Source organism: Punica granatum, chromosome 6 (assembly GCF_007655135.1).
Source record: "Punica granatum isolate Tunisia-2019 chromosome 6, ASM765513v2, whole genome shotgun sequence".
Taxonomy (NCBI): Eukaryota; Viridiplantae; Streptophyta; class Magnoliopsida; order Myrtales; family Lythraceae; genus Punica; species Punica granatum.
The window spans coordinates 15,470,268-15,592,163 of NC_045132.1; the positions used below are offsets into that span (position 1 = coordinate 15,470,268).

General features: G+C 38.5%; 12 protein-coding genes across 20 annotated transcripts; 5 read left to right on the forward strand and 7 right to left on the reverse strand.

Annotated features, from left to right (window-relative positions):
* Positions 1–8,549: 8,549 nt before the first annotated feature.
* LOC116209854 lies at positions 8,550–11,422 on the reverse strand. The gene is made up of 4 exons (XM_031543585.1): positions 10,942–11,422; positions 10,122–10,247; positions 9,197–9,732; positions 8,550–9,080 (listed from the first exon to the last, which is right to left on the reverse strand). Exons 1-3 carry the CDS (start codon positions 11,320–11,322, stop codon positions 9,682–9,684), a joined length of 558 nt encoding a protein of 185 aa, XP_031399445.1. The 5' UTR covers positions 11,323–11,422; the 3' UTR covers positions 8,550–9,080; positions 9,197–9,681.
* A 4,945-nt stretch (positions 11,423–16,367) lies between these two features.
* On the reverse strand, positions 16,368–21,493 carry LOC116211910 (E3 ubiquitin-protein ligase SP1). 2 transcript variants are annotated; one of them, XR_004157776.1, is made up of 11 exons: positions 21,144–21,493; positions 20,987–21,039; positions 20,073–20,197; positions 19,888–19,983; positions 19,552–19,689; positions 19,371–19,436; positions 18,757–18,869; positions 18,561–18,671; positions 17,148–17,232; positions 16,948–17,050; positions 16,368–16,736 (listed from the first exon to the last, which is right to left on the reverse strand). XR_004157776.1 is itself a non-coding variant. In XM_031546449.1 (11 exons), the coding sequence occupies exons 1-11, from the start codon at positions 21,215–21,217 to the stop codon at positions 16,634–16,636; spliced, it is 1,026 nt and encodes a 341-aa protein (XP_031402309.1). In that variant the 5' UTR covers positions 21,218–21,489; the 3' UTR covers positions 16,368–16,633. The 2 variants fall into 2 exon arrangements, 1 of the variants encoding a protein (XP_031402309.1); XM_031546449.1 differs by having other exon boundaries at positions 17,148–17,191; positions 21,144–21,489.
* An 11,486-nt stretch (positions 21,494–32,979) lies between these two features.
* On the forward strand, positions 32,980–35,787 carry LOC116209971 (outer envelope pore protein 16-4, chloroplastic). The gene is made up of 6 exons (XM_031543744.1): positions 32,980–33,143; positions 33,235–33,286; positions 33,385–33,416; positions 33,512–33,545; positions 34,305–34,372; positions 35,389–35,787. Exons 1-6 carry the CDS (start codon positions 33,075–33,077, stop codon positions 35,521–35,523), a joined length of 390 nt encoding a protein of 129 aa, XP_031399604.1. The 5' UTR covers positions 32,980–33,074; the 3' UTR covers positions 35,524–35,787.
* A 6,230-nt stretch (positions 35,788–42,017) lies between these two features.
* On the forward strand, positions 42,018–48,025 carry LOC116211862 (caffeoylshikimate esterase). Of its 2 annotated transcripts, none has more exons than XM_031546385.1 (8): positions 42,018–42,289; positions 42,488–42,614; positions 42,799–42,831; positions 46,089–46,244; positions 46,363–46,493; positions 46,675–46,812; positions 46,915–47,013; positions 47,404–48,025. In XM_031546385.1, the coding sequence occupies exons 1-8, from the start codon at positions 42,260–42,262 to the stop codon at positions 47,797–47,799; spliced, it is 1,110 nt and encodes a 369-aa protein (XP_031402245.1). In that variant the 5' UTR covers positions 42,018–42,259; the 3' UTR covers positions 47,800–48,025. The 2 variants fall into 2 exon arrangements, with proteins under 2 accessions (XP_031402245.1, XP_031402246.1); XM_031546386.1 differs by having other exon boundaries at positions 46,098–46,244.
* An 850-nt stretch (positions 48,026–48,875) lies between these two features.
* On the reverse strand, positions 48,876–53,403 carry LOC116210806 (UDP-glucuronic acid decarboxylase 2). The gene is made up of 7 exons (XM_031544863.1): positions 52,625–53,403; positions 52,361–52,508; positions 51,634–51,713; positions 51,264–51,347; positions 50,982–51,056; positions 49,704–49,796; positions 48,876–49,588 (listed from the first exon to the last, which is right to left on the reverse strand). Exons 1-7 carry the CDS (start codon positions 53,240–53,242, stop codon positions 49,364–49,366), a joined length of 1,323 nt encoding a protein of 440 aa, XP_031400723.1. The 5' UTR covers positions 53,243–53,403; the 3' UTR covers positions 48,876–49,363.
* A 19,014-nt stretch (positions 53,404–72,417) lies between these two features.
* On the forward strand, positions 72,418–74,750 carry LOC116211651 (transcription factor AS1-like). Of its 4 annotated transcripts, none has more exons than XM_031546115.1 (3): positions 72,418–72,843; positions 72,928–72,994; positions 73,512–74,750. In XM_031546115.1, the coding sequence occupies exon 3, from the start codon at positions 73,787–73,789 to the stop codon at positions 74,426–74,428; it is 642 nt and encodes a 213-aa protein (XP_031401975.1). In that variant the 5' UTR covers positions 72,418–72,843; positions 72,928–72,994; positions 73,512–73,786; the 3' UTR covers positions 74,429–74,750. The 4 variants fall into 4 exon arrangements, with proteins under 4 accessions (XP_031401975.1, XP_031401974.1, XP_031401976.1 ...); XM_031546114.1 differs by having other exon boundaries at positions 72,418–72,735; XM_031546116.1 differs by having other exon boundaries at positions 72,418–72,662.
* Positions 74,751–76,789: 2,039 nt separating this feature from the next.
* Positions 76,790–78,840, reverse strand: LOC116212395 (pectinesterase inhibitor 6). The gene has a single exon (XM_031546986.1). It carries the CDS (start codon positions 77,663–77,665, stop codon positions 77,075–77,077), a length of 591 nt encoding a protein of 196 aa, XP_031402846.1. The 5' UTR covers positions 77,666–78,840; the 3' UTR covers positions 76,790–77,074.
* A 149-nt stretch (positions 78,841–78,989) lies between these two features.
* LOC116212396 (mitochondrial zinc maintenance protein 1, mitochondrial) lies at positions 78,990–81,386 on the reverse strand. The gene is made up of 2 exons (XM_031546988.1): positions 81,094–81,386; positions 78,990–79,396 (listed from the first exon to the last, which is right to left on the reverse strand). The coding sequence occupies exons 1-2, from the start codon at positions 81,332–81,334 to the stop codon at positions 79,326–79,328; spliced, it is 312 nt and encodes a 103-aa protein (XP_031402848.1). The 5' UTR covers positions 81,335–81,386; the 3' UTR covers positions 78,990–79,325.
* Positions 81,387–100,310: 18,924 nt separating this feature from the next.
* LOC116210465 (phytochrome A-associated F-box protein) lies at positions 100,311–102,250 on the forward strand. Its single transcript, XM_031544341.1, has 2 exons — positions 100,311–101,523; positions 102,117–102,250. Exon 1 carries the CDS (start codon positions 100,513–100,515, stop codon positions 101,491–101,493), a length of 981 nt encoding a protein of 326 aa, XP_031400201.1. The 5' UTR covers positions 100,311–100,512; the 3' UTR covers positions 101,494–101,523; positions 102,117–102,250.
* On the reverse strand, positions 102,011–104,115 carry LOC116210464 (cytochrome P450 89A2-like). Of its 2 annotated transcripts, none has more exons than XM_031544340.1 (2): positions 103,147–104,115; positions 102,011–102,942 (listed from the first exon to the last, which is right to left on the reverse strand). In XM_031544340.1, the coding sequence occupies exons 1-2, from the start codon at positions 103,917–103,919 to the stop codon at positions 102,180–102,182; spliced, it is 1,536 nt and encodes a 511-aa protein (XP_031400200.1). In that variant the 5' UTR covers positions 103,920–104,115; the 3' UTR covers positions 102,011–102,179. The 2 variants fall into 2 exon arrangements, with proteins under 2 accessions (XP_031400200.1, XP_031400199.1); XM_031544339.1 differs by having other exon boundaries at positions 102,011–102,945.
* Positions 104,116–105,101: 986 nt separating this feature from the next.
* LOC116210462 (cytochrome P450 89A2-like) lies at positions 105,102–107,197 on the reverse strand. The gene is made up of 2 exons (XM_031544337.1): positions 106,292–107,197; positions 105,102–106,161 (listed from the first exon to the last, which is right to left on the reverse strand). Exons 1-2 carry the CDS (start codon positions 107,068–107,070, stop codon positions 105,390–105,392), a joined length of 1,551 nt encoding a protein of 516 aa, XP_031400197.1. The 5' UTR covers positions 107,071–107,197; the 3' UTR covers positions 105,102–105,389.
* An 8,925-nt stretch (positions 107,198–116,122) lies between these two features.
* On the forward strand, positions 116,123–120,337 carry LOC116212537 (serine/threonine-protein kinase rio2-like). 3 transcript variants are annotated; one of them, XM_031547200.1, is made up of 14 exons: positions 116,123–116,316; positions 116,717–116,847; positions 117,033–117,079; positions 117,169–117,239; positions 117,323–117,436; positions 117,529–117,704; positions 117,783–117,871; positions 118,409–118,526; positions 118,857–118,930; positions 119,026–119,073; positions 119,158–119,326; positions 119,435–119,545; positions 119,648–119,752; positions 119,838–120,337. In XM_031547200.1, exons 2-14 carry the CDS (start codon positions 116,764–116,766, stop codon positions 120,021–120,023), a joined length of 1,392 nt encoding a protein of 463 aa, XP_031403060.1. In that variant the 5' UTR covers positions 116,123–116,316; positions 116,717–116,763; the 3' UTR covers positions 120,024–120,337. The 3 variants fall into 3 exon arrangements, with proteins under 3 accessions (XP_031403060.1, XP_031403061.1, XP_031403062.1); XM_031547201.1 differs by having other exon boundaries at positions 119,651–119,752; XM_031547202.1 differs by having other exon boundaries at positions 116,124–116,316; positions 117,169–117,247.
* Positions 120,338–121,896: the final 1,559 nt, after the last annotated feature.

Below are 121,896 nucleotides of genomic sequence, written 5' to 3' on the forward strand. Positions count from 1 at the left end.
TTGAACGATTCGGTTTTGGGAGTTTCAAGGGTTGACTTGTTGAAACTTAGAATAGACTCGCTTCAGAGATACTGCAAACACTATAACCTTGTGAAAATATCTCTTCCAAGCTCCTTACAGTCATTTCGATTGTTGAGGTCATGAAAAATCGGATCTCAATCACGTGCAAACCACGAGACTCGAGCTTCTACGAACACCACACGAACAACTTGCAAAAGGGGAGATCAAGAGGGAATCTCGATTTTCTTCTTAGATGCTTAAATGAGAGTGTACGAGAAAGAATAGAGAATTAAACTTAGAGTTTAAGAGTAGCTGAAGTGCTATTTATAGAGATGTATGAAATATTAATATCGAGATATTGTAAAATGTATCAAATATTCAATTGCATAAGCAAGTAGATATACTTGCCAAATATAAAGTTAGAGATAGGATAATATCTCATAAATATATTGATAGAATATTCTGCAGATATATCAAGCATATCGATAGATGTACAAGAGATATAAGTAGAGAAATATCCTTAATAGGATTTAATTATCAATTTGGGTGTATCAAAGTGGGTCCATAATAATAAGTCAAATCATACGGGTCGGGTCAATCTTTTAATCCCTAACATAGCCCCCCACTCTTGTGAGCTCGAGAGGTCTTGGGAAGTGGATCAATCCATAACTGTCATTATGGCATCGTAAGCAATGTCTTGGCGCAAAAGTAGATTTTGTATCACCCGTTCAATCTGTGAAAAGAAAACCCGCCCTTGGTTATCGGATGTTATCGCTTCCACAAATGAAAGCCTCGCTCTTGGTATCGAGCATTGTTACTTCAGCGAAGAAAGGCTCCGCTCTTGGTTATCGAGCGTTTTTGCTTCCGAGGGAAGACTCCGCTCTTGGTTATCGGGCGTTGTTGTTCCCTTGGTTATCAGACTCATTTCAATTTAGCCTTTGGTTACCAGGCGTCGCTCCATCCTTGGTTATCGGATGTTATTCATCCCTTGGTTATTGGGATATAGTCCTTGGTTATCAAATTCAATCTAGATACTTGGTTATCGGGTTTGGACCTTGGTTATCGGGCACGATGGAGACCCTTAGTTATCAAGTTTCCCTTGGTTATTGAGCATAATCATTATCAGAAGCGTAACACCCCAACGAAAGGAGATGTTCAAATGCGTCGCTTTTCTGTCAATAAAAGGTTAGCAAAGCACAATGACAATTTCATAAACCAAATATATATTATCAATCAAAATGTCATAAAAACATTCATTCCAAATTATCCGTAACAACCAAAAGGGAGAAAAGACAATAAACTGTGATAATAACTTAATGGCTTTAATTAATCACTCCTTGCAAAGTATCTTCGCGCACGTCCCTCCAGTGCGATCATGAAGGGGTCCTTTACTTTGGACAAAGGACTTGAGGTGTCTCTACTGAATCAACTTCTCAATTTCAAATTTAAGCGCATGACAACGCTCAATGTCATGTCCACATGCCTTGTGAAAGCTGCAATATTGATCTAAATTTTTACCCAAAGACTTATCTTTTTTCAACAAAGGGGGCTTCGCTAGATCAAGTTACTCCATCACTTGGAGGATAACCACCTTAGGTGCATTGAGGAGTGTTAGTGTCTCAAATTGGAAGAGTGGTCGCTTTTCACTTGACATAATGTCATGAGATTCCTTTTGTTTTTCACACATGTGCTCCTTCTTCTTCCATGTCAAGATGGACTCCTCGACGGTCATAAACTTTCATGCATGAGCAGAGATGTCAATGAAGCTGCTTGGTGGTGTGATGACTAAGCTCTTTGAGAGGTTCTCATTCCTCAAGCCCCTTTGGAACGCAGCCATTGCCTCACATTGCTTCAATACTTCCACCTTAGTCGAAGCCTTGAAAAATCGATCATACTAGTCGCGAAGTGATTCCTTTTCCTTTTGCTCCATAGAAAACAACTCAAAAATGCTCCCCTTTGCCTATCTCATGCTCGCGTACCTTTGCAAGAATGACTCCTTCAGCTGCTTGAAACTTGTTATAGAGCTAGGTTGCAAAGAGTGGAACCAATTTGTCAAGATTGCAGTAAGAGTTCTTAGGAACATAAGGCATTCCACTCGTTCTAACGCTCCCCTTCCCAAGAGCGAAGCTGTATGGTAGCAAACATGGTTCACCGGGTCTATCTTCCTATCATACAAAGTAATTTGAAGAGGAGTGAACTTGTGGGGCACTTTAGTGTGAAGAATCTCCTTGCAGAGGGGCGACTCAATATCCTATTGCCTGCAACGCCCCGATTACCTTTTCTGCCACCAAATGCTAGATACCCTTCAGAGAAATAGTTGTAGCCGGTTCAGGAAGAATTGTTATAAGCAAACGCATGTCACCATGCAGCTCTCAAAGTCCCCTTAGCAAGGAGATTTAGGTCGATGCTTGCAGGAGACAATATCATCTTCGACTCGATTCATCACCACACGATCTTCCAAGTTAACCTAGCGGATGTGAGAGGGCGTGATGATTGCCTCTATCGTTGCTTGAACATTTGGTGCTAGCTAATCAAGTTGAACCACGTTTGAGTTGTGTTATGGCAGTGGCGAATTTAGACGAGTCGACTGCACCTGGTTGTTTGTTGCTATCTATTGCGAAGGGTCAGGATCCCCCTGAGACTTGTCATTCCTAGCTTGGGAGTTTGCTATACTTTTGGTCGGATCCATAAACTTCTCGGTGGTGGAAAACAACCGATGCATATGACTTTTCGTGATGTTTCTCACAGACGGTGCCAATGTTGAGGTCGTGAAAAATCGGGTCTTGATCACATGCAAACCACGAGTCTCGAGCTTCCACAAACACCACATGAACAACTTGCACTAGGGGAGATCGAGAGGGAATCTCAATTGCCCTCTTTGATGCTTAAATGTGAGTGTGTACGAGAAAGAATAGAGAATTGAACTTAGGGTGTAAGAGTACCTAGAGGGATATTTATAGAGATGTACGGAATATCCGTATCGAGATATTGTAATATGTATCAAATATTCAATTGCATACAAGTAGATATACTTGGCAAATATAAAGTTAGAAATAGTATAATATCTCATAAAAATATTGATAGAACATTCTAGAGATTTAATTAATAGGATTTAATTACCAATTTGGGCGCATCAAGGTGGACCCATAAATAATAAGTCAAACTGGATGGGTCAAGTCAATTTTCCGATTCCTAAGACCAATCAATGTTTGACTATAAGCATCAAATACAAATTGCTCATGTGTGTTGATCATGAGTCGTAGTATTGGCCGATGGCCATGAATCTTAACCTTTCAAGGGAGGAGATGCTCAGTGCCGTGCAACACCACTTCTCATCAGATCAGGTTCGTGTCTACTTACTCAACTTCGTGTATATATTGATCGAAACTTCAGAGAAAGTAAATTTTGGCCTACAACATCCAACCTTACCTGATTATATATTTATATAATTTCAACTAAGGTTGAGCGAGGAGCAAGTGATCATGAACTTTGTTCGGGCAGCCAAAAGATTATTGAAATCCGGCTGACAGATGTGGTTCTTGGTTTTTTCTACTGCATGGTCTCGACTGTTGTAAGAGAGAATAATGGTTTTCTATGGTACCCATTTTCGATCACTCGCCGCTTTTAAGCTTTATTAGTTGTTCGAACTTCCATTGCCTAGTTCTCTCAATTTGATCAGGAAAAAACTTAGTTTGGTATATATACAATGATAGAAAGTTCTTCCTGCGATCATGTTCTTTTCCTTCTCTTTCAAAAGATTATGATTCATGCGGTCATCCCAAAATTTCAACACTTTTCCTGTTGTTATAAACTCCTCTCACTTACCTCGTCATGCCCCAATGGCATACACAAAATTTCATTGTTGACATGCTGGATGAATCTTTTCCTATCTAGTCTCTCTGTCTTGATCCTATCTCTCTCCAGGATTTCTGTATTGAGTTATGGAGCCTAAAGTACTGTGATTCCGAATCATTGTTCTGTTTTTCAGTTCGGCCCATTGGTGATGTAATTAGGGTTTGTTCCCTTTATAAATAACAGCTCATATCTCTTATAACCCTAACTAAAAAAAATAGTAAAATACCTGGCTTGGCGGCGCCCCCAGACGTAGTCAGAATTTATTCTCTGACGAAGTGGGTAATCAATTTCGTGTGTCCTTTTTGCTTTTCGTTCATATTTTCTTCTACTATCGTATATTTTCCGTAACAATTAGTATCAGAGCACGAGTTTGAATCTGGAGCAATCTACCATGGACGAAGGAAAATTGGTGATCGAAAAGTTCGATGGATCGGATTACGGGTTTTGGAGGATCCAAATTGAAGATTATCTTTACGGTAAAGATTTGTGGCAACCTCTAGAGGATAAGCCGATCGGGATGACAGATGCGGAATGGAACGTGTTGGATAGGAAGGCGATGAGTGTGATTCGTTTGTCGTTGTCGCGGAGCATGGCGTTTCATACAGCGAAGGAGAAAACCACCAAAGGTATACTACAGGTTTTAGCCGATATGTACGAAAAGCCATCAGCGGTGAACAAGGTTCATCTAATGCGGCGGCTGTTTAACCTAAAGATGTCGGAGAGTATTGTTGTTGCCGAACATCTAAATGAGTTCAATTTAATAACGGCTCAATTGACCTCAGTCGATATTGATTTTGATGACGAAGTAAGAGCCCTAATTTTATTGTCGTCTCTACCAAAAATTTGGAGCGAAACGGTCACAGTTGTCAGTGCTTCAGTGGGGGAGGAGAAATTAAAGTCTGATAGTTTGTGAAGAAATTCGCAAAAAAGAATAAGGAAAAACTTCAAGATCAGCTTTGAGTACAAAAAATAGAGGCAGATCAGAATCAAGGAATTCGCATCGAGGCAGATCGAAATCAAGAAATAAATATAAGTTAGGAAAAGACAAAAGTTCAATTGAGTGTTGGAATTGTAAGAAACGTGATCATTACTCGAATCAGTGTAAGGCACCGAGAAAGGAAAGGAAAGACGACAACTCATCAAACGTGGCAACAGAGGAGATTAGTGATGCATTGATCTTGCGTGTCAGCAATCCGTTAGAATCATGTGTTTTGGATTCTAGAGCATCGTTTCATTCCTGCCCTAATGCCGATATAATGGAGAATTATACTTTTGGTAATTTTGGTAAGGTTTATCTTGCTGATGATGAGCCTTTGGAGATTGCAAGGAAGGGAGATGTTCGGATTAAAACACCGAATGGACTCGTATGGCAGTTGCGCGGTGTGAGGCACATTTCTGGTTTGAAGAGGAATCTGATTTCTGTAGGGCAGTTGGATGACGAAGGTTATGAACTGTACTTTGGCTCTAGTTCTTGGAAAATAATCAAAGGGGCCATGGTGGTGGCTCGAGGTAAGAAGGAGGGTACACTGTACATGACCGTGAACAGCCATGATAGCATTGCACTCGCCAGTGCAAACAACAATGCATATTTGTGGCATTGCAGGCTTGGCCACATGAGTCAGAAGGGGATAAAACAGTTATGTTCAAAGGGAAAACTACCAGGTCTAAAAATAGGTGAGCTTGGATTATGCGAGATGGTGTATTCGAGAAGCAGAAAAGAGTTAGTTTTTCGAAGGCTGGTAGAACTTTAAATGAGTAGAAGTTAGAGCTGGTACATAGTGACTTATGAGGACCAGCACTGGTCACATCTCTTGGTGGCGCATCATATTACATGACCTTCATTGATGACTCCACGAGGAAGGTATGGGTTTATTTTCTTAAACGTAAATCTGACGCTTTTGATGCTTTCAGAAAGTGGAAAGCTTTGGTAGAAAATGAAACAGGCCTGAAGGTGAAATTTTTGAGATCTGATAATGGTGGAGAATATGAGCTCGATGAGTTCAAAGAGTATTGTGTTGTGAATGGCATTCGCATGGAGAAAACTGTTAGAGGGACCCCTCAGCAGAACGGGGTTGCAGAACGAATGAACAAAACCTTGAATGAACGTGCTAGGTGCATGCGATTGAAGTGTGGGTTACCGAAGACATTTTGGGCAGATGCAATTAACACTGTTGCTTTCTTAATTAATAGAGGACCATCAGTTCCTTTGGATAACGGCATACCAGAGGAGGCTTGGAGTGGTAAAGAGGTAAACCTGTCATTTCTTAAAGTATTTGGTTGTGTTTCGTATGTTCATGTTGATGCTACTGCTAGAAGTAAACTGGATGCAAAATCTGTGAAATGTACTTTTATTGGATATGGCGGTGATGAATTTGGTTATAGATTTTGGGATGATCAGAATCGAAAAATAATTCGAAGTCGAGATGTCATATTTATTGACCATGTTTTGTACAAAGACAGGTCGGGTGCACCAGACATTGACAGTGCAGGTACTCAAGTTAAAAGCCCTCAGTTTGTTGAATTGGATATTTCAAACTCACGTGTTAGCAAAATTCAGAATGACCAGGAGGTCGTTGAGGCAGAACCAAGTACGCCAGTAGTTCCAGTGAGGAGATAAAAAAGACAACATCACGCACCAGAAAGGTACTCGCCCTCTTTACATTATCTTTTGTTGACTGATAGTGGTGAGCCAGAATGCTATGTTTAGGCTATGCAGAGTGAGCACTTGAGCAAGTGGGAGCTTGCAATGGAAGATGAAATGAATTCTTAAATGTCCAATAGCACTTGGGAATTAGTTGAGCTTCCAAAGGGTAAGAAAGCATTGCATAACAAGTGGGTTTACAGAATTAAAGAAGAGGCAGATGGAAGCAAGCGTTACAAGGCAAGGTTGGTTGTGAAGGGTTTTCAGCAAAAACAAGGTATTGATTATACAGATATATTCTCTCTTGTTGTGAAGCTAACTACTATTAGATTAGTTTTGAGCATAGTTGATACAAAGAATTTATTGTTAGAGCAGATGGAACCTTTCTTCATGGTGGTCTTAACGAAGACCATATTTATGAAGCAACCAGAATGATACTTGTCCAAAGGTAGCAGTGAGCTTGTGTGTAAGCTACAAAAAAGTTTGTATGGTTTGAAACAAGCCCCGAGACAGTGGTATATGAAGTTTGATGGGTTCATACAAGAGATCGAGTTCGTCAGATGCAATGCTGATCATTGTTGTTACTTCAAGAGGTTTGACAATAGCTTTATTATTTTGCTATTATATGTTGATGATATGTTGATAGCAGGCTCTTGTGCTCAAGAGGTGTATAAGTTGAAGAAGCAATTGTCCAAACAATTTGAAATGAAGGATCTTGGAGAGGCTAAACAGATCCTAGGTATGAGGATTAATAGAGATAAAGTGGTAGGAAAGCCGTTCTTTTCACAGGCTGAATACATTGAAAAAGTTTTGAAGAGATTTCGTATGGGTAAAGCAAAGCCAGTGAGTACTCCTATGGGCAGCCATTTTAAGCTATCAAAAAGGGATTCACCTAAAAGTGATTCAGAGCGTACTCATATGGAGAAAACTCCCTATACTTCAGCAGTTGGAAGTATTATGTATGCTTTGTTGTGTACTAAACCAGATATTGCGTATACAGTGGGAGTTGTGAGCAGATATATGAGTAATCCGAGTAAGCAGCATTGGGAAGCAGTAAAGTGGATCTTTAGATACTTGCGAGGTACCACAGAGAGGGCTCTATGTTTCGAAGGCAAGAACATGGTTTTGAATGGTTATGTTGATGCTGATTTGGCAAGTGATCTTGATGAAAGGAATAGTACAACCGGGTACGTGTTTACTTAGTGGTACATCGGTTTCTTGGGGCTTCTAAGTTGCAGAAGACAGTGGCTTTGTCTACTAGAAAAGCGGAGTATATAGCAATGACAGAGGCTAGTAAAGAAATAGATATGGCTGCAAAATTTATTGTGTGAACTGAGGAAAGAGCAGAAGAACAGTATTCTTTACAGTGATAGTCAGAGCGCTATTTTCTTAGCTAAGAATCCAGCTTTTCATTCGAGAACGAAGCACATTGAGTTGAAGTATCATTACATTCGACATCTCTTGGAAAAGATGGCTTTGCAACTAATGAAGATTCGTGGAAGCGAGAATCCTGCTGACATGTTAACTAAGGCTGTGACCTTAAAGAAATTGAAGCTATGCATGGCTTCAACTGGCCTTGGAGCTTGAGGAGTTCGAGGATTGGCGCCGCCGTCATTTATGGGTTATTTGTTAATTGTGAAGATGAAGAGATAATTATATTCGTGTTCAGTCTCTAAGTGGGAGATTGTTGAGTTATGGAGCCGAAGTACTGTGATTCAGTCTCCGTGTTTTGTTTTGTTTTTCAATTCGGCCCATTGGTGATGTAATTAGGGTTTATTCCCTTTATAAATAGCAGCTTATATCACTTGTAACTCTAACTCAAAAATAAAAATAGTAGAATACCTGACTTGGCGGCGCCCTCAGACGTAGTCAGAATTTCTTCTCTAATGAACTGAATAATCAATTTCGTGTGTCCTTTTTGCTTTTCGTTCATATTTTCTTCTACTATCGTATATTTTCCGTAACATTTGTGTAAAATTCTCATTTGGGCCTACACAGATTTGAGCCCATTTGCAACCCAAAAGCTTAAGCTGATAGGTTATTGGACTCAAGCTTTATATAAGCTTGTGGTTTTTTTCATAAATTTTTTATGTGAGACAACATATCTCAACATTCTGTACATGTGTTAAATAGAAAGACAACGGCACATGACTAAACTGACCCCCTAGAATGAATGCATGAATCTGAGCCCAACGAAGTAGAAAACACCTGTTTTCCTGTTCGAGCAAAACGAGTTTCCTCCCTGAGTTCCTTCTGCTTCCTGATCAATTACTGGAACAATGAGACAAAAGAAACTCCAAAGCTAAGCCCAAGCCTCTCCAAGCTCTCTCTGCAATTAATCACCATTCCTATCTCTGCTTTGAGAAAGCAGAGCAAGTCACCAACATTGTTGCCAACATACTCGGTAGGTTCCTGTCACTGCTGGTGTTCTTCAAGATGTCCCGGAACTCTTCAACCTTGTCAGTTGGGACCTCGAACTTCCTGGTCACCTCCCTTGGATAATGACTCGCGGTCAAACTGTAACTTGTTTGCATAGATCTTCACACCATCTACTTGCCATGCTTTCAATGAGAATTTCTGATACCTACAAGCAATTCACATAATAATGTTTCAGCATATTCATGGATAAACTTTGCATATCGGAGGCAAATGAAGATCTAATCGTATCAACACCTTAAAAATTTCCAACATGTTATTTACCAGTTTCTGGAAGAAATCCATACAACCCTGCGGCCGAAGATGGAAATGCTTGTCAAAACACATTTATGTCCTCAAGTTACCCCAAAGAAGCATGGAATCTATAACTCCATTGTTGGCCTCCTTCTCAAATTCCAATACCGACTCGAGGGACCTCATCAGCGATCCATGATCAAAATTTTCATCTCCAAGTGCAACGGTTAGTAGAAACCAACTCTAAAACAAAGAAAATATATCGTAGGATTCTCGAACCTAACATTATAACAAGTACTATAAGATGATTGATATTTGATCCAATCTGTTTGAGGGTTAGTGTCACTACTGGGATTTGAAACAAACTTGAACTCCGCAGTGAGGAAGGCAGACAGCCTTATGGAAGAAGCTACGACGCAATGAATGTAAGCTGGAAGCTTTGTTTCCGCAAATCAAGTCCCAAAATCTTTTTTGCCTTCAACTTTGCCAGATACTGTTTCCAGTAAAAGTTCAGCCTACATCGCTGTTGCCGGACCGAGAGCACTATCTTGGGCAACATTAAGAACCTGTTGGGAAACAAAAGGAGGAATATTAAGATAATTAATGCCAATAAGCACAATATAACATTGTTAAAATGACGGGATTCGCATAATCCATTTAGCGCATTTAACTGTCTGCTGCTTCTTAGCCTTCTAGATTGGTGACATGGTGATCGGAGGGTTATAGTTAAGAGTGGAGAGACACAGGGCGGCTGTAATGAAATATTAAAATTCGCCATGTAAAGGTTGAGATTATTAAGTGCATGCAGAACTGCCAGCAGTAATATATCGAGCAATCCAGAAACAGAAATTTTCTCACATAATTGTTGTTTATATACGAGTGCACACGCAACAGAACTTCACTGTTGTCTAAAGACCAAGTGATAACGCATGTAGTAATAGAACTCCCCATTTACCTTCAAGAACGAATTACGCTTTTCTGATGATTTTTTCATAGCTCGTTGGCAACTAGAGATGGCATTCCTGGCATCATCATCATCGGCAAATTTTGCTGCTGATTGAAGCCTAACAAATAGGAAGATCTGCAGAGTAATAAATGTGTGATCCCTGATTGTTCGACTTCCAAATTTTAATTTCACATAAACTAAGAATCGGAAGGTGGAAGATTCTCCCTGCAATTTCTCAGCAACAAAACTGAAAACTAATAAATCATTCTTTGGATAAGTTGAACCAGTATGGTCCTCAAGTACATCATCATTCTATTGAACATACCACAGACGAACACTCAGTCAACTGGGCATTATCAATTATCAGAAAAGTGAGGATTTAGAACATTGATACTGATCCTCGACTTCAAATCAAGATGTTTTGAGTTGGGTTTTCATTAACAGAACTTTTCGTACATCTTTTAATTTCCCCTTCCTATCCTTTCTTAGACCCACCAGCTTAAAGTAAACAGAAAATCCGCCCGACACATAAACCAGACAAGCTAATCTGAAACTGCCATAATATATATACAGCAGGCAAAGCCTTTGTTGGGAGACAAATTAGGAGAAGAATAAAAAACTATCTCAAAAATAAGGAAAAAAAAAAAGGAGCTTTTTTTATTGCCCAAAAAAAAGAAACAGAGAGAGAGAGCGCTTATAACTCGCTTCCTTCATCGCTTGTTTTGTGGATTAAAATTCAAGCCCCCAACATATTTAATATTTAAATCCTTCCTCATTTAGGGGGAACAGTTTTCCCTCCACCGATGCTTAACGTGCTCTGAAGCTTCACCTTCGTCCTACGGATATAATCGGCAAAACGATTGCTGCTCCCTGGTTCCTTCTCCACTTTGGCCTTTCCTCCACCGCGGACTGACATGGCTCTTATTCTGAGCTTTGCACGGCTTATATAGTCTGAGACACGATCATTGATATCGACCGTCTTGCTTCCTGGACTCTGATCTAGCGACTCGACTTTTCTGTGGGGATCCGATTGGTGCACAGCTGGTTTACCGGTCAAGATCTTCGCCATCTGCTTGGACTTGGATCCCTTCCTTTGATGGGTGCTCCTCCGCTCGATGGAAGGCTCCACTTCCGGGCTAGCAGCAAGTGAAATCTTTGGTGGGTTCTCCCCATTCTTGGCCGACCCGACCTTGAGACTATGATTTTGCATCGGTTGATTATGAAAGACAGCTAGGGAAAAGGGACTTGAGGGAGTGCGGAAATTGATGAATGAGTAGGTAGAGATATATATCACAATTTTCTTCAAGTGCTGGCATTGGGTGTTATAAGTCTTATTTATGGTTCGTAGTGTGAAAAATTATCTACCCTGCACATTTACCGGCTAAGATTCCTATTGAACTTTGTAAGTGCCTCGTGATAAATTTCTGATTTGTAATATGGAATATTATGAGTAGAATTGCAATATGGGAGAATATATGCAAAATTACATATTGGTAGAAAAAAGGACGATACATAAAATTAAGAAAATAACGAAATCTTTCTTTAAAGAAACTAAAATAGGTCTGTAGGAAATTTTTTAAAAACATGTCTAAAATTTGTATTACAAATTAAGAATTTTAGTTTATATATTACCCATAAAAAAAAAAGCCCCATAGGAAGCTCATGGAGACACATGCCCCTGCATTATTCTCTTTTTCCATCTGTTTCAAAATTGTTTATGTATTCAAAAACTCCTATAAATTTAGATAATCATTCACTTCTGCCCTTGCATTATTCTCTGTTTAATAAAAAGAAATTCAAAATTGTTTATACATTCAAAAACTCCTATAAACTTACATAATCTTCCACTTTTGCCCCTCAATTTTTTTCCGATATGTTTGATGACAATTCTCATACGTTTTTCTCTATCTCTTCCAAGCACTCTTAGAAATCAATTCTAAAACAGGCATGTGCTATGTACAATAAACAGTTTAGATTATGGTTTTGTTTAAAGGTTATGGATATATGTTTTACCCTATTGTTGGAAGTTCTTTTAGATACTTCCAAGTTCCAACTAACAAATATGATCATTCATATATCGTATGTCAATTGGAATTCTTAAAAATCATTTAACCCCATTTCAAGTATAACAAATCAAAATGAATCCAAATAATATTATATATATATATATTCCAAAGAAATCCATATTTTTATATTTATATCCATTCAAGTTTTCCTTCTTTTTAATTAATACCATTTATCATTTTTAATTAGTATTCATTTTTATCAATATAATACAGAATATATTTCTCGATTTAAAAGTACACTCAAATGCCTAGATAATATAAGCTTATAAAATATTATATTACTTACATGATACTCATTCTTTCATTTGCTGCAATCGTTTAGGTGCTTTCTCGGCCATATGGTAATAACATGGGATGAGCGAAAAGTTTCTATTTCTCGTGATTGTCGTGATGAGGAGACAGTCCTGACCACTGAAAGATTTCTTTCCCACCGTGGAATGAGTGTATTCCATCGGAATCAATAATTGATTATTAATTGTGGTAAAAAGAAATAATTGATTATCACTTAGAAGCTTAGTATAATAATCTTTCGGTGAAAAGTATAATAATCTTTTTAGCATAAGCATAAGGTTCACAGAGTACTAATAAAGCCGCATTCCCTCCAAAAGAAGGGAAAATGGAATTTGTCGGCCCTTACCTTGATTTGATTGCTAGGGGGATCACATTCCTCTCATTTAGGAGCCAAGCATACAGAGCCCCAGCAGGAATAATCCTAAGGCAAGAGGATTAAGGAAGGAATCGGGCGAATCGTTCTATTTAGCTGACTGGTGAAAGCACTTAAGAAAGTTAATTGAGCAAGAATCACAAGGTCAATGCATTAGGTTTGATCAGTCGATCTGAATGACAACTCTACATATTCGATATATTATTGTTTGTAAAAATAGTAGAAACTAGATAACTAGACGAGGACGCACACATTGCGCGGCCTGCATAAGTTTCCATTCACTATGTAATGCATAGGCAAAAGGGGAAAATTACCACGGTTGTTTGTGGCATCTGTGCATTATTTGGGCCCGATGTTAGTGGAAAATAAGGAAAAAGTACGGATCATGAACTACACTATAGAAAATAGATAAAGGGGGAAGAATTAGTTGCGGGCTTTGCCAAGCGAAGTAGTGACAGCCGCCGAACCCTCAGTGGCCAACGACCAGAATTAGAATATTCTCATAATATTCTAGATAACTTTTTAATAATTTCAAAAATTTTAAAAATAATAAATAAAAGATAGAGAAGGCATGTCGGTAATGAGGGGATGACCTACGAGGCCACCAACACCACCCCTCGATCAAGAATGTAGAACACTCGCAGCATATTCCGTGAAATAACCATTTAATAATTTCAAAATTTTGAAAAAGAATCAATAATATAAGAATAATGTATAAATAAAGACAGAGAAGTCATGGTTGTCACGGCCCTCTCAGCGAGGTTATCAGTGGTCATTGAGGGCTTTTTGGCGCCCACCATCCCTCGGCGAGGCCCGCACTTTCTCTGTCTTATATGTTATTTATCATCATCATCATCAAGATTATACTTTTATAAGAATTTGAAATAATTATAAAAGTTAACAGAATATTTCAGTGTTAGCATAGTGAAACAGGGCGAGTGTATATTTTTCCAAGAGCGGGGTTAAGTATCATTTTCAAAATCCATCAAGTGAGGGGAGTGACATTTTTTTTTTTCCGAAGAATGGAACGCAAAGTACCATTTAAGAAAATTCCGAGGAGAATGTGATTTACCCTAAAACTTAGGTAAAGGTTATTCTATCATTCCAACTGATTTTCAACAAAAAGTATCATATATTTTCTTTTAATCTCATATATGAAAAATAGATACATATAAAGTCACCTTCGTAAACAAGTTCGTTATTTTAATTATATTCATTTGTTTATATGATTATAGTTCAACGCAAAAAAAAAAAGAACATATATTCGTTCATACTATTATATCTCTTTATAAATCTCATTCCATTCCATTCTGGTGTACAAATTGTGACCTTAAGAGAACGACGGAGATTATTTTTGGATGGAACTTGAAAATATGAAAGTGATTATAACTAGCACAAGTGCTTTTACTCATATGATTTCTCAGAAATATCTCTTTGCATCTTATACAGCCGTTAATTTCAAGGTTATTGTGAAGATGCGTGATGATGGCATGGCGAATGTCCTTGACATTAAAGATACTCGTTTAGTGGTTCAGAATGGATCAAATTGGTTCTCAAATGTGCGAAGCATGTTGCAGATATCCATCTTAGCTATCAAGCTAGTTTACGATGGGTTTCGCCGTACGTACTTTCTTCCACGGCTAGTGAAAGGAAGTCTTCAACTCTGTACCTATTCTGCATATTAGGCTCGATCATGTGAGTGGGAAAAGGGTGGGTGTGTTGCCAGTATTGTCAAAGGCATTTCCAAAAGAGAAGAGTACTGCTTATCGTTGTATTACTGGAATCACACAGCAACCACCCTCTTCGCATAGTCGAGAAGAGGGAGATTTGTTGGGGCCAGTTTCTCATTAACGCGAAGACTGCCAAAGCCTATGTGGATTTAAACTCTCGTGGATGATATCGGGTTTCAAGCCGATATTGTTGATCCTTTTGAGCATCCACTATATGAAAGAATTAGGGTACCTGGATTACACAGGAAATATACCTGTAGCATAGAGCTTTGCAAACGAGAGAGATCGACAAACAACGGCAAAGAACATAGGCATTTGCTCGATCGGTTCTAGTATGCTCATGCAGTTTTGAGGAACGCAACAGTCGGAGGACCACACACCGTGAATCAAACTAACAAAATTGAGAACTGAACGGTGGAATTTTGCACAAGATTGCAGCAGACTGCGTTTTCGTTCGAGAATTTAAAGTCCCCTGATTTGGTGAGATTATTGGGTTTGATATTAGAAGGTTTGTGGGTGCTCATGGACCGCGGTTTCATATCGAAGAGGTTTCCGCGTTGAATTATCGATGCTTTTTTTGTCACGATTTCTCTGCTTGATTGATTTTCTTCAAGGTTGTGATAAGAAGGGATAGAATTTTTTATTTTATTTTTTTGATAGTTGATTATGTTTTTTTTTTTTTTGTGATAAGAGGGGATAGAATTGATCATGTTGTGTTTTTTTTTTTTCCTATCCTACACAGCTTCCTCATTCTTTGAGTACCTCTCTTTTTGTCTTGAATCTCCCTCATATGCAGCATTATCTTAAGACTATCAAACGATTATTGTAAAAAAAAATACCGATATGGGGTCGGCGATCATGTACGTGCCACTGTTAGATCGACCGTGTTTCAGATACATCCCCACTTAATCCTGCATATGGTATGTCGTCCCTGTCATAGTGTGTACCTTTCTATTATAGTTTTATTTCATACATCGACATCGAATGAACACGTTGGTTAATTAACGATTTTCACGATCCACTTGAAGTCGGTTAACAAAGTAATATTGTTTTGCGGTACACCATGTAGAGAGAAGTATGAAGCAAATCCCCTGCCTCTTCTCGGCGATTGGCCTCCAAGGTTATGGAAAAAGGAAGACTGCTCACACTTCATGTTGCAATCCGAGTCCAATTGGGTTCCGACAATTCCGTTGCACTGATCACTGACTTGTTTCACGAGTTTATAGTTCATGTATTGCAGTCAGTGGTATTAAGCACAGTTCCGCACTGGGCATGGCCATAAGCCGCCGCATCTGGGAAAGGGGACCGACAGTAGTAGTCATCTATGGTGGTGGGAGTTCTTGATAGATAAATCCTTAAGAACAAACTGCAGACTGAACCAACAAGGGTCTACACTGGTATGTAGCCGGATTGCAGGCGAAGTTGCCGTGTTGCCAGCCCCGTCAATGATGATGCTATTGATGCAAATCGAGAATAGCACGACCGTGTTAATTGTGATTGTTGAAAACCTAGCAGCTACAGCTATCTCTCTTTCGAGTCTGATTGTTGGCTTCTTTTGTAATATCTATCTGCAGATGATAATCCATATTATATGACAATCGTGTGAGGTCGATGTTATGTCAAGCACCCCTCGAGTGATTCCCCTTCGAGAAGAGTCAAATGCATGCCATCTATGCCTGAACTAGCGGATTCACAGGAATAGATCCATCCGGTCTGCACAGTGGCCTCACGGCCACATGGTCACAGACCGCCTAGCAATAACACACTATTGAGAGGTTATATAAAAATGAAAATATTGAGCGCCAAAGAAGGAATACATAACCCAAGACAATATCCAGTGAAACAGAGAAGAATTTGAAGAGTTTGCAGCGAAGTCATTCGAATTTACAAAGGCTTTTCTTAAACTATTTCTCGCCATCCGAATTTACAGTTAGACAAGACCACCAAATTGAGCTTTAGACATCCAATCAGTTCGGGCCATTCAAGGCACAATCAAAGTTGACATGAGAATTCTATTTCGGTTAGGAGAATCTATGACCTCGAATCCAGAGGAAACAAGTCTCAGTGGCGGAAAGTCTTCACAGCCTGCTCGATCCGCTTCCGGCAGAGAGGACAGTTTGTCAGGTGGGAGGAGCACGCCATGCAGCAGCACATGTGCCCACATCTTCATAGATAAACAAAATGAGCAGGCCAATTAGTAATGCATCCATCATCTATGAATAAGGAAACCACACACTCACTACACGCCTATGAGAGAAATTTCTTAGGTCGACAAATAAAAGGAGCGTTGAACACATCATAAATGCAAAAGCATGTAATAACTGCATAAGAAGTCTCCACTAAACAACAGAAAGTAGAAAAGATATTGTGCTTACGGGACAAAGACAGCATTATACTCCTGCTCTAGGCATATCACGCAAAGGTCTGGCATTAGCCGATCTCTCTTTGAAGAGTCCGATCCTTTCTCAGCCTTTTCATCTGCACACACAAACCAATAACAAATTTTATGATACAAGTCAGAAATATTCAGTTGTTTGGTCTCGCTATGCCATGCATAAAACTGTAATTTACCTACCTTCACTATTTTGCCCCGACTTTTTAGCAGTAGCCTCGAGCACCCTGGCATGAAGAGAAGAATTAAGCACCTCTTTGCACATAAACTGAGGGGCAGATATACTTTAAATCAACATGATGCGCTTGATCTCTTAACTAAAGTAGAAATCCACCGTGCAAGAAGAATAACTACTACGATATACTTTAGAACCTGATCTTTTTAAATGGACACAGTTTTTATAGTCTGTACTTGGGTGAGTGGTTGTACATATTTTCGTTATCAACGATATCTTACCACTTATCTTTATAAAAAAAGAAAAAAAAATCTAACATTTAATAATTAAGAAAAGAGATGTAATTGAACAAACAAAAGATGCAACGAGTTTCAAAAAGAAAGTTGCTAGAATATTTCTAACAATGATCTTAAGCAGCTAAGGCTGTCCCTGGAAACTAGAAATTCAACTAGAGAGTCTAAAGAACATCTTTTGTCTGCAGGAGCATATCTGTTGATTGATACGGACAAAAAGAAGGTAAGGAAATTGCAACCATTGGTATTTGCAACTGACCTCTGAAAGGCAGTGACAAAAGGAAGAAAGAAATTGTCAAGATGGGCAAGAAATGCTAATAAAAGGCTTCATCTGTGCTAGTGTATTCTGTCAAACCCCTAAGGTCCCCTTGAGTATGCAGGAATGGAATGGGCTCTAGATGGTACAGTAAAATGTGATGATATTGAGTGAAAAATTGTGATTTTTTTATGATCATTACAAGATTAAGGAACATAATTATAATATTAGACTTAGTTACCAAGATATCATTTTGTATATTTGCACAAAAAATAGCATGAAACGAGGGAATGACCATTCCTTATGTATTTTGAGGGAATACTCATTCCATCAAAGTGAAGAATAAATATTATAACGAGGGAATGTCAATTCTAACTCATATAAGTGACACTAAATAATTCTATGGAGTTTGAAGGAGAAATGCTATTCCCCTGAACCAAATGGGATCTAACAGTACCCACCACCCATCAGACAAGACACAGAAAGTGAAACATTTATAAGTGAATAGATGCAGACAGACAATACAGTTTATTTTTCAGACAAAAGAAGAAACAAGCGAAACATTGGAGAAAAGCTACTTCTCCCATCATGAGGAATTACGACCATCCTACTGGACTTTTGACTCTTGACCCCTGTATCAGCTACGAATTGATGGGAAATCTGAGGGGAAAAAGCAATGAATGCAGATGGACATTTGTAAAATTTTCAACAGCATTGCAAATGAAGAATGGATGATTATTTTGAGTAGTCAATCAAATTTGCCACTCAATTAAAGTACATGCCTGATATAAAAGCAGTAAATTTCTTTTGTCATCTCTTTTTAATCTAGCATATGGTTATCAAGTAATCTCATCTTTAAAAATTTAATTTACCTTCGCTGCAACTCCCAGCGTCGTCTTCTTTCCATGACATATTGAACTCCTCTTTTCACAATCATGCAAACTCCTAAGACTGTCATACCCATGGAAGCATACCGATACCACCTGTCCAAATAATCCCACATCATTGACCAAAAAAGCTTCCTAGGTACATTACAAGAGATGACGGCAGAAAAGGTATAAGTGATACCTTGCCCATTTTCCAAGGTTCACAATCAGCTGATCGATAGTTTTAGGAGAGACATAAAATGGCCCTTTATGTGGTCGCTGAACACGAACTGTCCCAACATCATCTTTGACAGCCTGGTCGAGGTCGAGAAAGATAAAAGACAGTTGGCCTCGATGTCATACCCATAGAATTCCATAACATTTACCAAGTTACAGAACTAAGAATCTAGTACACTGAGGCATCTATGTCAACAGCAATTCAAAAAATTTGATTGACATTGACCAATATCCACAACAATGGTTCATGGTAAAGTGACTTGAAACATTAAAAGACAAACATAAGAATCACGCAAGGAACTTCAACTGGGAATCATTTTCTGCCTCCGAGTAACTCTATCAATCAATTGAAAAACCTGATCCAGCGTCTGCATACAATTGTGGTCCAATAACTTTGGAAACTACAGCAGAATAAGACTATAATATTTCCAATAGATTCAATAGTTGAAAAATATGAATAGAGCCCATGAGAATGTATCCATTGGTTCTAGATGATATTATCCAACTCCTTTTAGCACACGACTACATCGCCATCTAATACTTCCGAAAACATAAAAGAAACGAAAGAATCGGTTGTACCTCACCAACAACCGTCAGGGAAGAACCAACTGGAAGCACCCGTTCAATCCTCTTGATTCCAAGCATCTAATTACAGGAGGAAAACACATGAAAATCACCTATGACCTCAGACGATCTTGCCTTTTAATTTTACATACACTAATTAGATTAAAATGTAACAAGACAAAAGAGTGCCACAAACCTTGAGACCTTGAAGATAATCCAACGTTCCACGGACAAGGGATCGTCCAGACTCTTCAAATACTTCACTAGCAACAGTTAGTTCAAAACCAGAGGCCGCTCGAGCCCCTAACACATGGACATGACCTGTCCCATCATCCTATGAATATGAAACAGAAAAGGAAATCTCTATTAAATTAAACCTGGTTTACTGACCTATTAACTTTACTGGGAGTAAAATTAAACCCTAGACTTCACAAACAATTATAGTAGCATAAATTTGATTGACATATGAAACTTCCATGAACCACAAAAATTACAAGAAAACAGAATGACAAAGGCAAGAGTTATATCTCACCAGGTACCAAGGAACCTCCTTACTCATAGATAACATCAAAGCCGAATCTTGTATCCAAGAACCAGCATCATTGTGTTTCAAGAAATGTTGTTCTGCCTGATGATACCAAGAGGAAACTTCAGAATTTTTTGCAAAAGTGAAGAATCAACTACATGCATAACTAATAACTGAAAGGTCACAATTACCGTTGCCTCCACTATCACACCTCGTAGACCACTATATTCGCAGTTAATTGGTGTGTCAGAACCAACTCTCCCGGTAAGAGTAACAATCAGCGGTAACACTTTACATTCAGTATCCAGTAATTGTGCTGCAAGCGGAAAGAGGCAAACAATTCAATATACGGAGGGGGGAAAAACAGTTGGGGAAGGGGAGAGGGAGAGAGAGGAAACAATGCCACTGCAGGAATTCAAGAAAGGAGAAATTCTCATAAAAAATGAGCAAGTCGGGGCTAAGCATCTGTAGAAGAATAAGCGCACACTATGCATAATTTCAATAGAAAGCGTGGAGAACATGACAGAGATCCATCATGACAACATCTATTATCGACCTGTCAAACCTCCTTAGCATAGATATATACTCCTCATCACATCTGATATATCAATATAGTGATTCCATCACATAAAACACCATTCTACTCTATCAGTCTTGCAACTTTTTATTAGTCTAAAACCAAAGATTCCTCCCAAGAGTAATTTATATCATTACACCCAGTGACGAGTCCTCTTTTAAGTTATGATCGGTCTTTGTTCATAGCGCCCTCCCACAGACTTTCTCAAATACAGAAACCAGTTTCAGGGTTACAACCTTCCCCAAAGTTTAAAACTTTGAAGATGTCTCTGCTTTCCTCTTTAGCATCAAATTACTCACATGAATCCGGGAAACCCGGCAAGCCTTCTCCCACGTCATTCTTCGCCAATGCATGAATTGCTCAAGTCTTACACAGACTAAAACAGTCACTCGAAGCACTAAATCTAATTTGAACTCAGAAACTGGGCAAGTTCAAAGCTTGAGGGAGGATCAAGCCAACAAGGAGACCGCAATTCACAAAACTGATCAATTCGCCAATCACGCTCCCACAGAAGGAGACTGCACTTACCCAATTCCTTCAATTGGTTGACTCGAAGAACCGATTTCAATGCCTCCGCATCCCTACAGCCAAAAGCGAGCAAATCAAACAGATGAATCAAAGTTAGTTTCTTCCTATGTAATCAGACAGATTAACTAGGTTGGGGTTAAGGAGAAACAAACAGAACCTTCCGCTGCTCCTGCCGAGGACGTAGAGAGCTGCGGCGCTTAAGCAGCAGCTAAGGCCGCCCCACGGAATCATTTCAACGCAGTCCTGTTTATCATGTGCAAAGGAGAAGCGATCGCCCGCCGGCGAGAGAGCTCACTGCCGCACGATAAGAAGAGGAAGAAGGGGCCAGAATCAGAGAGCTCGACGAAGCATTGAAGCCAAGCTGCCGGCGCGACTGAAAGCCGAAGTTAACAGAGCCGAAGAAGGAGGAGAAGAAGAAACGGGAGGAGGAGGGGGTGGGGGAGAGAGAGAGAGAATCAGATACGAGTACTAGAGAAGAGGGACGAAGCAAAGCAACTGTGTGATTGAGAGCCAGAGAGAGAGAGAGAGAGAGAGAGAGGGGGGGGAAGTGAACCGCCTTTGGGTGGGGGAGTCATGACCGTACTTCCGGTTCATCGGACCGGCGGTTCTCTGGCCGGTCTATTGCTCTCTTCCATGATCGGTAAATTTCCGCAGCATAGGAGGCCAGTAATAATGGAGAGAGAAATATTACGCTGCAGAATTTCGATAAATTAGATATTGAATGGTACATACATGATTCTACATCAAAAAAAAACTATAAGATGAGAATAAAGAAAGTCTTTTAGTACTTATTTTAATACTGATGGAAAGAATGGCATTCCGTTTAATATATAACTCATTCTCTTTTTGGTTTTTTAAATACTGTTGGCAGCGTTGTTAGAGAAATCAATGAATCAACTAGTGTTGTATTTGCAATCTTATATCTTAGTTAATTTTTTTGTGAAAAATATTTTTTGAACGTATTGTGAGATACATTTTAGAAATACAGTCGAATGATGACTTGAAATATTTTTAGTTGGCATTTTTATAAATTATATTAACAAATGTATCAGTGATGACAAAGCTCGTGAAATATGTATTATTGATGATGATGCCCTGTAATTTGAAAGTTGTGCGAGTTTTGTATTTCTCTCTATTTGCTTTAAATTGGATATATCTAAATTATAAAAAGGAGAAGAATGGAAGTTGATGTAACATTCATTATCCCAAAATGCCCATCACAAAGTAAAACTAATTTTCTAACCATTAAGTCATTGGAAGTTGAAAGGATGATTTGGTAAATTCATGTTCTATGAAGTTTATTTAGTTTTCGAATAAAAATTTTACTCTATTCAATTCAACTCTATTATATAATAAATTCAACATTACAATCATTACTGTTTTGTCTTTTTCTTTATTTTAATAGTAATATCTCGGTCATATTTTTTCTAAACATTTTTAAAATTAATTTTTTAATAATAAATTTCATATATACTTTATATCTATATATACATACATATATATATTCTCATTCATTCATATATTTTTCAATACATGTAATAATTATTTTTTGTCTTTTCTTATTCTCAAAATTGAGTTAAGATAAAATCTTAACTCAAAAACTAAGGACAAGCTAATAACTTACCCATTTTTCCATTAATTTCTCTCACCCATCTGTCTCTCCTCTGTCTTTCCCACTCACACTGTTCCCTCCATCTTTTGTGTTCTTTCTCAACATTTTCTTATATTAATTTTTTATCTAATATTAAAATTAATGAATATCTTCTTTTAACCTCTAAACTATCACATTTTCATATCAAACTTTGGATGAAAATTATGAGGGTAGCGTTGTCATTTTATTAATAAATTTCATGCGTAGCATAGGTTTGCGTCTAGTATTTATTATTTGAAGAGGGAAAACAACTAACCATGTATATCAATTTTTTTGTATTTGTATATATTGTGTGTATATTTTTTTGTTATTGTATTTCTAATTAATTAATGTACCACGGTTTCGAAAAGTTTGAGTGTTATCGGGAGAAATAACTGAGACAACAAATATGATACTAATTATATATAGTGTATGTTAATGAAAGTAATAGTTGTAACTTTCAATTGTATGGATCCAAAGTGGCGATTCATCGCAAGCTAAGAAGTTGTAAAGTCCTCTATTGTATGAATTAAAGGAGAGCTTTGATTGAGGAGTCAGAATTAACATATGGAATTAACTCCAAACCTCAATAGTCAGAATTTACTGTGGGTAACAGTACTACATATATATATTGATTAAAATATTCATTTATTTGAGCCTCAATTCGGGGCTGAGTCCGTGCATTATTTTTTTGGTAGACTAATCAATTTCTTTTCCCATAAAAAAAGACACAGAGAGTCGAAAAATTAATTATTTTAATAATTTTAAAATTAGTTGAGACATATATTATACGACTTATTCAACCATGTCGTATTGGCAAAAAAGCGTGTAATAAGGCATCTAGTATAAATAGAGTATACTGAAATTTCAATATCAATCATAAGTCTATCACATAATTATAAAGTAGAATAATTGTTTTACTCCATGTATACCGAGAAAGTGGGGAATTAATGAAATAAAAATTAGCTCATACAAAAAGCATTATATAAAAAGTTAGTATTTGAACATTTCAGAATTTCTTTTCAAAGGCTTTTTTATATTGAACTTATTTATATGCAAATTATTTTCAAGATTTTCATATTATCAACGTTTTTGTTGTTACTGTATTTATATAAATGGAAATACTCATGCATAGTTTGCGGATGCCGAATTTATTTTTTTCCTTTATCTATATAACTTTATCCATATATAATATATAATTGTTGGGTCAATCACTGGGTTAAATGCACTTGAACTCCACCTTTTCTCTAATGTAACATTTAATTAATTAATATCTAAACTGTGTTTTTCAGACCAAGGATGTAATGAGGCCACTAGGTTTCATTTGGGGAAATTTCCACTTAAATATCACGATCTAATGGTCATTAAAGGATCAAAACTCTCAAATCCAAGGGTTGTCATTATTTTCTTATTAGGGTTGCGGGTTCAGTGAATTTTAGGAAAAAAAGTTTCCCTCGCCCAAGATAGCACTTTTACTTGAAAAGTGTCATGTGTTAGGCACATGTCATTCAAATTTCATGTTGTTTTGACTTTGGATCTGTGTCGAAAAATTTGTGCCATCATATGGGTTGTTTTTGGACTTGTCTGAAATAATCGTCAATTCTGGACCAAATTCTCTTCATGACATCCCAATATTTTTTTATGGGCACGTGGTTCAAAAATTCAGAGTCTCTAGAAGTTGTCATTGCGCAAAAATACGACTCGAGTGATTTTAGAGGAATTATTTCCTCCAACTGTTCAGGACCTGTTACTGTTCGTGGTTGCGCGCAATATTCACTTCAAATTCTCATTCTGTCGGCTCGGGTGGATTCTCAGAACTAGATATCCACCAAAACGATCCTGACTCGATTGTGCACGTCATGGACTCAAGAATTGTGCAATTTGAATCCGAATCGAATCCAAAATGTGTGATTATATCTCAAACTGGGTTGTCTCGGATCTACCTCTGTGACATCCCAGCTTCCGAGAAGTTTATCTCCCAGCTCCGATAAGCTATTGGGGTGATTTGTGTGTCCAGACATGCCTGACTCAATGAATTTCAAGGGAAAAATAGTTTCAGCATGAATCGATTCCGTTAAGTCGGCCAATATTTATGAGGCGTTTGGTTTCAGAGTCAAAGTAACTTTGATTTTGATTGTGGAAAAGGACAAATGTTGTATAGTGTGTTGAGTTAAAGTTAAAGTTGACTTGGGAAATGTGTATTTTTGTTGTGTAGTGGGTTGAGTTAAAGTTAAAGTTAAAATTTTTGTGATTGTAACTCTGAAAACAAACGGGCTATTTATAATCTCCAAAGTACATAGAAGTAGTATTTTTGGTCTTCATTCTCTAAATTGGAAATTTCGATGGGTCATATCTCGGGATCCATGATAAGTTATAGGCGCCGTGAAAATCCAGAGTGGATCTCTCGTCGTGCCCTATCTAACATAGAAATTTAAAATCGATCAGAATCCCGATGAGCGAAATGTCCGATTGGCCTTGACAATGTTGACTTTTAGTCAACAGCTGACCTATGTTGACTAATATTGATCAATTTTGACTTAACTGATTTCGCTTCTTTTATTGCACTTTGATTGTCCTTGACTAGAGTCGAATAGTTTTCGATCGTCAAAACAAAGCATGTCCAAGGTTCTACATCAGTCAATGGTAACTTATCGTCGGGTCTTCCAATGGCCAATTTTAACTTTGACTTTGACCAAATTTGACAGTTGACCCTCGCTTTGACCTTCATTTACCAAGTTTGACCGGGTTGATTTTTATTTGTTTTTCTATATTTCTTGTTCTGTTTATTTCAGCTTATTCTGTTTCTGTTCCTCGAAGCCCCTTTTCTTCTGATCTGCCCCGACTTGACTTTTTTGTCACCCTTGGCCCTTTTGCCCCTGGCAGCCTTTTCTTCTCGTATGAGATCTCTTTACGCCTTGAGGCAAAATGGGATGTCTACAGGAATATGTTGATTTTATCAACTTTTACCATTTCTCTCAATATATCAGTGATTTAAACTGCATAAATCTAATTAAAATGTGAAAGATACTAGCCTGTTTGGTTTTACAATTCGTTTTTAACTGTACTCCATTCTACTACACTTAACTTCACTTATCTTCAATTCAACAACATAATTATTACTTTTTTTTCCTTTTTTTAAAATTTTTTTAATCATTCAATTCAATTTTTAATATTGAATCCCTTTAACTATTCATTACTTTTTCTACCATTCAACAACACAATCATTACTTTCTCTCAACTATTTATTACTTTTTCCACAATTTAATAACACAATCATTACTTTTTCTCAACTATTCATTACTTTTTAACACTTTTTTTCATAATTCAACAACGCAATCATTACAAATAAATTAAAACCAAAACTCAACTCTAATCAACTTTAAAACCAAACACAATATAAATATTTTCCCAAATTTGACAACCTAATTTACCATCGTGTCCAATAAAAAGAGTCATCACGGGTTGATCACCACTGTTTAATTGGATAGATGCAAGATCTATAGAGACGTTTTATCTCAACATTGACCGCGAAAGAAGTCTGAGTCGCTAGCTAGTGAACCACTTTAGCCCTTTAAAGACTCAAATATGAGGGATACGATTCAAGAAAAGTAGAAGAAGAAAACAAGCTGTTAGTGTCCTGCTTTAGAAAACATTAATTTGATAGATAGGTCTTCTTTTACTAATTCAAATATTGGATAGATTTGAAACTAACCGTAAAAGTTCGGCCTTTCTACATGATTGACCTAATTTTTATATCCCCCCGATACACAACCCTTTGATTCAAGTTATTAGTCACCTTCTACTCAATGTTCCATGTTGCTGTTTGATGAGTAGGACAAAAAATCTTGATCAATTCTCAGCACCTGGAAGAAGAGTTAATTAACTACTGGCAACAATTCTTGAGATAGAAGAATTAATATAGAGTGGACAACACCCGTTAGGGATAACATTCAGAGCCACAGGCTATTATTCATTGATGCGTAGTCACGATAGGAAAATCATCGAGATTTCAATTCATTTTACATAGGAAGGATGTTATAACTATGCACTAAAAAATTGCTCATATAATAGTAGCTGGATAGTCTCTTTTTTTTTTTAAGTATAAGTCCAGGTATTAAGAAGTTCAATAGGTCCCGACTAAGCTGGGTCAGTCCATTAAGGAAATGTAAATTTTCTCTATTCATAAGACTCGAATCTGAGATATTAATTAAAGAAAACATGTATCAAACTACTTGAACTAATCTACATTGGCAAAGCACAAATGTCTTTGAATATGGTTCTGTTATTGGATAAATTGTTTGGAAAGTTCCAATATTTTATTGTCAATGTCAAACTTATCACAACAATAGAATTGTCTGTAAAAACAAGGCCTATGATTTGTAATCTTTTTTTTTTTGTCGAGTTATAAGGAAAGCTTATGGTCTAGTACAATGAAATGAAAATCATAAACATCTAATGGCACACGTAATCTCATTTGAGTAACGAACCTAAAACCTTTTGGTCATTAGTCGAAGATGTACGCCACCACGCTACACCATTTTTTATCTATGATATGTAATCTTTGCCAACATGAGATTGTTGACAATAATTCTTTTTATATACTTTTTTTCATCTCTATCTTTCAAATTTACTTCTTTAAAGAGTTGGAGCGACTCAAAATGGACTATCCCAATAACTTTGAGGAGGTTACCTTTCAGGTCTAAAGCTGCAAATGACCTTGCCATGGATCCAATGGTCCAGTGTTGCCCACGAGTGGCTCTCTTTCTAAAATATGATGGTGAATTATTTATCATATTTTAGAAAATGAGTAATATTAATGTATTTTCTTAAGTTTTTGCAGTTTTGATTGATTATTATGGGGATAAAAATGGTAAAAATTGATGAAAAATTAAGTCTCGTATTTGTAAACATTAGAAGCCATACACCTTTTGTACAAAAATTCAGAAGTTGGGACAAATTTCTAAATAGATCATAAATATTGGTTTACACAATCAATAATTAATTGTTAGTCCTTACTTTTCTATTTTTGTCTAATGAAAACCCTTAGTATGAGACATGTCATCAGTTGTCAATAAATACCAATTAGCTTGATTTAGAAATTACCTATTTGGTCTCAGTTAAGAGTTCCCCAAGATCGAAGTAAATGGATCCCCAGCTCAAGAGCTTGTGGTCTTGATCAGAACTTCTTCTGCAATAATTAATGATAAAGAACCCCTAAGCCAATGCAATGCAGGTTACTTGTTGGTTTTGGGCTCCTAAGGGCATGTTTGGTTCGCTAGATCCAAATTTCATTCCCTACGTATTTCGTGCAAAATACGCATTCCTTATTTTGGGAAGCTAATTATGCGGAATAGGAATTCCCAGTCGGACCTCCCATCAAGTTTTCATGTTGAATAAACATTCATCCCCATAGACATGGTGAATAGCTACTCCCCATTAACCTCTCATCAGGAATATAAGAGAAAACCTGAAAATACCATCCAATTTCTTCTCCAATTACAAAGCTGAAAACCTAAAAATCAGGATCGTCTAGAAACTCCTCCATTCAGCCAGAGAAAATCTTAGAGCACGAAGACCTTTGATGGCCCTGATGAAGACTAGATCAATGTTGGGATCATCGATCTAGCTAGGCAAACTGCCGAGTACTCGAGATCCCCAATGGTATCATGTACATTGTCACACTCCCTATCTTCCAAAAGTGCCTAAAGGACGAGCCAGACACAGCAAAGCGACAACCCAGGAGCAAATTCCTCACCTACAGGGAGACAGGAGACAACTATCTTGAGGCACATCACAACCTATAGGCCAAATCGGCGAGACCTGGGAAGGCAACCTGATCGGGAGTCAAAGGATCCATAATACCTGAAGCCCTACGGATCAAAATTGACGTTGGCATCGTCTCGCGATTTCATCAAGAACCATCTTTCTTCCTCCAGCATCATTAGCCACTCCTCCGAGCCTTGTCTTTCTGACCGCCCGCTGCCCTTTCTCTCTCGAGACTCTAATTGTTCCCAGGTATGTGTTTTTCCGATCTTGCTACTATACAGATTGTTTTCTCTTCTTTAGGGGAGGACAACAAGAGACGTTACAGATAACAACAATTAACATATGAAGGTTGATCTCGATCGTTTTCCCTTGCATTCTTTAGGAGCTAACACTCTATTTGATTTGTGAGTTATGTTTTTAAAATTTTAACTATAACTTTAACTATATTCACTATACAATAAAAATCAACAACATAATTATTACTTTTCCCATTTTCTTCAATTTTTTTAACCATTCAATTCAATATTTAATACTAAATTCTCTCAACTATTCATTACTTTTTTTACAATTCAACAACATAATCATTACTTTCTCTCAACTATTCATTACTTTTTTTACACTTTTTCTCATAATTCAACAACACAATTATTACAAATCAATTAAAATCAAAACTCAACTCTACTTAACTCTAAAACCAAACATACCGTAAGTGCCTGAGGAAATTGAGACATAAAGGACCAGAACTGTTCTCGTTGGTATAATGTTATAGAGTGCCGAAAGACCCAGCAAAAGAGAACCTGTAGAAGGAATCTAAAATAAGGATACTTTCAATTAATTTATTGCCACGAGAGCTAAGAAGGATAAGGGTGGAAAACTTTCTTTTCATTGTAATTCAAGAAAAGCAACCATTTTTACATGTCTCGACAGGAAGCCGCAGCTTCGAAAAAGCAAAAAGAACAGAGACAATGATGTTATGGATCACAATGAAACTTCCAATTTTTCCCAATTTATTAAGGTCATGTGAATTGGTTTCCAGTCTAACTAGATAACCAATCACCATACTGGAATATATGTTCTATGGTTCATGCTTTGTTTACATATGCTAGCTCCTGCTATTATACCGTATTATGTGGTGTATTTGAATCCTTTTTGCAGTTATAGCTTACTTGAGTTTGTACAATAAGAACAAGAAGAGGAAAATCGTTGTTCTAACTATGTGTATTCAAATTTGTATTATATTAAGAAATTTGATGGGCCAATTATTAGAATTAGCTGCTCCATATGGCCCTAAGCTAAGCATTAGGTCGTACGAGTTAAGCTGTTATGCCAGGAGGGATCATATTAGGAGGCTTGTGTATGCGGATGACATGACTTGCACTGAGCAACTTAGGATGGATAGAAATGCATTTTTCAAATTGTGTCATATGCTTCAAGATATTGGGGGTTTGAAAAGTATAAGGAATCTACATGTTGATGAGCAAGTGGCAATGTTTTTGTATGTTTTGGCTCATCATTTCAAATATCGAGTCATTAAACACCAGTTTGATAGATCGGATGAAACTGTAAGCTGATATTTCTGCAATGTTCTCAAAACAACTTTACATCTACAAGCTTATTTATATAAGAAGCCCCCACCAATAGCTGTTAACTCCTTGGACCAACATTAGAAGTGGTTTAAGGTAGCCAAACTAATGCCAAATTTGGTCAAATTAAGGAGCTAACATGGCGGTAACATTATATTTTGGTTCTTATAGAATTATTTATGTGCTCTAGACGAGACATATCAAAATCAGAGCGCCCTTGGTTGATAAACTTAGATACATAACTCATAAATGTAACATAGCAACCCATGTGTTAGGAGTTTGTATTCCAGATATGCAATTCACATATGTTCTTCCTGGATGGGACAATTTTACAGCTGATGAGAGAGTATTACGAGATGCTCTTTCTAGGGAACATGGACTTAGAGTGCCTACTAGTGAGTATAATATTTTTTTGACATTGATAATATTAAAAGGTAAGCTTAATAACATATAAAGTGATATAGGTTTTTTTGCCCCTCTTAATATATAGGTTGTTATTATCTCGTTGATACTGGTTATACAAACTATGAGGGATTTTTGGAACCCTTTAAAGGTTAAAGTTATCACCTCAATGAGTGACGTCAAGGACATCGACCGAGAAATGATGAGGAGATTTTCCATTTGAGACATTCATCTACTCGTAATGTTATTGAGAGGTGTTTCAGCTTGCTTAAGATTCGATGGGCTATTATTAGGAGTCCGTCATTTTATCCCGTTCGATTACACAATGGAATTATAATTGCTTTTTATCTCCTTCATAATTTTATTAGGAGAGAGATGGCTTTTGATCCTATAAAAGACCAACTAAATGAAACGATTGGTGACAACCGTAATGAGGATGTTGATCATATTTTTGATATTCAAACATCAAATGCCTGGAGTAATTGGAGGAAACAATTGGCAATTGAGATGTTTACTAAGTGGAACTCCTCGACTATTTAGTTATATGTTGTGGCTGGGAGTTCTAATGTAAACTTTGACGAGTAGTTTTTCATTTGTTTTGGGATTTGTATGTAGTATTATGATTGCTTTCTCAAGACAATGTGGAGAAACTTGTGTTAAATTATTATGTAGATTTCATAATTATATTAAGATGCTTCGGTTGATTTTTATGGTGATGTCATGAATCTATTTCAATGCACATGTTTATAAATTTATGAAGTTCCTATTTCCCTTTTCATATGTATATATATATATATGCATATATTCATTTAATACAGCTCCTTATTACTATTTAATCATTGTATAACAATTTATAACATGTATCTGCTCTTGATATAGAAAATGGAAGGGAGTTCAGCTTCTGTTAATTCCCAGGTGACCAAGCAAGGCAAAAGAAAATGGACTCTGGCTGAGGATGCAGCCCTTATATCTTGCATGATTGATCTTAAGAATATGGGCACCCACAATGCTGACACAAGGTTTAAGTTGGGCTACTTGCCAGAACTTGAAAAAAAATGCTTTGGGAAAAACTGCCATATTGCGGTATAAAAACAAGACCTCATATTGAATCTCAAAAAAAGACATTGAAAAAGGAATGGACTATCGTGTATGATATGATGTATTACATCAGGCTTTGGATGAGATTCAACATGTAAGCGGAAGACGATGTTTGGGAGGGTTATGTTGCGGCAATATATACTTTATCTATTTATTGTTATATTTTATCTACATGTAGATTGATGATGTTAGTAACGCTTTCGTGTTTCTGTTTTCAGATCACAAAGAAGCCATTCCATTTAGACTTAAAAGTTTTCCTCATTTCAAATAATTATCTTTGATATATGCGAATGATCGAGCTACTGGAAAGAATGCTCAAGCTGTTGAAGATATTCTCAAAGAGATGGAGATTGAAGATATGACAAATGAAGGAGAAGTTGATGTTAATATTTCAAATCAAAATGAATTAACCAATGCGAATACCCTTACATTAGAAGACATTTCTCGTGCTCATATGCCACCTAAAGAAGAACCAGGAAGTGCTTCTTCAGAAAGAAAGAGGAAAAAGAATCAAGCTGACTTATCAACAATTTCTGATGCTGTGAACACTATGGCAGCTGACATTAAAGAGGCTTGTGTGATACTTTCAATTGTATACAAATGCAGAAATGACACAATTGTTTTGTAAACTTATCATCCCTGAGCATTAATTTTTATTATTATTAGGGGTAGAACATTAGTTATGGTGTAAAACATGGTAACAAGTTTGTATATAAGTTTCTATGGTTAATTTAGTATTGTTGCATTATCGAAAATATGTTTTACGTGGATGTTGTTCTAAGCAAGTTTATTTATCATTAGAGGCACCACCCTTAAGTGATCATTATTTTTATTAATTTATATTTTTTATAAAAACTGAAATAATAATTTTTATAATTTTATTTAATAATTAAAATAAACATTTTTTAATTTTATATTATAATAGTAGTTTATATTACTAATTAAAATAATTATTATTTATTAATTATTTAACTAATAACTAAATAATAATTTACAGTAATTCTTTATCAAGAGAATAATTTTTATTAATTATTAAAATAATTATGCTTATTAATTTATTAAAATAGTAATTTCTAATGATTATAATTAATAAAAATAATATTTTTATTCATTATTATTATTAATTGTCATTAAATTTATCTATTTATCATATTGAAGGCTGTCAGTTTGGCATGAAGGGTATTTTTGTCTTTTCATTTTATTTCTCTTTTTTCCATTCCTTATTCAAGCCAATCAAATTTGATAAATATAGTTCTCTTTTATTCTCTATTTATTCTAATCCATATATATTCTATTATGTATCAATTCTATTACAGCAAACCAAATGTAAGTTGAGCCCTGCATGCTACCAATGATGGATTTCTAAACATAGTGCCTATATATGAAGTGACCTTTCCAAACGTGAGGGACTTGCATAGACAAAATAAAAACATAGTGACAAAAATGAAAGAGTTACAAAATATAGGGATAGTTCTGCAAAATGGAGGCGCCCTCTAAAAGGACCAAGCCTTCAGCCTCTGAGCTCCAGCACCCTCTTCCGGCGGTACTTCTTGAAACCGCCGAAGACCCAGATGCTTGCGCGTCGATGAAACTCCGGAGATGAGTGAAGATGGAAGACCCTGCCGACGTAGTCCCCTGTTCCTCTCTCGCCGTGGATTCCATCCTCCGCTTCGGCACTGTAAAACTCCTACCACTTCTCTCCATATCGCCCCCCTTTATAGTCCTGCCTCCACAAAAGCTTAACAATTTCAAGCTGTCGTTTCACGCAGGCAGGGGCAATCTGGGGGTTGTGCTTGGGCCCCTATGATGCTTCGAAACTGGGTAGAACTCCAATGCCTCGCTTGAATTGAACACCCTTGAGTTCGAATTTTCAGACGTACTGACATTGTTCCCCTCTTGTGGCTTTTTACCTTGTGCAGGTCTCACGGGCGTCCCTCGAGCTTCCTTTGTGGTAAAGCCTTTTGCTTTGATTAGTGATGCTCCCCTGCTTTGATGTTTTGCTAATAAAAATTGATGCAATTTCTTTTCCCTGTATTTCATTAACAGGCAAAGTCTATTGGCCAGATCAGCTTCCAATGTGGTAAGTTATCTCTCTCGTTACGAATCTGCAAACCGTGTCTTGATAACATGAAATACCCTTTTCATGTATGGCATTGGATTTTAGGTTTGCTTCATCCTTTATTGGTTTAGGATCCTCGTCTTAATTATTTGTACATTTTGAAGGCGTATATTTATTTCCATGGCGGGACTTTTATCGTTGCAGCCTATTGGATGTTACATGTTTAGGGAAGATAAATGTGGGCTTCTTTTTTTTTTTGAAAAATTTTCCTAATTGATGATTGTTTATGCTGATGTTTATCTCGACTGAACTGGGACACTGCATAGGTTCACCAAATTTCCTGTCTGCCCATGAAAGTTATTTTTGGCCCCTATTTTTTGCCTTGATTCCGTATCACCTTAGGTCTTCTCTCGTTCTCGTTTGATTTTCCTTGCATACCCTAAAAAGGAGTCTGGTATTTGCTGCTTATAGGAATTGGGACATTTCATGTATTGATTCACGGCGTGCCTGTGATAATGTGCATTAGCTCAGTTCATTATTTGCTGACACTTGTTGAAATTTGAGATCAACTTAATCATCTATTAACTTACTGGTTTGGCTTTCTTAGCTTCTGTCTAAATTCTTGGATAGATGACCTGAGCTTCCAAGCAGTGGTACTATGTGCATGTCTAGCTGTGATAACCTATTTGCTGATTTTGGTGGTTCATGTCTTCCAGTTTCATTTCTTTCATACATTATAATCGAATTCTTTCTCATATGTGCTTTCTTCGCATTATTTAGGGCTTGTTGCTGGAATTTTCAGCTCAACTAGGTGTGGTATGCAAAGATATCGAAGACGGGATGATTGGGTGAGTAGTAATGCACAATACACGTTTGGTCTTTGTTCAATTGCTAGCAGATTTGCCAAGATTATGATTCCAAATTCATGCTTGAGTCTTGATGGTTTCGTATCTATAGTATGTAGGTCTTTTAGTTCCTTTCCCTCAATAATCGGCCTGAAAATTCAAAAGCCACTGTCAGCTTTATTAGCTGATGATTTGCTTTCAAGATAATACTGCTATGCATTTCCCTGCAGATGTTTTGGTATTGAAGCTCATATAGAAAGTTAATCTCTTGATTTGATTGTTCCTCTAGGAGAGAGAGGATTGAAACCTGCTCTTACTGGTCCAAGTGAAGTAACTCGAGAAAAGAATCTGACCTTTGAAGGATAGAAGGAATATTCAATGCCATTGATTTAGCTGTCGGCTTTTGATTAGGCAAATGCTCTTTTGGAAAAATCCTGGGACTAAGCCTTGCTATGGCTAAGAAGGGAAGAGAAAAGAAAGCCACATGACTGATCAGTGGAGAACGTGAATATGTGATTTCTTAATTAGGAGTTTCATTGTTAGCTAGAGCTCTAGCTATCGAATCTTTTGTCATTGGTAGGGCTACTTATTTTGAAAGGCGAAGAATAGCAGATCCGAAGTAGGCCAAATATTGGCCTTTTAACTATTAGAGAAGGGAAATAGGATCTGGAAAAAGGCCTAGCTGCTGTTGATTATTTTGAGGAAGGGAAGGACTTCACTTGGGACGTTAAGAGAACCAGCTCCAAGAGTTTTAGCTTCTACATTTTCTCCTGTTGCTGCTTTTATTAGCAACATGGGTGTTAGTATGTTTGGTCACCGCATGCAAGCCCGTCTTCATTGAAGCGAGTAGTGCCTCAAATAGTTTTCTTTCTCTCTCGACATGCAAGCCCGTCTTCATTGATGCATTGCTTTGCAAGGAACATGTACTCATTTTTTGATAATTCATTATGGATTGTATGTCATGATCATATGCTTGAGGGAGACTCGAAAGCAAGCCAATGACAATTTGTTCGTTACAGGTGAATAGTTGCATTGGAGGAGCTATCGCTGGTGCAGTCGTTGCAGCTGGAACAAGAAGCTGGACGCAGGTGATTGGGATGGCTTGTCTGGTTTCTGCTTTTAGTGCTGCTGCTGACATTACGAGAACAAATTGAAGGGTAACATTCAATGTGACAACTCATTTTCTTTTTCATGTCGATTCTCAAACAAAATAGAAAACTTGAGGAACCAAACTGTACTTAGGAAGTACTTTTATGTATGCCGAACAGTCAACATGCAGCTCATTAGGGAAGAAGCGAAAAAAAGTGGAGGCGAAAGGAGAGGATAGATTGGGGATCTGTGGGATTAAAACATGACAGAGGAAGCTTTTTGTATTAATAATCTTTTTTTTAAGGCATTGTTCCCTTCAAGAATCCAAATTCTTCTCCCAAAACAGACTGAATTGTGACCATAAATGAGAGGGATCTTCCCTTGTTGGAATCCTTTGAGACCGCGGAGTTGTTTAAACCAAATAAACCTTAAAAAAAACAAAGAAAACATATAACCACATCCATGTTGGGTTGGTCCCAAATTGGTGTCAAACTCTTGACCAAATAAGTCTGTGGACACCCATCTCTTATGTTCGCAGGATGTGTCATTCGGAAAACTGTACGGTCAAGCTTTTTTAATGGCTGAATCCTTATGTTAACTGCCTACACGAACCCTTTCCATTTTGTTGAAGGATCGGAGTATCAACGAAGAATTAAACTTTACATTTGAGTTATAAAATAGCTTCAGGATCAATTAAGATTGCCTTCAGTGGTCTTCAATCCACTAATACGAAAGCTTATTAATATAGGCCCATACAAGTTAAGTTCAATGGACCTGAGAAAATGCTATTTAAGGACCAGGTTTTACAAAATGAATTTAGCATAAGCCAATGAATTGAAGCTCTCAGGTTTGGTTTGGGACTGGAGCGCGGTCGTCGATGTAAAAGTACTAAAATATAATTGCTGGAAAAATAAGTGATAATTTTCTACTGAAATGTATTTGAGAGGTAAAAATTTGAAATTGCTAAAATTAAAATTAATTCTTGAAATAAATAGATATAAGATGTCCTCTACCATTTCTTTTTTTTTTTTTAATGAGATGTCCTCTACCGTTGTAATTTTTCTCTACTCGGTTCTTGTAATATGTAACCATAGTTATTGTACTATAATCACGATTAATAGATTTTATCCACATATTCAATTCATAATGGAGTTTCACCGGAATTCCTGTCAGCCTATGCTATCACACGGCCGTGATATAGTAATTTTCTCAGCTCTCCCGCAGCCATTTTCATCCAATTTAGCAGCACCATGGCCCTCTACCCTCCTTTCCTTTAACCACCCGATTGAAGAAGGGTCATATTGAAGTTGACGATGATCCCCCTTGCGTCGTTGGATCGAGATGAATCTCATATTCGATTGCACCATATGTCGGTGGTGTGTGTTAGTTCGGAAGCACGTCGGAATCAGGATTTGATATGAAAATGAGAGGACATGGACTATCAACTTCTAGCGCCGTGCTTCTATCTGAAAGCAAATCTCATCTCTCGTATATATCATGCGTTTAATTTCTTCTTTATAATTGCTGGCCCACCCAAACGCAAAAGGCACATCTAACCAGTTCGTCCTTTGACCTTTGTATTCCTTCAAAATCAAACACTGTCGCCTTTAATTTTTAATGGCTTGAAAATGAGAGTTCATGTACCACGAACAACTTCATCAATTTAGATCATCTTGTAGTTCCGGTGGTGGTCACATTCTAATCGGGCCCATATGATAGAATAGGCTTGCAGCTGCTCGTATTGATGTAACCGGTCTTCTTCAAGCAAAAAATCGAGTCATGACCTTCTTAAATTATCGTATCAAATTACTGATCGTCTTTATTTGATATGTTCCTGAATCAGCCCGGACTGAATAGCGTTGATCCATTAACTCGGGCGTTTGAGTATTCAGGTGAAGGCGCACGGGCCATGTGAAAACGAAAATTGTCATCACTCTAGTGACGAGGGGTAAGCAAAAAAAAGTTGGAAGAATAGATAGTAATAAATCTGTGGCGGGTGTGGATTTTACTTTTGGGGTCTTAGGAGGTCGTTGGGTCCGTAACTCTACCGGTGAGCATTGAATGGAAAGACTGGGCTGGTGAGATTAATGTGTCCGTTCAATTTCGGGAGTAAAAGTTGGAGTCGAGCATTTTCGTTGGTACTTCAATTCAATGCAGAGTCCGTATGTCATGTTCAGGTTTTAATGCAAATAGGCACGAGATATGACATTAGAGTAGGGATGCTTAGACGTCAAATGAAGCATTTAATGAATGAATGATAACAAATAATTAAGCATATTTGAGACTGTAAATGTGCAATGGGGGTGAATGATCAAATTGTTTTGGCTTCTCTATTATTGAGTGGTAATCGTGATTGTTGTATGAGCCCTGAATAGTAATTGTCATAACAAATTAAAAAATATTGAATTTGAGTATTGTGAATGATTATAATTATTAATTGGAATAACATTATCCCTTATGCTATGTTTGGATTGGAGGGTTTAGGGATTTTCAGAAAGAGAGGGTTTGGAAGTGTTACAAACACCTCCAAAAACTTGTTTGGCAAAATTTTATTATAGTTTTGGAGGAGTTTATACTTCCACCTCCAAACATCTCCAATGGCCGCAATTCCTAACCCTCTAAATTTTTGAAATGCTTAGAAGGTTTTCATACATTTTTTTTTTTTAAAAAATTGACATTCCGAAACCTGAAGAAATTCGAATAAACAAAATAGACCCAATAAATCCCTCCAAAACCTTTAATGAATTTCATCCAAATAAAAGTTTTGAAATCATGTCATAACTCCTTAAACTTAAAGCCTTCTCTTCCTTAACTTTTCATGATCCTCCAAACCCCAATCCTCCAAATCCTTAAAAAATAATATCCAAACATAGTGTTAGTAATTTGGCTCGTCTCGAATTGGATGACTTGGAATTTAACTTGTCTTAAATTCGGATCCCATTGAACTCTCTAATACTAGAGTGCAGTCCAAGAGAAGAGGAGGAGGAGGAGGACGAGGTATGAGCAAATAATTTACATCACAAAGAAATTGAAAGGGAAAAATCGAACTGTTGAGAGTGGATATCTCCATATTTTTACAAGAATTTGGCCAACGATACTTGGAAAAATATTACTGAAAACTTTCTTAATTTTACAAGAAAATTAATATTAAACGATCCTGCTTTACAACATATATATATATATATATATATAAATGTATGTATATGTATGGTGAGTAAGAACAAAAAGCACACTTATAATTAGCATAAGCTTTGGCATGCCTATTGATCGTGCGAGACTGACAACATGATCATTGGTCGTCTACATTCTTAGCAGAGGTTGCTTATGCCGCATAAGAAAGAACTTCTCCCATTTGACACTTTTCACTGTTTGCTCCGCTAGTTTGGTGCCATTTGTAAGCACTCAATTCCTAATCTTAAAATGAACAAAATTGATGACTGCCCTATGTTTGTTGGCCCAGAATAGCGTTTTCGATAATAGAAGTTGCGTTTCACGTACCTTGCTGTATACAATGCCTTTTAAAGTATGCATCGAGGGCTGCCCCAGGATAGTTCTGAAAAAATCGATACAATATGAGATAAGTATAGTCCAGGGGCACACTAATTAGTCACCAACAGTACAGCTGCCCGTGTCCATGGATGCCGGCGACATAGTCGTGATAAAGCTAGGGACACATCCGCTCAAGGCCGATCTAGCTCCCCATCATGAGGCTACATCGACCCTTTTCGATGCCAAAATCTTTCGAGGACACCTACCACCAATCAATTGTTGTGGACTCGGCAGCATAGGATATTGAACAACCACCGGACTTGAGTTTCTTCCGGTATGAATTCAGATTCTTTTATATGAAATTTCACTTAATTAATGGCAAGGAAATACAATATTTTTTTTATTACAAAAGAGGTGCAAAATCTAATATAATAAAAGAGATATTATAAATATCTAATAAAGAAGTATGGATAGTCCCACTAATGAGGTATCAACCTACGACTTTTACGTAAACAGATGAGAACGTAAGTTACTACGCTACATCTTACGAAACTTAACCAATCAAGTACAGAATAACGTCCAGCTAAGTAAATTAGTTATGTCATCTAGCACCATTTTCTGTCTCCCTCCCTCCCGAATATCCCTCCCCGCCCGATATCTCTTTTCTTTTTCTTCATCTTCTTCTAACTGAAAGTCCAATAGGACTCAACTTATTCATGTTTAGATCAAGTTGGCGCATTAGGGGGTTTTGATACGTCGATTGTTAAATTACGGGAAAAGTGAAGATTACAGAAAATTTAATTATGGAATCATTTCACGTGAGTTAAAGGTCGAAAAGTAAAGATTGTTATTAATGTATTGGATTATTGGAGAAGTGAGTAATAATATTTTATTGATGTGAGTTAATTCGTGAGACTCAACATGATTTTTCCGGGAAAGTTCGAGAATACTATGTGTTAGCTCGGGAAAAACTTTCCCAAGAATGGCCGAAAGTTTTAACCACGGGAGTTAACTGAGGTTAAAACTTTCCCCCAAACATGGTAAAGTTGGCGGGTTTCCTTGCACATTCTTGGGAAAATTTGAAGAAATCCACGAACCACACAGCCCCTATAAAGTTAAACTCACAAAACTCAAATTGATGATCTTTTGTTTTAGGTGAATAGGTATACTTTAATCATTCATACTTTTTCCTTTCAAATATTATATCTCCTTTTCTTTACTAGATCGATGGGTATTCTTGACAATTCTTTGAAGAATTATGTCAACCGAACCATGAAGGGCAGTGTAGTAGACAAATTTTGCTATTGACTAACCTTGCAATGCAAAACTACACTGCAGAGATTATAAATCTAAAAGCACTTCATCCAGGGCAAGCCGACATTTAATAGGGATTAGTATCCATCAATAAATGAAGAATACCCTGTGGACTTACTCTAAAAAAAAATAATTTCAACTAATTTAGTTATCATTTTTTTGTGGAAATTAAATATCATTTCCTTTTTAATTAAACATTCAAAACAACAAAAATGGATGTGCCACCACTATTAAATAAAATCCAAAGAGAGGGTTTGGTATCAATTTTATTTTCCAAAACTACCCTTTTAGCATATTATTCGATTAATAAAAGTCACAAGATTATGGTTACATTAATAAAAGTAAAATAAGAAACTATCCATTACTCTTCCCACATCCCTATTCTCTTTCCTCTACTCACATGCAAGTAACTGTCCATCACTATCTTTCATTTCATTATCACAAGACTTAATTTTTTTCATCTCTCTTTTCACTCCCTCCAATATTTTTATTTTTTTTACAACAAAAATGTGCGCGGTAAGCGGATGCCTCCTCTAGTTTTATTTTTGCAATTAGATATTAGCGTATATTTGTTATGGAGTCTTATAATATCTTATACGTAAGTTCATGTTTTGGTTTGAATGTTGACAGTTAAAAAAATTAATTATATTTTATTTGTGTTTACTTGACACGTATTCATAAAATGCATGTGTAATACGTGTCAATTTCCAATTTATTTAAAACTTGTGATTCATATATTTTTAATCCTTGTGTAATTTTCTTCAAAATCCTTATTTTTAAATTTCAGTTTCTTCTTCAATTTCAGTTTGAAAGGTGCTTTTAGTTCCTCGACTAATAAGCAGTTCACCTTTTAAACCAACAAACGCCACGTTATTTGCCAAATTAGAAAATCCGCATCATCTGCGATATACGATACATAAAATATTTCGAGATGTTGATAAAAATAAATAATTAATAACTAAATACACAAAAAAACAAAAGAAAAAGAATGACATGTAGTATATTGAACAGAGAATTTTATCGTCGTTCGCGAAAACGCAAAAACGATATAAATCTTTAATCGTGATGAGGCGCTATAATTCCGAAAGCAAAGCTTGGTGAAGGTGAACTTTTTCCAAAAGTTGGAGGAGCACATTAGAAAGGATCTAAAACTCGGGGGCTGAGGGACCGCCGACGGTCATGTTTGTTCGCCGTTAGCACGGTCCCACGTCGGCAAGGATAAGCCCTCGGACTGCGCAACACACGATATGGGCTTTATTTCCCGCCACCTCATCCTCTCTCCATAACATAACACTACAATATTTTAAAAGATAAAAACATAATACATATCATTTTGTTTCTTCATTGAACAAAACAATACAACTTGATTGGGACGCCGGGGCATCTTTTCCCATTAATTAAGTTTTCAAGTTTGAATATTGTGAATCGAAAATTCACAATTGGGATGAATCCAACTTTAATCTGTATTTACTTAGAACACGTATGTTTCCATAGAGTTGGTGGTTAAAATATTTTTCTTCAACATGCATCATTACTATTCGAACTGTGCTCCAATTAATTCAAGGTGAACCGAATGAGTCCAATATAAGAAAAATTCTCCTAATCATGATTTTTTTTTTCCTTGACAATATTCAAAATTCATAATTTTATTTAAGGAAAACGTAAAGAAAAATAGAAAACAATTTTTTAATGCCTCCAAATCCCCCACCACCATTTATAACCTCCCCGAGAACCAAAACGATACCCCATTCCTTCCTCGGTTCCTCCCTGCCTCCCTCCCTCCCTCCCTCCCTCTCTCGCTTTCTCTCTCAGAATCTGCCTCTTATTTCAAAGTTCAACGTTTCCTCTGGCCATCTCATCTTCCTTTTGCTTTCTGACCTAGCCGAAGAAAAGCACAGGTTTGTTAGTAAGTTAGTAACCTTTTAGCAACAGATCGGACTATATCGGCTGCTCTAAGAGGCTTGGATTCAGTCTTTCATGGTATATGTGCTCTGACGCATGACCATGATGCATGTTTTGTATGAGGAGGTAAGTTCACTTGTAAAACAAAAACCTCCTCGCCCTCTTCATGCTTTGTTTTCCTTAGTTTTTGTCTTCTGGGTGTGTGTCTAAACGGGTGTGAGTGTATATACATATAGCTTTATGTATATATGTGTGTGTGTGTGTGTGTGTGTGAGGTGTTGTGATATAATGAAATCTTACAATGTGGGGGAACACTTATGGCAGGAGTACATCCAAAACTCAAGGGGGGTGAAGCTCTTCACTTGCAGATGGTTGCCTTCTTCTACTTCTAAATCATCATCATCATCATCATCTCCAACAAGCCCAAGGGCTCTTGTCTTCATATGCCATGGTAATGATAATACTTTGAAATCAATTGTATTGATTTCCACAAGTCTCTTTTCTCTCTGTCTCTGTTGCGGTCCCTCTAAAAGTGAAACTGGGTAGTAGGTTTTGTTGATGATGATGATGTTGTGAATGAATCTCATTAAATTTCTGGTCTTTTGGGATACTTTTTCATTAAATTGTGTTTGCAGGGTATGGCATGGAATGCAGTGGCTTCATGAGAGGTAACTGATGAATGTACCTTTCTCTCTCTAATAATAAATATCCCTTTCTTCTCTTCATCTTCTCCAACCTTCCTTTCCTCCCATTCCGTACGAGAAAATCTTAAATGATCCTTATTTTTAAGTGGCCTAGGATATCACCAAAAAAAAACTAATAAGATTGTGCAAATATGATAATTATTCGAGAGATTAATACTATTTTTTTATTTATTACTATTCAGTTGGGGTTTTCCTAGAATCAAACCTAAAAATTTCTCATACTATGTGCAAATCTTCACCATTTCCTTCTTATTTATGATTCGTTTGCACTCTTCTATTGTCTTGGTTTTACCATCAATTAGGTCCATATACATTGCTTTAGTCCTTCCCCATCTCGTCCAATCGAAAATTGATTGATTCAATTAGAGATATTTGTACTTCGGAAATATGGACCACTTGTTGATGTGACTAATAACCGTTTTTATATAAATAAATATATTCACACCATAAATTACACGTAACGAGTTCCTCGCATTATAAATTATTTTTTAATATTGTGAAATTGCATATCATGTCATTATGAACGTAACTCGAGTTTTGTGATAAGAATTGAATTCTAAAGCTTCTGGACAGGAGATCGAGTGGCTGGTGGCTCCCATATCTAGGCAAAATATTAAGAAGCACTAATTATTATTTGGGGGGACAATGCATACATGGTGGGCTATAGCATGTTGGCCCCCTAGGTTGTTAATTAAAACATAATTCCTTGGCCATTTGTTATGGCACGTACGTACCTCGACAAATTAATAGGTAAAATAAAAATGCATGTGGAAATGGTAAAATTCACATCAGAAATTAGACTTTTGGAAATGTGGAGATTTATAGTAAACGTGTGGAACTCTCCTCTGTTCGTACAATTCGATCATTTAAATGGTCAACGCTATAGGTGGACCAACTTCATGGGTTACAAGAGAGGAGTTGATGGCTGATGTGAATGAGAGGTTTGACTTTGGGTGGTTGATTAATCATGTTACTGCTGGTCCAAAATTAAGTTAACTAAGCTACCCCATGAAAATTCAGTTCCATCGGTTAGGCCAACGGCTTATGCCCCTTACTTTGCCAAGTAAATCGAGGGATTTTGTTGGGTTGGGGACGAATCATGTGGGTCCACTCCTTTGACAATCACATCTAGAGAGTATTTCCCAAACTAGAATTTTTTTTCCCTTCTTATTTTCCATGCCATATCTTGAGGAATCATTTTTTTCCGACATAGAAGAAAATATTAAAATAGGATTCATGTGGTAGTTCACTTTTTTGGTGAAATTCAAGTTTGAGTGACTCCAAAAATCATGCATAAAAATACTTCTCAATCCCTAGTAAGCAATATACGTCATGCGTTGGTGAATTGATATGTCCTATGAGCTTATAAGGTATTCACGTGTATCATAAGATTGATCAAGTCAAACCTGCACATCCTCATTTTATATGTAAACTAGTTATACCCGCACTGTGTGCAAAATTATCAAAATAAACAATGCGATTATATTCATTTTTAGTATATGAAATTGATATTTAACTGTTCTTCATTATTCTAAATTGGAAAAAAAAATAATGTAGACTTCTATGTTACTTCTAACTAATTGACAATTTTATTAATTAGAATATGTAATTAAAAGAATTGAATTATTATAACTAATGTGGTAAATAAGTAAATAAATAAATATAAGTTCACCGAAAAAATAAATAAATGTTAAATTGCTAATTATGTATATATATTTATTTATTTATTTTTATTTTTTTTGGGGGGAGAAAATTGTTGTACAATTGAGAGGAGAGGAAGAAGAGAAAATTTGATGAAGTGAGAAATGAGTTAGTGGGTAGTTTCTTAAGTAACTATCTTATTTTAGTCCCGAATCAATATATGGCTCGTATTAATTAGCACATATTTGGAAAATAAAACGTGAGACCAAAGCCACATCCTTTATATAATAGTACTATATGTATATATATACACGTAAGAATAAAAAGAGGAACTTGTGACAGAGATAGTTGGGCAAGCAAAAATTTATTGCAGAGATAAGGATGGATCCCATTGTGACGCATAATTCCTTTTTTTTTTTTGGTGAAAATCGACAATTCCTATTTTTCAGTATGGATCTCTTTGCAATTGTTTTAAAGACTTCCATGAAAATTGACTACTTATTACGTCGAAGCAATGAAGTTCTCATGAAATAGCTTTGCTTGCTTGTTTGAACTTCCATCTGTTTGCTTTGGCAAGAGCATTTGACTTTGATTTTGCATTTTAATTTCTTGCCCTCTGTGTTTATATTAGATATGACGTCTGTTGCCCAATATTTAGAAAAATCCCAAAGGATATTTCTCATACAACATATTATGTCGCACGAGAAGAGAACTTGTGAGTCTCATAATCCTAGTTCTTTTTAACGTGCGTAGTTCATGATACCACACACAGCACGAATGACCACAGTTATTGGATCTCCCTGAGGTTCATATAAATGATCATTGCTCGAGCATACTTAGATAAGGCCGTGTCTAATTGGTTGGATGATCGATGTATGTAGAGTCCTATGAAACCATATCATGACAACGGCAATGCTGTGTCATATACGCATCTTCTTTCATAACTTCAATAATTTGAGTGCTTTAGATAAGGTTGGGTCATGTGCCAATATTCCAATCCAATGTATTCTTAATTATATCCTTTTCTTGTTCCCATTTGAATAAAAGAGAAATTTGGTACTTTGTATTATTAAGCTCTGAGAACGTTACAATATTTTTTCTCACCCTTTCTCGTAGATCCAATTATTAATTTATGAAAGGTCCCCATATCTGATTGAACTTATTAATATAGATGAAATGTCTCATCAATGTCACTGATTTTTTGTGATCCCTTTAATTATCTAACACAGTATGACTCATTTTTAAAATGTAATTATAATCTTGTTTATTAATAATATTTCAAATAATATTATCATTAAAAAATTTCAGTTGATAAAATCAATAAAGAAGAAAGTAAGAAGAAGTATTGGTGCATTAGTGAAAGGGAGTGAGACATAATTAAAGGAGAAGTGGGAAATGATGGTTAATAAAAAAAATTTTAAATTACTTGTAACTGGAAAAGATTTTAATTTACTCATATATTCATAACTTTCAAAATTCTAATGATGGTTCACTTTTTTTTTATATATTTTTGTGGAAGAGATGCAAATAGTAAATTCATCTCTACGAACCAATTAATTTGTAACAATTTTTCTGACAAGGTCGTGCAGAATGCGGGATGAGGCTGGCTACAGCAGGGTATGCTGTGTTTGGGATCGATTATGAAGGTCATGGGCGTTCCATGGGGGCCCGATGCTACATCAAGAAGTTCGAGAACATTATAAATGACTGCGACGATTTCTTCAAGTCCGTTTGCGGTAATCACAGATACTATCTCTCCCTGCATTGCTATAAGTATCTAGCAAAGAAAAAAGTGAACCATTTGATATGAAGTTAAATAGATAAGTTGTGTTTTATTTACCTATGTGTCGACAGCTCGAGGAGAGTACAGAGGCAAGAGCAGGTTCTTGTATGGGGAGTCCATGGGAGGAGCAGTCGCTTTGCTTCTTCACAAGAAAGACCCCACATTTTGGACCGGCGCAGTTCTCGTCGCGCCAATGTGTAAGGTATGATTGCGGAATAAAACTTCAGTCCACAGAACATTACCATTCATTACCTCTCCCTGGCTAAAGTACGAACAAGCATGGGATCACGATTAGCATGCATTACCTTAAGTCATAGTTCAGTTTCATTACTACAATTACTGGAAGAGTTTTCATGGTTTTTCTGGCTAATGAATTGGGTCAGATATCAGAGAAGGTGAAGCCACATCCTGTGGTAGTGAATCTTCTGACAAAGGTGGAGGAGATCATTCCTAAATGGAAAATTGTGCCCACAAAAGATGTTATCAATTCGGCCTTCAAGGACCCCATCAAAAGGGAACAGGTGATGACGGTTCTCGTTTCTGTTATATCTTTTTAAATCTTCACTATGATGGATTAATCTTTCTTGGAATGAATTTGGTTTAGCTGTGATTGATTTCTGCAGGTCAGGAGCAACAAATTGATATACCAAGACAAACCCAGGCTAAAAACAGCTCTGGAGATGCTGAGAGTTAGCATGAAGCTCGAAGATACTCTACACGAGGTGACAATTTCTTCTTCTTTCTCTTCGAAGTTTATTCGGTTATGCGATTTACAACATGGTTCTTCACAGTGAACTCAGAGAAAGCTTGAAAATATGAAACTCGAATCTTGCAATGAGTCAAAGCTAGGCGACTCTGGAATAACATTTCGGAAGCGACTGTCTATGCGATCATTAGAGAGCAAGTGCCCATATTGTATTTCTACCTTGAGAACATTTTTCTAATACGAAAGTTCGTTACCAACTCAAAAAAGACATGTCGTACATCATGAACTATAACCATGTGCGGGTGGTTAAGGATTTCAATTAAGATTAGCATGGATGCCACGTATTATGTTGAGCATATAATGATCATTTGGTCCTACTGATGCATTGATTTAACACTTTTTGTAGGTTACCTTGCCGTTCTTCGTGCTGCATGGGGAAGCAGATGTGGTGACGGACCCGGAGGTGAGCAAGTCGTTGTATGAGCAGGCGAACAGCAGGGACAAGACCATTAGACTGTACCCCGGAATGTGGCACGGCCTCACATCCGGAGAGCCAGATGACAACATCGAGATTGTCTTTGCAGATATCATCACCTGGCTTGAAAGACGCAGCAAGGAGAAGCATCACGATCGTGCTGTGAGCGCCCAGTCTCCATCTCAATCATATTTGAGCAACGGCATCGAGAGACTGGCCATCTCTGCCACGATGGGCACACTAAGGACCCCGCAGAGGCAGTCGAATAGCGGTAGCTACCTGTGTGGATTGAAAGGCCGCCGGTCGTTCCGGCACTCTGCAATGTAGCTCACCCTGCATCTGTGGTTTAGCCAGATTGTTGCTTCGATGTCGTATGTGGGCCGTGTTGGACGGGTGATCATCGGAATTGGTGTATTTGAGTCTAATTCAAGTGTAACTATAAGAGAATGAGGGAAATAATGTTGTTGAATAAATATTTCTGCATTCGGGTTATAGAATGTGTCGGAGATCATATATTATCAATGATATATCACCGTAACTCGAATTGCATGTAGCCCGACCTGACTCATAGTAAAGCTTGCCCTGCCCAGCAGCCCAGACCTGGAGAATCTTGCCCTTCTCGAGGCCTGAAGTTGTGTGGATGTGAGCCGATTTGCCTTCTTTGGAGGAGCAAAATATCGATAGAGAAGCGAGAACGCATACTTGCCACCACGGGACGAGGAACCTTCTTAAATCCTTCTTTGCAATGAGAAAGCTTACTAGGATCAGAGGGAGGTTGGTGTGCTTACACATCGTACCTTTGTCCTAGATCTCGTTTGATGTACTAAAGGACATGAATAGTGGCTTCCCGTACTGCCCTTGATGTACTAAAGTATGTTGTATTTTAACGTTAACATCAAAAGTGAAATTTGGTCGCTGAGGAAAAAAAAAGATGTTGTATAGCGAAACTTACTCAGACACGAGATTATCAGATTTAATTCTCGTTAGTAGAATTTTTCTTGTCCCACTATTTTTCTGTTTCTATGCATTACTATGGGCCCATCCCATTGGCCTCCTGTTATTAATTAAAAAAATAAAGAGTCCACATCTTGTGCGTTTCTCATCTTCGTTTTGGCCCATTACCTTCTTAGGCCTTATCAAGCTAGCTAATCGCCTTGCCTGGAATTAACATTGTATGGTCTGAAGTAATTGTTTTTTGATGTATGATGTGGATTAATTATAAGATTGCCATGTAAGTGTCCATTAAAACAACATAGAACAGCGCCACACAACCTAGGTTTTGGTTCACGAATTCAATTTAGCTGATGAGAGTTTCAAGTTGAGATTCCTCGGAAATTTGTGTCCTCGCGTGAGTAACATACGCTGAGAAAATCCTCGATTCAAAGGAGAAAAAACAGGACAAGGACTGGAAAGGATCTCTCGTATATACTCTTTTCACATATGAGTATAGCACCTTCTAAGGGGAACTCAACCCACAGGATAGGATGTCTCTGTATCCTGTCGAATTTACGAAATTTGACAACCACAGCAACAAAAGCAAATCTAACCGACACGCCTCCGGTGCAATGCCAAAGTTTGCACCAAAAGAATATAAGAGTAATTCCAAGAGCCCTTCATCATCTATTTAATTTGTAGGTGGGGACAGAAATGAACAGCAGAAGCTACAAAAGATGGTAGAATAGAAGCGAAATGAAGGGGATGGGGCCACATCTAAGCATCATCTAGTGATAAATTTGAAGGGAAGCTGGTACGAGATTGTGCAGCATTTGTGTCGGTGCCAACTCTGTACTGCTTGTAACTCGGGAAAGATACCAATGAACTGATCTTCTGCCGAGGAATCCTTCTAGAGGTCTCTCCCTTGTTCTTTCATCAATATTATTTGACGATAAATCTAAGATGATGATGATGTAGTTGTGCTACTCTCCTTCTGGTCCCCGAAGACGCGTTGCCTGAAGTCTTTGACCATGAGAGGAAGACCCTTCCGCAGCGACACCTTGGGCTCCCATCCTAGCAGCTCCTTAGCCCTTGTGATATCGGGCTTCCTCTTGTGCGGGTCATCCTCTGTGTTGGGCCTGAAGTCAATCTTAGCATTCGGGTCAATGGTTTCCTTCACCACCTGCAAGACACCAGATTTCAGGAATTTTACATGGATCACTGATTGATGAACAATCAAATCCCTGCTCTTCAAGCATATGAAAAATTATATGAGGAAAGATGAATAGGTGACTGACCTCAGCAAGTTCAAGCATTGTGAATTCACCAGGATTCCCGAGATTGAATGGTCCCACATGTTCCCCTTCCATAAGGCGCATCAGACCCTCAACCTATCATGCACAAAAAATAATAAACCAAAAGAAGTCACATGACAGAGGCATAGTATTCTGCTTCGTAATAAACTGCAGGAGAATTGACATGACACGGTTAAACTCGCATGAAATGAAACAATACGCGTCTCCCAAGTCCCGTAAATTAGTGAGAAGTAGAGGATTTACTGGGCGACCTAACAGGAGAAGCAATTAAGGTTTGTGGGGTCCCATATGAGGACATCACCTTTTGGCAATTTAACATCCAACCATCCCATGTGCTTCTGGGACGCTTTAACTGACAGGCATAAACAACGGAAACAGGACACCCAGTTCATCATTCGACCCCCACACACAATACATAAAAGAAAAGCACGTCTTCCCAATCAAGAAGCTAGCAACGTGTTAGCATGCCACGGAGAGGCTGGGAGGGGGGGACTGCGACTCACACAGATACAATCAATTTTTTTCTAAAACTGTAAGGTGGGCCCTAACTATATATATAGCAATGAAATATAGTGGTATCATGTCCGTGCGTCTCTTAAATATTATGGCTCAGAGGCAATCTTTGAGTGCGCTGTACCGCGAAGGACTTTACAAGATCGGACCGATCAAAGCCAAAACATCACTACTGCACCATGATCCAGAAGGGACAACTATTCTCAAGTCCCACGGTGCCCGCTTTATAGGTTTTGACTTTTTATCTTACCACAGAATACCCACCGTCAAGTAAAGTACCCTTCCAGTGTAAAATGGGAATTGTCATTCATTCATTTACTAACTGTTGGCATATGCTCATGAAAATCTAGTTACCCTCCGTCAAGTAAAGTACCCTTCCAGTGTAAAATGGGAATTGTCATTCATTCATTTACTAACTGTTGGCATATGCTCCGGAGCACGGTTCCATCAACATCAACATATCAATGTATTGTACCAAAGACAGTACGCCGTTTTGGACTAAAATGTGTTGATGGTACTGGAAAATCTATTATTTTATCTTATGGGTGTGAAAGATGAGGGACACGACAGAATTTAACATAGGAGATATCAATTGTCTCACCAAATACAAGATTAAAGCATGGATTCCTTCTAGGTTTGGATGGGAAATAAAAAATGTTTAAGGTTGTTGAGAACTGTGTACAAAAATTGCAGGTGAAGGTTGATGACTATATAATAAATAATTACGTGAAGTGAGGAGCTTCTTACCAAGTCAGACACGTATTGGAAACTCCTTGTCTGCTTCCCATCGCCATAGACGGTCATGGGTTCCTTCCTCAGTGCCTGCACCATTTGCCCCCCACCAAACATTTTCCATTATTTAATCTCATCAATGATTTTACAAGAATAAAAATCCATCTTGGTTGATTTTCCTAATGATATCTCGAAAAATCATTTGGCTAAACCAAGAAAAATACAATCTTTCCCTAAGATTGTCCTCGAAAAACAGTTAATTTAGATTACTAAGGGGGAAAAACAACAGCGACCTACCTGAGTAACGAAATTACTGACAACACGACCATCATCGATGCCCATGCGGGGGCCGTACGTGTTGAAGATTCTAGCAATTCTAACCTGCAAGACGGGGCCCACATTCACGTTACAGACATTTCATTGGAGCTCCTCAAAAATCTCGTCCCCCCAATCACCAATAAAAAGCAAAGTTCAAATTCAATCAAATTAATCAACAAAAGAAAGGGTCCAGCTAGTAATTCGGAAGTAAAAACAATGATTGAGTTTTTTATGATAATTTAGCTTATTTATAATTATAAAAAATAATAATAAAGGTGAAAAAGAAAAAAGCAAACCCAAAAAATAAATAAATAAACTACAAAAAGCATAGAGGGAGAGAGAGAAAGACCTCAACGCCAGCGCCCCGGTGGTAGTCCATGGTCAACGTCTCGGCCGTACGCTTTCCCTCGTCATAGCAGCTCCTGACACCTGTCCCGATCCACCCACCAAACCCGACCCCACATGGCACTGTCTTTGTCAGAATCCACAAAAATAAACAATGTTCTATCCTCTGCAACCGTGCCTACAGCTAATTCCGTGAGCACGAAGCCGTCCCACTCGAGGACCGTCCACAACATCGACCTGGTCAACAAGCCACAGATCTGGCCTCCACCAGGTATGATGGAACTGGAAATGAAAGCCCCCCCACCGGTCAACAACAGGCTACATGGCACATCCATCAGGTCCCCATGTACTGTAACTTTCATGCCCATCGCGTGCCGCGACTTAATGCCAGCGACCCGTACAATGTAATGTTGACGGGTAGCAACCGATGTTTGCCACATGGAATCGTCCGAATCCCATTTCATCTATTTCAAATTGAATGTATGTCCGTTCTAAAATGATCTAGACGCACACATAAGCAGGACCGGACCGTTCATTGCTTCATGCAATGGACGGTCTTGTCAGGCTACTTCTCAAAGGTCCAATTTTTGGTACGTACAGATGAAGATGTCAATTGCTAAAACCAAACTCCTAACAGTGAACCAGCACCCGGGGCCTCGGAAAATTCTCGGGTCGCTGGTCGTTAATCAATCGATAAAGAGAGGGGGGGCAGGGACGGAGGGATTGCTCACCGATGGGATTGACGTTGCCCCAGTAAGTCTCGACCTGGGGGTGCTGCAGGGGATCACCGTACACCTCGCTGGTGCTCGTCAGCAAGAACCTGGCCCCGACCCGCTTGGCCAGCCCCAGCATGTTCAGTGTTCCGACCACATTAGTCTTGTAATCATCGAAAATTAAGGAACCCCAAAATCCCAATTTCAAATCGCAACGAATAATTTAACCAAAAGAGACGGAAGCCAGTCAGATTGTATCGAATCTGATTAAGAAAAGGATATGATCGTCTTGACGGGGTTGAACTTGTAGTGGACGGGGGAGGCGGGGCAGGCGAGGTGGTAGATCTGATCGACCTCGAGGAGAAGCGGCTCGACGACGTCGTGGCGGATGAGCTCGAACCTCGGGTTGCCGAAGTGGTGCATCACGTTCTCCTTCCTCCCGGTGAAGAAGTTGTCGACGACGATCACGCTGTCCCCACGCTGCATCAGCCTGTCCACCAGGTGGGACCCCACGAACCCGGCGCCTCCCGTGACGACGATCCTCAGCCCCTTCCGCTTCAGCCCCAGCGGCACCTTCCCGGCCCCGGAGCTCAACATCGGGTGGTGGTACGCCGCCCGGTGCTGGTACTCCTCCAGCCGGTTCAGCGAGCTGTACGGCACCGGGTCGAACGAGTATCCCGATCCGGATCCGCCCAGGGCGGCGGTGCCCGGCTTTGACGGGAGGATGGAGAAGAACACGGTGGTGATCACAATGCCGACGAGGACGCAGAGGAGGCGCTGCTCCCGGAGCATGTAGCGGATCGGCCGGCTCAGCCACAGCAGCGGCTTGTCGGGCTTCGGCGAGTAAGTGTCCGGCGCCGGCTGCGCGTCGTGGCCGCGGTAGATCAGCTCCGATCCCATAATTCCGATCCTGCTATCGTCCGCCGAGATCGAACCGAAACGTAGCGACGCGGCCGAGAGGGATCTCACGGCCGGAGGACTGAGGCGGGTCTCCGGCGCGTGGGAAAGGGATGGACGGGAGAGGTGGAGCTTTTCACAAATGGCTAGGAGGGGAATGGAGGGGGGATTTGGGTTATATAAGCAGTGGGGTGGAGTGGAATTGAAACTGGGGCTGGAGTTGGGAGTTATTTACGGTCCAGTCATTGGATCGTGTGGGTTGTTCGGAAAAGTAAACGCTTGCCGTCAGGATGTTAACCGGGGAAATGCTATTCAAAGTGTCCTTCCCCGGTAGAGGAAATTTGAATAAACCGGAAAATAAAGTAAAAAATTAATTAATAAAAAAGAGTGCTAAATTTTAAATTGCTTTTTTAAATTTCTGTTTGGGGTTATATATTGGGGAGAATGACAATAATAGTCCTATAAGTTTGTCAATTTTTTACATCGAGTCCTAAATGTTTCACTTTGAAAAAACAAGTCCTAAAAAATTTGAAAAAGTATCAGCGTTGGTCCTAAATCTAACTGACCGTTACCGTCACACTTACGTGGAGATAACGCCGTTAAGGCCGTCCACGTGGCCGTTAAATGCTGACGTGGCGCTTCATGAGTGGTCACGAGTTGGTTCGGTTCTAGATGTCGGGTCTCACCCAGAATCAGGTCGGTTCGGGTCCGAATGTCTTCTTCTTCACCCGACCAGCTCTGTTTCCTCCTCCTCTTTGTGCTGTGCTGTGGAGTTCGGCAGCGCGGGCTCAGGGAGAGGCCGGCGAGGGCGTTCCCGTGGAGCCGAAGCGTCGAGCCGGGTCTTGCGGAGGAGCAGAGGAGTGGCTTGTGAGTCTCTCGCCTCCCTCCTCATCAAATGCCAACCAACGGGAAACCCAAAATGGACATACCCAAATTAGAAGAAGTTCGCCGAGAATATGAAGAACAAGTTGGGGGAGAACGTGTTCCGGAAAGGTCCTAGCGGTTCGATATGGAAGGTGGGTCTGGTGTTGATGTTCGATCAGTGGAGCTTGTGCGAGAAGGAGGCGTCCTACTTCTACAGATCGATTGCAGATCGATCGAGCGGAGTTTGATGTTCATGGTTTCTAGAAAACCCTAAGATTACAGATCGATTGTTTGTTCATGGTTTCCTGGAAAACCCTAAGATTGCAGATCGATTTTTTGTTCATGGTTACGGCAAAAAGAAAAAAGAGATCGATGAATCGATCTGCAAAAAGAAAAAGAAGAAGAAGAAAGAAGAAGAAGGAGAAGAAGAAAGAAAGAAAGAAAAAAGACAACAAGTTCTAAACGGTAGCATACATTCGAGATTAATTATGCCTGTAAATTTGCTTGACTGAATGGATCGACTTTAGATATTTACTAAATGTTTATCGGGTTGGCACCAATTGAATGTCCAGACAGCAAGTTCTACTCGGTAGCATACATTCGAGATGGACTCGAGCTGTGCCTTTATCGAGTTTTGTCAGAGCATAGCAAAAGTCTAGGCGCTTAATTCTGCTTCAGATTGCTCGAACTTGTAAGCGTTAAACACTGGGCAGAAAAACAAACAGTAAGATGATGGAGCCACTTATGCCCCCAAAAAACTCTATTTGACTCTTAAATTTTCAATGTACAACACACTCAATATCATTCCCTCAAGTCCCGACCCCGATCAAACGAGAAACTTTGCTTTTTGCCTTCTGTGAAATTCTCCGTTTCTAGTCACAACAAATCCATTGTTTGAGTCTGAAAGATTACAAACAACGAAGTTTCTCCAAAGATGTAATCGCTTTCGTAGCTTCCGGCAACCGACCCAGGAAATTACTACGCGGAGACTCTTCGTCCTGATCTTCCCTGTTCCAATTGTCCTTGAAGTTCTAATCTTCCTATGAATATCATCAGCAACATCCTCTGATGGGCTACTCCTGGCTCTGCTCTTGCTCGATTCACCAACTTCCTTAAAAACTTTTTGAGGGCCGCAAACATTCCTTTTCTTCGCTATCTTCTTGTGGAGCTCCTCTTGAGCTTCCTTCTTTGCAGCTTCAGCAGTCACCAGCTGGAAGGAAGCGGAATAATCGCATTGAATAATGTGAGAGAGTGGGAGGAATATAGAGAGAGAGAGAGAGAGAGGGGAAGAAAGGAAGCAGAGGAAGACGAAACAGAGAGATGAAAGGAGGGGGATCAAGCCGGGTTGAAATTCAAAATTCGGACTGTCGAGTCGGGTGCAGTTGGGCATTCGTGCCACGTCAGCACTTAACGGCCAGTTGGACGCGCCGTTCGCCTAGCTGGCACTTCCGTTAACGGCGGTGATGGATAGGACCAATACTGACACTTTTCCAAACCTTTTAGGACCTGTTTTTTCGAAGTGAAACTTTTAGGACTTGATGTCAAAAAATGACAAAATTTTAGGACCAACAATGTCATTCTCCCTTATATATTGTAATTATCAATTTTTTGCTTTTTTTAAGTGGGGGATGTTTGGTGGAGCAGGCGGTGGGTTTTTCAAATTTCTGCCTTGTGGCTATTTATTCATTTCATCAGTCGTTTAAATTTCCACGTTACACGTGTAACGACCAGAGGCTTATTCGGGGAGTGTCACTGCCGATGAGAATTTTATTTTTTTTTTTGGATATGAGTGATGAGGAGAGGAAGTGTTAAAATGATCATTTTTGGAAAAAGTAAATTAATTATGACAAATAATAATTTTTTGTACAAATGAAAACGAATAGTTAAAGTACATGACATGGAAATGAATCCAATGATAGGAATGTTCATTGGAACATGACGGAAATTGAACATTCTCAAAAAAGAAAAACAATTCAGTCCATAATAAATTTCTCAAAAGCACAATTCATTTTGGGTAATAAATAAATTTCTAAATTTACATATAAACTTCAGTTGTTTCTAAGAATATTTTTTCTAATTTTTCACCAATAAAGGTGGGCGAAGCTTTTCAATACCCACGTATGTTTCTAATATATCATACTCCTAATTTAAAAAAGAAAGCATTACTCTCATAATTTCAAAAAATTCAGTAATTACGATTATTCTTCTTTATTTTAACAAATTTCGTGACTCGAACTTGCCTTCTTCTTTTAATAGGGTGTTGAATATATTTTTTATAACTCAATTAACATTTTATTAATTATGATACTCCTAATTTTTGTTGCTTTCAATTTTTTTCGCTTTCACAATCTGGCTCTAATTAATTAACTCATCGGGAACTGCCTTCATTTTTTCGAATAAATTAGAAAAAAGGGAATATACTTTCAATTAATTCCAGAAAAATCACAATCGAAAGTTGATGAAAGCATATATGAACTTTCATATTATTAATAAAACAATAATTATAGGCCAATCTAACCCAGAGGGTGAGTGCCCTGAGTTTCCACACACAAGGTTTCTCTTTTTCTTTTTCACCTTTTCTGCTAACAAATATAAAAATAAAAATATGCATAATTATAGTAGTTCATAACTGTTGCGGTGGATGAGAACCCTTTAATTTTATTTTGGTCACTGGTTCAATCCTTTGGAATTTCACCATTTTCAGCTATTTTTGTTTGTCCTTCTCTTTTCTTTAACATACCCTGTCAATTTTTTAAAATTAAAATCTCAACCGTTAACTTCTCTTCCTCTTTTTTATATTTTTTTTCAGAAATACTAAATTATAAATTTAGCATATAGGACAAACCCTCAACTCGTGGTAATTCATTTTTTCCAATCTCTCATTAATATTTACTTGGACTTTATTCAATATTTTTCCGATTTTCATGATGTTTCTATAATTTTATTTGATATTCCCAAAAAAACTTCTTCAATCTATTTAAAGATATTAATTAATGAAACTACTCGCAGTATATTCTATTTAATTATATCTTTTGCATTATCAATTTCATAAATGTAACAATATCAATTAAAAAAATAAAACATGCATTTTATTTTTTTATCTTTTGCATTATTAACTTCATAAATTTAACAATTTAAATTAAAAATAAAAAAGCAGTTGCTTGCTCAATGCCCCAAATTCCAAATTTATTAATCCAATGATTGCATAAAATTCAAAAGCGATTTATGTATTTTTCTTGGATTTGATCAAGTCTTTAAAAATCAAGGTGAAATTTCCATACTCATCAAGTGCCTCCCCCACTACCCGCAACAACATGCGGGTGGTCCTACCTAATTTGTCTTAAATCTAGTCAAAATTTACAAATTCCATCAATATTAAGTTAAGTGATATATTTATTTTGTTTTATTCTCTCATAAAGAATGAAGCTTCCCGTGCATAAACTTGTTTTCGGGTATTGCACTAACGAATGACCCATTTTTTTAGCAAGGTAAGGAATGTGTAGTAATATATTCAGTATGATTATATAAGATCTAATTTAATTTTATCGCATTACTAGAAAACTTCACCTTTTTTATTTTCAAAAAAGCCTAATTGAAAAGTTTATAATTTCTTTTTTTTCTTTTTTAAAAATGCTCCAATCCGGATGGGGCTCCCCTGTAATGAGGCTTTCAGTATCCAAGTAAGAGGAGCAGTGACGCACAATCGCATGCGTCCAAGTTCGATACTCATGTGGGACTACATATGCCCTTTATTAGATATTTAGAATTTTCATTTCATGGCACTAGATCCATGACCTCCCTTATAACAAAAGAAAAAAATCATTCGGGGCAACTGTAATTATATATATTGCTTCTATATAGTTCTATAAAAAAATCCTATCAATTACACTTCACTATTGTACCTTCGACTTAACTCGAACCTTGACCTCTATCACAATTTTTTAGTCTCTCATCTTTACTATTCAACGGGAAAAAAAAGTCTCGATCCTTTGCAATTTCATCGTTAATGCATCTTTCAATTGAATTACAAATCCAGATTATATATCAAAATAAAAATGTCAAGAAAATATGTAAAATTTTGATTTATATAATTATTTAAAATTAACAAAATAATTATTATGTATATATAATAGTAAATCCATAGTAAATTTGAATATTAGTTCTGTATGAAAAACCTTATTCAAAAAAATCATATAAAAATACAATAGATGAAGTAAAATACACAAAAAAAACACTTATTTTATATTCTGTTTAAGTTAATATTTGCATAACATATTTACACCTATAAATAAATAAAATACATCTTCTACTAGTAGAGAGTAATTTGAATATCTTTCAATCCATATCAAATAATTTTTTTAATGTTTAGGTGAAAATAATCCATCAAATTTTTAACATTTTATCTAATTACTTTGTAGGTTAAATTTATGAAGTTGGAGGCAAGTCAAAATTACATTCAGAGGCAGCTGTATTTTAACTCTAAAAATATATATATTATGGGCAAATACGATTGGATTTAAAGTAATTAAATCTTTTGTCATCTAAAAAAGGATTTAATGACAAATTTGCTTCTACTTATATGTTTCTAAAAGTTATTTTCTAGAGGTAAAAGACTGGTTTGCTACTAGTAATTGTGATATAGATTTATCATTTATTGAAGTATTAATTTATGGACCTTTATTGTATTTGTCTCAAAATAAATAGAAAAATAGAGGCAATATATTATAATTGTCTCTCATTATTTCTTGTAGTGCATGGTTAATCCATGTTTGAGTTTTCCATTTAAATGATTAAATATGGTGGTATATAAATTTTCTACAAATGAAAATAATATTAAAAATTAAGAAAATATAAAAATATAAAAAAGAAAGGGAATATTTGTAGATACTCCGTTTGGAATCGTTAGCAATCACTAAGTTTTCAATTACTGACGGTGGGGGTTTTCAATTACTTATGTGTGGGGACTAGGGCAAGTTAAAGTCGAGGCCTTCGAGGAGCACTCCTTTCTAGACCATTGAGAGTCCCTCTACTTATTGATGAGTTTTCTCTTTTCTTTATTATTTTTGAAAATGATTTATTCTTAAAAATATTGTAAATCAATAGATTTATTGAAAATTCAAATAGTAAGACAAAGTAGAAAAATTGCTAAAAAAAGAATTAATTATCACAAAAAAATTATAAATGAAAGTGAAAAGTAGTCAAAAGTTGAAGACTCATTAGAAACTTGAAGGGTAGGAAACTAACGTAGCTCTATCTTCCTCACCACCCTAGCTAGGATTCTAAATCTACCCTGCTTGGCCTAGATGAATAGCATCTTGCCATCGGGACTTTCTCCGCTAGCTGGAATCAGAGTGCGAACGGCGAACCTTAATTTGATTACGAGTAAACCTTTGGTTAGTTTTATAATTTTAGAGAAAAAAAAAATAAAGTAAAACAAATATACCACTTAACAGAATTTTCACAGAATCAGTTGATATAAGTTAGATCTAGGACAAAATTTCAAAGTGGAATGACTTTCAATTTCAAAGCCAAGTCGAAGGTCGGTCCTTTTATGAACTGACAACCACCTTTCTGTCTAACGCCAACAGACACGGCCAGAGTTTCATATTGGTTCTGTCAATGGCGGGAATTATGGAAAAAAGGATGGGTGCAAACAGGGATTTCCTGTTGTTCCAAAATAGATTCTCACCCCATTCTCCAACTTTTTCTTCCTCTCTTTTGCCTTCTCACTTAAAAATTTACATCTGAATTTCCTTCTTTCACGGGAAAAAAAAGAGTGGAGCTTTTTGTTTCCCCCAAATCGGGTGGTATGGAAACTAGCTTTCCATGCACATCGACAAATCCACTCCCTGAATGAGTTAAAGGTGGGCCATACACGCTCCATTTAGAGAATTTCAGATAAACTCAACGGGATTTGAACTTGGATGAAGAGTATGAAATATGAATACCACATTCCCAATCACCAAACTAATTGAGATACGTGAATCTAAATTGTGATAGATAGTAAAAATACATAAGAGAATAAAAAAATTTCACCGTTAAGAATTAAAATTAGGACCTCTTGATTTCAAATTGAGAAGTATGTTACTGTGTCAAAATCATTTTGGTAAACTCTTTATTGAAATTCCCGAGTCTGCTTTTGGTCATAGTTTGGTAATTGTCGTTATCATCATCAAATATACTCTTGACCGACTCTATTATTAATTAACAGCCACCTCTCTAGTATCAATTTAGCCATAAATATTCCGATAGCTTCAACTATGCATTTAACTTTCTTCGAAAATAAAAACAGAATGTCAAGCCACGTGCAATTTAACTTTCACGTCCATTTCTTAAATAGATATGTTATTGTATAACTTTGGATGTGTTTATGTATGCGGGATAGAGAAAATATCTTTTTAATAACTGCTAAAATTAGCTACGAGCATCGCGACACCGCAATCAACTTGACAACATAAAGTTGATAAAAGAATATGCACATATGATCCTCACTATACTTTCTCATAGCAAAATAATTTATCTGCTACCGACAATAGCATGCTTACAATATATCAATATATTCTCTAAGAGGGACCTACCGGGGGGGAACTATATTCTCTAAGGGCATGCATCAATAGTAATAGAACAATAACTTCATTTTAATTCCCCATATCCATTTAATTAAATTTGATTTCTTCTTTCTTACTAGTAAAAAAAAAGGAACAAAATTACTTATCAGTTAACATTTCATAATAAATAGAAAGATATTGTCCATGCAAAATTTCACGACACCATTTGCGGGAGTATTCACGGAACAAACCGTCATTTATGGAGAACTCCAAATTCAATATAAATGTTCATCATCTTCTTTCTAATGAAAGCTAAGGCTTAGATATAGGGCAAAATGAAGCACATGATAGAGGGGAGGGTGACCTTTTAGTAATTAGAAGGGAACCTTCCCAAAGTCAATTAAAGTTGGGGGGGCTGCTTCTTTAAGCAAAATAATCTCAAAATTTGGTGGCAGAAAAATTGAGTGATCTTGACGCTAATATTATACATATAATATTTGACCAATTAAATGTAACAAGCATCAATAGAATATAATAAGCACATGGTTTTTGGTTCGTTAGATTTAATTATGACATTTAGGGGCCACTCGACCTTCTTTGTCCTACTGAAAATTCTTCTCGAAGAAATTCCATTCCATGTTTATTTAGCCATATGCCAAACGAGGTGGTCGGGCTTTCCCAATCGCTCAAATATTTTCTTATGGAGACATTTCATTATGCAATTACAAGTTTGGTCTATTACGTTGAGATCAAAGGCCTATCAAAAGTTTCAATCTTTTTACTGCTTTGCGTCATATGATCGTTCACTATCCATGAATTTATTGAAAATCTCATCTAACCTGGCTATGACGGTAGCCAAAATAGCGGATGCCTCCCCAGAGAGCCCAGTCCAATATGGGCCTAAAGGATGCGTGTGTCTAGGCACCCCTAGCTCCCATAAGTGCACATATCATAGGCTAAAGGAAATTTTGGTGTAGGGTAAGTGAACACCAAACCCCTGCCCAAAAAAAATAATCTTGGACTTAGATTGTATGGTAGCTCTTTGACATACTTGAAAGTTCGTCTTTTCGCATTAAAAGAAGAAGAAGAAGAAGGTTGGTGATATATCTAAGATGAACATGAAGGTTCGTGATTTTATGCGTAAGCAAAAATAAGAACCTTCAACGTGTAATTGTCTAAAACATCAAAAGTTCTGGATCATAAATTGATTTACAGAGAAGAAAAGGATCAGTTTCTGGGGTACGCCGTATAATAAGTTCTCCAAAGGACAGCGGAACACCCTCCTTCTAAAGATGGAACCTATTGGAATGGTCTAAAGTACAAGTACTTTTCTGTGGATTAAAGTGCAATTACTTTGACCTTATACACAAAGTAAATTATAGAGAAAATTGTCAATTTTGTTCTCGAAAGATTCGGTGGCCATCACATCTGCCATCCAATAATTTTAGCCACCATTTATGCCCTCCAAAGATAATTCTATCTGGTAAATATGTCCCGCCATTTGCATCCACGTTAGATCCATAATGGAAGTGTGACATGGTCGCTTATATGGACAAATGACACATGCTCTTCTATTCCCATGTCCATACGACACTGTTTTTGTCACCCTCGCATGGCCAAAATGCCGTCATCTGCTCCTCCCCTGCATTCCCTCCCCAAAAATCGAAATTATGGCAAAACTTGAATCAAATGAGAGGAGAAGGTGGGGTTGGAGCTCTGAGAAGCTGAGATCACTATCAAGCATGAGTTCACCCTCTAATTGCTATAAATCTCGCAGTGGGTATGATCATATCTCCAAGAATTCAGATAAAGCCCCATCAACTTCGACCTACAATTGCTCGAGCATGAACAAATGCTATTGTAAGATGGGTTAGGGTGGACTGATGTTGTGTTATTGTGGAATGCGATCATTGATGATGATATCAAACACCATTATAAATCCAAGACGTTCATTCTACAGGTGTCGTTTTTGAAAAAATGAGGCAAGGTCCTGCGGGTTTTTCAAATGGGAGGATCAAGTGAATATCAACGACAACTTATCCTGAGAGTAGAAAATCATTACTCGGTTAAGGAAGAGGATTGAGACCAACGAGGCCCAACTAAAGCTATGGTCGTGGTTGTATTGGAGTATCTGTTTATGATAAAATGATGAATAATGATTGTTGTAGAGATGGTTGAAGAGTAGTTTTTAGCAAGTGTGCTTGTTTTGAAAAATGGTTAATATTTTTGGTACTTTAGGTCTCTCATATGGAGGCACTTATGTTGGTTTGTGGCTTAGGTTGTGGTTGTATTGCCTTATGCTTGTGGCATCAAATAGGGATTGTGTTAGGTATTGGTTTTTGGCTTTGTGGAATTTATGTATAGAAGCAACTGTGAATGGAGATAAATGAAAGTTTGTTTGGAACATTCGATAAGCAAATATTTTTTTAAAAATTGTGCTCATAGTCACTCACGGTCAAGAAAAAAGGCAACAAGATAGTAACAAAAGCAAAAGAAGAAAAAAAATATATTTCAAAACCAAGAGTAAAGTGTTAAGCTTGAACACGACTATATATATATATATATTGCAAATTACCAAAAGGTCAGTGAGCTATACAATTCTTAAAAGTAATTGAAGCTGTTTCCATAATTAAAATATTGAGTCAATAAGCTACACAAAATCCAAAAAGAGTCCATCTTCACAATTGCCCATGCTACTAAACACAATTATTATAAATCTGATCTCCCAAAATAAATACTAATGCCCTCCCCACGTGGACTTCCTAGCTTTCTTCTGTGTGTGGGATAACAGATAACTGACGCCCAGATAATTGAATTTCACTAGCATTATAACCCAATTTCTTTGCTGCCTTCATTCCTTACATAAAACAAGTACACTTTTTCATAAGCACAGCCTCTAAATGACTGCATCTTCCAATTAAAGTCATAAATATGTTAATATGATACCTTTAGAACATTAAGGGCATGTTTGGTTTTAAAATATTTTTTAACTCTACTCAACTGTACTCCACTATCTTCAATTCAATAACACAATTATTACTTTTCACTTATTCTCTTTTCCCTTTTCTTCAATTTTTTTAACCATTCAATTCAATTTTTAATACTAAATTCTCTCAACTATTCACTATTTTTTTCTATAATTCAACAACACAATCATTACTTTCTCTCAATTATTCATTACTTTTTCTCATTTTTTTTCATAATTCAACAATACAATCAATATAAACTAATTAAAATCAAAACTCAACTCAACTCTAAAACCAAATAAAATATTAAATGAAGAAATGACCATTACTTGTCTTTTTTAGAAAATACTCTTTCCATCCTTTTTTTTCTTGAATTTTTTTTATTATTTTGAACAAATGTGATATTATTATTTTTATATCAACTTTTTTCTTCAAAAAATTGATATAAATAATTGATAGTCATTAAAAAGGTTGATATTATGAGGTGTTCATTCTATTACATTCCATTCCAATTACACATATGAAATGAGACTTAAGACTTTAAATTTAGAGAATGTAGACTTATCTCCGAACACATTTTTTTTTTGTGTCTTGTTCAGATGAACAGAGGCTCTCTTTATTGAAAAGAGGCCATATAGTATAGTGACGCACTCCCTAACCTGTTAATTTATCGCAGACTCGATATCTAATGAAATTACCTGTGCCTTTTATTAATTATGTTGAATTTATTTTTTATTGTACTAAGTACTAAGCAAGCTTCTCTTTTATTGGACTAAGGAAAAATGTGGGAGGGAAAGGGGAAATATATCGAGTTTTTAGCTCATCCAGACAAAGGTTAAAGGTCCTCTTAAATTGTTCCATAATTCCATTGTCTACTATTAATTTCTATGATTTATCTTTCAATTACATGAGAGGTTCGTGAGTCTAATATAATGAAATATAAATTTTGATATTTAATAAAAGAGCACATATACTTTCATAAGAAGTATCAAACTTGAAACCTCTTGATTATCAGGGGAAGACATGCGTCATTGTGTTATACCCTCTTTAATTTTTACAAATTGTCAAAAATATTTATCTTCATATCCAATTTATTTCCAAATTCAACCAAACAAAAATGGGAGTAAATTATTTTGCTAGAGCGTAGGCGTTTTCATCCGCGAGGCAATAGAGCATTCAATTCAACCGGGTTGTCAAGGATGGTGCACGGAAAAAATTTATCTTTATATATCAAGTATCACGTGCCATTCATATACTAGAAGCAAGCGATGGTGATTCATAGTCACTCTAATAAAAATGACAACAATTCAAGGCAATTTGATGAAGTGGCATAAGTTACCGATTCAAAATCATTATCGGCGGCACTTCTGTATTCCTTTATTCAGCTTTATTCTTAAATTAGGCTATAATTCTTCTTTATAACAAAATAATAATAATAATTTGAGATGAGCCATTAATAACGGGGTAAATTGCACTAGTAATACAAAAAGTTTTACAAATGTTTCAATACGGTACAAAATTTTTTTTTGCTACTTGATGGTACAAAATATTTCAAAGTTGTTTCAGTATAGTACAAATCGTCATCTCGCTATTGACACCGTCAAGCCAACGCTGATGGTGCAAAAATCGATTTTTGTGGGACGTTACATGATGGTGCAAAATGTTTTGAAGTTGTAACTTAATAGTATAAGATGTTTTACGTAAGTTATATGATGGTGCAAAATTTACAAATCTTGTAAAAGACGGCTTGACGGTATCAATGGTGAAATGACGGTTTGTACTATATTGAAACAACTTTAAAACATTTTGTACCATCAAGTAGTAAAAAAAACTTTTTGTACTATATTGAAATATTAGTAAAATTTTTTGAACTGCAATAAGGCATCTAATTCTCTTATCTAAATGTACAATTTTGGAATTTTGACCCTTCAGGATCCGTACGCAGTAATCCATGAATGTCAGAAGAGGACGAAAAGTAGCACAGTACTAAAAGGGTGTCCAAATTGTTGATTCCATGTGATAAAATTAATAAGAAACTAGTAAAAGGACCGTAGAATGCAGGGAATCAGTTATTAAAATTTTAAAATATAATTTGCAATAATTTTGATCAAATTGTTGAAGGAATCGATTAATATAATTAATAAGCACTTCGGCATTTATCCACAGCAACATCTAAAGTGCAACAATGTATATAGAAAAATTCACCAAGTATATGATACAATAGAGATCAAATCTACAATTCATTCATCTTTTTTTTCTTTTAAAAATAAAAGTTGCATTGTTTTGCCCTTTTAGAATGAAATACTTTTGGACCAGTCAATAGGCGACACATGGCAAATTATGGAGATTCTCTATTCCCATTTTAGCTTATGAAAGGGTAAATCTTCATTTAAGATGACTCACCTCATCATTTCATCAATTCAAAACATTTAACTTGTATACATCGTTTAGATCACTTATAGGTCAAGTAACCAATTTACAAATTAAAAGAAAAGAACAAATTGAAGGGACGAATCAGTCTTTATCAATGCGATCAAAATCAAATCATTTGCCCAAGTGATGATGACGATAGAGCACTAGGTATTTATTAGTTAATTATACGAAAATTCTGTTTAAATCACATGGCCACAGGGAAGAAGCAAAAATATCATTATCGTAATCGAAAGCATCGGGTGACCTTACACTAATGCTGAATATGGAGGTGATTAAGATAGCTCCCAACAGAAACGGTGTATCTTTTAAATTGCGATTTTGCTATATCGCGATAATAGTCTTGTTCACGAATGGACGCCCGAAACTTGCGGCATAGCGTGTGTTTCGGGAGGGGGTCTTAATATCTTTTAAATTGCAATTTTGCTATATCCTTGCTTGACATGTACGTCGGATTATGATTTCTAAAATTCTAGAACTTATCCAAAATGATAAGTGCATGCACAACCTTTTTTTCCCCCAGTCAGTCATGAACATTACGAATTTTGCACAGTAACGAAACGATCGCTGTAGAAAGGAAAGATGAAAAACAATTACACGCTGCTTCCACCAGATGAACGACCAAAGGAAGACATGCAACGTGTGGTCGCATACGTACTCACTTATTCTACAATTTCTAGAGTTTTACTTTTCGAAAAAAATATGTACGTCGCTCGAAGAAGGGGGAGAACCAACTTCAGTCGCACGTCGGAGGGGGCAAATATTCGGCTTGAAGCAACGTTGACTGAGCTCCGCTCTACTCTACTCCCACGTTGCCGACTCACTTTTTCCATTTCCCACGTTTCCTCACTGTTCCTGTTATATATTATATCTCTCCATTTCCTTTCCTTTCCATTTTAGCCACCTACCTTAAAATAAAATAAAATAAAATAAAAATAAACCTATTTTTGTTCTTTCACTTAATAATATGATTAAATAAACTAATTAATAGAAAAATGTGTAGTATACTAACACACGCTCTTTTTTAGAAATTTCAAGGTTTTGAATTCGATTCTCGTTGTAGTCGTCCATAAATCAAGAAGTTTTAATTTCGATTTTCATCGGTGAAAATATATACACACCTCTATTTAGCTTTACATTTTCTTTTATCAGCTCATGAGACTCTCGTAACTGGAAAATTATACTGTTTAATGAGCTTTCTTCTAATTAATCTTTGCATAACGAAAAACTATGTGCCTCCTTTAGTTTAAAAAAAAACAGTACACTTTATAAAGCTAGTAAAGTTACTTTGAGAGATAATCATTGTCATTCTTTCATTATATATCTTTATGGCCTACTATTTATTTGCTTAAAAGTCTGTTTATCTGTATGCTACATTTGTACTTCCCAAATAAAGGCGGCGAGATGATATTACCAAAGAAATTCCTTCATCTATAGGCTTCGTTTGGGAGTGAGTTGGCGATTTGATAAGTGCTTACTTTATTAAATTTTAAGTAGAAACAATGTTTGGTAAATTTTTTCAAAATTATGATTTGGCCAATTTTTATAGTTGGAAACATGATTTTTTATATGTGCTTATAAAATCTATTTTTGCTTATCCTCCATTTTAAGCATTAATTTTAATTTCAGTAATTTCAAATTGTTACATTCTAATCGCTTTTATTGATTTTAAAATCAACACTTATTTTTTAACAATTATACTTTTTTTTACTAATCCGGGATGTCAGGGTTTCACCCAATTAATCCCCGATGCTCTATAAATCCTTGGCGATACACGGAGTGAATAATCACACCAGAGGTGCTTCGGTTACTCCAAAGGATTAAATACTTCAATACTTCATTTCAGCACCAACACTTCCAAAACCAAGCCTCGGTGGGATTGTTAGCGATAACCATTGGATCAAATTAAGTAGGCTGCCATGCATTGTTATTAAAAACGGACCGGACCGGCCGATTCGATCGATTGTATTGGGAACCAGCAACCGTGACTGGTCTGGTTATGACTACGGACCGAAAATGCATATTTGAACGTTGAACCCATAAAACCGGAAGGTTTTTCAGCTAAACCCATTTAGTTGGGCAGTTTATGGGTCCAACAGTTTATGATATTCATATCAAAATAAATGTGTTGTGAGATTTGAGCCACTGCCACTACACTCCACACCCGAACAATGACCACCTTACTAACCCGCTAAGCCATAAGTCCTTTCTATCATAGGTTTTTAACATTTAATTCTAACCATACAAATATTATGTATTTATTATCAACTTATTTTATCTTTAGTAATAATATAAACATATATTATACAATTAACTAAGTATACGATCTAACCCATTGAACCCCCGGTTGAACCCGTAAACTCATGAATCCATGCCCTACCGGGCTCGCCTTCCGGTCCGGTTTTAATAATTGCCATGGGCGGTTTCATACAGATGGGCGGATGGGCACGGATTTCTGCCAGGTCGATGATCTTGGGCCGGCCCAATTTTCGGCCTAATCGGCTTTACTGCCTCTCGGCTCCATACGGTTGGTTGGGCTTCAGGCCCAATTTGCTCTTTATTCCATTTTTCTTCTTTCTCTTATGATGAAATTTGCTTTTCATTCATTTGGCTTGCCCCCACTGCCCTAGCATATCCACATTTCCAGCAAAATTAGCAGACTACATATTTTCCGGTGAACTTGGCAGACTATATAAATATATATATATATATATATATGTATGTATGTATATGCAACTTACAATAAAAAATATTACGAAGGAAATGCCTAATTATGTCATGTATTTTCGATATATTAATGTCACCATTAACCAACTCATACCATAGTTCCAACGGCAACGTGACCAGATTGGATTTGCTTCGCCAAAGGCTCGTCGGGGGCTGGCTTAGGAGGCTCTCAACCTTGCATGGTCTTCAGGAGATCAATTTAAGCCCCCTTGCAGTTATAGTCAGTCTAACAGCATCAAAATGACCATGATGCAACCTATTTTGGCTTCCTGGATAGTCCGTTCAATTAGAAGCGAATAGGATGGTAGGGGTATATAATTTACATTGATGGAAGATTAGGAAGCAAATTGTCAACAATTAAAAAGTTTGGGGTGCCTGAGGATTATTATTAAGTTTTTTAATAACTGCCTAAAAAGAAACAAGGCCAAGACTACTGTTTTTGGGGGTACAGAGAAAGCTGGGTCAGAGTGGGGTCAGGGGGAGAGGATCTCCCTCAAATTTTCAAATCGTATGATAAGTCACATCAAACTTTCCCCTCTCTTCCCATTGTACCCCTTGCCAATGCCATAATCACATTCATACCCATCCTGCTTCTCACCCCACCCCCAATGTCGGAACTCTCCCAGTTTTTGTTTGCTCTAATCAACGTTTACAGAAATCTTCCAGCGATGTCAGTGCTGATTTTACTTAAGCTTTTCCCTAATATTCCTTTTCCCTTTTTGGAACCATCCAGGGTCCATTTCGCAATAGAATTAAATTAACTCAATTCCTACTTAACTAAGTAAAAGACAAATAAATATGATGGTGAAAAAGTATTTATATATATATATATAAAATTAAATGAGATTGTAATAATGGAGTTGAAGAAGAAGATAAAAAAATAATGATTGTGTTGTTGAATTGTGAAAAATGTAATAAATAATAATGAAAATTGAATTGAATTGAATTGTAGGTAAGATAAAAAAATTGAAGTAAAAAAAAATAATTATATTGTTGAATTGAAAAAAAAGTAAAGTGGAGTGTTATTATCATTTTTCTGGTGCTGCATTTGGTTCACAAGAGAAGGGATTCCTTCCACTATCAACTTTTGTTTATACTATATATGATAAGCAATTCCATTAACTAAAGAAAAATCGTATTACCTTATTTATTTTAGTTGTAATTGAGATTTCAATTATAGATAAGCTTAAAATATGTATTAGACGAGGGATTCCTACGTTATGTTATCCCATCAATAATTCTGATTATTGATATTGTATCATAGTATCTAAAAATTACAAATGTATCATCGACTGTTGATTATATTTTTAAGTTTTTAAGTATTGTGCCCGACAAAATAATTTTTAATTATAATAATTGCCACTCAACGCTGCCTCTCAACCTCTTCGGCTGGGGCCTAGGAGTTGCCTTAGCCATCACATGTCAATGCACAAGGATAGATCTAAGCCGATGATCCTTGTTATAGTCTTATTTCTTTCTTCAAATACATTTACATCCATCAATTACAATTTATTATCTATATAATAAAAGAGAATAGATCAAAAGAGAATATAGTGTAACGGTACATGCCTTCGCATGTTGATTTAAAAGTAGCAAATTTGATACATAGTGCAGATTCTCGTATCCCTTTATTAGTTTTCTAAAATTTTTCTTTTATTATAATAAACATTGAGTTTCTTTTGTAATCTAAAAATGGAAATAGGAGAAAGATAAGATAATATTCTCTTTTCGAATTTATGCTTAAAAAAATTGATAGAATAACTAATAAACACATATTAAAAATTATATATGTAATTCTATAATATTCTTTCCTAATAACTACGCACTTTCCAATTACTTTCTCGATTTTTTTCCTTTCCCTTGCCCCGGTTTCCCTTTAACGGTTCTGACTCTCTCTCTACATTTTCTTCATCCCATTTCACCTCCTTTTTATATTACAAATTAATTGTACTAATAACAATTTAATAAATAATTTTTTTTTATTTTCATAAAAAAATCTGCATACATATTACAAAATTATGAAAATTAATTATATTTTCAGAATTAAAAAGAAAATGAGAAAATTAGGTGCTTGTACGTAGCACAGGTATCCATCCTGCTACTTATTCATGGAAAACATGTTAGCGCTGTAACTTTCACTTTTCTTTTTACCTATAATTCTATTATATTAAGAGCTTTTTGATATTCAGCAAAAAAAAAAGATTAAAAATATATTATCATCCACTCTCAACTTTTTCTTCATCTCTCTCTCTCTCTCTCATCCGGCCTTTACGTCTGTTGCCTTCTCAAGTTTCAGTTTTAACTTTTTATTTTACATTACTAAAACAATCAAATTATATAGCAATTTAAAAAGAAACAAAACCAAATAGTTAGATAAATGATGATAATTGAACGAAGAATACCAAAGCGGTTGCACATCGCACGCGTACAATTGTGAGTCCACGTAGTCTAAATCTGCGTGTAGAGCGAGTGCATGATCTAATTGTTCATTTTATTACTTTTATTTTTAATTGAAAAACTAGATTTTTCTCTATAAAAATGGCCAAATAATTATATTAGAAAACTAAAAACATCATGATATGGGACATAAGGGGATTATGGAGTATAGTAAAAATAAAAATTTGAGTTGATTCCGTGCATAGTAAGGGTTACCCTCTAGTTGTACTATACGAATGAGCTATTGTTGTCCTACAATAATTGCGCGGCCTCATCTAGTTTATTATGCGGGTTTGCGTTTCCTCCACGGGTTCATTTTTCATGCACATCTATGTCGCGTGTCTGTAGCAGCTGCTCCTATATACTTCTATGCATGTGTATATAGTATGTACCTTCTTTTTTTTTTGTTTTTATTGGTTCTGGGCAAAGATGTAGCATGTAGGGGTGATCGGTTCCGAGTACCCTGTATTTTTCATAATACCCGGACCCTACCCTGTAAGGGACGAGTTCCAAGATTTTGAAACCGGACCCTATCCTGTTGAATCATGGAACCGGAACCTACCCGGAACCTGTATTATACCACAGGTTCCGGGTACCCTGTTGGAACCTGTAAATTTTTTCCTCTTGCTAAATAAAATCGAAAATATCACATACATGATCAGTAATAATGCCAAATAGATTATTAACAAAATTTAGATTAATCCACAACAATGAAATAATAATATGTCTCATCAATCTATCGACAAAATTGAACATCCATAATACGATCTCACACAACAAAGTGCCTATATTCTGATTCATTAGAGGAGATAGTAACTTTACTCTTTCCTCTCTTTTTTTTTAATAAATAACCGGTTTCGGGTACCCTGTAAGCAGGACCGGAACCGATTTTCACAGGTTTCTAATTTTAATACCCGGAATCTATCCTATTTTCAATATGAGCTACCCAGACCCTACCCGTTAGGATAGGTTCCAACCGATCCGGATATACCCGGTATCCGTGCACACCCCTAGTAGCATGTGCTTTTCATATCGAATGAAGTGGAGGGGCGAAATTGTAAAATGAACAAACCATTAATGGGCAAAAGAGAGAATTAGGAAAAAAAGGAAGGAGGGGTAAGAGGGAAAATGGGGTAAACAGTGACAGCGAAGACGTAACGTATCACTGACAACGCTGCGGAGCAGAGAGTACTGGTGAGAGCACAGTTTAGACGAAGAGATAGAGAGAGAGAGAGAGAGAGAGAGAGAGAGAGCCATGGCAGGGCAGAGCACAGAGCAGAGAGAGTATGGGGCCGAGGAGGGTGGGGAGGGGAGGAGGAGCGGTCGCCATCAGAATCGTCCCCTTGTGCCGCGAAACCCGCATCCGAGTTCCCCTCCAACCTGCCTCTCTCTCTCTCTCTCTCCCCCCCACTGTGGTTGTCTACAAAAAGCAAGCTTGTCCTTCACCGCTCGGTCTCTCTTCTTCTCTCTGTTCGTTTTTATTGTCAACAAGCGCAGCAGCAGAAGAAGAAGATACCTGAGCTCCGCAAGTTTTCTCTTCGACTATCACTTTCATCTTCTTCAAATTTTTTTTTTTTATCTTCTGCTGCTGTTCCTCGGAGTTGTCGATTAATCTCGTAGATTGGTGCTGATGGTGGTTGATTGACGCTGCTATGCTTGTTATACTTATGCTTACTCTCGAGCTGAGCTGATCTAATTGTGATTGTACCCATAACAGGTTGGTTGATGTTCGATAGAACAACTACAATGGCCATGGTCGTACCTTCGAGAAATTAGCACGGCAGGTCCGCATCACTAATTTGGTTCATTAATGCCAAATTTAAATATTCTTTCATTCTAATTATTAGTTGAAAAATGAAGAAATTTGCTGTGGGTAGAGTACAGTTTTGCATGAAGATCATCAGTCGAAATAGTGATTGTTATTGATCAAAGAAAGCTCAGTAGCAAATGCATGTTAGCAGGCCTTATCATGGGCAAAACCTTTCTTCGTAATCCGGATAGTCCATGTTAGGAGCTCCACTTGCCTTATAAATTGATCGGGCAACTTCCGGTGATCTGATAAAGTTCCGTGCATCCGTTTTCATGCGATTGGAGTTTGTCGTGAAAGTGCATAGGTTGCTTTCTACTTATCGGTTGATGTTTCGGGTTGTTGTGATCTGTCAGTACTGCTCTCGGCCTCCGTCTGCATGTTGGTCGATCTCTTTTACGCTTATTTTACGTCTTTTCTTTGCTTTCGTAGTGTGTTTCCTGTAACTATCAGTGAGATGCCAACTGATGACTTGATTTCATTATCTTCTGCAGCAATCCCAGAGGGAAAAATGCAGATGACCTGAAGAAATTGTTCTTCGTGGCCTTGTGAGATGAAGAGCAGGTGAAAGTACGGGATCGATTTTGCAAACTCGGCTCCCACATTCGAATTTCAAGGGTTGAACTTGAAACCGAAGAGGAACATGAATCAGATGGTGGAAAACTCTCGCTGAATTCCTAGTCAATTGGGAAAGTGTAGGGTTGGTCTGGACAAGCCGATAAAACTAGGCACGAGACCTCTGCTGGAAAGGTTGAAGGATTAGTATCCTATGGCCACCTCGAATGGCGGGTATCTCCATTCAAACCCACCACCTCCAGCCCCGACTCTCCTCCCCCCATGGCTCTCCAATTCAGGCAGCACCGCCAGTCTCCGCCCACCGTCCTCCCCATCGGTCACCCTCAGCCTCTGCCCCTCAGCAGTCTCATCTTCTCCTATTCCATGGCTTCAGCCCGAGACTGGAGGACTCAATAACCCTTCTCTCACTCTAGGAAGCTTGCAATCTCATGGACCACCTCCATTATCTTCTCCAGAGAATACCTCCTTAGTGTCCGAGCTCTCGGAGTGCTGCCGAGAACTCGAAAAAGGGCACCGAGCTTGGACGACCTATAAGAAGGAGGCTGCCTGGGGTTTGAAGAGGCTGGAGCTGCAGTTGGAGTCAGAGAAGGCTCGTCGTAGGAGGGAGAAGATGGAAGAGGTTGAAGCGAAGATCAACGCTCTCAAGGAAGAGCAGAAGGCGGCACTCGAGAGGATCGAGGCAGAGTATAGAGAGCAGCTCACGGGGCTGAGGAGAGACGCCGAGGCTAAGGAACAGAAGCTTGCTGAGCAGTGGGCCACGAAGCATCTTCGACTTACAAAGTTTCTTGAGCAAATGGGGTGCCGACCCCGACTTGTGGACCCAAACAGCAGGTGAGGAAGCTCCTATTAATGGCTAAAGGGAGTGGAGGGTCTCACATATATTTTGGGTACTCGAATCAGGATAAGAAGGGAGATATCGGAAGAGTGTCAGGGTTCGAGAAAAAGAAGATGATGGAACCGAAAGAAAAGGCATGGAGGATACGATTCCATCGAAGCTATGTATACAGTTAAGAGTGAACAATCCATTAAGAGCGAGTATAAAGCACTAGCTAGTTTCTTGCTGAACTAAAGTGACATGTGATACGTATTTAAGAATCATCGTTATGATTTTGGAATAAATTGTGGCAGTAGATTGTACTGATTAGGACTTAATTACATGCAAATTGTCCGCATATATCATTTGGGATCCACTGTGCCAAAGTTGTTTGCCATAACGACGAACAATTTCGGGGGAAGCAAAAGCCAAATTTTGTGGAGGTCTTCATGGAATGGAACAGCACACTTTTACATGCCATTGCCATTGGTCTTACATTCAATGGACACGGGGGGACGATGGACCATTATTTTTCAAGATGATTGGGCGGATGAAGAGTTAGGGTGTCAACGAGGCGAGCCGAACCTGAATCTAGGAGGCTAAGCTCGGGCTTGAGCTTGAGCCTGCGGAGTCTAGGGCCCATTTGATTTTTTTAATTTTACTCCATTTTAATTCCATTTATTTTCAATTAATAATATAATTATTATTTTTTTATTTTTTTAAAAAATTTTTAAACCATTCAATTCAGTTTTTAATACTAAATTCTCTCAACTATTTATTATTTTTTCACAATTTAACACAGTCATTACTTTCTCTAAATTATTCGTTACTTTTTTCACATTTTTTTTTATAATTCAACAATACAATTATTACAATATATATATATATATATATATATATATATATAAAGTTAGAATAAAGTTGAGCTTAATATCTGAGCTCGAGTTCGGCTCGTTGAACAAAACGAAGGCTCGGGATCATGCTTGGCCGAGTGAAGCAGAAAAGTTCTAGCTCGTATAGGTTTGGGAAAATTGGCGCTCATATAGAATCGGACGAGCTGGACCCCATTTAAGCTCAAAACAAAACAAAATAAACAATTATAAACTTGTAACACATACAACAAATAATATATTAGAAGTATAATCTAATTATAAAAATTTATGTGCCAATACTCATGCTTTATGGGCTTTATATTACGCGGGTCTGTAGCTAATGGGCTTTATGCTACGTTGGTCTGTAGCTATCTATGTATATATATATAATAGAAAAGCCCATTTGCTCGAGCTTCTTGAACCCGAATGTTATGGAGCTCGGCTCCGCTTTCTTGACTGGCGAGCTCGGACTCAATAAGATCGAGTCGAGTTTGAGCTTACATCGAACCGACTTCAAACCATTCACGAATCGTTTCATCTCACTTCCATCCCGAACAAAGACGACAAAATGGAAAATTGATATACTCCACGTGCCAAATGTATGGACGGAGCTAGGTGGAGAAACCTAAGTCAACCAAACCAGCCTAACGCTTTCTTTAAATTTGTGGAATTAGGCGGAATGCTAGATTGTGGAACTAGGAGGAATGGATTAGGGGCCGGCACATTTAAACTGAAACATAGGAAGAATTAATGCACCAGGTTCATCAAATCTTCTCTTCCATTCGGAAAATTACAAGCTCGGCTCATAGGATCGATAATTTCTTCGGACCGATCTAATGCTTTGGGAATTTCCAGGACCAAAGTGGTCATCATTTACCTCATTCAACGTGGCAGTGTGGCTGATGCGGCAGAAGACGTGGCAAATTGATACTTGGAGAAAAACATGTTATGACGATATTGTTTCGAGGGAAACGGCCTCAGGAGCACAACTCACTGCCTTTGGCTGTGAAATGACGAGATTTAAGGCGAATTCCATCGTTTATGGCCTCAAAATAACATTTTAATGTTATTTGGGCGTTTTTTATAATTTTAGGAATAGTTTACGTCTTTCGTGCAATTTAGGCGTTTTAATTCCTATTTAAGCTTTGTAAAACCCTAGGGTTAAAAGACAATTATTTTTTATTATCAATAAAAATTTGAGCTTTCGTGCTCTTGCCCAATTCTCAGATTTGATTCGAGTTGGATGTCAATTTCCTAAGAATTCGAAGAATCAACAGGGATTGAATGTCATAGTTCCAGTATTCTGCTGAATCAACGGTTATGTGACAGGTTCTGTGCGTGTACGCTACGTCAGTGGCTCACGGCCACATAAAACTTTGCTCGGAGCTGTTCCACAATGTTTGAGATATCAATTAGATTTCATTTTGGATTCCGATTGTATGCTAGGTTATTATAAGAAAGCATAAAGACGTAGTATGTTGCTAGAAAATCCGATCACAGGTTTCCAGGATCTGGGAATGTCAAGTTCGACATAAAGAATTAGAAATGAGGGATTGAATTAGGAGAATGAAATATTATCACTAAGGTACGTTATTTGCGGCATTGTACCTACGAAAATAAATGATTATTTTGCCAGTTGAACCTAAATTCAAGAGTCAGGCTTCATTCAGACCCTAAACCGTGCAATTTACCGAGTTGTAGCGATAACCAGTAGGACTACCGTCTACATTAAAAATGTGGACATTTTTGGTCGATTTTTTGATTTGTTATTCTCTATCCGGTGGAGTGTTCTTCATCAGTTGGGATTCATAGTGTTTGCGAGCTTGTTAGCAAGGGCAAGAGCGTTGCTAGTCAAGTAAGTGACGCCTAACACCTTCTGCCGGATCAGCTTGACCTGTTTTGCCTTCTGCCCTTCGAACCCGTCGAGGCAGGTATCCTCATTAGTCAGTGCAGCGCTCATCCACGTGATCAAGTCGTTGATCTCTGAGCCGAGCTGGCCCTTCTTGGTCAGGTCCCGGAGGATCCCGAGACAGCGGTGGAGGTTGTCGATTGAGTCCTGGAAGCACTCGGTGCAGTCCGAGAGGGCCATCCTCTGTCTCCTCCCATGCATTTGCCCATCCCTCTTCGACTTCTCTAAGTACTGGGCCACAGCCTTAACCTCCTTCAGCGCCACCGAAACGCCCGCCCTGGCCCACCAGCTGGGGCTTCTCCTGGCGCTGTTCGAGAACGGTGCGAGCGAACGGATGCATATATCCTGATACCGGGTTACCCTGCACGCTTCCTGGACATATCTGTCAATGTGTCCAGACACGGGCCGCCCCTTAAAGGGCAACACAGCAAGAAGTACGAGGAGTGCGAGGGAAACACTCACTCCTGCCAATCTCATCTTCCTGAAACCAAAGGCGGGGAAAGGTAAACAAGATCACAGCATCATAGGGTGAACCCTGGTGTAAAATTCTTCTTCGGGTCGAACTAATCGAACAGTGCCGAAAGCTTGGTGGAGTAGAGAGGAGGCTTGGTGGGGCTTATAAAGGGGGAGAAGAGGGGTGGAAAGTGGGAGCTCTTCTCTTCTCTGAGAGCAAGAGGCTGGTGAGTGCAATAAAAGAAGAGAGGAGGATGTCATGTGAGGGCAAAGGAGAGTGAATTGGGCAAAGGAGAAAAACTTGGTGAGCATGTGAATAGAGGGGGTGAGCTTCTCATGACCATGGGGATAAGGAAGATCTTAATAGGACATGTTCTTTTTCAAGAGTGGAAATCTAGTGCCATCAATTCTAGCAAATAATACACAAAAATGAAGATATGTATGACAACATAAAGGGAGAGGGCCTATTAATGTTGGCATGGCAGAAAAAGTTCCAGCCACTGTGAGTCCCATTATTATTCCTGTGGGTTCGACAAATGAAACCCGAGATTTCGCTGGATATGCCCGACTTATAATTGCTACTGAGAATCCGATAAAGAGGAATGCATTATGGGTATCTCTTCATGCCGCGTTTCCCCTCACGCGTATGGATATGGCCATAGAAAAAGAAACGGCCTAACCGTAAAAGAGCAAAAGAGCGAAGTGAAGATACCGGCAGGTACATGAGAAAGGGAAGTGCAGGAAAGTTGGGTAATTTCAAAATCAGGCTGCGGTGATAAGGACAGATAACTGGGTAGGGTTACCTTTGAAGCAACTGGTTTATGGAGGATGCCAAGTTGCCAACTATTTACCATCTGATTCACATGCTGTTGCTTCACCCGTTTGTTCGCCTTTTATTGAGTTGTACCAGATACCCAGCAAACATGCGTTTAGAACTCGAGCACTTGAGGGTCGTTAAATCATGAGGTCAGAGCAATTGGTTCATGCAGGATGTTTAGTGCATTCACCCTGCTACAAGTTGAATCTGACCAAACCTTAGTGTCACCTTCCATCTCATGCAGTGCTCATCACTTTCTCAATTGGTGAGACCGTTTTCACTAACCTGTGCTAGTATACTGAACAACAGCGATCTATCGCAGAATTAGGTACTGCAGATATTAAGACTTTTTTGAAATGAAATTAGGGGATTACTGCATGATTAATGACATGATGATCATACTGCATAATCATCTAATGGAACAAAGACCAACTTAAATCCTCCTACAGAAACTGAGATCATAACCAGTCATTTTGAAACTCGTGTATGAAAAGTTTAAGAGAGCTAAATTGAGATATTGATGCAAGTTCATCGCACAAAATAATCAGAGGTTTAACATTTTCTTTTTATTAGTTTCTTCTAAAGAAAAGAATAATACAAGTTACATCGTCCATTAATTGGAAAAGCTTCTCCCCTTTTGAAGGTCTTGATCTCAAGGTGTGACACAAAGACACGTCGTCATCAATTACGAAATTATAAAACAAACGAACATTATTAAGAAGAAAGCACACTTGTTAGTAGAAGTTAATCTTCTTAATCTGTCCCTCGAATAGGCCAGCAAAATTGTAGTTTTAAGGCATAATGTGGGCAAGTGAAATCTCCATTTATTTTAGCGAAGCATTTATCTACCTCTTATACATATTCTCCTCACACCTTCAAAATCTCTTCAGAAGCAAGTTCAAGGGTTGCTCCTGCATGCTCTTTACCAGGCTTCACCACTGCAGCAACCAAGTTCATCACATAACAGTAGATAAGTTTCGATCAATCTAGCTTGAACTTTCATAATAGAACTTGAATAGATTGTTCACATGTTATAAATGACAGACAGCTCAAGGAACAATGGGATCGGAGATGAACAAAAACTTTTGAAGAGAAAAGCACTAAAATCTTCTCTATTTAGGATAAACATAAAAAACAATAATAACCCAACATCTGCAGATTTTTGTAGATGTACAACAAGTGCGAAATCACAATTTGTCTGCTTTGATCTGTCCTAGTACTAATAAGAGCGAAATGTTATTACAGCAACAAAAGTTCAAATCGAATACCTCAATTTAAATTCGCAGAGTTCCTCAGATTAAAAGCATCACTCCAAGTCTTTCTCAAGAAAGAAAGAAAGTTCATGAAAGAAAGAAGGTTTAGGAAGATTGTGGGAGGACTAAATCATGGTATACAAGTTCAACAGTCCAATCCCGTTTTCATCATATCTACAGAAGATTGTCAACATGGAAAATACTATGAAAAGAAATATTGACATGTCCGTGGTGACAATGGGCGAAAATCGCCTGACACTCTAACCTCAAATTACTCCCAACTACATTATTGTCAAAGTTTACAGAGGTTCTATATTATGATAACTATCAAAAACCTGGAACAAAGTTCAAAAGATAAACACATAAGACAGAAAATGCAGAACCATTGGTGTTCATCCAAAAAGTACGGAATAAGTATGACCTAAAGGCGGTGGAATTGAAAGGTAATCCAAAAAACTTGAAACATCAAAATTTTTGATTGCAATAGCTTACAAGAGCCTCAGAAGAATGACAGGGGAAGACAGAAATATCAGAGCCTAATCTTAACACACAGATTTCTCCAGAACTTTCTTAAATTATTCTTCAAATGGCTTTAACGGACACTGAACTCCAATGTCAGAACCTAATCCTTAAAGCCTGCTTTGTCCTAAAAATCGGAACAGCCACAGACCAACCTATCCTAAAGAGAAACAGACAATTCCAGTTCGAGTTTAGACCTAGTGGAGGCATCTAAAGGGTCTAACTATAGGAGAAGCAGATAGCAACTTGCCCACAAAAACTATCCTTGAACTAAAAAAATAAGTTTACTACGGATGAGGTGGTTGGATATATTTTCCTACAAATCCAACATAAATTTTTTCTCTAAGACCTTAGCAGCTCCATTCAATGATCTCATTGTGTTTTTCTTTCAGATACCCCCAACAACAGTTCCAAAGAGAAGCAAGCCCAAAATTCTCTGAGCCGAAACTCCCCAGACATTAGTTTGTTTCTTGGTGAAAATAAGGACAACCCCACGAAGAGGAGAAATGATGCCGCACACACGACTTCAAATACTCCATTTTTATCCGTATGCCGAGAGTCCTTCCAGCATGTATCCTAGAAGCTCACACAATTAATCTGTCCCGTGCAATTTCAACAATGCTGAGCAAAATGCAGCAACCAGAACTATTGAAACAAGATATCTCAAAACTCTGATCTATTATAAAATGCGACAATGCAGTTTGAAAAGAAAGAAAGGGAATATATATATATATATATATATATAAAATTCCACGAACTCGAAGCTAGGCACTTCATCAAACAGATATGGTGCAAATTCAGCAATGTCCTATCCATCATCAATCAAGGGAAGGGATGCAGAAGAGCGAAAGACTCAACCGTACCGTAACCGCCACGAGAGTTGAGCTTGGCCTGGATGATCATGGTGGAGATGAAGTGGGAGGCCTCGCCGGCCTCGTCGAGTAGCCTGCGAATCTCGGGCTCGGAGGTAACGTTGCGGTTGGACTCGAACTTGGCCCTGATCTCAGCCGCCGACTCCGACAGAATGAAGGAGTCCCCCGCGAAGGTCTTCCGGGTGGCTCTCAGCAGAGCCCTGTACGCTCCCAGTGCTTCCCCTCTCAGCATTTCGTCTCCCCCTCTCTCCCTCGTCTCCTCTCGGTCGTCACGAGATTATACTTGGGCCCAGCCCAACAAGCCAGGCCCAGCTCAGCTGCTTTCTACAGAAAAAAAAAGAGAAAAATAATGACAAAACATACAGTTTGGTCCCTAACAGATACCTCGCTACACAAATTAGTCCTTGAATAATTTAAATTAGACAGATTAGTCTTGCGGTCTGAATCATTTGGATAAGTTAATCCTTCTATTCAAGTTTCCATCTAATCCTTGACGGAAAACGCTGAAATGTCCCGTTATCTTCCGATTTGGCACGTTAGGTCATACATTGGCATAATAAATCCAAAAATGACATTGTTTTCTCCTTAATTTCGCCCTTTTTTTAAAAAAAAATTATTGTGCTCGTCTTCTTGAGGGGGCAGATCTGCCCCCACTGATAGAGAAAGGGAGGGGGAGGTGGAGGGATCGGAGCCCCTATTTCCGGTAACCTCCCTCCTGGGCGAGGTCGCTAGAGGTATCTTTTTTTTTTTCACAATATCCGGACCTTACCTTGTAAGAGACATGTTTCAAGATTTTGGAACCGGATTCTACCATATTGAGTCATGGAGCTGAAACCTACCCAGAACCTATATTATACCACAGATTCCGGGTATTCTGTTGGAACCTACAATTTTTTTTGTCTCGCTAAATAAAACTGAAAATGTCTCATCAATAATTAGTAAAAATAGATTGTTGACATAGATTTATTTTTTTTAAATTAGTGATTATATTTTCTAAATATAGGAATATTTGGATATAACTATATATATATATATATAACGGGGAAATTTTATTCGGATTCGGGTATTGGTTTCAATTCCGGTTCTAGGTACCTTATATGTAAGAACCAGAATCAGAACTGGTTTTCATCACTTTCGTATTTTAATATCTGGACCATATTATATTTTTAATACGAGTTACCTGGAGCTTACTATAACGGATAGATTCTGATCGATTCCGAGTATACCCCGGTATCCGTACACACCCCTAGCTGGAGGCTCCTGAAACCTCCGACAAACTCTCCTTGCTGGGAGGTTACCGGCAATGGGGGCTTTGATCCCCCACCTCCCCCTCTCTTTCTCTACTGGTTCTCTCTCTCTTTTGCTTTCCTATCTTACTGAGAGAACAATGTGATGATCCCTTTGCATGAAGGAATCCTCTAGCTTGAGCCTTGATATGCGATGTTCCTCCACTGATACATACCAATTCACTCTCTTGTTGATTGTCATTGTTCCCAAATTTCACTGAGATGGATGAGGAAGTGCTGAAGCGGAACACCGATTGTATCTTCTTCTTGGGCTCCCCCTCATCTGCAAGAAGGTGACATCCTGGAGTGAGGCAACCCCTCAAGCTCGAGTGCTTCTTCCCCCCTCCCCCCGATCATCCATTTTTAGCTCTGTTTCCTTGTCTTCTGGACTTCCTTTCTGTGATATGTCCCCAACCGGCACCTGCTTCTTGCAATTCTAGTCCGGGACTTTCTTGTTGCCTTTGATTATGATTTTGAAGTATAGTGTTCTACCGATTTTTACCCGAATTGAGTCTCTGGGCATCGAATCGGATTGAATGATCCGACAATATTCCCTATTTTCTTTTCAAATTTTATGGAAATTGTTGTCCTTAAATCCTATCGACTTTAATCAATGCTTAGGGGGTTTACGAATTTGTAAGGGTTTCTAGGTTGTTTGTCAAGAACAAATTGAGAGAGCTTTACCTGATCATTCTACGTTTTGTTCAAGTAAGAGAAATCAGTGATTTACTGCCCGTTTGATTTCGTAATCTAATTTTAACTCTAACTTTAACTCTACTCACTATACAACAAAAGTCACCAACACAATTATTGTTTTTTTCATTTTTTTAACCATTCAATTCAATTTTTAATAATAAATTCTCTCAACTATTCCTTACTTTTTTTCACAATTCAACAATACAATCATTATTATTTTTCAACTATTTATTACTTTTCACACATTTCTCATAATTCAACATTACAATCATTACAAACTAATTAAAATCAAAATTCAACTCAACTCTAAAACCAAACGCACTATAGATCCATAGAGTTGAATGTGTTATGTGTTCTTTGCAGCTTTGGCTCCATGGCTCTCTTGTGAGTGCAGGAACCCGAACTGTAGGGGCCTTAGGAACACAATAGAGTTTGATATCCAGCTCGAGATCGGGACTGCATGAAAAAGCCTCAGCGACCTCCCCCGTGGCGGTGCTAGCTGCCGAAGGGAGCCATGGTGTCTCTTTCCCCATCTGCTCCGGTCCACCTGCTAAAAGAAATCGTTTTTTTTCTCCAAGAAAACGACATAGTTTCGAGTCTAACGTTGAACTTAACGTGCCAAATCAGCATACAACGGGCCACATGTCATTTCGAGTCCAACATTGAACTTAACGTGCCAAATCAGCATATAACGGGCCACATCAGTGTTTTTCGTCAGGGACTAGATGGAAACTTGGATGGAAGGACTAACTTGTCCAAACTAATTTGTATGACCAAAATCTTTCAGAGGTGTCTTTTTAAATTTCATATCTTTCAGGAATCAAATTGTCAGTTTTGTCTAAACATAATCCCACCAAAAGAAAAAAGAATGAAATAACTGAATTACACACCTTTACATCTATATATCTATATATCTATAATCTATATCTATATATACATACATGAAAGTTGAGCTATTTCATACGAAATCGGGAAGAGTGCGACTCGAATTCCGTATTTTAGCGACCGTGACTTGTTTTAGTTTATTTTTATTATATTTTAGTATATTTTGTATTATAATTCAATAAAATTATTGTACTTATAATATATTCTATTCAACTTTCGATCAACAAAAACTCGAAAGCAATGAGTGCGTTCACATTATTATTTCGTTTTATTATGCAAATTAAATATTTTATTTTTAGTATATAAAATTATAAATTTTCTCTAAATTTTTATATAAAATAAAACAATAATATATACATTACTTAAACCGTGAAGTAAATAAGTATATTAGTTCACTTTTTCTCTAAATTCTTACCGTATAAAATAACAGACTTTAGTAAATTTTGTCACATTTACTTATTTTATAGTTCGGTAATGTATGAATTTTAAATTATTTTATTTGATTTTTAAAATTGCTGATCATTTTTTTTAAAAGGAACTTTTAATTTTAATTCACCAATTCTTGGATTTTTTTTTTCTTCTTTGAACTTCTTAAAGAATTTTTCTAAACAAACTAAATTATCTTCTTCCTTTATTGCCTTAATAATTTCTACTGTTGAGTTCCTTAAATTGTTAGATTTGACAAAAAAAACTATTAGCTATTTAGGGTGACGAAAATGTCCATATCAGTGGAGAGTTGAGTGGCTTGTCCTAACTGATATCAACAAAAAAAAAAGTGAAAGGATGCACAATAGTAGAGCAAATACTGCTGCAAAAGCTAAAAGGATAGGCAATGATATTTAAGTTTGAGGTGTAAAGTGGAGAATATCATGCAAGCTCAAGCATGAGGTGGAACTACGAGGAAGCACAGGATTTAACCTAACCATATCTCATCTTTGTCTTGAAAGGTGTGTTGTGTCTACATGCATGGTTTACCGATCGACTTATTCGAGCTTCCTCCATATATATAGAACAATTCAGTTCATTCGGTTATCTTCTTTCATGTCTTTTGCAATATCTGGTATGAGGTATGACTTATCTCCGTCAACTTTGCACTGTAGAAGAAATTATCGATCCTAACTCAAAGATAAAGCTTGATGCATCGATTTGGTGGTAGAACAAGATAGACAATTGTATAGATGAAGTCACATCCTCGTTCAAGCATGGGCATAATATAATTGCCTTTGAGCCATCTCTTCTGCTATATATTACTTATGGATGTGGAATTTTCGAATTATGCATTCCTTTTTTTTTTTGGGTAAGAAATGAGGTGTATTATAAATTAAGTATCCATGCGCAAAGCGCTTACAGATCTCGGGAACGAAAGTCCCATAACGTTTTCAAATAAAAGCTTCCTAATGCTAAGAGGAGGCTGCTGTAAAATAAGAAGGCTATTCAGTAGCTCCACTCCAAGGTTGGCGAGATGATCAACACTTTGATTAGCTTCCCTGTAGGTATGCTTCACAGTGATGACATCAAAATGTTGGCAAAGAGTCCTGCAGTCATCAATCAGATTAGTTAGAGCTTTATTGGCAGAATTGCCCCACACCCATTTTAGAACTAGCTATGCATCCAGTTCAACAATGAGGCGACCAATGCCAAGGTCCCGAGCTATCATTAACCCTTGTCTAAGGGCTTTAAGTTCTGTAATATGACTGGTAGCATGTCCTAGATTCATATGATATCCGATAATCCATCGTCCTAAGGGGTCTCGAATGAGGCCCCCTGCGCCAGCTAACCCCGGATTGCCCTTTGAGCAGCCGTCTGAGTTCAGTTTGTAGAAACCATCAGGCAGTGGTTCTCAACAAACCTGAATGACTGAGTTGGGCTTAGAGACTGTTTTTGTGTGAGTCGCATAAAATTCTGCAGCAACCTGAGTGGTATGATCAATCAGGTTACTATGGAAGGGCTTCGAGGAGAAGAAGAGAGAGTTTATGTTCTTCCATAGGTACTAGATAGTAAAAGCAAAGAGGACACCCCGGGGAATTTAGAGGTGAGATATCTGTATGGAGGAGAGGTTGAATCGGACCCACTCTTTGACAAGTATCGTGAAGGTTGCCAATTTTGATAGAGGAACTTAGAAGTGTTGCTAGAAGGAACGAGTAATAGAGCAGCCTCGAAGGATGTGTTCGGCAGTTTCAAGCTCAGATGGGCATCTTGGGCAGTATGGAGAGATAGTGAGACCACGTAGAGCCAGGAGGTTTGCTACAGGTAGTCTATCCATACTAGCCAACCATATGAAGTAATGGATGCAAGGGAGGGTTTGGGATTTCCATATCCAATCCTAATTTTCATATGAGATGTTGAGGTGATTAAAGTGGAGGAGGTAATCTGATTTGGAGGTGTATACACCATATGGTGTAGGTCCCCATGTGATGGTGTCCGAAACTTTATGGTTTAGTCCAATTGGAAGGCCTCTGATGGACTCCTGAATGGTTTGGGGTAGAAAAAAGGGTATGGAGGAGAAGTCCCAGTCTCGGTTGATTGTTAGGATAGAACTAACCAATTGATTATCCTCTTGAGGGGGCAGCGGGCCGTGTATAAGGCTTCTTATAGGAGATTTTCCCACCCAGCAGTCTGTCCAGAAGTGTGTTGTTGAGCCATTACCAATTAGCCACTTTGCTCCCTTCTTCGATACCTCCAAGCCTGTTCGAATTGCTTTCCCATTACTGAATCCATATTTGAAGTTGTTGCGCTTATGGAGTTGGCATTATGACAAAGCAGGCGAGCCTAGGGGGCTTGTAAGTGGAGGCTCTTGATACTAGGCTGCCAAGGAGGGCCCTGTTATGGATCTCCATTCTCGGGATACCTAAACCTCCTATTGACCTCGGTTTGGTCACTACCTCCCAAGATACTAGATGAAGTTTCTTCTTGTTAGAAGATGAGCCCCACAGGAAGTTTCTATTAATCTGGTTGAGGCTGGAGAGGGTGGATTGCGAAAGTTTAGAGCATTGCATATAGTAGGAAGGGATAGCAGCACAAGTCGAATTAATTAGGGTAGCTCTCCCCGCCATGGACAGCAAGTTAGACTTCCAGCCTGAAAGTTTGGATCGAACTTTCTCAACCACAAAGGTGAAATCCATCTCTTTATGGAGGGACAGTCCGATGGGGAAGCCTAGATATTTTCCAAGATTTGTAGTTTCATTTATACTGAAAGCTGAGCATGTTTGGAGCTGGTGTTCTGAAGGCGTGTTTTTGGAGAAGAGTAGCTTAGACTTGTCTAAGTTAATCCTCATGCCAGACTCCTCATAGAAAGCATCAAGGACAGCTTTGACAGAGCTAATAGTGTCGGGTGAAGCAGAGTCTATGAAGAGAATATCATTTGCAAACAAGAGGTGCGTTAAAGGGAAGCTATGGCGATTTGGCTTAACACCTCTCTAAGCCTTTAAGTCAACTTTTTCTTCAATGAGGTGGACCAGATATTCCATGCACAGAATGAAGATGTATGGGGAGATAGGATCACCCTGTCGGATACCACGAGAGGGGAGAAAGGGCTCAAGGCAGCCACCATTGAACAAGATGGAAGTCGAGGTCGAGGAAACACAAGCCATGATCCAATCTATCCAAGCATTGGGGAAGTTAAATTGGATGAGGACTTTACGAATAAAGCACCATTCAAGGCGGTCAAAGGCTTTCTCTAAGTCAAGCTTAAGAATGAAATTCCCCTGTTTCCCTTTGCACTTCCGAAAAGAGTGGATAACTTCTCGGAGGATGATGACATTATCAGTAGCTCTTCGTCCTGGCAGAAAGTTGCATTGAAAGGGTGAGATAAGATCCTTGAGGTGGGGGCGCAGTCTTCTAACCAGGATTTTGGTAATGATCTCATAGGTAGTGTTGCACAGACTGATGGGGCGAAACTGGGTGATAACTTCCGGTGAGTTGGTTTTCGGAATGAGGGAAATAAGGGTGTCATTAACACCTGCAGACATTGTTGCTGTGGCGAAGAACTGACCAACAATCTGCTGGATTGAGGGGCCGATGATATCCCAACACCTCTGATAGAAGCATGCATGAAAGTCGTCTGGTCCCGGTGATTTATAAGGCTGAATGGAGAAAAGTGCATCAGTGATTTCATCTACATGAACAAGGCGTAGGAGTGTGTTGCTTTTGGTGATGTCAAACGTTCTTCTCCAGTTCGTAAGCAGAGGGGGAGCCCAAGGGGACGGTGATTGCTCAAAGCCAAAAAGATACTGAAAGTGTGACTGAACCAATGACATAAGTGAGGTAGGGTCAGTGACCCATTCACTTATTGAATAGCAGATGGTAGTGATTCTATTTCGACGACGATGAACAATTGTCGACACGTGAAAGAATCTAGTGTTGCGATCCCCTTCCATAATCCAATTAGTTCTTGCTTTAAGGGCCCAAAGCTCTTCCTCTTGCGTTAGGATTGTTGAATATTCGTGGCGAAGTTTTTGCTCTAGCTCAACCAAGAATTGGCTAGGGCGGTGTTCAAGGGAGTGTTGAATGCCTGCTATGCGCGCTAAGCAAGTGCGTTTCCTGTAGAAGATATTCCCAAAGGTATCTTTATTCCAGGGCTGGACTTTGCTTTTGAGGAGATGAAGGGCTTTGCTATGGTCAAATTGAGCTTGTTTCCACGATTGGAAGACTAATTTTTTGAATCCGGGGTGAGATAACCATATGGATTCAAAGCGGAAAGGGCAGTTTAGATTTGGGGCTTTGCAAGGATGAAGATTAAGTAAGAGGGGGCAGTGATCAGAATGTATGTGAGGAAGATGCTGGACTATTGCTTCCGGAAAGAACAGATACCAAGAGGGGTTTGCAACCACCCTATCTAGACGTTCCATGATTAAATTGGAGGAAGAGCGTAGGTTGGTCCAGGTAAATCTAGGCCCCGTATATCCAAGGTCAGAGAGGGAGCAGTGATCTAGCATGGCAGTGAAGGCCGACACTCGATTAGCATTCACAGGTTGGCCTCTGAGTTTCTCTATGCTACTAGCGACTTCATTGAAATCTCCAAGGACCACCCATGGCATGTTTATAGTTTCTGATACTGTACTAAGGTTATGCCATAGGGTTTCTCGCTCTTTCGGGCGAGGACTTGCATAAATTGCAGAAAGTAGCCAAGAGTGAGAATTAGAATGAGTAGCCTGGGCCACAACATGTATTTCCTGCTCGGTAGAGCCAGTGATGACTAGGTGAACTCGATCAGTTCTCCACAGGATCCAAATGCCACCAAGGAGTCCTCTGGTCTCCGTGCAGAAGAAGCCATCAAAAGGAAAGGTGTTGGCGGTTTGGGCTGCTTGGTCACCCGATAGTCGGGTCTCTGTCGGGATGACTATGTCTCGGTGATTATTTGCTATGAGGTCTCTTGGAGAACGTCTGAAGTGGGCATTACCAGTACCCTTGCAGTTCCATACCAATATATTCATATGATATCAACTTGGGTCAGTCATATTTATTGATTGCATAAAATTCATATCCACTGGTGTGTAGGGAAAAACATATCTTGGGTCAGTGACAAGAGTCACTTGGAGGGCTGTTTCCATCTCGCCTTGCTGAATCATCTCTGTTGTTACTGAGATAATCAGTTGTTGGGCAAGCTGGCATGGCAATATCATCATTAGATTCTTTTCTGAGTGTGTTGTGGCCGTGAAGACTGGGACATTTATCATCCTCTTCATGAGTGGAGATAGCTGCATTTGGTGGTTCTGTAAGGGCTCTTGCCGTCCTACCGCCAGGCAAGTTGAGAGGGGTTGAAAAAGGTCTGACATTAATTCTGTTTGCAAGTTTGGTCTCTAGAACCTCGGAGCATTGCGATGTAGGAAACAAGAGGCGGGAGCAGTCACTTGGAGCAAGTATTCCCCGATGGGATGAGGGTGACCTGCTTCTACTGCTCGTGGCCTCAGACGTCGGATCCCTATCCAAGCATCGTTCGGAGCAAGTTCTTGTGGTCTCCTTTGTCTGTTTGCCTATCCCGGGACGTAGGCGATCATATCTTTTTCGATTCTCAGTGGAGCGCCTGGGCCGTTCATCCTCCATTCTTGCATTGGATGCAGAAGAAGATTATCCTAATTATTCAATTGGGAATTCCTACTTTGGGTTGAGGTTGGGCTCCTTCTGCTGATATAGGGAGAAAACCTCTTGTGCTCTGAAGGGTTGTTTCTGCTGGTTACTGGTGAGATGTTCCTTCTGATCCATGGAGATGATATCCTTTGGTTCGACATTGGAGGTGGTATTACAGTCAGCTTCTGTGTAAAGCTCAATATGATGGTCAAGAGTTGAGGCAAGGTAGACGCTGCTGGAGGAAAGGACGTGATCGGTACCTCAACATACCCTTCATACGTACATTGCATGGGCTGCCTTACGTTGTCAGGAATATACGTGACAAGGGGGTCTGGGGCTGTAGGACAGGACTGGAGGTCCTGGTTGGGAGGCAAAATGGATATTCCATTTTTTGAAAGTTAGACATCTCCTTGGATGACGGGTGTTTCAATTAGAGCTGTAATTTTGTCCTTACCTCTGCTGTCGTTTTTAGTACGCTGACAAGGCAATCGGAGTCTAGTGCCTCTTGGTGCAGCTGGAGAAGGATGCCCTCTGGTCATCATCGGAACATCATTTTTTGGCAATGTTGTGGCCAGAGGACGTTTAGCCTGTGCATTAGGGTTGGTGGGCATAGGGGGGATACGAGAGGAAGATGCTTGAGAGGACTGGGCTTTAAGATTTCGAGGGGCAGCGGCAGAGTATTTATTTTTTCGGTTTTGGACCATAAGCCATGGCCCGTAAGCTTGGTCATCAGAGGTAGTGGGCGGGACATCCGATGGGTTAGTCGGAGTAGGAGGAATGGGAGGGGAGGGAGTGAGGGCGGGGCATCGCGTGACAGTATGGCCGATGATGCCACAATGAAAGCAAAGTTGATATATCCCTTAAGATTGCAATTTTGCTCAGAATCACTGATCCAGATAGTGGTGGGAAGAGGTCGAGTCATATCAACCTGCACATACAGTCGAGCATATTTGCCTCTTATACCAAGGTAAGTCCGACTATTTATGTGGAGTAAGGGGCCAATCCGGTTGCCTATCTTATTGAGTAGTTTGTCCGAGTAAATCTCAATGGGTAGCTCAGGCAGACAGACCCAGATGGCCACCGCAGAAAAAGTAGCTTTTGAAGGCCGGAAGCATGGCTCCCACAGTCGCATGGTAAGGAATTGTCGTCCAACAAACCAAGGGCCATCCCTAATGACTTTGGAGAAGCCTACTCTAGTGCTAAAGGTGACAAGGAAGAAACCATAACCCAGGTCAACACACTCCATATCACCAGAGAGAATCCACAGAGATTTGAGTCTCTACGTGAAGTAATGAAGCTCAAAGGATTTTCCAAATGGTTTAACTATGAGGGAAGAACGCCAAGGCCGACGTAGACTCTACTTTTCATCTCTAGTCAGTAGGACTCGGAGTTGGCCTTCCTGAGAGGAGTCCATGTCCTCAGCGACATGGATAGAGCATCAATATCATTGAATGAAGATGAATCGAAGGCATTCTTTTCCTTTTTAGGTATGACTAAGATTTCTAATAACATCTACCCTATTGTGTTCTCTAATTACTTCTACTTTCTTAATTTCCCACGTCCAGGTAATTTTTAATTTCGTGAACGTAAGATAAAGACCTTTTTTTTTAATATATAATTGTTGTTTCTATTCGTATCAAAACATAATTACAATATATAACACCAATCCAGAGAGCCACAAGTCGGCTTTGAAAACTAAACCTTAACTCAGTCCCAAAATAGGGGCTAAACTCGGCTTTGTTATCCTTCTATTTACATTTGGAAGAGTAAGAATCCTCTCTTTCATCGCATTGATAATGCTCCTCACTAACTGTCTAACACTAACGATGGATTTCTTAAAAATTCTAACATTCCTATCTCTCCAAATAGTATAAACATAGAAAGGCCGCATTAGCTTTAAAATAATAGCATCAAGAGTCCTCTTCAAAATAAGCAGCCAAGCAACTTCAATATCCCATCCTGCCACTTGCCTGGTTAGTCCTACCTTGCTTAGAACAATCAACCAAACTCCTTTGGTGGTAGGGCAAGTGAAAAACAAATGGCTTCTACTTTCCTCCTCTCCCACAATATTTACAGTCGGAATTTTGTAAGATCTCCCATTGCACAAGAGATAAAAGCAACATTGGGAGCATTCTTAGGGTACCAAATAGCTTTATTCCACTCCACTCTAGATCCTTTTGGCCTCAGCTGCCTCCAGGCAATAGAAGAACTGAATATATATGATTTGCAGGCACTCTATACAACTGAATCCTCAGCCACTGGCTGCAATTGAGATGCCAATGAATGTATAATAAGAGCTTCAAGATCATTGCTTCTTGGCCAGTGCCATGCGTCCCCTCTAAGTACCACGCTAACCATGGCTTGCCTTGAGATGGTTGGAAAAACAAAGGAGGTCTCTGTTACAGAAATCCACAAATGGTCCCTTAGGAAGCTATGCATCAAACCAGATTGAGATTCTAGTGCCATCTCCCACCTTCTTTTTAATAAGTGGTCTTGCAACCTTTCGAAGTTGCAAAAGCTTTCTCCAGCTCCACGAGCAATCCCTCGAGATCTTGACTGACTAATAACACCTTCCCCTTATCAAGAAAGCATGCACCCAAGCCACCCATAAGGAGCGTGCTTTAGTCAATAACAAACATATATGTTTCAAACCACTAACCTTATTCCAAACTCCTAATTCCTTAACACCCAATCTCCCTTCATGTTTTGGAAGACAAACAACATCCTATTTAACTTTGGCTCTTCCAGCCAACTTATCAAATCCAAACCACAAAACGGCCTTGCATTTTTTATTTTACTAATTCAACAACCTTCTTTGGCAAAACGAAATTGGATCACCAATAATTAGCATAGCAAACAAGACAGGAATTGATTAATTGTAGGGCTGGGCATATTTTGGGTTACACCGACAAAAAAAAAACCAAAACCGAATCGAAATTTATCAGTTTCGGTTTGGTTTGAGCTCGGAAGGTTCGGTTTCAAACTGAACGGAAAACCAAACTCTGAAGGTCGGTTTGGTATTGGTTCCCAGGCCTAAAATCGAAAACCGAATGGAAAATCAAAATTTGAAATTAAAAAAAAACCCAAATTCAATTAGAGGGATAAATATCGTAGGGGAATCGGGACACACAGACACTGCTCTTGGCTCTCGCGCACAGACAAACACAGTCGGCCTCATCTCCTCCTCTCCATCCTCTGTCTAACAGCCCGTGTCCGTTCTAGCGTGCCCTTCCACAACGAGCCCTCCCGGACTCCCCACTGTCCATACTCCCCAAGCTCCCCTCCTCCTCGAATCTCGTCTCCTCACACTCCTCTCACACACACACAGACACAGTCGGCCTCCTCTCGTCCTCCCGTCCTCCGTCCGACGTCTCATGTCCGTCCCAGCGCCCCCCTCCCGGCCTCCCCACTATCCGGTGTCCCCACTCCCCAGGCCCCTCCCAACCTCTCCATTGTCTCTCACTCTACCGAGACTCGACTCGCTCCCACAACCCTAATGCCGTGATGTCTCTCCTTCGTCTCCACCTTGGGTCCTCGATGAACACGAGCTGCTTCTCCACCTCGTCTCACCCTCGCTCGAACTTGATTTAAGTATATTCTCACTCTCTTATGTTGAGTTGTTGCTTCTCCACCTCGGGTTCTTTGATTTGTGAAGAACGGAGATGAATGATGAAGCATAGCTTTTGAGCTTTGATTTTTTCGGTTTTGTTTGGTTCAAATCGAAATCGAACCGAAAAAAATTTCGGTTCGGTCTAATTAGGTTCTATAATTGTTTGGTTCCGTTTGATTTGTTTTGTGTTTTTAGGTTGAAAATAATTCGGTTCGGTTTGGTTCTGTTCGGTTCGGTTCGGTTTTGACCAAATCAGCACCCGTAATTAGTACTTGGCAGTCCAACTTTGAATCCTTTGGGTTATTTTATCAATGAGGGAGGAACAATCGTGTTTGGAGACTTTACTAGCAGTTAATGGAATTCCTAATGCTGCGTTTGGTTTTAAAGTATAATTTTAAAATCAGATTTTGATTTTGAAAAAGAGTGGTATAAATGGGGCTCACCTTTTGACTTTGTATGAGTTATTTTGTTTTGTCGTGAAAAAAGAGTGATATAAATGGGATCCACCATTTGACTTTGTATGAGTTATTTTATTTTATTGTGGGTAGAATTAAGTTAAAGTGTAATTTTAAAATCACATTGTGAAATCAAACAAAGCAAATTATGCTTTGCCTCTTTTAAAGCAATTATGATTTTACGCTGCGTTAGGTTTCATAGTAGAATTTTAAAATCAGATTTTGATTTTGAAAAAGAGTGCTGTAAATGTGGCTCACCCTTTGACTTTGTATGAATTATGTTGTTTTGTTGTGGAAAAAAGTGGTATAAATAGGGCCCACTCTTTGACTTTGTATGAGTTATTTTGTTTTGTTGTGAGTAGAATTAGGTTAAAGTTGTGATTTTAAAATTATACTCACAAACCAAACAATGCCTTAATATCTCACAAGTATTTGACTTCTTTTAAAACACGTGCAAGCAACTCATCGATTTGAGTAGGACAAATACCTCCGCCATATAAAGATGTTATTCTCGCTATTATCTATAAAATTTAATTACGAAACTACCATGAATTTATTAAATTTCAAAAATAGTTATTAATTAACGTATAAATTAAATATTATTAACAATAATGAAAAATAAGATAATGGTACCGATGCATAGTCAGGAGACAAGTTTCAAACTTTTCATAAAATAAGAGAACCAATGAGCAATACTGTCACACAATGAGAGAGATGAGGAGGGAGAGAGAGGGCCCATGCAACTTTGGGTTGAAACCAGAATCGTAGAATCGGTCCGATTTTACGATTCTGCGATTCAAATCGCGATTCAGTCACGATTCTACCTTCTCGATTCATGCCATGGAATCGGAATCGCTAGCTACCCCTTGAATCGTAGAATCATAAGATTCTACTGGTCCGTTTAGTTTCGCAGTTAAAATCACAAAAATTTTAACTTTAACTTTAATTCAACACACTACACAATCATTTGTCATTTTCCACAATCAAAATCAAAGTTACTTTAACTCTGAAACCAAACACACCATACGATTCGTTTCGCGATTCTAACAACCATGCTTTAAACGATTCCGTTCACTCCGACTAGTGTGCATTGCTGCATGGTATGGATATGCGGTTTCCAATTAATCATCCTCAACCATCGATCTTTCTTGAATAAACCAAATTCATTGTGCAATTTTGAATTTCATAAGCTGGGGTTGTCTATGGATTTTAGTGTGATTAATTGGAGTGAAATTAGTCATCCAGAATTTTTGGGGTCGGTCTTTAACTTTTCAATTGAATATAAAGGCTTGTTTTGAGATTTCGTTGTTAGAGAAGTCGCTTGTCCATTTTGTAGCTTCTGTGATTCGGTAGAAGTTTTTGAGTTACTTTTATTTGGTTGATATTAACGCACTTGTTGGCAGTTAGCCTCGGCATTCAATAGTTTTGATCACTGTCATCCGTAGTCATCCATGGTTATTACTTAATCTCTATAATATACTTATTGGTTATGGTAATCAGTAAAGTTTCCTCAAGTAGACTACACATAATTAGTTATTGAGGTTATATAGACTCATGCAATTTTATTAACGAATGAACTAAACTAGAAGAGATTTTGTTTCGATTTTCTCTATTTGAGAGTGGGTAATCGATATTTTCAGTTATAATGTTAAATTAAAAGCACATTCAATTGTAATGTGCACTAAACCACATGATCCAAAGGGAGGATTTGAAGGGGAAAAGAGAGAGAAATGCAGATGCAGTTAATGTACAACGAGAAGAGAGAGAATTGAGACTAGAAAAGAGTGGAAAATGTACAAGTGAGTAGTTATTTATTTGATTTTTATCAATAAAATCTCTTTTCAGCGTTTACCTAAATTAAAATATATCAATCACAACTAATTGTGAAAAGTGAATGTTACACCAGAAGGGTGTTTCTCTCTGGTTGTCGTGGCTGTTGGGGTCGTCGGAGGGGAGGTGGGGGAGGGGGCCCCAATCGGCCCCAAAGAGAGCGGAGCTGGGGCTGACGTGGAGGAGGATGACGGCATCGCCGGGGCGGATGTAGGGGTCGACGGACTAGCGGACGGCAAAGGTGAACTCATCGGAGGGGTCGATAGCAATGCCGATCTTGAGGCGGGCACCGGCACTGGGGGTAGCGGAAGAGGCTGCGGAGGGGTGGCGGGGGGAGGAGGGGTGATGGATTTTCATCAGTGATTGGACTGTTCATAGCAATTTTCGAAATTAAAAGGTAATGCAAGGGCATTTTTGTCTTTTCATATTTTCTCAAGTCCTAATCTGGCCTCAAACCAGCCTCTGTGCCGGATTTAGTCCTTAAGGAGTTATCACGTCCAATCCTCTTCGATTTCCTATCCTAGTCGGTACCAAATACCGGATAAGAATTTGAAAAATCCTATCTGGTGTTATCCAAACCCGCTCAAAGGGATTATTTGCTGAAATTCCATAAAGGGAGTTGTGGCTTCACTTTGTGATCGCCACCTTCCCGCAAGAAGTGAGCAATTTCATACGACAAGAAGTGCGTTTTGTCCTCACCGATCACATGGGGCATAGGGATAAGATTGAAGTTGGGTCACATGCAATGCTCCCCCCCATGGCTTGAATAATTGGTGGGGAATGCCCCAGGGGACAAGATTTGGTTGGAATTTGATGTCAACTCAGAGCTCTGTGAAAGTATTTCTTGTGGCCCTCATTTTTTTTCCTTATTTATTTAGTAGGGTTTTTCTTTTCAAAGTGATTTATTCCTTACAAATTATTGATGAAAAATTCTTTTCAAAGTTATTTATTTAGTCCTTATTATTCATCATGTTCAGTATAATTTCTTAATAAACTGTGACACTCTATCTTAACGGAAGAGAAAAATAAATTGTGTTATATATAATCACATAACAAACTGTGTTCTATAATCTTGTGTTGATCGACAATCAACTAATAACTAATATCATATGTTTTCTAAAGATAGAAACCCCACTCACCGAGACTCCAATTCCTTGGACCGAGAGCTTGCGAATTCGCAATGGACCTCTTGCTCTTATTTTATTTATTTATGATCTCTTTACTTATATATATTTATTCAATTTTACGCTATGCTTGGAATATTATAATGCAAGAGGAAAGAAGAGAACAAAAAAGAGACCGAGCGGGAGCGGAGCGTTAGAGAAATTTTTCGGTGATTCTATCACGTGATCTAAGATATTAGGTTGAAAAATGGGAGAACATGGCCCTCCTTATTTTGAAGTTGTTTATCAGTAAGAGAGTTTGGAGGATATTAGGGAAATTTTAGGATAATTTAGCACTTATACCTCCAAGTTGTCTTAATATAGGGTATAATTCTTCAATGTTTAGGGAAACTAATCAGGTCTCCTCCCTTCGTCTTCATTGTACTGTACAATCAAGAAAGAGTCTCCGATCTTTTCACCTACTCTCCCACCAGTCTCTATCCAAGTAAAAGATATACACTATGTCTGCCAATATTTTGAAAGGGAGAGGATTTTTGGAGATATTTCAAAAACCTTATTTAAATATGTTTTCTTTTTAAATGATCATGGGTTTGGAGGAATTTAGATAAGTTTAGACGAGTTCGGAGGCGTTCCTAATCCCTCAAGAGCCCTACTTTCTAAACCTCCCAATTTGAAAAAAAAAATTGGAGGTTTAGAAATAATTTTATTAATTAAAAACCTTCCAATTAAAACCCTTGATTTTTTTTAACAAATGTTAATCAAACAAGATTTCAAGCTAGTAAATCCTCCAAAAATTCCAGACTCTTGTTAGTCTATGTTAACGAGATTTTCAAATATCTCGAAATCGTCCTACTCCTTTAACCCTCTTAATACTTTCCCTTCTTAATGAAAATTACTCAAACATAGCGTTGGAGTGTATGGATGATGGGATGTATGCCCTAAGCCAATTACCATAGATTGTGGGCGGCTTATGGCCACTACAAAAATTGTGAAAAAAAGAACGAAAAAACACTTTACTGATTTTATCTCGCCAAGTAAATTAAGAACATACTAATAAAATATTGCAAACAGATAAATGGACTTACAAGCTCACTATTCTTTCCCATTACGTCATGACGAGAAAAAATCATTTCAAATTGTCTTCCCATTGCTCAAATTGATATTAGTAGTACATTGTTCAAAAGCAGTTCTTGTCAACATGGATAGGTAATGGCCTGTTCTATATGATCCCCTTCTTCAGGCTCAATGGGCCCCTAGTTGATGGAGCCGAAAGGACGAGTATAAGAAACCTCACGGAGTGTATCAAAAGTGTTTTTTTTTTTGGGTGAACTATCACTAGTGTTTTTTATTTTCCTTTTTCTTCTCCGACTTTTATTTTAAAAAAAGATAGAGATCAGGTGGTTGGTTGTTAGTAATGGGTAATAGATTTCTAATTTAGGATCTATTTTTTGACTTCTTTTTTTTTTCAAAAGAATTATTTTTGGGCATAAACTTTTCCAATAAACTTTTTAATAAGTATCTATATCTCGGTTAGTAAAGCAAATTTCATTTTTAACATTAAATTTATTTTTTAGTTTATGAGAAATCCAATGACGTTAAAAAAAATTTATGAGATCAAGGAAATTATTTTATATTATTAAGGATCAAGGAAATCAATTTAACAATCAATTCTATTATCTACCTGTAAGTGTTTCTAACTAGGACATTCAAAGCAATAATTCAAACAACATTATTTAAAATATGCGATATTGCCAATGTGGGATGGTTGAAGCGCTTATTCCGCTTAAATAATGTTTCGGATTCGAATTCTTATGAATGTAAAAAATTCACATTGGAAGAGTTTTACTCCTTAGTGGGTAGACCTAGCTCGACTGGATTAGTCATGATCCAATTAGACTTATGGATACTAGGGTTCACAAAAAAAAATACATATTTCAAATTATATTAGTTGCTCTATAATATTTATTAACGTTTGTTTAGAATTAGTTATGATTAATATATCAATTGAAAGTTGTGCTATATGAATTGGTTGGTTTTTAGTAATGGGTAATAGATTTCTAATTTAGGACCTCTTTTTTTCACTTTTTTTTAAAATTATTTTTTGGTACAAACTTTTCCAATAAACTTTTTAATAAGTATTTATATCTCGGTTAGCAAAGCGAATTTCATTTTAACAATAAATTTATTTTTTGATTTATGAGAGATCCAATGAAGTTAAAAAAAGGATTTATGAAATCAAGGAAATTATTTTATATTATTAGGTATTAGGGAAATGGATTTAACAATCAGTTCTATTATCTACATATAAGTGTATCTAAATTAGGATATTCAAGGCAATAATTCAAACAACATTTTAAAAAAATATGAGATATTTCAAATTATATTAGTTGCTCTAGAAAATTTATTAACGTTTGTTTAGACTTAGTTACGAGTAATATCTCAATTGAAAGTTGGGTTTTTTTTAACAGTATTGAGGAAATTGATATTCTATCATCATTATGTAATGAACAAAATCATCTTCTTCTTGATCCAATGACTTAGTTCTACTTGAAAAGAAAGTTCCATTGTGGCCACCACGTCCCAACTTGAACCATGCACGAATTCTAATTAATTAATTAGATTTCATTTTACCTCTAAATTTTTATTTTATCAAAATCATATTCTAGATAACAATTCTTATAATTTTTCCTTATATATTCATTTAGCCCTATCGAAATGCTGAATCAATAAGCTTAGTTGAAATTGAATACTATCTTTTTTTCTGAAGGGAGCGCCGCGGACACATTCGCTTTGCATAATTTGACTGAGATATAACATGACCAAAGAAATTTTCACCATGTTTTCAATGAGAAGAAATTGTTAAACTACCTTTTCCACTTTTCATGTCGAGAAAGAAAGGGAGAAAGCCATCCTTCCCCGTATGACCTCTCGTAGTCAATTTTCATTGGGCAGCCAGAAATTAAAGCCTTTTTTTTTTCCCTAATATTACAATCGAATGTCAACCTTATAAGGGTACCTCTCGATCTAAATAAGTTATTTCTTTCTGGTAAATATGTCTGCAATAACTCTTTCATAGTTCTTATTAAGGTGAGAGTTTAACATGTATACGTTGATGAGTCAAACGTTAGATATGATTATATTACATGAAATATGAGAATCTATTCGGATAATTGTTATAATTATTATTTATCCAAGGAATCTGAATAGTTTTCTTTACCGGAGAAGACAGTTTCCGTACACACACAACCACCACGCAGACAAACACACCCCATGAAATCGAACCCAACCCGCCCCACATGAATAAATTGGAGAGAAATAATAAAAAAGAAAAAGAAAAGAAAAAGATAAAACAGAGCAGTTCCTGAACACAAGAACAATAATCCGACAAATCATTTCATCCCTTAGCAAAGATCGATCGCCATAACCCAGATCGAATTATCGATACCCTTTGGTCGGAAATGGCGGAAACCGTGTTCGGCCGGCTCTCCGACGACGTCGTCCTGAAGATCTTCTCGAAGCTGGAGGAGGACCCCCGGAACTGGGCCCGCCTCGCCTGCGTCTGCACCAAGTTCTCCTCCCTCATCCGCACCGTCTGCTGGAAGGCCAAGTGCTCCGCCACCATCCCCTCCGTCGCCTCCGACCTCCTCGGCTCCTCCTCCCCCCCTTCCGCCTGGTCCTCCCTCTTCAAGCTCGCCGTCTGCTGCCCCGACCTTCTCCACGCCGGCGTCCTCCTCGAGCACTCCGACTTTGGCCTCGAGCGCGAGCTCGGCCCCGACGACGACTTCCCCCGCTCCTCCTCGTCCGCCGCCGGCAACGCTCAGGTTCATGAGCGGAATCCCGAGTCCTCGGCCGCCGTTGCTCCTGCCTCTTCTGGGTCCGATTGCGCCTGGTCCCTCTTCGACGATCTCTACTTCGACACCGTCTACAACGCTGCGGAGACATCCCAGGATGGCCACCAGATCGAGGAAGCCCCCGACCGCGGGACCGTCCGGGCGGGGAGGGAATCGTCTTCGTCCCCCTTCAAAAGGCGGAAAATTTGCCGGTCCATGAGGGCGCACTTGGCGTCCGGGGTCTGGAACCTCAGCCGCGAGCAGGGGAACAAGCTCCTCGCAAGCAGGTTCCGCGGCGACTGCCTCTACATCTGCGATTGGCCCGGGTGCGTCCACATCGAGGAGAAGAGGAACTACATGCTCTTTCGGGGAGTCTTCAAGAACTTCAAGCGCTCCCGGGTCTGGAGGACGATCAACGACGGGAACCGGAACAAGCTTGACCTCAACTGCGCCTTCTGCTCGTGCAAGGAGACGTGGGACCTGCACTCTGCCTTTTGCCTGAGGCGAGGTCTCGGGTACCACGATGATGGGGAGCCCGTGGTTCGGGCTTATGTCTGCGAGAACGGGCACGTCTCCGGGGCTTGGACTGATTTGCCCCTCTACACTTGAATGGGTGCCTCGTTGTTCTGGGGTTGGAGGGTAGTTCTCTGCCTCTCATGGTCTTTGATTTGTCCAATATTCGGTTTTCTGCAATGGGTAGTTATTCGGTGATTAGGTGGATTAGATTGAGTCCGTCAAGACCGATGATTGATCTTTTATGCTCATTTATATTTGTTTGTTTTGATTTCTACGACCTGAATCCTGATTGTCAGGTTAAATTTGACCTTGATAAGAGTAATACCTTGCTTGTGATGTTTTAGGTTGGTCCTGCCTGTGATTCTTTGCACTGTTATCTTTCTATCTATCTCTAATGTTTGTTTCACTTCATGCCGAGAATTTATTTTCGAAGATTTGCAGAGGATTCTTTATACCAATCTCTAGAGTGTTGTCTTCGTTTTCAACTTCTCCTGCAGTGGCAGGGAACTATATAAAGATTCGGGGCGATTTACTGGTGAAGATTCTGAAAACTCAGTGACTGAGATATCAAAGTTTAATAAACTGGGAAGAAAAACTTGTGTACCAGAGATGAGCGTTACGTTACTGTCACTCGATTCGTATATAAGACTGAAGGTTTGATAAAGTTTCTCATGTTCAACAAATACACTAAAAAGATAAGGCAATCTTTGTTGCAGTTGTTTGCTCCGGCATCACAGGGATGCAACACTCCGTGAAATGATCATCATCATCATCTTCCCTCATTTCAACCTGGGAGTCAGAATGGCCTGTAAAGGATTCTTCATAACGAAGGTGTGCTCCTCCTTTTCTGACAAGTCGACCTCATCCCCGTCCACAGCTTTCCACTCGAATGCCCAAACCAAATTTGCCACAAAGTACTCCAAATGGAGCAAAGCGAGGGTGTATGCTGGGCACATCCTCAACCCCGCCCCAAATGGCATCATCTTAATTTCCTTGGCCCCCGTTATATCGAACTCCATCCCTCCACCTCCATGTCTGTTGACCAAGAACCTATCTGGCCGGAAGGCCATGGGATCCTCCCAAACCTCCGGATCCCAGCCCATCTCTGCCACCATAAAGTTCACTGTCCCCTTCCTTGGGATCAGGAAGCCGTCAAGTTCGGTGTCCTCAGTCACTGCATGCGGGAGCACGTGATGGGCAGGTGGGTGCCTTCTCAGCCCCTCCAACACCACTGCCTTAAGGTATGGCAGCCTTTGCAGGTCATCCTCATCCACTGTCACCACCTTGGGGCCGATCATGGCCCTGATCTCACTGTAAAGGGTCTCCTGGACTGCTGGGTACTTGACGATGTTGGCCATTATCCACTGGAGCGCAGTGGAGGTGCTGCCAGTCCCTCCATTGAGAAATTCTGAGCAGAGGCTCACCATTTCGTCTTCATTAAGCTTTCTCTTCTCTGGCAGCTCCAAGTTGAGCAATGTGTCTGCATAACATACCACATTATCACCATAGTCCTTCCCCTGCTCCTCCTTTCTCTTTTTGGTCCTGCTAAACTCATGTCACAAACCGCGATCAGCAGACATCACACATTATAATAAATCGGCAACTTTACAAGCAAAAGAGGTATATATATCCCGCGAAATGTGGATGGGATAGTTTGATCTTGTGATTAAAAATTTGATGGTACTTTTGGTGTTTTGGTACGTGATATTTGATGTAACTCTAGCAGCAATTTAAAATAGTGCATGCCTGGCAATGGCGTGAACCCTTATGAGCGGAAGGAGCACTTTCTTCTGTTTCTGGCTGAGCCGATTAAATTCTTTCCACTGCCGCCGGAACAGAACCTTCCCCAGGCTTGGCCACAAGTTGAGGATCTCGAACCGCCCCAAGATCAGTGGCATCACTCTCTGCACCTCCTCCACCTCCTTGATCTGCTGCTCGTCGATCCTGTCCCCAAAGCACATGTGCACCAATATAGAGAAGATTGTGCACCGGAAGTGTCCCACTGGCTGAACCGGTTCGTCTCTCCTTAGACTGTCTAGCAATTTTTTCAGCACCCACTTACGAGCTGGAGAGTATGACCTTACACGGACAGGGTGGAGGAACTCTGCTGTCAGGTTGCGGCGGAGGACCTGCCACATGGGGCCATAGGGGGTGGAGTTGATCTTCCTGTGGCGAGAGGTACTGATAGTCTCAACACCCACGGTTGGCGGGCGATCAGCGAAGGTGGCACCATCCTGGACGAGGGCCTGGTGGGCCAGCAGTCGAGAGGAGACAAAGACAGCGGGTCGGGAGCCACCCCGGCGGAGGGCCACGACAGGGCCGTACTTGGCATGGAGGGATCGGAGGATGGGCTCAAGGTCAGCGAAGGATTTCCGGACCCAAAAGAGGTCGCTGATGAAGGGAAGGGACAGTGGGCCTGGGGGAAGTTTTAGCTTTCGGCGTGAGGAGCTGAGGCCGAGGATGAGCTTAAGTAGGGCAGCGAGGCAGATGGAAAGGATGATGACGAACCAAAATTCCATTGGAACACTGTAAAGTGTAAACAAAGCTTCACTAATTCAGAATTTCCGATTACCTAAAAACTGCCATAGTCTTATCCGATTAGAACAAGCTATTGAAGAACGTGGAATCATAGGTTGTTTGTAATCAACAGAGATGGTGCCACACAGATAGCTCCAATTTTCCTTTTCTTATAGTATTTAGAAAATGACAATGAAAAGCGTGAAGAAATATATTCAATTACATTACAGAAGTCAGCATTCGAAGACAAAGCCATTTTTGTAGAGTTTCCGTTGGATGCATTGGAATAACAACGGCCAAGGATTCCTCGTCTTAGCTTCTTTCTTCTGATATAAGGAGGAGGTCTGTATGAAATTCAAGAGATTTCATATTCATTCTCATTCCGATAAGTAGCATGAACGTCCCATCTTCTGTTCTTCGACATGTTTTCCTCACGATCAAGTTGAACTGTTACACCGTGCAGTAGCGATCTCTTCATTGTATACAAGAGGCTGCCATTACTAATACCAATCGACTATTCGAGACGAAACAAATTCCAGAGATTTTGATGAAGATTTTCACGAGGGGTTATCGTAACATTGGGCTTTATCAGCCTTGACTCATGAGCTTCCACGGATTGGATGAAGCACAGCCTGTGATGGATTGACCTGAAGAAGATAAGGGCAATTCTTTGAAGACAGAGATCTATGGATGGTCAATTATCCGTGATTAGGTGGATTGAGGAATTTAATATCGTTTATGCTGGTATGGATAGATATCGGTGATTAGGTGAACTAGTTATATTTCGTCATCGCTGATTAGGTAGACTAGTTATCAGATTGAATCGGTCAAAAATGAATATGATCTGCTATGGTGTGAGACCTGCTTGTCAGCTTGAAAGGTTTCAGATGGATCCTACCTGTAATACTTTGCACGATTGCGATTCTGTCTCCAGTAATACTTGCTGTCTTTCTTCAAGCCGGGAATATGTTTCTAAAAATTGCAGAACAGAGAACCATTCTGCTACTTCTGAGGTTTGTTGACGAACCATTTTAATTCGTCTTGCATGGATTTCACTAGCCATGTCTTTTCTGATAAGGCTTTGATAATGCGGTTTGAGCATTACTACAGATGATTCCCAGAAAGGAGATTTCAAAGTTTGCTAGATGTTTACATTAGTAGACATCGGTAATACAGTAGTGTCATGACTTGTGAAGAAATATCAAGAACTAGAGCCGAACATGCGTCAGTCATATTGCTGCTCGATTCGTATTTGAGTGCACGACTTCTTACATTATCGACCATCCATTCCTCGCTTGGCCTGAGTTACATGGAGACTGAAGCTTTCTTGAAGTTTCTTGGTTAAAGACAAATTTAACCAAACTATCATGCTTCATAATATACACAAAAATAAGGTGGGATAGTTGCAGTCTTATGATTTTCACATAGCACAGGTGCAGCATACCATGAAATTATCATCGTCTTTTCTTCCGTTACTTCGATCTCGGAATAAGAATGGCCTCTAAGGGGTTCTTCATAACGACGGTGAACTCCTGCTTCTCTGACAAGTCAACCCCATCCCCCTCCACAGGCTTCCACTCAAACGCCGACACCAAGTTCCCCACGAAGTATTCCAAATGTAGCAAAGCCAGGGCGTATCCAGGGCACATCCTCCGCCCTGCTCCGAATGGCATCATCCTAATCTCCCTGCTCCCAGTTATGTCGAACCCTTCAACTCCACCTCCGCTTTCAGGGCTGTTACTCAAGAACCTCTCGGGGCGGAAGGCCAAGGGATCCTCCCACACCTTTGGGTCCCAGCCCATCTCTGCCACCATGAAATTCACCGTCCCTTTCCTTGGGACCAGGTATCCGCCAAGCTCGGTGTCCTCAGTCACAGCATGTGGCAGCACAAAGTGAGCGGGCGGGTGCCGCCTCAGTCCCTCAAGCACCACTGCCTTCAGGTATGGCAGCCTTTGCAGGTCCTCCTCCTCCACCAACACTGCCCCGGGGCCAATCACGGCCCTGATCTCATCATACAGGGTATCCTGGACTGCAGGGTACTTGACAATGTTGGCCATGATCCACTGGAGCGCAGTGTAGGTGGTGTCAGTCCCGCCATTGAGGAACTCAGAGCAAAGGTGAAGAATTTCGTCTTCCTTAAGCTTCCTCTTCTCCTCCGGCAGTTCCAAGTCGAGCAAAGTGTCCACATAACATATCACACGATCACCATTGTCCTTGTCTTGTGCTGCCTCCTTGGCTTTAGTCCTGATAAAATAATGGCATAAGAAGGAAACTTTGTTAAAGAACGCCCACGAGAGCTAATGTTTAGTCCATCAATGACTCCTATCTGGATTTTTGGGTAATTCGAATAGCAGTATCTTAAATAAGAACGTGCCTTGCTTCCGAGCGAGCCCTGATGAGTGGTAGAAGCACGTCCTCTTGGTTGTGCCGGATCCTATAAAATTCCTCCCATCGCCGCCGGAACAGAACTTTCCCCAGCCTCGGCCACATATTGAGGATCTCGAACCGCCCCAAGTTCAGCAGCATCCCTCTCTGCACCTCTTCCACTTCCCTGATCTGCCGCTCCTTGAGCCCGTCCCCGAAGCACATGAGAACCAGCAAACAGAACATCGCATACTGGAAGTGTACCACCGGCCGATCCTGTTCATCCGCCCTTAGCCTTTCCAGTAGGATCTCCAGGACACGCTCCCTTGTAGGGGAGTATGACCTCACCCGTGTGGGGTGGAGTATCTCTGCCGTTAGGTTCCGGCGGAGGAGCCGCCACATGGGGCCATAACGGGCGGAGTTTATCTTCCTCTGGTTGGATGTCAACATCGTCTCAACGCTCCCGGTTGGTGGGCGGTCGGCAAACGTGGCGCCACTCTGCACGAGGGCATGGTGGGCCAGCGCATGGGAGGCTACGAAGATGGCGGGGGAGCCACCCTGGTGGAGGGCCACCACGGGGCCATGCTTGGCATGGAGAGCGCGGAGGATGGGCTCGAGATCAGCCAAGGATTTCCGGACCCAAAAGAAGTCGCTGATGAAGGGAAGGCCCAGAGGGCCCGGGGGAAGTTTCCGGTTCTGGCGCAACGGCGAGGACATGAGCCCGGGGATGGCCTTGAAAAGTGCGGCGATGCCGAGGGAGAGGATGAGGAGGAGGAACCAAGAATCCATGGCAACAGCTAAAGACGTTGCTGTTTCTGTGCAGAGGTTCTCGAGGACTTCAAATGGAAAGGAAGCCGACTTTGTTGGGGAAGGCTTCAAGTTGACTTTGTTGGGGAAGGCTTCAAGTTGATGATCTTGAAATGCTACATTACATTATGCATCCGAATATATATATACATATATATATATAATTTTATCCGGAATTTAATGAGTCAAGACTATTTTAAGATCGAGTCCAATCGGATCAGCGCATTAAGGAATAATAATCTTCAAGCCTAGATTTAATTTATTGACAAGATTTAAATTAGAGACATCATTTAATGGGTGCAAGCATTAGCCCCGATTGATCTAGTCGAATTGGATCAACTAAGAGATAAAACTCTTTCAGCTTATATTTTTTCTATTCACGATACTCGAACTTAAGATCTTATTTACGGTGAACAAACGTCAAACCACTTGAATGAACCACCGTTGCTGTCCATCTGATTTTACACTGAGAGGATTGCATCAAAATATCTTATTAGATCGGATAAAATTATTAAAATATATGAAATAATTGAGTTCTTAATCAGCCTGCAATGGTGAGACAAAGGTGGCGTCAATTTTCTCCTTTTTTTTTTGGTAACAAAATACAAAAACAACAGGGTATTAAAGTCAATCAGATTGCAGCAATCAGCATTTGAACTTTGAAGACAAACCTGCCATTTTCTTTTTAGTCGCCCCAGAATGAAATACATTGGGAGTAACAGGCCAACGGCATGGATGAAAATCATCGGGCTATTATTACCCACAAAACAAAATGCCAGTTCCAGGAAGAAAAAAAATTATATTTTTGATGCATTAACTTTGCTTATATTTCTACTATAGTCCTTTCTTCTTTTTCTTCTAATCTGTTTCCCAATGTTGTTTTTGTATTTTTCAATCTTATTTATTTTTATTGCTCGTTTTCGTCTTATACTTTTTTTAAGGTTTTTTTTTTACACCATTTTGTCCAATTTTCAGTTAGGAATGTCCCAGTCCTCTCTTCCTTATCCTTTGCATTGCACAATTTTTTATTTAGTCTCTTATTGTTCTATTTTTTGTAAAAAGAATTATAACATGACATTATATAAAATAAAGTTATTTTCAAAAAATAAATATTTATCCTATATAAGAACAAATATGTGTATCTTTACAATTAAGGAAATATTTCAACTCAAATAAATGCACTTTGCTAAGACGAAATAAGCGGGAGGGAGTTTATTTAACTTTGGATTCAAATTAAGAATGAGTTTCAAACTAGATTCAAATTTAAATCATATCTAGCTCTCACTCACGCATTAGATGCGTATGCGATTGCTTTTATATTTTCATCCAATCTCGTATTTTGTTTTTATGAAAAATTTGTTAGATTTATGAACATTATGATATATTTTTGTGGATATTTAGAAGTTGTAACTAATTAAGTAAATGTGGATAGTTCTTTTTAATGGAAAGAAAGTGACTGGATTTTTAGGATTTTATTTATTTATTTATTTTGATTTCATAAGAATAGGAGAATAAGTAGGATGGGGTTATACAATGAGGTCAAACAATAGAAAAATAGAAGTGGCTACAATATGAGACTCTTACTTAAATAATAGCATATATATATATATATATATATACTATTTTTATTTTAGGCGTTCGATTATACTGTGTAAATTATGGACTGTACACCTGTCTGTATTTTTGTAATACAAAGATTCTCTACCCATACTTTTCCTTTTTATAGCTTTGACCTTGGATCTTTTCAACAATACTCGGTGAGCCCGAAACTAGTCGAACCTAATTCGGAATTAAACTAGAGTGAATTGACCTGCCTCATTTCGACTGACGTCCCTTGCAGTCATCCTCCCTCCCACTTTGTCGCTCTCTCTCGCGTTCGTCGATTTTCCCCGTCTGAGAACAGCCCTACAATTCAAAATTAAAACCTTAATTTTAATATTGAATCATTCATCCATACCCGCAATCTCCTTCCCAAGCCTCCGTCACCATCTCTAAACGAAGGCGGTGACAAAGACAAGAATTTCATTTTCATTTTGTCTTGCAGGCAATGGAGATATCTATGGTGATATTGAATCAACAAGTTTACTCTAGCCTTTTATGTTGCTTTGCAAAAAGCAAGAAGGGGGAGAAATTCGATAGCAACGTCCATGTCGAGATCTTTTGTTAGGAATTATGTGATTAAAGTACCGATAAATCACGCAAAATTCATAGAAGATTGAGGGTGGATTATGAACAATAAAACATAGCGTAAGGCGTTAAGTTTTGATTGGGGAGAGGAGATTGTAGTTGGATGAACAATTGAATGTAAAATTAGGGTTTTCATTTTGAATTGCACGATTGTCGTCGGGGAGGAGACCTGTACTTTGGAAGAAGACGATAAAATTTTCAACATAGTCCTTATCTTTGCTCCAAGCAATGTCTCTGTGAATGAATATTCGGTCCACTTGAGGTTCGGGTGCTGTAATAGAGTTGTTAACGGGCTATTGGTGTGCTATGTGGACTAGAAACTGCTGCGTTCTGCTATCAGAGTCATTGCTATCTTCGAAGGTCATGTGAAGCGGAGTTTGTTGCATTCTGTGAGCGTTCTGTTCTCTGTCTTTGTGTATGGTTCAGATTTTACTTATTTTAATCTGTCGGCTAAAATTAAAGCAACTATAGTAGTTGTTTTTTTAATCAACCATTGTAAAATCTCTGATAAGATATATATGTGTATATATTTATATATATACATATATACACTAAGATACAATTTATAAGACAAAATCACTGACTTGACATAAAATTTATATAACCTTGAAAATTTATTTTAACTGCATTCAAATCTAAAAATCCTAAAAGAATCCCCATATCTAAATGAAAAGTTTTTAAAATAATTTTTTAGATTTTGTTACGAAAGTAAAAAATGAAAAATAATTAAGAGTAATTTTACATTTGAAAAATTTAGAAATTTAAAATTTGAATATTAAAAATACTAAAAGAAAAAGAAAGAGTAAACAATTATGTATATTCTCTAAAGTATAGAAAACTTAAAAATAAAGAAAAAGAAAATAAAACTATTCACAACTTTTCTCCTCAAATTTCCTCTGTTGGGGATGGCTCAAGAGTTGATTTATCAAAGTTTAACTGTTTGTCTATTCTTTAGGCTATTACTTGTTTCTTTGTTAGCAACAAAGTAGCTTAGCAGTTTCCTTTCTTAGTGTTTTAGTCGTGTAGTAGATGCACTTGGCAATAAGATTTTGCTTGTTTTAAAAGACATATGTATGCAGTTTTATGCGTGTGTGCAATTAATGAAGTTTTTCCATTCTTTCTATTCCCTCTTTCAACTGTTCTTCATGTTTGTTGTTGTGAGAGTGTGTGTGAGTGTTGTTGTGCTTGAGTAAACAACACAAATAGTGGTATCGGAGCTTCCTTTATCTTAAGGAGCCATGAGTGATTTGTGAGGTCTGATCGAGAGTTTGATTGCATCCATTGAAGAAGAGAATATGGAGGCATCTACGAGTGGTTTCTCTACTTTGGCACCACTTGTGTTCACTGGGGAGAACTACCAAGCATGGGTTGTGAAGATGGCAACCTTTATGGAAGGGGTCTAATATGTGGGAAGCAATGGAGAATGACTATGAAGTGGCTCCACTTCTTGACAACCCGACCCTGAATCAGATCAAGTATCACAAGGAAAGGACAACAAGAAAGGCCAAGGCAAAGTCGTGCCTTTATGCTGTAGTTTCTCCTACCATATTAACTAGGATTATAAGGTATGGATCAACAAAGGAAATTTGGGACTTCCTCAAGAAAGAATATAAAGGAGATGAGAAGATACGAGGCATGAAGGTATTGGATCTCATGAAGAAGTTTGAGAGACAACAAATGACGGAGAATGAGACAGTTAATCTGGTTAATAAGATCAAAGTGCTTGTTACTGACATGAAAGATGAAAGGATCGCACATAAGTTTTTGGTGTCACTACCAGAGAAGTTTCAGGCCACTATTACTTCCTTGTAAAACACCAATGACTTGTCAAAAATAAGGTTAGCAGAGTTGTTAAGTGCACTGCAAGCTCAGGAGCTAAGAAGGCTGATGAGAAAATAAGTACCATTTGAGGGTGCTTTGCAGGCAAAATTGAAGATTAATGCTGCAGGAAAGGGAAAGAAACAATGGAATCAATCTAGAGGGAATGCTGATTCATCGGCAAAAGAAGGAAGTTCAGGTGCAGCAGGTCAAAACAAAAAAGCAAGATCCTTGCAAACACTGTGGACGTAACAATCATCCACATTATAGACGTTGGAAGAGACCATATGTCAAGTGCATAAGGTGTCAAAAGTTTGGTCACATTGAGAAATTTTACAAAAAAAGAGGAATGTTCGACGAGGTGATGCGCGGGCTGTAGTGAATCATAAGGTAGAGCATATTTTTACTGCTTCTTGCTTTACTTCAAGCTCTGCCAGTGGTTATTGGTTAGTTGATAGTGCATGCACTAATCATATGAATAGTGAAGAGAAGTTGTTTAGAGGGTTAGATAAAACTGTTACTCTCATGTTAGGATTGTAAATGGTGATTACATGGTCGTAAAAGGGAAAGGAAATATAGTCATTAAGGGTCCAAAGGGAGCTAAGCTAACCACTGATGTATTGTTTGTACTCGAAGTAGACCAAAACTTGATAAGTGTTGGTCAATTGGTTAAAAAAGGGTACAAGATAGTATTTGAAGATGAAGTATGTTTGATTGCTGACTCCACTGGATAATAGTTATTTAAGGTACCATTTGATCCAATGGAAGAGAACCAAAAGGCAATGTCGATTCAGGTTGATAAAGTTGAAGTCTGGCACAAAAGACTGGGGTATTTTCACAATAAAGGCCTCGAGTTTATGCAAAAGTATGAGCTACCATTAGGTTTGCTAACAATGCAGCAAAAGGTATCTAGTTGCAAAACTTGTTTATTGGGCAAGCAAACAAGGTTTCCCTTTGAGAGCTCAAGCTGGAGAGCAATCGATAAGATTCAGCTTATCCATACAGATGTGTGTGGTCCTATGTCTGAGTCTCTTTGAATGGAAGCAGATACTTGGTTACCTTTATTGATGATCACACAAGAATGTGTTGGCTTTATTTCTTGAAAGCCAAGTCTGAGATTGTAGAGATATTTATGAAGCTCAAGAAGCTGGTTGAGAATCAGTGTGGCAAGAACATACAGATGGTGAGGTCGGACAGTGGAACTGAGTACATTTCAGGCAGTTTTAAGCCTATATGTGAAGAGGCTAGAATACAATATCAGTTCACTGCACCATACTCACCCCAACAAAGTGGAGTGAGTGATAGGAAGAATAGAAGCATAATGGAAATGGCAATGTGTTTGATGCAGGAGAAGGAGCTGTCAAAGAAGTTTTGGGCAGAGGCAGCAAGCACAACATGGTTTCTATTGAATAGACTTCCTACAAAAGCGGTGGACAGAAAGACACATTTTGAGGCATGGTGTGGAGTCAAGCTTTTAGTGAAGAATCTTAGAGTGTTTGGATGTGTCTATTATACATATGTTCCTCAAGCAAAGTGGGACAAGTTGGATTAGAAAGCTGAACCTGAGATCTTCATTGGATACAACTCAAAGTCCAAGGCATATAGAGTTTTTCAACAAAACTCTGGAAAAGTGATTTTGTGAGCAAAGATGTTAAGTTCTTTGAAGAAGAAAAGTGCAGTTGGTCTGACAAGGAAGACGAGAAGTTGACAAAGGATGCACTGCAGCAGTACAGAGCACCTCAGCTGCCACAAGAAGAAGAACTTATCCCGAAGTGCATATTGATGAACAACCAGTAAGAAGTACTAGATCACTTATTGAGATTTATCAAAGATGTACTGTTGCTATAGTTGAGCCTAGTAGCTTTGAAGATGTAATGGTAGACAAGAAATGGCTTGTTGCAATGCAGGAGAAGCTAGTTATGATTGAGAAGAATGCATTCTGGGAGTTGGTGGACAGGCCTAAAGATAGGAAGGTCATAGGTATAAAGTGGGTGTAGAGAACAAAGCTCAATCCTAATGGTTCTGTCAACATATAAAGCTAGGCTTGTGGTGAAAGGTTATGTTCAGATTTAGGGTATGGACTCCTTAGCCGCCTTTGCACCAGTAGCAAGGCTTGATACTATAAGACTACTATTTGCAGTTGCAGTTGAGAAGGGATGTAAAGTGTTTCAACTTGATGTCAAGTCTGCATTTTTGAATGGGGTGCTCGAGGAAGAAATCTATGTAGAGCAACCTGAAGGATTCTTTGTTAAAGGTCAAGAAGGAAAGGTGTATAAGTTGAAAAAAGCATTATATGGATTGAAGCAAGCTCCCAAAGCATAGTACAATAAGATGGCTACTTACTCGAAAGATTTGGGCTATAAGAGAAGTTTAAGTGGGTATACACTGTATGTCAAGAAAGAAGGACTCGCTGTGGTTATCATTTCTTAGTGTGTGGATGACCTATTGGTGATAGGAAGTTATAGAAAGCAGATTGAGAATTTGAAGCAAGACCTGATGCATGTGTTTGAGATGACTGACCTAGGAGAAATGGCATATTTTCTTGGTATGAAGATCAAGCAGACTTTAAATGAAATATTTATATGTCAAAAGAAGTATTAGAGGGAGATCTTGAAAAGGTTTTAGACGGATGAGTGTACAAGTGTTAGAACTCCTATGAACCAGAAGGAGAAATTTCACAAGGAAGATGGGACAAAACCTGCTGATAATGCCACTTATAGGAGTTTGGTTGGATGTCTAATGTACTTGATAGCAACTAAGCCTGATATTATGTTTGCAGTAAGTGTGATTTCGAGATTTCTGAATTGTGCTAGTGAAGTGCATATGGCAGCTGCTAAAAGGGTGTTATGGTATATGAAGGGAAACACTTTCTCATGGAGTCAAGTTCAGCAAGAGTCAACACTTCAATTTGCATGGATTCTCATATAATGACTGGGTTGGTTTGTCAGATGACATGAAGAGTACATCTGGTTACTGTTTTTCTTTGGGCTCAACATATTTCTCATGGTGTTCAAGAAAGTAAGATGTAATGGCTCATTCCACTACAAAGCAAAATTCATTGCAGTAACAGTAGCTGCAAATCAAACCATTTGGCTGAGGAAGTTGTTAGTTTATTTGGGTTTTAGTTTAAAATAAGAGACTAAGGTGTTTGTAAATAACTAATTGCTTCGGCAATCTCACAAAACCTAGATTTTCATGGTAGAACAAAGCACTTTAAGGTGAAGTTTTATTATCTTCGAGAACTGCAGCAAAGTTGAAAAGTTAAGCTATTGTGCTCAAGATTGAAGACCAGTTAGCTGATATATTCATTAGGTCATATTAGCATATTTGAGTGGCTTAGGAAGTAGATTGGAGTGTGCATCAACACCTTATCCAAGGAGGAGCATGTTGGAGGTGGCTCAGGAGCTGATTAGTCAAAGTTTAACTATTTGTCTATTCTTTAGACAGTTATATTTCTTTGTTAGCAATAAAGTAGCTTAGCAATTTTCTTATTAGTGTTTTAGTCATGTAGTGGATGCACCGAGAAGTTACTAAGCTTTTGCTTTGTTTTAAAAGACAAATAGATGCAGTTTTATGTGTGTTGATGTGCTCGAGTAAATTGCACAAACATACTTGAAGCAGGGACTAACACCACCTCCATTGCCCTTGAGTGGATTATGGCCAACACGGTCAAATGCGCAGCAGCTCAGGAGACTCTCTTCGATGAGATCAAGGTTGTGGTCAGCATTGAGGTAACAACAATGACTAAGGAGGATCGGCCAAGGCTGCCATACTTGAAGGCGGTGGTGCCGTAGGGCTTGAGGCGGCACCCGCACACACACTTTGTGTTACAGCACACGGTGATCAAGGACACCGAGCTTAGCGGTTTCTTGGTCCCTAGAAGCCGGTCCATAAACTTCATGGTGGCAGAGATGGGGTGCAGTGGGACCCGGCCGCGTGGGAGGATCTCGTGGCCTTTCGGCCAGAGAGTTTCTTGTGTAAAGACCACGAGGGCGAAGGAGGGGCCAGGGCATTCGATATAACTGGGTGCAAGGAGATTAAAATGATGCCGTTTGGGGTAGGGAAGATGATGTGCCCAAGTTATGCCCTGGCCTTACTCCTCTTAGAGTACTTCGTCGCAAACTTGGTGTGTGGACATTTGAGGAGACGGCTATTGAGGGCGAGGAGGTCAACTTGTTAGAGAAGCATGAGTTTTTTTACTATAAAGAATCCGTTGCGTGCCATTGTTAGTCCCAAGTCGAAGTGATGAAAAGGAAGACTTGTATGGTTTGGATATATATAATACAATACACACACATATATATCTTTTTCCCCTAAAAAGGAGGTGCTAGATAGAGGAAGGTATTGTGTGTCACCAGGTGCAAAAGAGAATATATTTTTGTTAATAGTAGATTTTTTTTGTTACATTTCTAAAAATCAAGAGAAATCTTGATACTGTTACATGATATACCAATTACAGATAATACTTTTTTGACAAATAATACTTTCTCGCTAGACAGGGTCTTACGTTCCAGTATTATGAATGTTCGATACTTAATGGGACTACATATACGTCTTTATTAGTTATTTATAATTTATCTTTCATTACACCAGATTTCGGGCCTCCTTTGTATTAAAAAAAACTCCTCCTTTCTTTAATTAGTATAAATTCTAATGGGGAAGGTTCTTGCATTGAGCCACACTATGCTTAACCGTTCTTTGACTTGGGGTAGTGAGGTGAAAAGATATATATATATATATATATGTATGTATGTGAACCTATAATGTGGAGCATTGTAAACTATTTAAACCGCATTTCATGCTAAAAAAACTAGCTTTCGAGGTTAACATATATGTTATACTAGGGTTTTTGGCCACCCATACGATCGAAAAAATATATGTATATATATATATATATATATATGGAAAGTCAAATCGGGCCAATGTTTTAGGCCCACGTACATTAATTCCTGGGCCTCATCGTTTCAGGGTCCATTAGAGGCCCATTGACCCATTTCGGCTCCCCAGAAACAAAACCTCCGCTCAAGCTCTTCCTTCTCGTCTCGCTCAGACTCGTCGTCTACGCTCTCTTCCAAGTCTCGCCGGCCAGCTGCCGCTGCTGCTCATTCTCCCGTCGACGTCGAAGTCAAGCTCGGGCTGCTGCTGCTCTGCTCCCTGCCGAGGCGGAGCTGCTGCTGCTTCCTCTCCCAATCTGTCAAGCCGCTGCTGCTCCCTACTTAGCCCGTGAGTTGCTGGTGCTCTCTATCCTCTTTCTCAATTGATCTGTCCTGTTCGAGCCCGAGAGAGCTGATGCTGCTCTCTGCCTCTCCCAGCTGATATGTTGTTGCCACAGATTTCTGTTGCTTTTGTTTGCATTTCGTTGCCGCAGAAGCATTTTTTTTCCCTTAATTGTTGATGCAATTCAGGAGAAAAGTTAAAATTTTTAGCATGGGAATGGGGGGCGAAACTGCTGTTATACGTTGACTGATTGTTCTAGTGTGCAGAGATAGATAGGCTGTTGTAAGCTACTCCGATATCTTGGCTGCCCTGTTGTTAGATTTAGTGTCTCTGCTAGGAAAAGCTCAGTTTTTGTTGTGGTGTTTATGTTCTATTAATCCACTAAGACATACAGTCTGTTTTGCAGATTCTCCGGCGGAATATCTTTTGCTATTTTGATCAGAGAAGGGAGAGATGAAGCTCGATGTTGATGTGCTGAGGTATCTCTCCAAGGAAGATTTCAGGGTTCTTACTGCCGTTGAGATGGGCATGAGAAACGTGAGCTCTTGTCTCCCTCCCTCCCTCCCTCCCTCCCTCTCTCTCTCTCTCTCTCTCTCTCTCTCTCTCTCTCTCTCTCTCTCTCTCTCTCTCTCTCTCTCTCTCTGTATGCCTTCTTAGCATTTGTTGCTCAAAAGACTGATTTACTCCGTGCACTACAATGTCCTCCTTCCTGATTTTTCCAGCATGAGATTGTCCCTTCAGAGCTCGTAGACCGCATTGCTTCCCTCAAGTATGTCCTTTTACTTTCTGTGTTTGATATCCTGTAGTTTATGCATAGAGGGAGTTAGTTTTGATATGTTTGGTGCATTGATCTATTAGACATGGAGGTACATACAAGGTCCTGAAGAACTTGCTTAAGCATAAATTGGTACACCACGACTCTTCCAAATGTGAGTAGGTCAGTGGGCATTTCAGTGCTGCTTCTGCATTGTGAAATTCCCAAGATGTCTTATTTTTCCTTTCCTGGATATAGACGATGGTTTTCGGCTCACATACCTCGGGTACGACTTCCTTGCCATCAAGACAATGGTTAATCGTGGAGTTTTTGCTTCAGTGGGCCGTCAAATTGGTGTTGGGAAGGAGTCTGGTAGTTTCCTTTTCTACTTTTGCAGATTTTGATAGACATATATGCTGTTTCAAGGGATTAGAATTAAGTATGTCATATGTTCTTTGTACAAGATATCTTTGAGGTTGCCAGTGAGGATGGTACAATTCTAGCGATGAAGTTGCACAGACTAGGAAGAGTTTCTTTCCGGGCAGTAAAGTCCAAGCGTGATTACTTGAAGCATCGCAGAAGTTACAATTGGCTCTACTTGTCGAGACTCGCTGCACTTAAAGAATTTTCCTTTATGAAGGTCCTTGCTGCTGTTTTTATTTACTTAGATGTTGCAGGTTTTGTTGTTGTTGAGGTGACCGGTGCTTTGTTTTATCAGGCTTTGGAAGAGCACGGTTTTCCTGTTCCTAATGCATTGGATTGCAACAGGCACTGTGTGATTATGTCTCTTGTACCGGGCTACCCTCTGTAAGACTTTCTCTTCTTAAGCTCATCTTTTGGTTCTTCTTTTGTGGAAATTTTTATACTTTTTGTGATATTCTAGAAGTTTTTATCTCGTTGGGCTACTATGTTTATGCTTTAGATATTCACGAAAGCATAGATGATATGGGTGGTTGCACTGTTTTTTTTTGGCTAGGCAAGTGCATTTCCATTAATAGCTCCAAAAACAAAGATTACATCTATCCAGGCAATTACAAGTAAAATAAGTGGTTGCACATTGAAATGAGCATTAAATTGATTTAAGAAATCGAGCAGCACATGGTACTATATTTAATGTACAACTAGGTCTCCTAAGCTGTCACTATTGCCCGCCCTCATATTCCTCATGTATGTGCTGATCAACATCACATATTCTAGTAACGACTTTTAAGTGCCGGGACAGAGTGATTGTACTCCATCCTGCTTTTACCACCCGGCTCTTTTATTTCTTCTCTAGCTTCTAGACAGGGGAAATTTTGTTCTGATTAACAATCTTATTAACTCATGCTTACTAATGCAATGCAGAGTGCAGGTGAAGGAATTGCAAAATCCAGAAATGGTGTTTGAAAGAATCATTGGTTTGGTTGTTTGCCTAGCGGAGCATGGACTTATTCACTGCGATTTCAATGAATTCAATATTATGGTACTACTTGATATCTAAAAATTCTGGTATTTATTTATTTGCTTGTTCATTATCTCGATATATATATATTTTTTTAATTAGGTGAAAAGCTCAACTAATTTTTAGTGCCCGCATTTATATGGCATAAACAACATATCCCAGTGTGGTGTCTTCTTCTTTTGGTTCACATTTGTCTCCATCAATCTATTTCACTAAGATGTTGAGGATAGTTTCTGCAACTCATACAGTTGCTCCATCATTTTTATCTTTTCTTTTGTTTTTTGTTGTTCTCCCCGGTTCCCTTTACATGATCAGCAAATTAATGTCTCAACAATATTTTGCTTTTCCTAGATTGATGATGATGAGAATGTCGCCATGATTGATTTTCCTCAGATGGTTTCTGTGTCACATCGCAATGCTCAGATGTAAGAGATAATTATCTCATTCGAAATCCAATTGCTTAGACTCAATCATTTGTAGTTAACTTCTTGTAATCTTGGTGTTTATCTCCAAATCTCAGGTACTTTGACCGCGATGTTGAGTGCATCTACAAGTTCTTTGGTAAAAGGTTAGCTGCATCTTTGTGTAATGGACTTTTTGCTGGTTGATATGCTTTTTCCCTTGATAATTCGTCTGGTCAACTTTTGTTTAGGTTCAACCTTTCCTTTGAAGAGCAAGCCGATCATTCTGATAGTGCAGAGGAAGATGCCGAAGATAGCAGTAGGCCTTGCTTTTCATCAATAAACAAAACAGCTGGTTTTCTTGACAAGGAGCTTGCTGCCAGTGGATTTACTAGAAAGGATCAAGCTGACATGGACAAGGTATAGTAAACCCTGTGTTGGATTTCAGTTGTTCTCAGTTATTATTTGTTGCAATTTCCTTCACTGTGTTTAACTTTAATCCTTTTCGATGTCTTTGGTTCAATGCAGTTCATTGAAGAAGGCTCTGATGAGGATGCAGTCTCTGGCGATGAAGAAGATGCCTCCGACTCGACTGAAGCAATTGTTAGAGATACGGATGCTTTGCATTTATCTGAGCAGGTACAATTGGGTCTCATGTTTAAGTTCAAGGTCCATCTGTAACATCTTGATATGATAGTTACGGTACGTGTTGGTGGTATACTGATCTTACTATACATTCAGCAGCCTGAGCAGATTCAAGAGGGTGATGGGGCCGACAAGGATGAGACCAGACAAAGAGTTGCAGCAAGCAGGCATGAATCTGAAGCTCAAGATGGCTCCGAGGAGGTACAGTATCTGTGGCACCTAATTTTAGCTCCTATTATGTCGGAGATGTAGCTAAAGCCTTTTTCTTCTTTTTCTTGTGCTGCAGCGAGGAGAATGTGAGGAGGATGCGTGCGATGCTGAACTTGTGAAACGCCTTAACAAGCAGAGACGGCGGGCAATAGCTGCTGCCCATGGGGGACGGAAGGCTCTTGCCTCGAGAAATTCATACAAGGACAAAGGTGGGCGGTCCTCTCATAACTCGAAAATCCAAAAACAACTGAGCGGCTGGTAGTCTACCGCTAGTACTGAAAGGGAGATTGCTCCCCCTTAAGTTGTGATCTGAGGGGATCATCGTAGTAGGGATTCATTGTGTTATAAAACTCGACTTTCCAGCCATATTTTCTGCGCAGTAGATTGTGAAAGTTTTGTAGGTGATTATCATTCGTGATTAGATATATTTAAGGTGAGGGCACACTGTTAATGAGAATGATTTATTAGAAAGTTCTACATCATGTAGTGTACAACAACTTATGTGTTGAAAAGCCTTTCTCAAGGTCATGAGTGTATATAACCAATTACGGATGGACCTGATTTGGTATTGTCTTACTCTTTTGTCGTCTCACGTGCAACTGATGAACCTAAAAGCCGTTCGGAAGGTCATAGATGTACATAACCAATTATAGGTGAACCTGAGTCGTATTGTCTTATCTAATGCGTAAATGCATTACATTAGTTATATGTATGCTTATGCATTGAGATGAAGTCTAGAGGCCACATTCAATTGGTATGGTGTGCATTTGTTTCCGATAAAGTCAGCTCAGGATTCGGAATTCTAAATTACACTGGAAATCAACAGGGAATTAGAGGTCGGGTCAGTCAAATTATCATTTATGTATCCGATCTCAATGAGATCTGAATGTACCTTCTTCGCGTCAAGTCATCTTTGCTCATCACTGTAGTCGCTGACTGTTCCCTGCAAGAGGGCCAGTTACGCTGGAGATACCATGCAGGAGCATTATACGCTTCAAGTCATGTTTGCTCGTCAGTGTAGTCACCGACTGTTCGCCGCAAGAGCTCCGGGGACCCTGAAGGTACCATGCAGGAGCATTATACTCTTTCATGGACATCCTGGTTTCCAACCTGTTCATATCAATTAGTAATAAAGAAGTTGGTTATTTGTACTATTTATTTATTCGCCGTCATCGTGATCGTAGGTTGTAAGAAAATGGATATATAACTTTCTAACCTTTGTTTCAGTGCGAATCCCAGTGTCCGGAAGTCTAATTGGGCCATAACTAATCCAGTCGAGCTAGGTCGGCTTATTAAGTGGTAAAAGTTCTCACAGCGTGAATTTTCTGCATTCACAAGGACTCGAACCCAAAAACTTGTTTAAGCAGAACAAACGCCGAACCGTTTGAATCAATCCACGTTAGTTTATAATCTTTCTTGTACATAAAGTGTGATTCTGATATTTTATCTAAAAATAGAAGGGTATTTTTTAGAATATAAAAGTAGAAAAACATCAAAATGAGTTTCACAAATTTTTTTCTTTTTGGGTATATAGTACAGATTCATATTCATTAGTTTGTACTTATTGTATTATTAGTGTATTTTCTATTCCTGTTGTAGTTATCGTGTTTTTAAGGTTCATTCCATGTTTTGTACTATATTTCTATTTTTTTATTTTGCATTCATTATTTCTATATTAATTAATAATATTAATTTATAATAATCTTGAGCTTTATGCAATCTAACTCTCTCTTGATCTTACTCGTGGGAAAAGCTCCCTTTTAGTCCGACCAAATTGACTCCCTTTTTTGTCGAGCAAGGCAATTTCCTTTTGTTGATTTTGACCGTATTATTAGGGTATACAGAAAAAAACCATCTCAACAACTAAATCTAATTTTATTTTCATGTACGAAATAAATGAATCAAAGAACATATTCCAGTGCTTCTGAACTTAACTAAGAAGGTGGCATTTTCACAAAAGTACAAGAAAATCTTCTATATCTGAATTATATATATATATATATATCTGTGTGTGTTTATATATTTGAAGCAAATCGCACATGGCGTGATGTATTTGGCAAACTGCATTATGTGTGAGTGTACTTGACTGTATTTGCCAAGGTGATCATAAACATGTGAATAGCACAAAACGTTAG

Excerpts from the sequence above, each read along its gene's own strand:
- LOC116211910 (XM_031546449.1), bottom strand. The coding sequence starts at position 21,217 with ATGATTCCGTGGGGCGGCCTTAGCTGCTGCTTAAGCGCCGCAGCTCTC. Across the intron at positions 18,672-18,756 it reads AACCTTGGAAAATGGGCAAG|GTGGTATCGGTATGCTTCCA; the intron begins GTATCACTTATA and ends TTATTTGGACAG. Across the intron at positions 16,737-16,947 it reads TATAATGCTGTCTTTGTCCC|ATGTGGGCACATGTGCTGCT; the intron begins GTAAGCACAATA and ends TTATCTATGAAG.
- LOC116210806 (XM_031544863.1), bottom strand. The coding sequence starts at position 53,242 with ATGGGATCGGAGCTGATCTACCGCGGCCACGACGCGCAGCCGGCGCCG. Across the intron at positions 52,509-52,624 it reads TCAACCCCGTCAAGACGATC|AAGACTAATGTGGTCGGAAC; the intron begins ATATCCTTTTCT and ends TTCGATGATTAC. Across the intron at positions 49,589-49,703 it reads CAATGCTTGAACTTGCTGAG|GTGGTGAAGGAAACCATTGA; the intron begins GTCAGTCACCTA and ends GGTGTCTTGCAG.
- LOC116211862 (XM_031546385.1), top strand. The coding sequence starts at position 42,260 with ATGACCATGATGCATGTTTTGTATGAGGAG. Across the intron at positions 42,832-46,088 it reads ATGCAGTGGCTTCATGAGAG|GTCGTGCAGAATGCGGGATG; the intron begins GTAACTGATGAA and ends TTTTCTGACAAG. Across the intron at positions 46,813-46,914 it reads ACCCCATCAAAAGGGAACAG|GTCAGGAGCAACAAATTGAT; the intron begins GTGATGACGGTT and ends TGATTTCTGCAG.
- LOC116212395 (XM_031546986.1), bottom strand. The coding sequence starts at position 77,665 with ATGAGATTGGCAGGAGTGAGTGTTTCCCTCGCACTCCTCGTACTTCTT.
- LOC116212396 (XM_031546988.1), bottom strand. The coding sequence starts at position 81,334 with ATGCTGAGAGGGGAAGCACTGGGAGCGTACAGGGCTCTGCTGAGAGCC. Across the intron at positions 79,397-81,093 it reads CAACTCTCGTGGCGGTTACG|TGGTGAAGCCTGGTAAAGAG; the intron begins GTACGGTTGAGT and ends TGGTTGCTGCAG.
- LOC116211651 (XM_031546113.1), top strand. The coding sequence starts at position 73,787 with ATGGCCACCTCGAATGGCGGGTATCTCCATTCAAACCCACCACCTCCA.
- LOC116209854 (XM_031543585.1), bottom strand. The coding sequence starts at position 11,322 with ATGCAAAATCATAGTCTCAAGGTCGGGTCGGCCAAGAATGGGGAGAAC. Across the intron at positions 10,248-10,941 it reads ATTATATCCGTAGGACGAAG|ATCTTCCTATTTGTTAGGCT; the intron begins GTGAAGCTTCAG and ends ATTACTCTGCAG. Across the intron at positions 9,733-10,121 it reads AGCGTAATTCGTTCTTGAAG|GTTCTTAATGTTGCCCAAGA; the intron begins GTAAATGGGGAG and ends GTTTCCCAACAG.
- LOC116210462 (XM_031544337.1), bottom strand. The coding sequence starts at position 107,070 with ATGGATTCTTGGTTCCTCCTCCTCATCCTCTCCCTCGGCATCGCCGCA. Across the intron at positions 106,162-106,291 it reads AGGGCTCGCTCGGAAGCAAG|GACTAAAGCCAAGGAGGCAG; the intron begins GCACGTTCTTAT and ends TTATTTTATCAG.
- LOC116209971 (XM_031543744.1), top strand. The coding sequence starts at position 33,075 with ATGGAAGACCCTGCCGACGTAGTCCCCTGTTCCTCTCTCGCCGTGGAT. Across the intron at positions 33,546-34,304 it reads CCAGATCAGCTTCCAATGTG|GGCTTGTTGCTGGAATTTTC; the intron begins GTAAGTTATCTC and ends CGCATTATTTAG. Across the intron at positions 34,373-35,388 it reads ATCGAAGACGGGATGATTGG|GTGAATAGTTGCATTGGAGG; the intron begins GTGAGTAGTAAT and ends TGTTCGTTACAG.
- LOC116210465 (XM_031544341.1), top strand. The coding sequence starts at position 100,513 with ATGGCGGAAACCGTGTTCGGCCGGCTCTCCGACGACGTCGTCCTGAAG.
- LOC116210464 (XM_031544339.1), bottom strand. The coding sequence starts at position 103,919 with ATGGAATTTTGGTTCGTCATCATCCTTTCCATCTGCCTCGCTGCCCTA. Across the intron at positions 102,946-103,146 it reads AGGGTTCACGCCATTGCCAG|CAGGACCAAAAAGAGAAAGG; the intron begins GCATGCACTATT and ends ACATGAGTTTAG.
- LOC116212537 (XM_031547200.1), top strand. The coding sequence starts at position 116,764 with ATGAAGCTCGATGTTGATGTGCTGAGGTATCTCTCCAAGGAAGATTTC. Across the intron at positions 116,848-117,032 it reads TTGAGATGGGCATGAGAAAC|CATGAGATTGTCCCTTCAGA; the intron begins GTGAGCTCTTGT and ends TGATTTTTCCAG. Across the intron at positions 119,327-119,434 it reads ATCAAGCTGACATGGACAAG|TTCATTGAAGAAGGCTCTGA; the intron begins GTATAGTAAACC and ends GGTTCAATGCAG.